This window comes from Nilaparvata lugens, chromosome 3, assembly GCF_014356525.2.
Source record: "Nilaparvata lugens isolate BPH chromosome 3, ASM1435652v1, whole genome shotgun sequence".
Classification (NCBI taxonomy): domain Eukaryota; kingdom Metazoa; phylum Arthropoda; class Insecta; order Hemiptera; family Delphacidae; genus Nilaparvata; species Nilaparvata lugens.
The window spans coordinates 34,055,577-34,199,755 of record NC_052506.1 but is presented as its reverse complement, the minus strand read 5'-3'; the positions used below and the strand labels follow the sequence as shown (position 1 = coordinate 34,199,755).

General features: G+C 33.4%; 3 protein-coding genes across 10 annotated transcripts in view; all 3 read right to left on the bottom strand.

Moving 5' to 3' along the window:
- Nucleotides 1–21,937: 21,937 nt before the first annotated feature.
- On the bottom strand, nucleotides 21,938–38,104 carry LOC111049738 (WW domain-containing oxidoreductase). 2 transcript variants are annotated; one of them, XM_022335899.2, is made up of 8 exons: nucleotides 37,629–38,104; nucleotides 36,175–36,239; nucleotides 31,897–32,133; nucleotides 27,426–27,621; nucleotides 24,760–24,945; nucleotides 23,737–23,871; nucleotides 23,362–23,488; nucleotides 21,938–22,313 (listed from the first exon to the last, which is right to left on the bottom strand). In XM_022335899.2, the coding sequence occupies exons 1-8, from the start codon at nucleotides 37,721–37,723 to the stop codon at nucleotides 22,119–22,121; spliced, it is 1,236 nt and encodes a 411-aa protein (XP_022191591.2). In that variant the 5' UTR covers nucleotides 37,724–38,104; the 3' UTR covers nucleotides 21,938–22,118. The 2 variants fall into 2 exon arrangements, with proteins under 2 accessions (XP_022191591.2, XP_039279527.1); XM_039423593.1 differs by lacking the exon at nucleotides 31,897–32,133 and having other exon boundaries at nucleotides 37,629–38,096.
- A 4,784-nt stretch (nucleotides 38,105–42,888) lies between these two features.
- LOC111049737 (CD109 antigen) lies at nucleotides 42,889–125,928 on the bottom strand. Of its 4 annotated transcripts, XM_039423590.1 has the most exons (29): nucleotides 108,534–108,833; nucleotides 107,252–107,394; nucleotides 97,660–97,772; nucleotides 84,143–84,335; nucleotides 82,937–83,161; nucleotides 81,950–82,200; nucleotides 80,937–81,095; nucleotides 80,343–80,517; nucleotides 73,037–73,219; nucleotides 72,506–72,607; nucleotides 70,354–70,611; nucleotides 69,277–69,420; nucleotides 68,858–68,992; nucleotides 68,388–68,442; nucleotides 63,025–63,262; nucleotides 60,484–60,601; nucleotides 59,610–59,796; nucleotides 58,123–58,283; nucleotides 57,418–57,556; nucleotides 56,975–57,093; nucleotides 56,181–56,320; nucleotides 54,290–54,416; nucleotides 52,880–53,150; nucleotides 50,760–50,962; nucleotides 49,820–49,975; nucleotides 48,830–49,005; nucleotides 47,373–47,535; nucleotides 46,748–46,850; nucleotides 42,889–44,600 (listed from the first exon to the last, which is right to left on the bottom strand). In XM_039423590.1, the coding sequence occupies exons 3-29, from the start codon at nucleotides 97,752–97,754 to the stop codon at nucleotides 44,407–44,409; spliced, it is 4,470 nt and encodes a 1,489-aa protein (XP_039279524.1). In that variant the 5' UTR covers nucleotides 97,755–97,772; nucleotides 107,252–107,394; nucleotides 108,534–108,833; the 3' UTR covers nucleotides 42,889–44,406. The 4 variants fall into 4 exon arrangements, with proteins under 4 accessions (XP_039279524.1, XP_039279525.1, XP_039279526.1 ...); XM_039423591.1 differs by lacking the exons at nucleotides 107,252–107,394; nucleotides 108,534–108,833 and adding an exon at nucleotides 125,778–125,928; XM_039423592.1 differs by lacking the exons at nucleotides 63,025–63,262; nucleotides 107,252–107,394; nucleotides 108,534–108,833 and adding exons at nucleotides 64,622–64,787; nucleotides 125,634–125,924.
- A 7,715-nt stretch (nucleotides 125,929–133,643) lies between these two features.
- Nucleotides 133,644–144,179, bottom strand: part of LOC111057073 (carboxy-terminal domain RNA polymerase II polypeptide A small phosphatase 1) — a 38,198-nt gene continuing 27,662 nt past the window's right edge. For 2 of the 4 annotated variants that reach the window (XM_039423588.1, XM_039423587.1), the window contains exon 6: nucleotides 133,644–140,628. In XM_039423588.1, the coding sequence (XP_039279522.1) occupies nucleotides 140,431–140,628 (198 nt within the window). In that variant the 3' untranslated portion in view covers nucleotides 133,644–140,430. Of the gene's footprint in view, nucleotides 140,629–141,770; nucleotides 142,608–144,179 lie in introns of those variants that run through there. The other 2 variants (XM_022344501.2, XM_039423586.1) reach the window with 2 other exon arrangements.

Genomic DNA, 144,179 nt, shown 5'->3' with positions numbered 1-144,179 from the left:
ATCAACCTGGATGGAGAATATTAACTGTGGAAAACAGCAAACACTGCACGCTATGATTTTTCAGGAAATTGCCACTGTTAACATTATTGTAATCTATGATTCATCTCAGTTTTTGACATTCATAACTTATGGAAAATTATAGCATAGAATTTTGATCATACACAAATACATTAAATTTATTATATTATGTTATAGTATGAATATTATATCGGTTGCAAACAATATCTTTGTCTGTCATAGAATGCATGATTAAGCACATATATAACAACAAAATGATGAGTCGATTATCACATTTCATTCAAAACATAGACAGCAATATGATGACCGTATTGTAATAGTGGCATTATAATTAATTCACGTAGAAAATTATTGATTTCCTGAACTGGCAATGAAAGCTGAATAAATTGCTGTAATCAAATTGGTTAAATCTCAAACATTTTAGTATTTCGAATTTAGAGAATTAAAAAGTGTAAATTTAGTTTCAGCGCAAGTCAAAACAATAGACAAAATTGATTGTTCCGAGCGCCATAGTGTGAATAAGATGCAACTTAGAAATCAGTACTATTTTACTGTTTACTATGGTGAAGAGAGTCAGCCGCGCCGTACCGCGTCGGCTGTTTCCCCTTCCACAGCGTCAAATCGAATCGCGAACACATAACATTATACATCAATGGATTCGCAATGAAAGTGGCTACATTAAATAATTTGACTCATTTTTCTTTAAAATTACTTTCTTCGAAGTTAATCGGAGAAAACAAAAAAATCGAATCGAAAGCCCCCTAAGTTTGAACATATATTTATATTATTTATCAAGGAAACTGTTCGGTTTATTGAGGAAATGAATATTACTAATATTGTAGTCCATATTGTAAAAAATCGAATGACATATGATACATTTTTTTTCGTTTAATGGTTACAGAGATAATTGATTTCCTGTTTCCTGTTTACTATGGCAAAGCGAGTCAGCCGCGCCGTACCGCGTCGACAGTTTCCCCTTCCACGGCGTCAAATCGAATCGCAAAAACATAACAATATACATCAATGGGTTTGCAATGAAAGTGGCTGAATCAATTATCTGGCTAATTTTTCTATAAAAAATCATTTTGCTTCAAAGTTAATCGAAGAAAACAAACAAAAAATCAAATCGTAAACCCCCTAAATTTTTACATATATATTATTTTATCAAGAAAACTGTTCATTTTATTGGAAAAATGAATATAACTAATATTGTGGTCCATAATGTAACGAATCGAATGACATATAATAGAGCTCTTTCCGATTATTGGTTAGAGAGATTTTCCCGTGATTTCCCGTGACTACCTGCATATTTCATGTTTAAAGGGGCTGGGGGGAAAGCTCCAGGGGTATTTCTTGGGACTTTTGGTGACGTTTTGATGACCCTCTGGGAGGGTTCTATCGATGGTGAGAGATTCAGCTTTTATTTAATTTTCGGATCGAAACTGCTTTTTTGGACCTTCATTGACTGGGCTATAAGGTCTATAGTATAATCAGGTACTTGTGGATGAGAATACTGCGTGAGGTCTACTGTTCACAGAACTACTAGTAAATAAATACATGAAGTAAAGGGAATAACTCAACCAGATTGTTCAGTAACTTTCTGTAATTTGTTGACATCTGTGACCAAAATTTGAAAAATACTTTCATTAATGTATTGATTAGCTATTAGCTGATTGATTTGCCATAGATGGATAGAGCTAGTCGGTTTTGAATTGGACTGACCTTTTTTGTTGGAATCCAGAATTATCGCTATAACAAAACAGAATTAACAAATGAGGTTGCACCTTCATATTTATAATCTATATGTATTGAAGTTCTAGAAATTAAATAAGAAAAGTGAGCATTCAAACTAATTTTACTGCATGCAATTTTTAATGAATCAGGTTGGTATGTTACAAACAGTGTTTCCTATACTATAATAATAATTTATTTTATAATCTACAAATCAGTTTGATAGAGATGGAATCCTAAGAAATCCTACTTTCTGAATCTTAAATCAGAGCTCCCAAAAATACGAATGTCTCTACTGCAATATGCTGATTCTCGTTTAATTCAGGATACACCACTGATGCAAATGAACATATCTGGGAAGAGCTTTACCGGTTGGACGAGGAGTTGTGTTTTTGAACATGTGAGTTAAGCGCCGATAATAATGTGGCCGATCTTAATTAATAAACGATACATGTGTAGGGGGATGAATGGGTTAGAGGGAGAGGGGAGAGTCCCACGCGACATGCTCCAAGGATGATGCATGGCCTGTCTCGGTGTCTGCTCTCTCTTTCTTATCTCTCACTCTGCCTCCTACACAACATTATTCGATATCTCGCTCTCTCGACAAGCGAGACGCTATTATAGGCCGCTCTGGCGCTGTTAATTAAATTGAGATTTAGAGTCATAACAGGGCAGAAACCGACTTGATTTACGGCACACCCTGGATCGGCCCCAAACTACAGTGTCACCCCTCCTCTCTTTCACACCAATAATGTCTTTATCCTGTCTTTTCTCAACTGGAACTCCTCTATTCGGCAATGAAGTTGTACGATTATGGGAAACAATTATTATTCCATTCATACAAGAGCATTTCATTGTAATCAAATTCACTTACTTGCAATACTGAGGGCAGTATTTATGAACAGTTTCTTCTCTTCTACCTCTATTTTCAATATTTCTTTTCATTTTCTCTTTTGTATTTTGCAGTTTGCATGGAAATGATTACTATTTAGGATAGACAGATATAGAGCCTTCAGGTAAAAATTGAAGCTTCACGTTCAATTCGAGAAACAAGACACGAATTTATCAAATGTTATGAAATGAATATTGTTTTGTTTTATGTTTGTGTTGTTATTAATCTTGTTTCCCATCTTATTTTCATTTTACTAGTATTCTCTTACTATTTCATTCGTTTTCCATTCTTATTATGCAGTATTAAGATTGAACAATTTATAGTTGTGCAGGTAATCTTGATAGCATTCTCCACAGAGTAGGAAGTGCTTACATGATTGTGCTCCGGCTCTTGCCCCGTTGTGCTTGTACTGTCAAGTTTTTTGTCGGGTTTATGGGTCTCGAGAGGCTGCTCTCTCTCCTCTGAGCACAGGACACTCAGCTATTTTATTAGCACCACACGCACTTCACTGCCAATCCAATTGACGGCGATCACACACGGCAAATGTCTCTTTTGTTTCTCGACACCATGTGTGATGAATTTCACGCACCCGGCCCACTCCATATCAGCAGGTCGTCTTCACTTACACCATCTATTTCTCCCTCCGCTTCTACTTCCATAATCAGCTTGAAATTAATATTTTCGCATTTCTCGTCTCCATTTCAATAAGTAGATTTTTTCTCTTTTCGTTGTTCAATTACATCATTTTTAGTTCTCATTTACAATTCTCCATTCTTCATATAACAACAAAAATTAATACAAGTGTAATAGACAAGTATGAAAACTATAAACACACATACACAGTATCCACACACCCAGAGAGAGGAAGAAAAACACTTGTCACAGAATCGGGCATTTATAAATATTAATCTTCATCTCCTTTTCAAATTCCTCTTTTTGTTTTTCTGTATTACTGTCCTCGATCCTGATATATTCCTTCCTATAGTATTTTGTCATGATATTTTCTCATCATACCCTTGGAATGATCATCTATTCAATATTTTCATCCTTATTTCTAAAATTCTTATTCTTCATCTCTTTGGTTACGTTTCTCTCACAATTCCCCTTTCTGGTTCATTTTATAATGATCTTTCCTTATTTCCTCTCTTCTTTGTACTCTCTCCCCCATCCTCTACCACCCTCTTTTCCTCCAAATAAAACTCTTTTTATTTTATTCTATGTTCCTCGTACTTCATATTATACTTTTTTCTAAACAATTCTATCATTTATCATTTCCACACTTCTCAATCATCCTTTCTTTTTCCTTCTTCTTCCTCAGCATATTTTCATCATTCTTGAATACTACATACCAATTTTTTCCAACTATTCCTATTCTTCTTCTACTTCCTTCCCTTGGTTCTTTCATTCCTCCACCTTCTTATTCTCCCTTTTAACTTTTCCTCTTTCACTTCCAATCTTTCTGCAGGTGGTATTTACCTCCTCCTCCTCTATTCTCCACCTCTCAGATAGGCTTCATCAGCACCAACCAACCACTGCTGGGATCACTAGTGAATAAAGAACTACCGCTGGGTCGCCTCTTTCAACTTTCACAAGTTTGCATGATGACTGAAAGCTTTGAGTTGGCAATGTGTGAGGTGTGTGTTTTTTAATTCATTCAACTTTTCCGAAAGCGACAGACCAACTTGTCTCCATTCAATTATCAATTCAGTAATTGATTATATCTTACTGTACAAGTATAAATATATTTTACTATAATATAGTAATACATATATAGTAAATCATATATTTACTATATGATGATAATTGTAGCTACAAAACTCATAGGAATTCTGTATAATGATTGAAAGAGACACCTCCTGTGCTGTCGATTATTTGAAGCCTTCGTCTATAGATATTATTATTGAACAAAGAGTCGAATAGCTGATCAAAGAATGTTACTACACAATTCTTTTTCACGGATCTCTGACCAAATCTAGAATCGATCGTGGCACTCTTGACCGGCAAAATTGCCGGTCAAGTGACTTGCAGATCCGTATAGTATATAGCAACATTCATTTTGAAACCTTTTAAATGGTGCTGGTTTCGATTAAGCGTCAGGATAAACATTTTTGTGTAGTGGCATAACTGGCATTCATTATTTAGATATAGATCTTATTTATTCTGTTGTCAATGTTCGCCATTTCATTACTTCATTCATGTTCTTAGGATAATTGAAAGCAAGAAAAATATTTATTATCAATTGGTCTTACTAGACTACCATAAAAAAAGTATTAGTGTGATATTGTACTATAGACATTCACAACAAATGACAATTGTTCCAACTACAAAATAATATTGCCAGTTCATTATTCCATCTATCCTTTATCTTGATACAGTATGATACCTTATTTCAAAAAATTAAGAAATCTCATCATGTCATCAAACTTCCAACAATATATTTCAACAGATTTCTGTGATATCTTCTTGAATCCATTGACCATTACCCAGAAGGAGAATCCTACAGATGATGTTAACCTTACAGACAAATATCTCAGCCCAACTGCCACACTAAATCCGTATCCAATACTTCTATTGTTTCTTTATCTCATCCAAGTTCTATCTCAGAAAGGGAGTAGACTGATGAACTTACAGGGGGGCTACGACAAATAGTCAGTCGTTGATCAGGGTTTGCCCCCCTTCCCCCCTAACAGATTAGGCGTGGGTAAATGAGGGTAGTGAGAGAGAAACAAGAGAATCGACAGAAAGAGAGTTGTGGAAGAAAGTTTAGACCAGTAAGAGAGAAAGTGTGTGAGAGAGAGTTGACCAAAGAGATTTGTGGGGGCATTTAGGCGCGCACAATGGTTTTTGGCGGGAATCTGGCTAACTCCCCCCCCCCTATTGGATGGATATGACAGGGGGAGGTGGAGGTGGGCTAAATGCTGCCCGTATCCTATCAGTTAGTCTGAGCCATTGGCCACGAGAATTATTGCCAGCTCTGTGCCCTGTCCCGCCATCGAGCAATAGTCGAATATCGGTACACACTCTTTATGTTTGACCAATAAAGATAGCAGCATCAGATACAACATGTCCATGTCCATATAATGATACAAATGCGAGTGCACTGTCCATCGAAGTGGGGCTACATTCATTCACTGACCGGCATACGAATACAAGAATGAAACTAGAATATTATTAAAGTCTGCCCAAAATTTGTTTTGGGGTGTGTTTGTGGTGATTCACAAGAATGCATTATTTCACATTCACATATTCACAATAATGTGTTTAGTGGTGAAAATATAATGGAGAGCAATATAATTTTTGTGAATAGTTACAGATTTTAGAGATATAACTTACAATTTTTCAAGAATCGTCAAAATTTTTCAGAGTTTCTGAGAGTGGGTGTCGATGAATAAAAAGCTTTGAAATTGGAATTTATTCATAAAACTGGCAAAATACAAACGAAAAGAAATGAACTATTCTAAAAACAAATCAGTGCAATAATTTAGAACAATAGATCAAATAATATACATTATAATATAAGTCTCCAATATATTTACACTATATAATTGATAAAGATAAATAAAAAACTAACGGAACGTCCTCCAATGTCAGAGTTATGTTTGAAGGTACTTCATTAGCTATTGCTAACTTGAAGTTATCTACACTGTTAACTATAATGACATATACAAGAGACAGAAGCCTCAAAAAAATTTTACGAATGTCTTTGTCTATTTACAGAAAACGAATTATAAAGGAGTGAGTGACACATGACGAAAGTTTGAATGGAATCTGATTCATGGAATCTTATCGTGAAAAACAAAAACGTTTGAAATAATTCTCAAAGAATATAGAATGATAAATTAAAAAGAAATAATAATGATAAGAATAACATTTAAAAAAATGGTAAGAAAGAAAGCATCAAGCAACGAATTCCTTAGTATTATCCAAAGAATCTAGAAGCTATAATTATGGAATAAATTGATTTATCAGAACATCATGAATATTATGGGATAAGTATAGCCATCAGGGGTAACAGTCGTAAAACTCTCGACTTTATCCTTGATAACTTCCGTTCAAGTACACAGTACTTAAATTCCTTCTGGGTTCCTGAGGCTGGTGATAACCCAAAGCCCAAAATCAATTTATGGCTTTGACAATAGATTGAGTATAAGAAAGTGAAGTGTGGTACATTATATGGCACAAAAGTGTTGTTAAAGTGTTGCAATTGCAATGAAAAAGGTCTCAACCCGACATTGCAGTGCGTTGAAAATCTTACAATCCGACGAGTGTTCAAACTATCAACGGGTAATCGAGTATCAAGTGATAAGGAACACTGACAAAGATGACCAGCGACAAAGATGACCAGTGACAGAGTTTGATACAGTTTAAATTACATTGGATTATTCGATTGCAGCCTACTTGAATGAAATTACTTTTATTAGACTATCATTGTTTTCATGCGGGATCTATGGATCTTACAACTGGACAACCGTCAGTTATAATACAGTGGAGACAGATGAGTTAACTTGGTGGAATAATCTCTTCAAAGAGGAGCCACCCCTCAGTCTTCACGATATTACAAGTTCCAGAACAGAGTATTAAATCATGGAGTAGGCCTAGGCCCACTGCAATCCGCGCTGGAGAGTTGAACCGTCTTTCACGGCTCTTTGCATCTGATTGAGATATCTTCTCTATCTCATCGCCCACTATTCTTACTTGATACTTTCGATTATATTATCAAACATCCAAAGGGATAACAGGATACGCTTGAAAATGTTACTGAAGAAAAAAAATGGAATAACCCAAGTCGGGACATTGCGCTTTCAACTCACAGGGCACGTCTCCACGATTGATATTATTCTATCAAAAGGATAAAGACCTTGAGGGGCATGGATCATGAATGCAGCTCAGTTTCCTTTCAGATCACCCTTGATGAAATTGTGGAAAGAAACAATATGAGAGTTATCTTGTTGAATTCCAACAAGTCAACATCAGTAAACCGAAATTTTCTCTTTATAGTAGAAATATTTACTTTTTTTCTCTTTATACTATTATCAGTATTACTAGCAATAACCCGTGCTTCGCAAGGATCTATTTTAAAACTTGACAAAATGAAAACTTGACGTAATGAAATTTTGAAGAATTGAGAATAGGCCTATAACCATCCTTGGTTAATTAAGAATCTATAAGCAAAATTTCAAGTTAATTAGTCCAGTAGTTCAGACGTGATGATGCGTCAAACATAATTTTCCTATCCCGTACGTGCATAAGCCAGCTCTTTACTTTATATAATTATTATAGATATAGTTAACGACTGCAAGAGATAGGACTATGGAACAGAATTGTGGTGAAACTATGATAGCGCGAGAAGTGTCTCAAACACAATAGTAGGTACTACATGAACTTTTTGAAAGTGATTTGAAAAAATGTTAAACAACAGAACTGAATCCTTATCATTCTACTTTCATTCAGAGAGGCTTTTGTTTGAGCTGAATGGAAATATATTTATAAAAAAATGAATGTCTGTTTGTGTGTTTGTATGTTTGTTTGTTCCCTGTAGACTTGAAAACTACTTGACATAACGGCATGAAACTTTGGGAATATGTTGTGTGAATATTGGGGATGGTTTCTGAACAGAAATTTTACAGACATATGTTTTCGAAATTTTCGGCCGAGCGGCTACTGAAGAACGAAAAGATTATCATGATTCAAGATTATATTGTGATAATATGATTTAGCATCTAAAGTTACCAACTGTAATAAACATATCACCCTGTGATAAATTATTTTGTACTGGTATTAAAACGGTAGTTTGGAGTTGAAGTGTAGTTGATTGGTACCAGCTCTTGATAATGGTTCCTTAGATAAGACCTATACAAATAATTATCACTCCCCTATCATTGAGAAACTGAAAAATGTTGAAAAAACTTATTCACCTAATGAAAGAGAGTATATATATATATATATTGTATAGTATATATGTATAGTATTCATATTGCATTCATTAATTACTGAAAATGAAAGAATAATTTACAATTTTTTGAATTTAGCTTAGCTTATATTCATCCTAAAATGGAAAGAATATGGAATTCTGTGTGATTCATCGTACATCGCATATTTCCTGGACCATATATCGACAATCTACAGCTATGAAAACATTGGATATTTTTCTTTGAAACACTGATATAACCTTTTTTTTTATTGAAAACTTTACTGATAGATATTACTACCAATTGATTGAGAAGATTAATATGTTTTCGGAATAATGAATGCTGCATGACTAAGCACATAGGAAGTCCGTATTGAGATGTAAATGAACATGTTGATTATCAGATAAATTTCATGATTCACCAAATAAAGTCAAGTGTAACATGAGATACATTGGCGGTACGAAGTTCGCTGGGTAAGCTAATTGTAAATTAAGCTTTATTATTAATAGACAACGCTGAAAAAGACAGGCTCAATCACCAGGAATACTATAAATCTATGAGGGACCAGTAAGCCATTAATTTTGAGTAGTTCAATTACTTCCATTATGGACACTGGATACATTATGGACAATCAATAAGTATGAAATTTATTAGCTACCGTACAGAATAAAAAATTTTGATTGCAGTGACCCCGACTACTGTATTATGAATAACCATTCGGATCAAATATAAGGAATTACACACATCTCTCATCAACTCATGAATTTTATTCACAAAATATTGACAAAAAATATATATATTAAGTTATATTTAATAAACTCACGGCTAGTACTCAAGTTTGTCTTTTTCTGGCCGTGCTACAAATAAATGTAGGTATAAGTTTGACATTTTGTTTCTGTAATCTTGTTGTCTATTGAGAAAGTTTTCAATGTGATTTTTGATGGCAATAAAATTTGAATTTCAAAAAAGAATTATCAACAAACTCCTAACCAAAGAAAACCTTTGTGCTCTGTTCTAATCGGAGTGTATGAGACTCCATATACAGCTGATAGAAGGCGCAAACCGAACTGGCCAAGCATACAACGATGGAACAAACACATGCTAAGCTCTCAATCAATGCAAAATCAATTCGATCAGCTAATTGATGAAATTGTTTTAAGCTTTCCAATGATTACAACATATGTTAGAATATCATGTGTCAATTATCTCAGTTCCATATGGAGTTCACCTTACCATAAGCTTACTTAATAAGATCCTTTGAAATCCTTAGAGGCAAAATATCTCAAAATTCGTTCTTACTTCGCATCTAGCATGTTTGTGCAAAGTTTTAAGTCTGTAGGCCAATTAGTTTGAGCTGTAGTGTGATTTTACATCAAAATTTTCGAAAAGTGCCCTCTCCTGAACCCCCCTGTGCTCCTGATTGGAATTTTTCTACATAGATCTGATTTTTTTTGTACCTGAACGAGAAAGTTCCTCATGACTTTGCTGTGAACGGTTGAAAAGTGATATTTTGGCTATCCATCACAAGTGGAAAACATGCGAACATGAATACAGAAGTATGGGCAATTTTTTATTTGATTAAATTCATGTTTTGAAGAATTCATTGTTACGAATGATAAATTGATAGGAGCTTATAAATATTTTCTAATTCAAAAGAAATAACTTCTAAAAAAATAATAATTGGATAAATACCAATATTGAATTATTGTTGACCAAGAACTCAGTACATTGACAATTCATTCAACTAATTCTGTATTGATAAAATTATAATCATTTTCTCTATTGATAATCAATTTCATCAACTAACTGAAAATAGTACTTCAATTTCCATGAATTCATTAATAGAGTTATATAAATCTAGGTCATATCTAAATTCACAAAGAGTTCGATTCTTGTTGGCAAGATAGAATGTTATTCAATGCAAAAATCATTGTTATTTTACTGAAAGATAGGATAAAATGAATATTTCTCTTTCAGGGGGAGTTTTGACAACCCACAAAAGTCATTTTTCATCTGAAGAAATAATATCAAAATGGTGCATAGGACCTTACTTTTTTGTTCAGCTTGCCAAAATACCCCTCATTTCAATATTAAAATTTTCGACTGACTGTACAGCAAAATATTCTATCAAGGCTTGAATAATTTTGAAATTTTAATTAAATGAAAATGGTAGAGAATAATATTTATCATGTAGATATCAACTCCTTTATTGAAAGACATATTAACTGCATGCGTTTTCATATTGCCGATACAGCATTGATAAAACTGTAGACGTTTATTTAGCAGTCTCAAAAAACTGTTCTATAGTGATGTCCACATTATAATGGCAGTGTACGATTGACAATACTGTTGCTGTCCTTTTCTATCATACAACAAAACAGATAGCACTATCTCTCTCTCGCTTTGCAATGTTGTCTATTTGCCAGAATATTTTATATTTACTTTTGACAGTGACTGTACAAAACTGAACAAAAAATTCTCAGCCGCCATTTTTTTCTTCATTCTATCAAAATACTTGAGTACACAAGTCATATAATTGATTTAAAATGTATTTTTGAAACGATGAAATAATTTTTAAACATTACCGTATGAGAAACACAAATTAAAATACCTGAAATGACATTTTAAAAGTTGATAACCAACCATCCTAAACTTAATCCATGCTTCAGTTAGCCTACCAGTATAGGTTAGACCTAATCATACCGGTATAAATAGCATTGAAAAGTTATTTCAAAATTAATCCATTGAAATTACTTATTTTTAAAAAGGATTTCTGTTGTTTTGAAATTCAGATCGGTGTATCACAGCCTTTTTGAATTAGCCGCCATTTCAGGTTTGTTTTAAAATAAAAATCTGATCTCAGTTATGGAAGCAAATTTTTTAATCAAATTATTAAAAAATATATTTTCTTGATTAATTTGACATTAAATTGATTATTTTATCAAGAAAATGATAATTATTATTGGATTAAATTTAATTAAAATTAAATTTAAAATTAAAATTAAATTTGGATTAAATTTAATTCTCCTATCTTTCTTCACTGCCATTATAACGTGGACCTGACTATAGCTGAAAAATTAATCATACATGCCACGTGTAGGCTTATACATTGCATCAGGAAAACGGAGTTCAAAACTATGGTTTTCCTAAACATATTTATGTTTTTGAGATAATTCTTTGATGCAGCTGTTTCACATTCACCATTATAAATTATACAGAGTTTGTGGAAATAAAAATATTTATTGATTACCAAAACAATACTATTATTATATTAATGATAATAATTAATTATTAAAACAATACTTATATTGCCGATACAGCATTGATAAAACTGTAGACGTTTATTTAGCAGTCTCAAAAAACTGTTCTATAGTGATATCCACATTATAATGGCAGTGTACGATTGACAATACTGTTGCTGTCCTTTTCTATCATACAACAAAACAGATAGCACTATCTCTCTCTCGCTTTGCAATATTGTCTATTTGCCAGAATATTTTATATTTACTTTGACAGTGACTGTACAAAACTGAACAAAAAATTCTCAGCCGCCATTTTTTTTCTTCATTCTATCAAAATACTTGAGTACACAAGTCATATAATTGATTTAAAATGTATTTTTGAAACGATGAAATAATTTTTAAACATTACCGTATGAGAAACACAAATTAAAATACCTGAAATGACATTTTAAAAGTTGATAACCAACCATCCTAAACTTAATCCATGCTTCAGTTAGCCTACCAGTATAGGTTAGACCTAATCATAACGGTATAAATAGCATTGAAAAGTTATTTCAAAATTAATCCATTGAAATTACTTATTTCAAAAAGGATTTCTGTTGTTTTGAAATTCAGATCGGTGTATCACAGCCTTTTTAAATTAGCCGCCATTTCAGGTTTGTTTTAAAATAAAAATCTGATCTCAGTTATGGAAGCAAATTTTTGAATCAAATTATTAAAAAATATATTTTCTTGATTAATTTGACATTAAATTGATTATTTTATCAAGAAAATGATAATTATTATTGGATTATATTTAATGGGATGAATTGAGTAACAGCTGTGTAGTCAAAAGTGGCAAAATGGAGAGAATTGGCAACGTTTTTCTCCTATCTTTCTTCACTGCCATTATAACGTGGACCTGACTATAGCTGAAATCTGAAAAATTAATCATACATGCCACGTGTAGGCTTATACATTGCATCAGGAAAACGAAGTTCAAAACTATGGTTTTCCTAAACATATTTATGTTTTTGAGATAATTTCTTTGATGCAGCTGTTTCACATTCACCATTATAAATTATACAGAGTTTGTGGAAATAAAAATATTTATTGATTACCAAAACAATACTATTATTATATTAATGATAATAATTAATTATTAAAACAATACTTTTATTATATCAATAATAATAATATTATAAAACATATTTATCAATTATTATCAGAACAATATTATTGAGGTTGAGTGGAACCAGGTAGAAAGCAATAATAGAACAGATGTTGTTTTTTGAATTTCTATCATATTATTTTGTTATTTCCAATGATTACAACATATGTTAGAATATCACAAGTCAATAAATAAATTATCTTATTTCCATATGACACTCACCTTACCATGTTCATAACCTTACGTCTTAATAGGATCCTTTTTCATCCTTTGAAACCCTTAGAAGCAAAATATCTCAAAATCCGTTCTTAGTGCCCGTCTAGCATGTTTGAAAAATATTTGTGCAAAGTTTCAAGTCTGTAGGACAATTAGTTTGAGCTGTAGTGTGATTTTACATAAAAATTTTCGAAAAATGCCCTCTCCTGGACCCCCCTGTGGACCAGCTTTATTTTTTTTTCGTAGCTGGACAAAAAAGTACCTCATGACTTTGCTGTGCAATGAGCGGTTAAAAAGTACAAAATTTTTGGGGGGCCCCAGCTCCCTCAGGGGGGCAAATTTCTGAAAATCCTTTCTTAGTGGATGTTTTCAGGCTACCATAAATAATTGTGCAAAATTTCAAGTTTTTAGGCTCAGTAGTTTGGGCTGTGGTGTGATTTCAGTCTGTCGGGGCTTAGCCTTTTATAAGTATAGAGATTATTCCACCTATATATTGAAATATGATAATTCTGGTTAGCTACAAACAAGCTACAAACATTCTGTACTTTTATTTTAGAAACAATCCTATAAAATATTTTTTATTATTGATCAATAATATTACAAATTATAAATACGGTAACGATATTACAAAAACGTTCATCCATCTTCAAATTAATTACATAAACAAGAGAAAATGAAATTTTGCATTACTCATTATCCATTCCATAACATTCAAACTAGCAATCATGTAACTGAAAACCACTAATGTAAGATCACTCCTTGTTCACCAGTGGGAGTAAGAGAAAGAAAATTACCATACAGTCAGCTTAAATTACACTAGAATTGAACCAGACATTGAGAATTAACAGAATAAAACCATAGAGAAATAATAGCGTAAGTTTACGTACTGTTTCTCTATGATAAAACTATGTATGCAATGCACAAACATATAAATGATATAGGCCTACATCTTTTTCAAAAGAGTATGAATACTTCAAAACAAAATTTACAACAAATCCTCTCAGATCTAATCTCATTATTTTATTTGGGATACTGTTAGTAGATGAATGTTCAATGAGCTCTGTTGGGAATTTATTATTTTTTCTTGAAACGTGAATAAACTGCTTACAAATGTCAATCATCTTCATTTAAATTATATCTGGTTCGCTGATATTCGTTATTTATATTCAAAATACAATTTCTGTTTTTTAATTGGAGTTTTTGATAAATTTGTTCAAAAATGTAAAAATCTGGTGTGGCGCACTCACACAACTTACCTTGCCGCTATGAAAATTGATCACCTGACGCTAGTGTTCCCGCGCATCTGAAGTCTGCTATTCAAAGATTTGAGCCAGCTGGTGACAGGACTATAACGCTGGATACACACGAGGTCTGCTATCTCTTCATAGTGGATCATTTAATAGAATCAACAGTTGCCAACAGTTTGCAATTGGATAATCACATTTTCTCGAATTTCGAGCTTATTTTTAATTTTAGGTGAAAATGTTACTGAACATAATTGTAGAGATTCTCATGCTCAATCTTTTCTACTCAAAATTTTTTGTTTAAATTTTATCTGAAGCCTGATAATTGAGAATCTAAAACCGAACTTTGCATAGATGAGGCGGAGCTCCTGAAATTTTTACAAAAATGGGACTTGTGGCAGTTGATAGAGCTTATCGATGACTATTTTAGGTATAACTTTAATCAAAATCGTTGGAGCCGTTTTCGAGAAAATCGCAAAAAACCAAGTTTTTGACATTTTCGCCATTTTAGCCGCCATCTTGAATCGCATTTGATCGAAATTGTTCGTGTCGAATCCTTATATTGTAAGGACCTTACGTATGGTAATAGGGCAAGGAAAGTAAAATGAGTGAAAATGAAAGGTGCTGCTATCTTGTGGCTTTTTGACAGTATTTCATGGTCTTGAGAGTTGAAGTTTATAAATACAAGTTTTTTTCTGATAACACAACTCATGTAATCTTTTGTTCCTTACCATGCCAATTTTTTGTTTCCAAGGATTTTGAAAAAAAAACAATAATCTTGCTGAAAGTGAACAAATCGCACACTTATACTTGTTCAAGAAGAGAGTGAGGTACTAAAATACACTTCCCATTTCAATTTTCAACAAGTGTCCAAGAAGATCAGAGAACAAGGAACATGTCCCCTTCGAAATGAGATAAACGGCACACGGCACAAGAACAAGGCAAGAATCAGAACAACAAGAAGAGCATGAACAAGGCGGTGATCACCTCACCACTCACCACCAATCTGGTATTAAATAATTTTCAAGTTAATTGAATTTCATATAGTTGCACCGTTGAACGGTGGTGGTGCAAGAGGGGGTGGGAGTGGGAGTAGAAGAGACTCTCCAAGACTTATGCAGTAAGTCTCCTTTGCCGCTTGGATTCTCCAAGTGAATGCGCGATATACAGTAAGAGAATTCCGCCACCACCCTATTCAATCCTCTCAAAACTGGGGTGCATCAAACGTCTAATCCATGGAAACGGAATGTCTTCTCAGACTCTTCTCCTTCTCCTTCTGCTAGCTCTTCGGGTTCTAATTTTTCCATACTCCCTTTTTCTTCCTACACACCTCCATTTTATATTAATTTGTAAAAAAATATATCTTGCTTCCTCTCACCTTTCTTCTGAATAATCATATTCTCATTTTTTTCTTCTCTACAATATGGATAAGACCTCACAATTTTTCTTCTCTTTTTCTCCTTAATATTTAACTGTTTTCAGCTCCTACTAATGCTTCATATTATTTTCCTTCATCTTCTTCATATTATTCACCTACTGCCTTTTTTATTCTCATCAATTCTCTTTTTCTCTTCCATGTGAAAATGAGATTGGCTTTATCTCATTACTCTACTTTTTCGTTGCTTTTAACTCCTTTTCTCCTTCCACCGTCTTCTACTCCTTCACATCTTTCTAATTCTTTATATTTGCTTCTTGTAATATTCTACTCTTTTTTGTTCTCCTGTTTCTTTCTCATCTTTTATTTATCAACTTTCCCTTCACCTTTTTCTACTTCCTTACCTTGTACAGTACTAGTTTTTCACATTCTCCTTCTTCTTTTTCCTCTTCAGATTTTACTCCATCTCCATATTCATCTCGTCTTCCTCTTCATCTCCTTTCTCATACATTTTTCTTCTTCTTATTTTGCATATACCTATTTTCTAGCTCTTCTTATTCTTCTTCCACGATATCTTCCGTTATATCTTGCCCGACTCGACTGATATATTGCATGTCCCACACACCGGTAGCTGCAGACCGTCCAAATAGGAAAATGTTTTTAATATCTTGCAAATAAGTTGGAGAAGAGACTGAGATAGAGATAAAAAGGGAGCGCACACTAAGAAGAACGAAGAAAGACGAGGGGAAGAAAGTCACTCTCCCTGACAACCAACCACTCTGGTGAGAGAGACTACGCTCCTTGTACTTCAATAAATATATTTATCTGGCTTATATTTCCGCAGGCAATTCACTTACTTGAATCTCTTCCAATTTATTTTATGATTGCAATCCGCAAAAATATTGTCAAACCCCACTGAATAGTACCTTACTACTAATCGGCTTTTTTAATAAGCTTGGCAGAATGAACTCCTCTTTAATCTAGACAAAGAAGGAACTATATAACATAAAAGTAGCTATGAGAAGTCTATTTTGTTAGAAGACTCCTCATCAGGATCAGTTTTCACAATAGATAAAGAACTGGAGAAATTAGATGAAATATGTTTGATGTGTTAATTATAAACAGTAAAGAAAAATTAAATGTAGTCCAATAAGAAATACTTTTAATACCCCCACAGGAAAAAATCGCACATCAAAAGATCACAAAATCGGTCGCATAGATCATCGTCTTTGAACTATATTGGAGAGAATGAGTGGCTAAATTCAGAGAGCGTCTCCACATTTGTCAGCGTCAGCTATCTTAACAATATAATTAATCATACATACGTATCTCAAATTGCATATTCTAAGCTTTTTTCTACCAATACTTTTCTTTACCATGAAATAGTAAAGTGTCGTTGATAATCGGTAAAAAGTCCTTTCCCTTGGCGGACACGTATATTAAAATCAATTCAGTAATTTTGTTTCTGGATTCATTTTATTAATGTTTTGGCGAAAAAACTGATTTGATTTGAAATCTTTTTCATTTACAAAACAATATCCGAAATTAACAGGATTCTTCAGCTAATGTTTTGGCAGCTATTACTGAAGATGGACTATTACACGTCGAGATTGAATCACAAAATATTTATTTGAAAAACATGACTTTTGAACAGGGCTAAAATTGTATTATTCTTCAAGAAGATATTTTGAATAGATATCAAAATCATTGAATGGAAAGAATTTATAGTATTAGTATAATATTATTTAAGGGTCATAGTATTAAGTTGCAGCAGCAATATAAATTCATAGAATTTATAAGGTACCGGTATTCTGATAGAGTATCGCCTTTGAATCACCTCGGTATCATCGTACCTTGCTGACCCCTTTGTCGGATGGTGGCGAGTGGCATTGGTGACGATACCATATTGTCTAGAACAAAAATCAGAGCCCTTATCTATCTACTTCTTCTGCATCTATAATTGTGGAGTCGACCAGATCATTTATGGGAACTGTAAATTGCTAAAGCAGCCGACGTTTGCAGTCATCAAAAGCAGAGAATTATTTGAGCTCCTAGAAGAGCTGGTAAGAAACTGGTGGTATTTTTCTCTCATGAGTCACAAAAATATTAAATTTATTCAAAAATCTTTGCTCTACCGACTGCGGCCAAGCAGGGCACACGTTATAGAAAAAATAACGTCACATCTTTTACATTTGAACACATTACATCACAGGTCGATTCAGACATACTGGTTGGCTGGTTGGCTACCGTTTTGGTGTTTTCATGTTACTGTTACCGCTTTGTCATGTTTCTGATATTCATCCGACATCTCCATGACTCCTACAAATCTAGATCGAGCAATTACGGTTTCCAGATGACCAAACCCTTTGTTTCGAATTATTATTTTTGTTGAAGATTGGGGAATATATATTATTTCTGCTGGAGCAATACTTCCAGCTCTTGGAAATCAAATCACAATTACTGTACATTTGAAATTTTCTCAACATTTCAAAACATATTTACCAGCGTTCACACAAGTTTCACGCCTATATGTTTTAAAAGTAGATTTAAAATCCTAAATATTATAAGAAATATACAGAGTGGCGCAGGAAATAGAAAAATGTCAAATGTGACAGTTCGTACCTAGCTTATAAGAGTCGGTAGATGTTCGTAATTTTGCACATTGATGTGAACGCATATTGCCATTAAGTAATATTGTAGGTCATTTGATTCGTTTGGAACATATAATAGCATATTTAAAAATATTGGGTGCTACGCCTAAATTGTCTCAGCTATTATCTGCCACCCAGAGAATATGTTAACACTGTTCACTTGAAGTGGGGAGCGTTTCCTTGTGGGGTATCTATACATTGTAGTTTGTAGTTACGGTACCGTATGTATGTTCTAAGACATGTAAGTTGGACCTTGCCGTCAAAATACCCCTCAAGGAAACGTTCATGACTTGAACTAAAGGAGAACATTTGAGACTAAATCACTGCCACTTCCCAAAATTTACTACATGTCATTCCAGGGGCTTCCATAACAGGCATTCACATACCGTACTGAGAACACCGAATGACTAGAAAAGTGAAGATGTACTTTCCGACATTTTGTTTGTAGGAGCACAAATGGCATAATAAATACAAGCCATTTCATTAGTAATTATTAGTTCTGTAAATTTATTCTTTGAAATGGCAATAATTCATAATTTTTAATTCCATTGCACCACCCATAACATGATGTGAATGCCGAATGGGATCACATTTTCCGATGTCATCTTGAACAGTGAAGAGGTAATTTTCGACATTCCCATTGTAGGCATTGATAGACTTTTTCATTATTGATAGACTAGTTTAATTAATTTGTTCGTGGTAATTAAATTATTTCAAAATTTCCAATTACCCCGCGCCACCCTGCACTAATTTTCATTTATATAAATTTAATATTACAGATAATAATAATTATTATAATTTTAAATATCACAAGCCGGCCGGGTTGGTCTAGTGGTAAGGAGCGTTACAAACATCGGTCTGTTTGCACCGCCTGGCTCGTGGTTTCGAATCCCGCCGATGGCATGGACGCTATAGAAAATCATCTCATCAATTCACCAACGCATTTTCCATTACCCACGCACAAGCATGAAGCTCAAATGTGGGTATCATCCGCAATAAAAAATATATATAAAGATAAATTATACAAAAAAACACGACAAAGATGAATTGAAAACACTTTGAAAAGCTTACATATTACAGGATATCTCGGAAACTGAGTCACCTTCTTCAATCGGTGGTAGTTAGTTGAAGAAGGTGACTCAGTTTCCGAAATCTCCTGTAATATGTAAGCTTTTCAAAGTGTTTTCAATTCATCTTTGTCGTGTTTTTTGTATAATTTATCATTCTATATATTTTTATTGCGGATAATACCTACATTTGAGCTTCATGCTTGTGCGTGGGTAATGGAAAGTGTTTTCAATCTATCTGTGTCGTGCTTTTTGTAGAATATATCATTATATATACAGTATATATTTTTTTATTGCGGATGATGCCTACATGAGCTTCTTGCTTGTGCGTGGTAATGGAAAATGTGTTAGTAAATTGATGAGATGATTTTTTTATAGCGATGATTCCCCTAGAGTAAAAACTTAAAAACTGTTTTACCACAAAACAGGTTTTTTTGAGTTACTACAGTAATGATCTCATGGTGCTATTGTTACTTTAGTGTCTATAATGTGCTATATTTATATACAGAGTTCTTCCAAACTCCCTACCAATATTTTAGGGCATTGATCCTGGGTACTATATCTAAATATCATTCTCAATTTGTCCGAAATTCCTTAACTACTCACACACTATTTTTTTCTCAATAATGGCTGAACATATGGAAATTAAACTTTGCACAATCATTTATGTGATTTATGACAAGACAGATCTACAAATTTAATATATCAACAATTTTTCAAATTAATGCTGGCTGCTACAGTCTGCCTCAATAATGCAACAATCTCCATCTGCTTTGCATGTTATTTGTGAGCGATTTCAGATTACCGTATTTCAAACAATAATAAAACGCTGCCTAACCCTGTTGGTCTCCATAGGTTTAGAATAACTTAATTTATTTTATTAAAGTAGAAAAAATTAAAGGTTTGCTAACAATGTGCTCTTCATTTACATAAATAAAGAACTACACTACATTCTAAATGGTGAAACAAATGAAAATGGGTGCATTTAACAGAGGTTGGAGAACATAGCCAAACTTAAAATAAGTTGCTTAAAATGCCGTTGTGGTTACAGGCTCTGAAACGGGTTTCCATTGACTGGGAAATATTTGCGTTTTCTTCTTGAATGACGGCTCCAGCCTCTACTATCCTACCCACTAATTCAATTTCATTTTCTACTGGAGTAGAGTAAACAAGTTCTTTGATACGTCCCCAATAGTAAACGTCGAGTGGCGTGAAGTCTGGAGATCTAGATTGCCAAGGTGTTGGACCCCCTCACTCACTAAATGTCGCCCGTACATTATTCCCAAAAAAGAGCAGGGGCGCCGCCGGGTTGGAGCCAGTGAGTATAGAATGTAATATAAATTGATTACTCACTGGTTAGAACCACACACCTCCGGGACTCTTTCTTGGAGCGGAACGTTCTCCATCAATTCCGAAAGAATGTCTCTCTGAAGGACCAGGTAAGTGGGAAAATCAAGTCGGTTTGGCAAAATGTATGGACCAATGATGTGGTTACCCAATGAAGTGAACCTGCCCATACATTAACTGAAAACCGATTTTTGTTTCTTTTCTGAATAATTTCGACAAGATTTTCTTCTTCCCAATAATTGTGAATATTTCTCCTGTTGAATATGCAATCACTAGTGAAGCTACTTTCATATTTCAACAGAATCTTTTTAAAGAAATCTGGTTCGTCTGCCAACTTGTGAAGAAACCAACGAGAGCAAGCAACACGACGACGATAATTCTGGGTTTCAAATGCGTGAATCCGTTGTAAATGAAGTGGGTACATTTTCTCTCAGTTTAAAACTTTCCAAACGGTGGTATTGCTCACACCCATTTCAATTAGCAACCACCCGAGTACTAGATTGGGGATTTTCCTCGAATCTAATGAGAAATTCCTTTTCAAATTCCACGGATCAAATGTACTTATCCGGTTATCCCTACCTGTGTCTGATCTATCAATCTGAAATGTTCCATTCTCCCTTAGGCCTTAACCGATTTTGGGCTGCAGTGAGTCTTTACACACTGTCTATGTGGAAATCGTTCATGCATACATTTCAATGATACAATCGCTACTCCCGCTATAATTTCTAATTCCACATGGATTACTCATAAGCTAAGGTAATTTCCTTTTCTACAACCTTAACCAGTGTTATTTTATCATAGGAATAAAAAAATGACATGTATTAATACATATATAAAAACATATATTTGGTAATAAATATCAAAGAATCGACTATCATGATCATTAAAAGAACCAAGGGAGTATTGAAAATTAATAATTGGTATGAAAATACTCCTTCATACATGGCTAAGATAATAAACTAATAGCAATGCATGAATGTTTAATAATACAGATTACAGCGTGAATAACACTAATTTGCAGTTCAAAATATTACAAAAAAACATTTTAGTATATCTAGATGAATTTGAAGTAATAACAGAATCCAGTATTTTTAATCATTGTAGATATATACTAAGAATTATTCATAATGGAAATCTAACAACGTCACCACTTGAGAAAAATGAAAACACTAACAACGATTACTGGAAAATTAAAAAATGTGATACAAGATATAGAGACAAATCAATAGAATACAAATACATAATTAATATCACATACAAATTATTCGTTGGCAGCTCATTGCAGTTCATGATTGTCGGGTAATAAACGTTTAATGATGTCACAGCTGAGGGTCCACACTTTGTCGGAAAGTTGAAAGTTGAAGGCTGCTGCACTGGGTTTGCATGGGAAACAGTTGTTCACATATAATCCAGTTATTCCGCCCAACTCGTTGGCAGTTGCACAGTACACCGAGCTGCTGGCTGCTTGCTCCTACACAAAAACCAATCACACAATTATATCAAATGCGTGTTATTACTATTCAATCAACTAAACATGTCAATAGAAAGGAATAGTAAGGTTCCTTTTATTAAATAGAACATCTTTCACATATATAAAAAATATTCAATTTATTGTTGCGGGTTTCTACATTAATAAAACACTTGAGGCGATTAATTCTAATTAGATTCTATTCAGTTACCACCAGTTATAACTTATATTGATGACCGCATGTAATAAAAGCTATGCAATATTTTCCAACACATTCGAATGGAATCAAGAAAGGTTGCAGGACCGATTTTCAAAGGAGGGGGACATATTCCCTAAAGGGTGAGCCAGCAGGATGTACTGGATAAAGTAATCGGAAAATGAACCAATATTGGAAGGTTTCCCATTAAATGACATTTCAAAATCATAGAATTTAATAATGTAATACCTTAAACATTAAACCTTATACCTTTACCGACTTTTCTGTAATAAGATAGTGTAGTACTTAAAAAATAATAGACTTATAATTATTATTGAACGGAAATACAAATTAATTGCTGTAAATCACCCCGAAGACTTCTGCTACTACAAATATTGACAACAGGGTTAACAGCTAGATGGAAATTTTATGAGAGCTTCTATCCAAACATTATTTGCCAGCCCGGGAATCGGACCCGGTACCTTCTAATTGCTAGTCAGGTATGCTCACCCTTACACCAAACTGACAATCTCTCAATAGCAGCACTCATTTTGTACGAAGCCATAGCGGCCAGCCAGTCTACAGATGGATATTAATGAGAAATTGCATTTATTCAAATGCTAATTAATTAATTAATGATATTATTATTAAACGAAAATCCAAATTAATTGACCAAATTTCCAACTAGCTGTTAACCCTGTTGTCAATATTTGCAGTATCAGAAGTATTCGGGGAGATTCACAACATTTAATTTAGATTGTCGCTTAATAATAATTAGCATTGTTCAATCATCACTATTTTCAAGTATTGTTTGGGTAATTCTAACCTAATATGAATGTAGAGGCTGCTACTCACCAAAGATTTAGTAAATGGTCTGACAAACGCAAAAAGTATTCTGTAGAACCACCAATTTCTACTGATATATGAAGACACCATATTGCCAGGATGCAAACAATACACACATATGCCTTTTGTCTTCCACCTGCAAGATAATACAGCGATAATTTATTCGCAATGTTATTCATAATTATTATTTGTTGAAAACGTATGGATATAAAGAATCAAACTTTTATTGCCAAATTTAATATCTTAATATGCCAGGTTATGTAAAATATTCTTCGATACTGGTTGTGCAACTATTTGTATTAAAAACAAATTAATACTGTATCATGAAGTAATCAAACATGTTATTGAGTTGGATAAGATACGCTAATAGAATATTTGAATTACCTTTCAGCTAGTTCATTTGCAAACAATACATTGCAGAGTTTTGAGTTATTGTAAGCCATCATCGACCAATACCAAGAGGCATTTGGAGGACTGAGAGCATCCTCATCCAGAGATTCCAACTTCAAATTGGCATACCTGAAAATAATGAATGTTACAATCATCATTAATTTGTATATGAAATAACAACTTTTTCATTCAAACTCAAACCTAAAGCATAAATGGATGACCCATTTTCATCTGTCAAGCTTTTATAAATACATTTCATTGGTGAATCATGTTGTGATAGGCTACACATGTTCATAATCTCTGCAAATTGTTATGCAGGGTTATCTTTCTTGAAAGAAAATTAAGGTATTGTGTAAGTGATGAAGAATAATAACATCATTCAAAATATACCATTACCACTAATATTTTGATAATTAGGTTTATTCTATATCCCTCTGTTTTATGGCGAACGCGTTTGAGGTAACTCAAGTGCAGTAAAACTGACATTTGTTTGTCGGGCCAAGTCTCAACTTATTTTATACAAACTATAATGACGAAAAATCTTTACCCCTCCGTTGATACACACACTCAAATCACATTTGTGATCAGAACACCCATGTTCCTCCCTACTAATTGAAGTCCCAGCTTGCTCTAAACGCATACACCAATGGTAGCTATGGGGTCCTGATATAATATGAACTCATCGGACGAATATTTGAATATTTAATAGTTATTTCAGGTATCTGAATCTCTGGAGTCAGCTTCAATTTGATAATTCCTTATTACTTCGGTTAATATTGTATAAGTGTGGACCTTTTTTTATAGAAGTTTTCTAGAAATATGACTATTGTGATTATATATTTCATCATTAGAGGGTGATTAAAGAACCTATATTCAGCAAATCGAACCAAAAACTTGATTTGAAATTGGTGAGGTTTTTGACAAATAACTTATTTGCCGAAATTTAAATTTTCAAAATAATTGACAATCGTTGGAATCTAAAAAATGTATGTTTTATGAAAAATATGAGGCACCGACCTGTGTGACTCTGATGAGACGACGACCACTCTTGATGGCGCTGCTTTTGCGAGAGGCTTTTCCAAAAGTAACGTCAAATAGAAATGACTCAGATGATTCACCTGGAACACGGTTTCCAAGCCATCTGCAGTCTGTGAATAAGCAATGCCAAACACGCCCGCGTTCAAAATGAGAATATTTAGTGACCTGCAGAAAAATAATTAGAATAATCATTAAAATATGCAAGAGAATAATGATAAAGTAATCCTTTTATTATTTTATTGAAACACTGATTAGGCTATCTGTAAGAAAATAATAGTAGAAATATATATTTTATCATATTTATTAATAGCTACATTATGATAGAAAAATTACATCATCATTTTTAAGATGAAAAATAGTAGTTTTTAAAAAGCTACTTCTGAATTTATACTACTACTTTATAAATTTGCTGATGTTGGCAATCAATTTTCTGAGGCTCTTCACACAACTTTGTTTTATGTTTTTACGGAAGTTTTATTATTAATCCAACTAAATTTAAAATTGTTTGTTTTATTCTGATTTGTATATTCAGATTAATGATTTAGTGTATAAATTGAAATGGACCTACATACATAACCTACATAATACTTGGACAATTTAAGACAAAATTAAAAAATTGAAGAAGTTTTGGGCAATAGCCTGTTTTTTTCTTTTCCGACTACTGTATTGTTTACTCTATCCAATAAATAAATAAATAAAATGGGAAAGAGGATTGAAAATGTATACATAATTGAAGATAGGCTACTTGACAATCATTCATTCACATTGCAATATTTCAAAAACAAGTAATTTGTTATTTAAATGTAATAGGATTGTATAAATAAATCTTGGAAGAGGCTCTGAAAATGATCAGGTGCAACTTGAAGAAATCTTCACAACAGATTTGAGGCAGCCAAGTCATACGATATTATGATAGTGCTATAGTTGTGATCCATATAACTGTACTGTATTGAACAAATAAAAATATTCTATTCTATTCTTTTACATTAATGATTTAGGATCTTCAGTAACATTATAAACAAATCAAAACTGAAATTTTGGCTGCTGGTCAGCCCTATTTTACAAATTAATTTCAGCCATTGTAAACGTTACATTTGGCCAATTTACTTGTGGTTTACGCAAAACAAAGGCTACCATTCTTATATGAGCAGGTTTTATTATGTTGATTAGGAAATGAACCTGAAGTTCATATGTATCATACTTAAGTAAAGTCATAATGACAGTATTTGATTGACAATAGTGTTGCTATCCTTTTCTATCATTCGACAAAGCAGATAGCATTCGACTAGGCATGTAACCGTCCTCGGTAAATTAAGAATCTTTATGTATGCAAAATTTCACGTAAATCAGTTAAGTAGTTCAGTCGTGATGATGCCTCATTCGTGAATTTCCAATCCCGTATGTGTATAAGCCAAGACAACCCTTTCCTCTATTATATTATAGACTAGCAGCCTTGCATGTAACCCGTGCTCCGCAAGGGTTATATTATAGACTAGCAGCCTAGCAGGTAACTCGTGCTCCGCTAGGGTATAAATAAAAACTTGACAAACTGGGTCAACTGGAATCTTGAAGAATTAGAAATAGACCTGTAACCATCCTCGTTAAATGTAAAATCTATATGCAAAATTTCAAGTTAATCAGTTCAGTAGTTCAAACGTGATGATGCGTAATTTGTGAATTTCCTATCCTGTACGTCTATAAGCCAATTCTTTCTTTTATGATATTATAGATAAATGAAATAGAATTCAGATATAACCGTATGAGAAACGCGAATATTTTACCTAGAATGACATTTTATAAGTTAAAAGCTTTGACCATCATAGACCATCCTCACAAACATGTTTTAGTTAGCCTACCCATATACCGATATAGGTTACTGGTACCGGTATACATATTCAAAGGTTATTCCAGAATTATTTCTATTGACATTATTTTATTATAAATAGGATTTCTATTTTGCTATAACTTTTAAGAGAAATTGAGATAGAATACCTACTGAATAACTCAATTTCTGATGATTTGAAGTTCAGATTGTTGTATCGAAGCTTTTAAAACTAGCCGCCGAGATTTCAGGTGTTTGTGAGAATAAACATCTGATGTCAGTTTAAACTCTGATGAGAGTTTTGGATCAAATTATGTAAAGGGATATTTTATTAATGAATATAATAATATATTTGGCATGAAATTGATTATATCATCAAAGAGAATGAAAACGAATGTTGGATCAAATGTAATGGGATGGTTGATATAGTATAGCTATGGCTGTGTTTTAGTACAGTTCTTAGCAGAATGGAGTCAATTATAGAGAATCGGCCACCATGTTCTCCCTTCTTTCTTCACTGCCATTATAACGTGGACCTTACTCAATATTAGTAGGCAGGCAGATCTATCTACTTTGAACCTCACTGTATCTCTCAGCTTCTTGACAAAACTGTTTGAGTTTTTATTCTGTGTTCAGCAGTACAAGCGGCGCTTTGCGCTGTAAGAGTTCAGAATAATGACAAATGAAAGCGCCATAGCATACAGCAATTAGCACCACGAATGACGAAAACTTTATGAGACGGTTTAATAAACAAAAACTGTTGGATGCTGGTTAGAATGCACAATCCTATTCAAATGTTACTTGTATTAAGGTTTCTACTCACTTGAAACGTCGTTTGAACTGATCAGCAAACAACTTGACACTGGCAAGAGATTGAAGGTCCAACTCAAATGCTAAACATTTGGCTGCAGACCGCTCCTGTTTTATTTTGTCGATGGCCTCTTGTGCCCTGTCTAAGGAACGGCAGGCAAATATAACCAGACAGCCATGTAGGGCTAGAGCCCTTGCCGTTTCGTAACCTTTGAAACAGAAAATTCAAAAAGTTGAAGATTAAAAATTAACATCTAATATCCTTATCTTCTCATATTATTATGTATCCAACATAATACTAAAAAAAAAACAAGTCATGCAAATATTACCATACACCCTGTAGAGTGAAGCTCTTGCCGTTTCAAAACCGTTTAAAAGAAAATATTGAGACTTACATATTTGAGGAAAACGTAACATGCACTGAATAATTTTGATTTAATATAAACCTATACGGAGTTTGCTGAAGTAATGGAAATGGTTCAATATTTATTAAAAAAGAATTATTATACAAGAACCTAGGTGTGATTAAGGATCTTAAGCTGGGTTTACACCAAAGTCATTAACATAATGTTAATAACTTAATCCTTATAAATTATATTAGATTGAACATAACTTATCATACACAATCATGATGATCATATGTATTTGTCAAGTTTCCTTATCTAATAGAATCTACAAAAATTGAGTTATCAACATTTTGCTAATAACTTTAGTGTAAATGCAGCTTGTCAAATTTAAAATACAAATTTTCTGCGAATTAAAAATTTTGGGCCGGCTATTTAAAATGTAAGTTCATTTTTACTTTCCTTGCCCTATTACCATAGGTAAGGAAAGTATTGCTTTCCGAAAAAAATTAAGGTACCCCAATTTCTAAATTTCTATACGTTTCAAGGTCCCCTGAGTCCAAAAAAGTGTTTTTTTTTTGGTATTGGTCTGTGTGTGTGTGTGTGTGTGTGTGTGTGTGTGTGTGTGTGTGGTGTGTGTGTGTGTGTGTGTGTGTGTGTGTGTGTGTGTTTGAGTGTATGTACGTCTGTGTACACGATATCTCATCTCCCAATCAATTAACGGAATGACTTGAAATTTGGAACTTAAGGTCCTTACACTATAAGCATCCGACACGAACAATTTCGATCAAATGCGATTCAAGATAGCGGCGAAAATGTTGTCAAAAACAGGGTTTTTCGCGATTTCTCGAAAATGGCTCCAACGATTTTGATCAAATTCATATATAAAATAGTCATTGATGAGCTATATCAACTGCCACAAGTCCCATATCTGTAAAAATTTCAGGAGCTCCGCCCCATCTATGCAAAGTTCGACTTTAGATTTCCAATTATCAGGTCTCAGATACAATTTAAATCAAAAATTTCGAGTGGAAAAGATTGAGCATGAAAATCTCTTCAATTAATGTCCAGTAACATTTTCACCTGAAATTGAAAATAAGCTTGAAATTTGAGAAAATGTGATTATTCAATTGCAGACTGTTGGCAATTGTTGATTCTTTTAAATCATTCACTATGAAGAGATAGCAGATCTCGTGTGTATCCAGCGTTATTGTCCTGTCACCAGCTGGCTCAGATCTATGAATAGTAAACTAGTATGCGCGGGAACACTAGCGTCAGGTGATCAATTTTCATAACGGCAAGGAAAGTTGTGTGAGTGCGCCACACCAGATTTTTTCATAATTATGTTCTCATCATACAAATTTATGGTGGTCAGGTGATACATTATTTCAACAGAAAATGAATGCCGGAAACCGCACATCGATATATCAACCAGTTTAGAATATGAAGATATTCACATTTGAAAATGCTAGTAAATTAAGAAAAATGAAATAAATAGCATTTTTGCCAAATTTATTAGTATTTTTGAATGAATATCTACGAAACGAATCAATTTTCAAATAAACAACATATTTCAGATAGATCTGAACTCAACAACTATAGGCCAATAGCATTAGTCAGTAATATTTCATAGATCCTTGAAAAACTTGTAAAAAAGCGATTGGTTAATTATTTTGAATCAAAAAACCTGTTGTCACCCAATCAGTATGGCTTTCGACAAAACAGATGTACAGATGATGCTATATTTGAGTTGACAAGGTCCGTAATTAACGATTTGGATAATGGTAGGAAATGCCTTGCAGTATACTGGATCTAGCAAAGGCGTTTGATACAGTATCTCATGGCATCTTACTGAAAAGCTTCAGGCTATGAGGCTCTCAGAATGGTTCAAGTCATATCTGGAAAATCGTAGGCAGAGAGTCAGTATTGGGAGAAACCTAAGTGCAGGAGATGGCCTTCCAGTTAGCTTCGGAGTACCACAAGGAACCGTTCCTGGACCAATACTCTACCTCATCTTTGCCAAGAAGCTGTGCTCTATGGATGTCGGTGGCAAGATTATCACCTTCGCCGATGACACAGCAGTATTATTCCGGGGAACCAGCTGGGATGACGTCTTCAGGTCAGCTGAACTTGGAATGGGAGAAGTTACCTCCTGGCTCTTCAATAACATTCTGACGATTATTGCCTCAAAAAAAAAAAATTATTGCTTTCTCACTGACAGATTCCAAGAAGCCTTCTAAGCAGGCAATCAAAATACATAATTGCAAATTGGATAGTATGAATTGTAATTGTCCTTCAATAGAGCGCACAAACAATATAAAATACTAGCCGTCAGGCTCGCTTCGCCCGCCATATCCGTCTAGCCAGGGGGCTCCGCCCCTTGGACCCCCGACTGGATCGTCCAAGAATGAGATTAGCAGGCTCGCTTTGCTCGCCTGCATTTTTATCATGTTAGGACAATCCAGTCGGGGGTCCAGACTAAACGTCTGGCTAAACGGATATGGCGAGCAAAGCGAGCCTGACGGCTAGTAATATAATATTCCCAGGATTGAAGTAATAGTCCCCAATCAATTTTTCCGCGATAAATGCATTTAAATCTTCAACTTGGTGCCAACCTAACAAAGTCAACTCAACTTAATGCCAACCTGACTAAATTATTAATTTAGTTGCCAGTTAACAACTGTTTCGAAGAGGTACTCTAGATTAGAGTATCTAGATTATAGTTCTATAGTAACATATGATATGGAAATTTCAATTATAATTAAGAGATTGGGAGAAGAAGAATATACATGCTAAAAGACGAACTTTAAACCCTTAAAAACAACCCTTAGAGTTAAAATATTGCCAAAAGATTTCTTAGTGCGCCTCTAAAGGGCCAACTGAACATACCTACCAAATTTGAACGTTTTTGGTCCAGTAGATTTTTAGTTATGCGAGTGAGTGAGTGAGTCAGTCAGTCAGTCATTCAGTCAGTAAGTTAGTCAGTGAGTGAGTGCCATTTCGCTTTTATATATTATATATAGATTTAGGAGTCGTAATAGATGAATTACTTCGCTGGGATAAACACATTTTACATCAAACGGCTAAAATCAGAAAATTAATTTACAAATCCATCCAACTCAGGCAGGGTACTCTCAATAGACATGATGAAAAATGTTTATTATGCAATAGTCGAGTCCATAGCAAGATATGACATTTTACCTGGGGAGCTACAAATTTCTGCCACATCGATCCTATCTTCAAGGTTCAGAAGCTAATTTTGAGGATAATAGGACGCAAACATCCACTCTTCCCTTCAATACTACTATACTCGGAGCTCAGCATCCTCAGCATAAGACAGATTTACATTCACAGACTTCTAACATTCACCAGAAAGAACCCACAATTCTTCATCAATTTGAATCACCCGCAAGGAACACGCAGAAGGAACATGGACTTGGCAATTCCCAGGATGACAACATCAGCTGCTCAGAGGTCAGCCACATATTATTTGGGACCAAAAATTTTCAATAAACTGCCAATTGCTATTAAAGAAACAGTTCCAATCAATTCATTCAAATCGAAAACAAAAAACTGGCTCCTGTCCAATAGAATCAATCATGGAGAACAATTAGTTTTATGAAAAAAAAATTCCATACTGTTTCATTCTTATTTTCTTCATTTTAATGATTTTTTCCCATGAGTATTATAAATGTTTTTTAGGTTAGATTTTTATAAAATTTCTACATCTTAGGTTATCAATTTTCTTTTTGAATTTGTGTATATAAATGTGGTTTTCATGAACTTCTAATGACTCACAAGATGTATCTTTATTAGATTTTTTTACTTTTAGCATAAAATCTTAAACAATAGCAAAATTGATGACATCCCGACACATATTCATATATAGTGGGAGCCACATTTTCTTAGATCAGCAAATAATCAACCAATTGTATTAATACTTTGTAAATAATTGTAGCTTATATGCTTTTGTAATCATGTCTATAATTTGAATAAACTCCTCTGGTCGTGTTGTACCCTCGACCAGAGACATTATTATTATTATTATTATTATTATTATTATTATTATTATTATTATTATTATTATTATTTGAATGCAATATCATCAAGAATTTGGGACGAAACTAAATAACAACTTACCTATTCCACAATTAGCACCTGTAACAATGGCTACTTTTCCATTTAGGTCTTGGCCGTGTAGAACCTGCCTAGCTGTACTAGAGCAATCGAATCTCTGGCGTAAATCCATAGGAAATTCTTTCTCTTCCTCAGCAAAAGCTAATCTTGGATCGGTGTAAGTGGTTCGTCCACTTTCTTGATCTTTGTAAACAACTTTACCATCAGCATTGACCACTTTTATCCAACCGAAAGGAAGTTCTGAAAATTCAAATAGGGAAGTTTGCATGTAATTTCAACAATCATAACAATCTGAAAAAGGAATAAAAGCTATTAAAATTTTGCCTAGCCTCCATAAAACGAATGTCTAATTGATAAAAAGCACAATATATATTGTATATCAATAAAGAGCCAGCGCATTAATAGATCAACCTGTAGAACTGTAAAAAGGTCAAGGATGCCAAAAACTTTAGGTTAGATCGAAATCCAACAAGGCAATCTGTGCAACAGGCTAAAGAAAACTTTTTATTGATTATATATTTCAAAGTTTTTTATTTGAATAATATCAAGTTATCACTCACACTCACACACTCAAACACCCAAAAATCATGTTTTTGGACTCAGTGGACCTGGAAACGTATGGAAAATCTGAAATTTAGATACATTGATATAAATCAAGGTATTAGACAGTTATTTGTTAAGAATATAAGACTATATATAATTAAAAATATAAATCAATATACACCACAAATTAGAACTTACGATTTCCGTATGCAGGGTAATTTCCAAATCAATAGAACAGACAAGACTGTATGCCGGAGACAATTGCCTTACATAAGTAACAGACTGATCAACCTCATACCAGATAACCTAATAGCAAAACTAGTATTAAAAAGATAGCAGAATGGATAAAGTCAGTGAATATCTCGCAATTCATTCACACATAATGCACTAGTAAATGCCACCTTCACTTAATTATCCTACATTTCTTTTATTGCAGTTACCTTTTTATCTTTCTTCCAAACCTCAAATATATCTTCTCAGATTCATTCTCTGTCTTCTACTCTGTGATTTTTAATTTATTTTTCTGACCACAAGAATAATAATATTGTAATATTTATCTTCTAAGCCTCATAATGGAATTCATCATTCAGTAATTAGGTTACTTATATATTTTAGTGCTTCAAATAACACTTTTGAATTTACTTTTCCTTTTTATTTATACTATTTTTATTTATATTTCCTTTCATATGAATGTATATTCATTCTTTTTTCATCAATTCATTTCTTCATTGAAATTTTTTATATTGAAAATTAATATCGATACTCGCTGCCAGCACTCAAACTTCGGTTTTGCAGGCAGCGCCAAACATGTTATTTTGTTTTGACAGAGTTGCTTTTCGTGTATATTTAAATATTGATCAATATGTTTTTTTTCAACTTTGTATTGAGGATTATTATTTTTTTGTATTATTTTTGTTGTGGCGAAATAAAATTTGATTTGATTTGAATGTGTTTCACAATAAATTTTCATGTTTATTCAGATTTTTGGACATTCTCAATTATTTATTTTTGATTTCACTTTTATTCTATTACTATATGTTAATAATTATCAACAATGTTATGTTAAATTGAAAGCAATACTTTCTTTACCTATGGTAGTAGGTGGGGCAAGGAAATTAAAAATATAAATTTGGAGTCTCTGATATAGATATACAAGAACTTTAGCGAGCTGAAATCTTCATATTGATCTGACCTTTCTTTTCTTATTCTAGGGTGGTTTCTGAGAGTGAGGTTGTTAAGTAACAATGCAACAGTGCGCGGCCGATCTGAGTAGAGAAAAGTCTTGAGAACGGTGGATAAGAGAAAATCATTATTATTTTGTTTCTTGTCAAATCATCCTCATCAATTCATCCAGAAGTTGATGAGGTCGACTTAGTATCTTATCTGAATGCTTCGGGTATTGACAAGTCAGACTTTGAATGTGAGAAGCTGAAATACAGGTATGACGTATAACTCAATCTTAATCTTAAAAAACATGAAAACAAAAATAAAACTATCATTAATATAATAAACTTTAAATAAAAAAAATATAAGCTTTTTAAATTTAATAAACTATATAAACTTAGAATAAAAAGCCAAAAAGTTAAAAATATTAAAAATAAGAATATTTATCTATTCCAAGACTAAAACTAATAAAACTAAAAAAATCATAAAATTCATATTTAAATATAAAACCTATAAATAAAAAAAATATATATATATAATTATATAAAAATCAATTTTAAATCTAATTAGGGTAAAAAAAAGGTAGAAACAATTAAAAAAGTGCCGGTTGCACAGAAGCCGGTTAAATTTTAATCGTGATTTATTTCACGAGAACCAATCAGAGACACAGGACTCCAGTCCTGAACTTCGCATTTGCATGCCACTTGATCTTCGCTCAAATTTCTACGCAGCAAATAACAATATCTCTCAACCTTCTTTAAAAATATATCAAGGAGGCATGGCTGTATTTTGACTGATCTGATAATTTTATTCCTACTGTTTGTTGTCAAGTTACATTTCAGAAATCAAAATGAAACATTATAAGGATGTATTCCAATCTCATTCATTACTTTCATAATAAATTAATAGTTTGAATCCACTTTCTGGCTTTATTCACACTAGCGCGACTCAAATCGCAAAGTGACTTGAGACTCAGTCGCTCGGCGACGCAGCATGTGTTTTTTAATGGTGACGCTGAGATTAGACGATTCCAGTATTGAATATTGGATACTTTGATACTTGGTTGGTCGGCGACTCGACATGCTGGTCGCCAAGAGACTCTAGTATCGAGTATCTTCAATAAAGTGAGTTGGGAATTGAAGTGGATTCTTTTCAAAAAAGCCTTCTCTGATTGGTTCTTGTAAAATTAATCATGATTAAAATTTAACCGACCTTTGTGCAACCGGGCCATAGTCTTCTTTTACAATTGTTATTACCAAACGTTTTCATGCATGTGCTTTGAACTCAGATTTATGAGTGGCTGCCTTTGCTTAGTTATATCATGCCTCCAGATCTCAGAAGGCTTGAGAAGACGAACAGGTTCATTTCCCAGTTGCAACAAATTCTGGGGGTCTCCTAGTCTCTAGAGATTTGGATAGCCCTCCATCAAGGCGCCTCAAGTCAAGAAGATACTTAAGACTTGATGAGCAGGAAGAAATAAGAAGTGTGAAGGAGTTATGGTGACTGAGATAGTTGCAGGGAGAGGTTAAGAACAGGAGTCTTGTGGATGACCCCAATGACATTGTCCCTGGCACCCAGCTGAGACATAGAGAGCAGGTAGGAAGGTGTAATGAGCTGACGACAGCATGGGGATAAACCTCCAACCATCTGTGCCAATGTGGTCGAATTCAATCAATGCAACACCTGATATCTGAGTGTCACAATACTCATATCATGGAAGGCTGACTGAAGTTCATGCTGCTGGAAATGCTCCTAAAGCAACAAGGCCACTTTTAGGGAAGCTGAAACGGTCGACTTTGATGCATGTGATAGCATGAACTTATACTGAAATAGGCCTCTTGAAGTGTGGATTAAAATTCTTCTCTACAACATTCATCAAGGATATCTATGAGATTGAAGCGATTGAATATGTTGTGCTTCTTTAAACACTGACAGAGGAGTGATAATCTGCTGCAGCAAATAACTTATGGATGAATTTTCTCGTAGAGAGCTCCGTAATGGTGAGGTGGAAATATTTGAGAGTGTAAAGGCATCATAGATGAGGACTGTTTTTGCTTGGACTGTAGGTCTACTCCTCCTAATGATGAATTGGAATTGGTTTCTTCGAGGTCCTTGATACTTTGCTTGACCACCTGAGATCCTTACACCCAGGCGTTGAATGTGTGTTGAGAGGTGAGTTCAATATTAACGTCCTCAAAGACATATAAAACAAGGCGGAATAACTATTCAATGTATTAGATAGGTGAGCGTGGAATCCTAGTGAGGAATCACTGGAAATCTGACAGATAACTCATTAGATAAGAAAGCAATTGGAATAATTCAAATGAAAATGAGGGGAGAAATTGGTTTTGTGCGACCAACTGATAAGCTATCAATGAGATAAGTTTAAGAGCCGAACTCCTCTAAATAACATTATGAGTTTAAAAATCGTTCCCTGGTGTTTCGAAACCCACCTAAAGCATCATCTGTTTCATTACCCACGCACAAGCTTAGAGCTTACGCGGGTATCATCCTCAGCAAAAAAAATTATAAATATGTAATTGATCGAAATCATAAAAATATTATAAAACGAACCTCCATTCACACGCTTCTTTTTTCCGGTCCTTGGATGGGTCCATTGTGTTCCTTTAGTCAAATGGCTGAAATTAAAAACATACTTTAACACTTGGAAAGTTTAAGAAATACAGAGCTCAATTCTGAAAGTTTTTTTTTCTTTTTGTTAAGAATTGGAAGTAGTTTTGTGGAAGTGAGGTGGATTTTCTTGAATGAACCCCCCCCCCCCCCGGATTGAAAGATGGTAGGCTAAACTGCTGTATCCTAATGATATCATGAGATTTAGGCTACTAAGTGTTATAGAAGCCTTAATCCTAAAAATTACAGCACCCTTTGGGTGGCTCGTTGGAGTAAGCGATAACGCGCCGGTCTAATAATCAAGAGATCCCGAGTTCGAATCTCGACCAGGGCAAAAACTTTTTGACTACAGCACAATCTCATAGATACGGCTACCCCGTCTTCCGGAGTAGACGATAAGCCGTCGGTCCCGAATACCTAAAAAGTAGTCGTCATCTCTCCTTATTATCTCTCTCACTCATTATCCACGCACAAGCCTAAGAGCTTATGTGAGCTACACCCTCGGTATTATTTTTTATTATTAAACTTAGTACACCAAAATGTCATGAGATATGTGAAATGCCGCATCCACATCATGGGAATCTGAATGCATGCAAATGTCGACGAGCGCCAGGGTGTAGATGGGTAGTTTGACAGCGCTAGCCATCATTTATTAGCTGTCGCTCCGATTTTTGTCCAGCAGAGACGCAAAGGGAGTGCTTCAGCTACTAAAGGTGGCACTTTATGAAGGTCCTATACATTGTGTAAGTGACCACGGCTTGTTCATCAAGCCGTTTTCATTAGTTATTGTTTCCATTTTATGTTCTCTTCTGTAATAAAACTTTATATCAATTTATTCAAAAATTTGTTTCAAAATACGGTAAATAATTTTAAATTGCAGACCTTTAGTGAGTGACATACACCCGACGCAAAGACCAATGAAGGCGAGCGCTGACAAATCACCAATCAACAATTTATCAACAAACGCGTGCTGTTTCCTGTTTGACGTCTGCTCTGCTAATTTTTCATGTGTACCTAATTAAGTTGTTGTAGGCCTAATTGTTTTTTCATTACTTTTTTGTGCTACCTACCTAGTAAATAAATCAAACTTATCGTTTAATTCTAACCGATTAACATTGCTAAGGTTCCTACTTGGTCTACTATACAAGCGGATCGCTTTTTAAAAGAATACATGGCCTTTTATAGAAAGCATCTATTCCACAGGTATAGTGTTCCCCAAAAGAGACAACAATGAATCCTGTTCACGAACGAAATAATTCTGTAGCGTCTACTACGCTTATAAAGTAGGTGCCTCAAATCAGAGATAAGGGAAGATCTCACTTCTTTAAGAGAAGTGCTAACTTCTCTCTGCTTGGATCGACTAGAAATAGAAATATATTAGGAAGCAGAATACCTACTTTACATAGTAGACACATCCATCCACAGTTGCTCGTTCTTCCCAACCGGGGGGAAGTTCATCCTCACTATCAGAATCTGGTATGATTCCAGCCATTAAACTAGTTATTCATTTTCTGGCCTTATATTCTAATATTCTTCAAGAAATGAAACAAAACTAATCCTTATTTAATAGTAAAACATCAAGAAAGTCGACTAAACACAAGATAAACATAAGATAACCTCAAAGTAGAAACTAGAAACACACATTTGCGCATGCGCTCTGTATTAAATAATAGTATCATCAAATAGCCACTTGGCGTGTTTTTCTGTCACGCAAAACCGCCAATTTCAAGGATACGTATTCATAGTCAAAGTTATAACGTCCACAATAATAGAACATACACAGTAAATTATTATAATGATCAATTGATAAACATCTAGAAAACAACCAACAACCTAATATCAGTGCACCAACATGGCTTCAGGAAGAGGCGCAGTACCAAAGTTGATAAAATTTAATGCTCTGTCTACTAACGTTGGCGGTTGCGCAGTAGGCTACAACAGCAAATATTTCAGATTTGTGTAATTCTTTCTCTATATCTATAAAAGGCTAAGCCCCGACAGACTGAAATCACACCACAGCCCAAACTACTGAGTCTAAAAACTTGAAATTTTGCACAATTGTTTATGGTAGCCTGAAAACATCCACTAAGAAAGGATTTTCAGAAATTTGCCCCCCCTGATGGAGCTGGGGCCCCCCAAAATTTTGTACTTTTTAACCGCTCATTGTACAGCAAAATCATGAGGAACTTTTTTGTTCAGCTACGAAAAAAATTAGATTTATGCAGAAAAATTTCGATCAGGAGCACAGGGGGGTTCAGGAGAGGGAATTTTTCAAAAAATGTTATGTAAAATCACACTACAGCTCAAACTAATTGTCCTACAGACTTAAAAAATTTGCACAAATATTCTTCAAACATTCTAGACGCGCAATAAGAACGGATTTTGAGATATTTTATCTCTAAGGGTTTCAAAGGATGAAAAAGGATCCTATTTAGTAAGGTTATGAACATGGTAAGGTGAATGCCATATGGACATGATATTCTAACATATGTTGTAATCATTGGAAAGCTTAAAATAATTTTATCAATCAGCTGATCGAATCTAATTTTCCGTGGATCGAAAGCGCGAGCATATTTCCACGTGTTTGTTCCATTGTTGTATGTTTTGCGCCTTCTATCAGCTGTATAATATGGAGTCTCATACATTCCGATTAGAACAGAGCACAGAGATTTTCTTTGGTTAGGAGTTTGTTGATAATTCTTTTTTCATATTCAAATTTTATTGCAAACAAAAAAAAACATTGAAGAGTTTCTTAATTATAGACAACAAGATGTCAAACGTAAACCTACATTTATTTGTAGCACGGCCAGAAAAAGACAAACTTGAGTAATACTAGCCGTGAGTTCATTCAATATAACTTATATTTTTGTGGTAATATTTTGTGATCAAAAAGTACGAGTTGATGAGAGATGTGAGTTATCTCTTATATTTGATCTAAATGGTTATTCATACTGTAGTAGTCGGGGTCACTTCAATCAAAGTTTTTTATTTTGTAGCTAATAAATTTCATACGTATTGATTATCCATAATGTATTCAGTGTCCATAATGGAAGTGATTGAATTAATACTAAAAATTAATGGCTTACTGGTCCTTCATAGAATTTATAGTTTTCCTGGTGATGTCTGTCTTTTTTCAGCGTTGACTATCAATAATAAATTTTTTTTCTACAGAAGTATAGAAAGTTTTCAGTTACGTTACATTTGAGTTATTGTTTCTGGAGATATATTATCGTAGAGTATTGCTGAAAGTCAGGAAGATAGCATTTAAATTAAAATGAAATTTTAAGATTATGTTCATATTGAGTTTATGACATTTTATAATTTATATTTTTCAGACTCTGTTTTCTTATGTCATTAAGGCTTTCGAATGATTTAGTAAATTTTTTATGATAGAAATCTTAATAGACGAAGAAGAAAGTTTTTCTTTTCCAGGAAATTAATGTTAATGAATGTTCATTTTTAATTAAGGTTCTGAGCAGTTTTGGGCGAATGCCCGTTATTTACACTTGGATTGCGTCCTATAGTTCATAAATAATAAATAAAATAAATGTTGGCTGGCGCACAAGTTTCCAACAATACTAGCCGAGCTACTATATGAAAAATTATATTTGATTTCGCAAACCAAACGAAAAATATCATATAAGTTAACATCATAATTAATGAAGTATTCATTTTCTAAACGCATTATATTAATTTATTACGGATGTTTTCATAAAGGTTGCATTGTATTTCAATGACACTCTGGCAAGTAAATTTGTTTTAAATCTGTTAAATTTTGAGAATGAAATCAGAACGTCAAGATAAAATCTAAATTAAATAACAGAATAAACTCCTGTTTTAGCTTTTGATGAATTGTAGGAAGAGTTAGAAATTAATGCTGTAATACATTTATTTACAGCGGTTCATGTGTGTTCCCAAACCAACTTCTTGTACTACCACCCCTTTGGCTCCGCAACTTTATGTAACACCGCTTCAAGACACCCGTTCAGACGACAGGTCTAGGGACGTAAGAGGACGTCGCCGTCAAGCCAAATTCAACCGGTAAAAGCTCACCGCCAAAAACAAGGTACTGTAACCCGACGATAAAGCAACGTACAAACCAACGAAAGTGCAGTGTAGTGAAACAAAGTTTCATTCGAGAATGTCAATAAAAAGTGGGGATTCAAAATTATTATGAAATGGGTTATATGGGTTACTATCGACGAAATTTGGGTTCAACGGGTTTTTTTCTTTCTTGAGTAATTTCATGTTGAAATTGATTGGTTATTTTATGACTGATCTTGTTTGGTTTTGTGACGTATTGCTATCTAAACGGGGATAGTAATGCGCCCCCGAATCAGATGAAGAATGTCAACAAAGTAACATGATATTGTTGTTTCTGTTGTTCGATTTTAGCTGCCAATGTTTATTGAAGCTGTTTGTATTTTTCTATTATTTCAAAGTGTAGTGTTATTCTATAGGATAAACCTAATAAATCAGGCATGGCAAGATTAATTGAAGTTTTCTTGACTCTAGCCCGTTCACCTGCATGAATTAGGTATAGACTCAGGTATTTTCTAGATGTGCCGGCCTATTTCTAAATTCTAAATTTTATACAAAATTATCTTTCAGGCACAAATTCAATGTTTTCAGTTGTTGATTGTCAATAGATGGTCCAGGAAATATGCGATGTACGATGAATCACACAGAATTACATATTCTTTTCATCTTCCATTTCAGAATGAATATAAGCTACGCTTAATTAAAAAAAAAATTGTAAATTATTCTGCCAATAATGAATGCAAAATGAACAACTTTCTTTCATGAGGTGAATAATTTTTTTCCAACATTTTCCGGTTACTCATTGATATGGGAGTGATAATTATTTGTATAGGTCTTCTAAGGAACCATTATCTACAGCAGGTACCAATCAACTACACTTCAACTCCAAACTACCGTTGTAATACCAGTAGCCTACACAATTTATCATAGGGTGACGTGTTTATTACAGCTGGTAACTTTAGATGCTAAATCATATTATCTCAATAATATGATCTTGAATCATGATCATCTTTCCGTTGTTCAGTAGCCACTAGGCCGACAATTTTGAAAACATAGGTCTGTAAAATGGATTAATGAATAATCATTATTAGCCACCCTATTAAAATTTTTGGTCAGAAACCATCCCCAATATTCACACAACATATTCCCAAAGGTTCATGACGTTATGTCAAGTATTTTTCAAGTCATAGGAAACAAACAGACATTCATATATATATATTATTATATTATAGATTTCATTCGGCTCAAACAAAAGCCTCTCTGGTTGAAGGTACAATGATAAGGTTGACAACTTTCAGTTCTGTTGTTCTATCATTTTTTTTCAAATCACTTTCAAAAAGTTCATGTAGTACCTACTATTGTGTTTGAGACACTTCTGGCGCTATCATAGTTTCACAACTATTCTGTTCTTCTCTCCTATCTCTTGCAGTCGTTAACCATATCTATAATAAAATAAAGAGTTGGCTTATACATGTACGGGATAGGAAAATTATGTTTGACGCATCATCACGTCTGAACTACTGGACTAATTAACTTGAAATTTTGCATATAGGCTAGATTCTTAATTAACCAAGGATGGTTATAGGCCTATTTTCAATTCTACAAAATTTCATTACGTCAAGTTTTCAGATTATGAAGTTTGAAAATAGATCCTTGCGAAGCACTGGTTCCTGCTAGTTATATAAATGAAAAGTGGAAGGAACACAAACTTGTGTCTGGCCTATCCATAGACTTTGAAAAAAAGCCTTTGACCCTGAATAGGAAAACTTAAAAATAAAGCTCAAAATAGTGGGTAATGCTTTACAATGGCTGGATTATCTATGAATATTATGATTATCTATCAAATAAACAATAAGTGGAGATAGAGCATCACAAAGAGAATAGTGTTGTATCGCCTCAAAAACAGGAGGAGTCCCCAGCATATGCCGGTGCATATTTCTTCAACCTGCTGCCGTCAAACCTTAAGGCATTTGAAGGCAATAGGTTGTTTTTGCTGCACTCGAATAAAAGCCTACTTGACAGCACGGCCGTTCTATAAAATGTCGGAGTATGTGGAGAAACATACTTTCAGACATGTGCCAGACAAATTGAGGACTAGACTGACGACTCACAAACTCCTACCAGAGAAAACTTCTATAATTCTATTATCTATATAATTCTTCTATTCTATAATCTATTGTATTCTGTGCTCCTACTAAAAGGAGAAATATGACGATTCCCAGGTCACAGATTACTGTATGGAGAAGACGAAACAAGTAAGGGATCATGTTGTGAGACCGTAACTGCACTTTCGCCGCTCCACTTTGTTTTCACCCTAAAGGTAGTGAGTTCCACTATATAATGGCAGTGGATAAAGATAGGAGAACAGCGTTGCCGATTCTCTGTCTTAAATAATTATATTTCTACATTGTTGAAAACATATTTGACAACGTTCCGGAGCTAGAAAAGGATAGTGCTACCTGCTTTGTCAAAAGATAGACAAGGATAGCAACACCAATGTTAATCGAATACTGCCATTATAACGTGGACCTCACTATTGTAGATGCTTGAGTATGTTTCAAAACTAGTTCACAAGGAAGGATGCAATCATGTCTATAAATAAATGAGCCTTCGAACTTTCTAGTAAACTAATTTTGTTTATTATTTTTTTACAAAATACTTTCTATAATACTAACAACTGGATATTATTTTAATATTAGTCAACAAGAATAATAAAATTAAATTTTAGTTCTGAAGTAAAGTGGGCGGAATCAATTTTTTATCCAATTTTGTTTTGTTTATATGGATAGTGTAATTCATATTATTTTTTAAAATGAAGAAATTAGCTAATACTCTACATATATATAAATAACTAGACTCTTTGCAGTATTATCATTTATTATTCATTCTAATTGATAGGCTAGTTAAAAATATAAATTGAATTTTTATAAGATATGTATTAAAATATTATGAAGTCTCAGCATAAGAGAAAATCCATAAAATAATGTATGATCTATATTTTATAATAGAAACTAATTCTCTACTGAGTAGATTAAAAATATTATTATGATAGATAGAAATTGCAAAAGCACAGAATGTAAAACTAGAGAAATAGCTGGATGATGAGTAAATCACATCTATATTGGTTACAAGAAATAATAAACTATTTAGCCTATCTCCACCACACGCAGTCTTATAAAAGGCTCATGTTTTCGTCATTAAACTTGAATGTCCATGAACATTCATATTTTTGTCCTTTTGTAGCATCATTCGAATACAATTTATAATAATATTATAAATTGTATAACATAAATTATGTTGAAAATGTGTTCACAAAACGTTTTTCTACAATAAACACTGCAGTCTCAAAGTATAAAAAATAGTTTAGAGTCACAAGTTGGAAATGTTTGGAACACTATCATGATATTATCACTACTGTATGATACAGAATTATTATTACTGGAACAATTATAAACTTTAAAAATAAATCTCCCAAGTGAACATAAATAACACAAATAATAATTTTTATAGTTATTCCTTTCCAGAGTCGATGGATGTAGTATTGGTCTCCAAATAATGTACTATTGGTTAATATTTTCTTTATTTCCATAAATTCTTAATAAATTGATAAATAATACTGTTTTTTTATAAATTAAACTAAACTTGAAATAATAATAACACAGTAATAAGTGAGAACATTTTTCTCTAAAACTTGAAAGTTTTAGTTAACAGAAGAAGTAATATTCATTTATCAGTAAATTTCAGTATATGAGCTGAATAGTAATGGAAAAAAATGATGGATATTGTACACCGATTGGTTCTCGTGGCATTTAATAATGATTAAAACTTAACAGGCTTCTGTGCAACTAGTGGGACTTCATTTGAAATATATGCTTTTGGAAAGTATGATTGATAATCTATGAAGAATTAAAAAAGTCATGAAGATTCCTACAATCATGGTTGCCACAACAAATAATATCACTTAGTCTTGACAAATCCTGTAGACAACCAGTCAAATTGAGTAAAAGTATTGGAAAATTTCAAGTACTCAAGTATAGCTTCTTAATAATTATTGGGAAACACTAGAGGTTCATGTCCAGCGTTAAAATACTGTTTGATGGGAGTCTTTGGTGGAACGAGTTGATGTATCGGCGATCAGAACCTGAGATAGGCGAGCGGCACTGCCAACACAAGTAGGAGTAAATGCGGCTTGGAGGCGGCGCCGCCTCCCTTGTCGTCGGTGGACTGCGAGCCCAGCTTACCGGAGCAAACCCTCTGGCAGTCGGCGTCCTCACAGATGTCACACCGGGTCGCCACTCGCGGCTCGTAGAACACCCTCGCACGACGAGCTGCAAAGATAACCAAATTTTACTACCCAATTCTATCACACCTAAAGCTCACATTCAAATACAATTGCCATCACATTTGGTCAATTTCAGAACTAACTTAAGATCAACATTGCTATTGAGATATTGGCAATTAATGTGTTTTTACCAAATGGGGTTCAATGGGCGATTTTCATAATAATTTTATTTTGTCAAGAGAAACTCATTTTTGAAAATCATTTCCGCCCAATCTAAAACAAAAATCAACAAAAATTTTCTAATCATATTTGTAAAGATAACCACATTTTACTACCCAATTCTATCACACCTGAATCTCACATTCACATACAATTGCCATCATAATCATGGAATTTTGTAATAGCCTGCAGAATTTCCAAAAGGGGATTTTATTAATTGAACTGTTACATATAGGACTGGTGGAACAAAAATGTCATACATACAGGTGGAATTGAAGATAGAAGTGCCATTATTTTTCATATTTCATAATTATGTTAGATCAGGATTTAATACTGGGTTTTTAAATGGCGATTCAATGTTACTACTATGAATCATTCTGGATAAAACTTGTGAGTTCTATACAGTTTGCAATGCAGTCGAAAATGGGATTCATATCAAATTTCTTCTGAGAATACTATTAGAAGCAACCAATAAAAGTAGCCTATACGAAAAACTTTCTAATCTACTTTTCAAGTTCGTTGAAAATAAATCAAAGACTATGCTCTCTAAATTATGAACTATTAATGTAAAAAAATCAGTAAATAATTTTCTTTTTCGAAATTACAAATTCGTATTTTAGTTTGTCAATTTATTAAACAGGGTGGCTCAGGTAAACTAAAAATTTTGAAACTGTCATTTTCAAGAAAAAAATATAATACTAGCACGCTGCTAATGAAATGAGTGTTGAATTCATTCATATTAAAATGTCCAAATGTAAAGTCAAAATGTCCAAAAGTACCTCTTCACTTTCAGTGATGTCATCGGAAAGATGTGCTCACATTCGGCGTTCACAGCCAGCAATAAATTAAATAAACTAGTGGATTGCAAATGAAATTACATGTATACATCATGTCATTCGTGATTCTAAAATTAGTATTCCAAAATTGACTCTACTTATGAAGATGACATCAGTAAGATGTGATATCATTCGGAGTTGGTATTCTGTTATGCCTGTTCTGTAAACTCTGGAACTACAGTGTTGAAAATCTTGGCGAATGGCAATAATTTCATTTTAAATGTTATCCTATAGTCCATGTATTGTTGAAAGATGTGTAATGTGCATCTTGCCTCAGGGATTGGTTCACAACGTCAAATGTGGTAATGCTGTCAAAATCTTCTTTGTACAACAGTTTTATTATTTTTTAAATAAAAATTGCCGATAGCAGCGCGCAACTGGCAAACGGTGAATTAGACAGGGGTGGGAGGCAACATGGGAGCGGGCACTGATAAAAATGAAAACAAATTTTCAAAATAAATGGCTGGAAAGACGAGAGCGTTCCCAGTTCCATAAGGTGTACGCAACTGTAAAAATTGATAATACAATAGATTATATCAATGATGAGAATAGGCGCAACGCTATATCATTTATACTTAAGCCAGAGGGGAATTATTTTCATTAAATCATAGCCCACATAGAGAAGAAGAGATTGGTATTTGTTCAATGTGTAACAGCAGAGAAACAGAGGATATCTTTCATTTTATCGGTAGTTGCTCTATACTGTTAGAGATAAGGATGAAATGGCTGAAAAGGAGGTGAATGGAAAGAGAAGCAGTGATAGATTACTTAAACGGTAAATGTTGGCATAGTCTGGTCGGGTTTTTGAGAGAGGCTTGGGCGTATAGAAAAGAAAATGTTGATAGGGCAGTTGAAAGTTTTCTTTTTCTCTTTTTTTATTATCTGAATTATGTTAATAAAGTTCTATTCTACTCTATTCTAATAAAAATTCTCTCAACGTTATTGAGTCAAATGGCTCTTGATTACTAAATGACAATGTTTTCACATGAAGTGAGAAAAATGTCAAATATCAACCGACTCTATAGAGCGTCAACATAAATAATTTTTTATTGATCCCCTGCGCCACTCTGAATATCCAAGTTGTACAACGCGGTGTTCATAGAAGGTTAATTATATAGTTGAAGTAGATATAACTTACTCTGATCATAATAATCGTAGACAGTGACTGGCACAGGCTTCTGCATGGCCACTTTGTGTGTCCTAAAAGCTGATACCGTCGGACAGTATTCCTCTGCAGTCATCTAGTTCAAACAAAAACAAATTAATTGATCAATTCCATTAGAAGAAAGAACAAGTGAATCATAACAAGTAGTGCATTGCATCAAGTACGTAATGGATAACGATTTCTTACATAACCTACATAATATTTGGACGATTTGAGACAAAATTAGGAAATTGAAGAAGTTTTGGGCAATAGCCTGTTTTTGCTTTTCCGACTATTGTATTGTTTGCTCTATCCAATAAATAAATAATAATTATTTATATTGATGATGCCAATGGATAAATTATGGTAGGTGTATAAATTCGCTTACTTACTACTAAAGCTTTTCAATTATGGTATATAATAATGAATCAGTCTCATTATATTATAATGACTGATCTGATCAATGAATATTCCTTGTTCTGAAGTCAGTGGCATCACTTTCTGGGAAATGTAGTATATCTCTATAACATACCTCTTGAAAAGAAAACAAATACCAAGATTACAAATTTTATTATGAATTATTACATTGAAAATTATATGGAAACAATTCTTTGAGTACCTTGTCGAAATAGAGGACGACAACGGTGTCGCCATGTTTGGTTTCGACGCGCTTGACATGTTTGGACTGCTGCAGCGAGGGCAGAGCATCCGAGTCAACTGTGAAGCCAGACGGCAAGCTCACCTCCATCACAGCCATGTTGCTAGCGTTGCCTCCCCTGAACCTGCAATCACAACATGCATTTCAGGTAGGTTCAGTGCCTGGGTTACGGTATCTTTTCAAATGAAAAGGTTTAACGATTCACTTATTAAAGATTTGAAATTTTCACTGCAACTTCAGACTGAACATTCACATTTGTAAAAATACATATTAATATAGAATTAGTTATAATGTAACTTGCTCGTTATTTTGTTAATAATGTTTAATCTTTGATACATGATTTGAAAATACATTATTAGTTAAATATACTTTATCTTACCTATTATATTATCATGTATACTGCAAATGCGTATATATGTATGATCCAAAGATTATTATTTAAAGATGATTTTATTGTTGTCATCATGTATTTGTAGGATATGAGATTGTAGCGATGGTAATTCTATTTTGACATGATGTTATCATCATATGAAAGTAATCATGTGATTAATTCAAAAAGCAACATCGTTAATAAAATAAATAAACAAGTTAGTTTTTACGAGAAAAGCTCAATGTATAGATCAAGAAAATGTGAATGTGTAAAAATTAATAAAAGTTATTAATTTATAACAGGATATTGATTTATAGAATAATATCCAATATTTTGGGGGCTCGTCCGGGATTGAATTGAACGGGATAAAAGAAATTTATCGCCGGATAGATCTGAAGTTTTTTGTGGAAATGTCATATTTAGCAAGGTCGAAGAAGTGTGATTTGCTGAAAATAACAGAAGAGTTGAATATTGAGCTTCCTATTGATCCGAGAGTAGTACAAATAAGTAGATTAATTACCGAATCAGAAGGTTACAACGAAGATTTTAACAAAAGAAAAACAGACGGGGTTTTGAAAGCCAAATGAAAAACTATTACTTTGTCAATATTTAGTAGGTAGCTTTCTATGACTAGTTCAATATAAGGAGCTATTAACGATTTCAGCTTTATTATAAACTAATTGAAAGTTAAATCATTATATGTCACATTATGATGGTGCAAATTGGATTGTTTCATAAGATATGAATATTGTATCATTTCTATTAATACATTCTGCTTTTTGCACTTCATTGAAGGTATTACATATCACATTATTATGTTGCAAATCTTATTATTCAGTCAAATACCTATATTGTATAATTTCTACGGGATATTTTGTGAAAGTGGAGACCTAAAAGACATAACCTAATTTTGGACTTAGTATTATTATAAAAATTCGGGAAATAATAATATAGCTCAAGGTAGCAATATTCTTTCTCTCCCACTCATTTTAACGATGTGATTTTTATAAAAAAATGAATATTGAAGAATGTTGTGCTGAATGCTTACCCAGAGCAGATGGAAAGTTGGAGATGGTTTTTGTCGGAGTTCTTGTCGACCTGTGGGTCGAGGGAGAAGAGAGGCCAGGCGCCGGTCACATTAACGTTGAAGCGATACGACACTTGCGCCACCACAAACCCTGAACCCGATGCACTCACTTCAATGCTTCTCACTTTCTTAGGAACCTGAAATCAACAGCAAAAAGTTAGAAAACAATAGCTAGTTTAATTAATCAATATATTAATTTAAGACATGAAATGCAACAGATTATTAAAACAACTATTATTTGGAAAACAAACAACACAATAAAAAACAAAAACAGCAGAGTAATCATGATTTGACACCATAGAGTCCTTCATATCTATAACAAACAATTTTTTCATATTTTTCTTTCTTTAGTTTTCATTTTTAAGAACTCAAAAAGACTCATAAATTAGAATTCTATCAAGTACTTCTTCACTTAATAGGTTGCCTGAGATTCAACAGTTGAAAACCTCTACCTGATTTATTTCGATCGATTTCACCTTAAATGCCTGAAATGAACGATGAGAGAATCCACATCCAATTTCAATAGAAAAATGTCAATGGAACTGTCTGGAAAACCATTATGAAGCTTTGGTAATGACGATGATAGCAAATTATGAAAAAATAATAAATAGCGACTACAAAAAAGAAGCTTCATTGGAGCCAACATAAACCTAGAAAACATTTTTTTTAATAAATAATGCTTACACTCTAAATCAAAGGTATACTCTTGATACTATTATAAGAATATTTAGAAATCACCTTTTACAGTGCCAAATAATATTATGCCTAGGCTTACTGAATATGCAGCAAATTTAATAAGTATTTGTAGTAAATATTCCGAATTATAAAGAGAAATTAAAGCATATTTCTCTCAAAAATGAAGTTTAAAAAATTGATTTGAAAGACATAAATGGAGCATCCTGAAAATAACAGAGTTTTTACGATAATTTTATCAATTCCAACTATACTCACTTCATATTTCTGTAGAATCATAGCATTTTCTTTGTTGACACCAATCGATGTATTCTGGGCTCCTTTGCTGAATCCGAAATCCACCTTGACATTGCTTGAGCTGGTCGAGATCGTCGAAGCAAGTTTCGCCAGAGCTCCCAGAGCAATTACTGTGTCCTGGTAAAACACACAAATCAGGTAATGCTATTAGCAATAATTGTTTAAAAGTGCAACATTGAAATAGAAAAGTGCTTAGGTGACATAGAATAGGTACTGCAAATTTTAGTATTTATGAAAAATGAAATTATTTCTAGAGCGATCTTAAGGATTTTATCAGAATGTGGAAGTCTAAGTCAGACACACAATTAATGGATAGCAATTCAAGCTCCATAAATTCAACGACTTCCGGATTTCAATGTAACCAGTGGATATTAGATAACCTCATCTTAATGAAACTAAGCTTAATCTTTTAGATCAATCCAAACAAAAAAAAAAACAAAAGCTTATATTCTTTGAAACAAAATTAGTTGATTACGGTATAAATACTAGAAATGTAACTTTGATTGATTAAACAGATTCACAGTTTAAGGCTGTTGATTTTCCTCAACACATGAATCAGTTGCACCGTATAATAAAATGAAAATATAGCCTATTTTATGCTAATTTAGTAGAATCAGCTACTGAGTGTACAGTTATGACAATTTCAATTTAATCATCAACTTTATTGTTAGACGTTTATTAACAAACAATTAATCAACAATAAAAGAATCTAATCAAAATATGAAAAAACAAGCAATATAATTAACACACTTTAGACTCATAAAAGTTGAAAAATTTTATTACATTACAAGATTCATCTATAAGAGAGCTACAGATTAAAAATATGGAAATTACGAATTGAAATTATCATGTCTAGGTTCGAGCAAATGATAACCACAATAATTTATAATTTATTTTTCACCTGTGTAGAAGCGAAGCCTCCCTGATCGTTTTGTTGCGATATCAGCCATTTGACAATGGGGAAAGCCTCCTCTGTCAATCCACGCTGGACGTAGGTGAGGAGACCGTAAGCTGTCATCTCGACATCCACTGAGTTTGGAACTTGAATCCATGGATTCTTCTTATCGGCCTCCTTAATTTCCTTCCTCCACCATGTCATCTCATCTATAAAAACACTCCCATTAACATATTACTTTATTCTTTAGAATACCTAGTTAAAAGTATTAAACACATTGGACACAACTTGTGTGTTGGTAGTTTGTTTTTCTACTCATTAAAGCTATACATTACTTGATTTTCATTTCTATATTTTCTAAAATAGTTTCTATTCATTTACGTATATTTATTTTTCTCTTGTACTCAAGCTTATCATTTTTGCTAGGAATTTATTGTAGCATTTGTAATATAGTGAGGTCCACGTTATAATGTCAGAGGAAAAGTAGTACTACAGCGTTGCCGATTCTCTGCGTTATCACTGCCTTCTATAGTAGATAGCTAATTCCGGTATATTTAATGTAATATTAACGGTTCATTCTTGTTAATAATTATTAATTATATTTTATCCGTCGAGGGAAAATATTTTCCAATGATTTAATAATAATTAATGTTCACAATAAAAATGGAATATTTTGTCAATTGATTATATTTCTACATTGTAAAAAGAACAAGTTGGGAACGTTTCGGAGCTAGAAAAGGGTTATAAACTTTCTGATTCGATGAATGATAGCAACACCAATGTTGATCAAATACTGCCACTATAAAGTGGGCCTGACTACAGTGAAATGTATCTTGCATTGTATATTTTTTATACTTATGCATTACTTATTGTATATTTTTACTGCATTGTATAATTATATTATTGTATATGATGAGAAGGCAATCACGGGATATATAGTTTTTGTGCTCTCATGTCTATTATTTGATTAAATAATAAGCGTATCTCCACTTCTCTAAAAAAGAGTGCTTCAAAATTGTTATGGTGACCCAAAGCTAAACGAGCATTAGATTAGATTTATCTATATTTTATAGATCTAAATATACTATGCTGGTTTATATACCAATATTCATATAACATAAAATGGAACAGGATACACATGACATAGATAGATTAAAAACACTTAAAAACTTACATTATTACGACCACAGAGCACGGTCGTAACCGTTGGATTTCGAACTGTACCACTCTCTGCTCGGTCGAGAAAGGGGACTCAGTTCCTCGAAAATTTCCGATTATAATGCATAATATAGTGTTTTAATCTATCTATGTCGTGTGTATCCTGTTTAAAATTATATTATAAAACTTTAAAGTGTTTTCTTTTATGTGCTCTGAATATTCTTATAACTATACAGCTTGATTAGTTGAGTTAGGGCCGTTTACATAGTCCAAGTTTAAACTGAATTTAATCAGCTCGTGGCTTGAACCACAGATGAAGGATAAGCGACTATATATTTCTTGTCTCTGCTTGAACTTAATATGAACCATATTATAACGATCAAGTATTTTATTTGATTATTATGAAATGTAGGTACATAAATAAATAACGAACGAGACTTGATATGGATTAAATTCATTTTAAAATTAAATTTAGTTTTAACTGATACTGTTAAAACAGCACTAAGTTAGTTAAGTTTTATAAAGTATAAGCTTTCTGTTGTATTATTATACAGAGTCTTTCTAAATGATGGACCCATTCTCAAAAATTGGTGTTTATTAAAGTAAAAATGCAAAATGGACAACCTCTATACCAATGAAAAGAGAAAGTTTCAAAGTTTCAATATGGTCTCCGGCTGCTACACGGCAAACATCTACGCAGAAGCCAAACTCGTCCCACACGCGAGCAAGCGTATCTGGTGTTATTGAGTGCACGGCAGCAGTGATACGGTTCCGCAGATCGTGCAGCAGCCGGAGACCATATTGAACACTTGTAAGGCATTAAAAAAAACTGTGAAACTTTCTCTTTCCATTGGTATAAAGGTTGTCCATTTTGCATTTTTACTTTAATAAATACCAATTTTTGAAAATGGGTCCATCATTCAGAAAGACCCTGTATTGTATAGTTGTTGAATAAATCAAATAGTGACCTTTATGCTGGGCCTTGGCTTCGAGCAGGTTGAAGGCGACCTCCTTGTCGGGGTGCTGGGCGAGGTGCAGGGCGTAGGCACAGATGGCCAGGGCATAAGGGTCGTCGAGGCCAGGCAAGTTGCGTACAATGTAGTCAGTGGCCTTGTTGACGGTGTTGCGGTAGGCGGGGGTGGCGCGCTGGTTCTCCAGGAACGCGAGTAGCGTGTAGGCGGTCAGTGCCAGCCCGTGAGCCGAACCGCCCTGCATGTCTGCGTGCGACACCTGGCCCACCTACAAAACACGCCCAACATGAATAAAGTGACTTTATCGTCCAGCCTACCTATAGGAAATTATGGAGCACAAAATGTTCAGATAGTAGCCAGGGGCCTTCTCCCGGTGCTCTAGCTATAATTATTTACTATATATTAAAACTCTCGAAATAGCACAATACAGCACGAAATACCACAATAGGCTCTTGCACAATGCAGCACGAAATACCACAATAGGCTCTTGCACAATGCAGCACGAAATACCACAATAGGCTCATGATCATGTTTCTATTGAAATTTATAGAACATTCTATAACGGTTTCCTGTTCAACAACAATATTACGGATAGTTCAATAAAGTTTCACACGATTCGAGACGTTAACCAGATTTTTTTTTAAATCTTCTATTTTAAAAACTTAAAACAGAATGTTTCATGATTTGCTTTACATTTATTCTTTATGTAAGTGTAAATGACCACTTAGTGATATATAATGCAATATTATTAATAATTATTTAGTACTAAATTTTAACTTGAAAATTAGCAAGTTCTTCCCTGCCACCCCACATCCACTTTAAAAGGAATTTTACATTGCATTTTTGAAAGTCATTAGGGGCTTGTATTGTTGATCATAAGGTTTCGTAATAGTTTCTTCTACTCAGACCTCTGAACTGAAATACTTCTAAAATCCCTCTCCAAGTTGATAAACTTATAAAAATATTAATCAACAATTCAAATTTATGCTGATATTCAATAATAAACTTCGAAACAGAAGTTATCAAATAGCCTTTTTTTATAATATATTAAATTACAACTAGTTTCAACTCATTAGAGCAATTTTTGGTGTAAATCACTCGAAAACGGCTCCAATGAGATGAAATTAGTTTATTATTTATCATCCGCCTCATTACCCACGCACAAGCCTAAAGGTCATGTGGGCATCACCCTCAAAAAATAAATAACTGAACTGAAAATGGGCTGGCAGGGCCTTGAAACGTTTTTAGAATTTTAAAATTTATAACAAAAATGATGAGTGACTACTTGAAAAATGTTAATATACTTCGGAGGATGTTTATGCTATATGTTAGCAAACGTCTTTCTATATTGTAGATCAATTTTGTTAGACTCTCAAGACTTTATGTAAGGGGAAAGAAGCAATATACCTCGGGGAAACTGCCATTGGCGCTCTGTGTGTTGGCCAGCCACTGCAGAGCCTCCATGATGATCTTCTCTTCGACCGCCACAAACGGACTTGCCTGCCGGAATGACTTCACAACAAATGCTGTCAGCCTACAACAAAACATCAACAACCTATTAACAAACTCAACATTGTTTTCAGATATGCTTTTTAATTAGAATAGGTATTATATTTCATGAATATTACGAGTATATTCTGCCCATGTTTCTGTCCACAGTTTAATTGTTCCACTGGTTTGGCCAGAGCATTCGAATCGTAGCGCCAAAATCCCAGACTACAGTTCTGCCAATAGCAGGCTTGTTTGCGCCAGCGCAGATCGTCCAGCTGTTTTGCCTGGTCATCCTAGCTTTCAGTTTTTGTTTCGTCAGTAGCTCAGTTTGTCTTGTCTTGTCAGCCCGTTGTCTTGTTGTGAAGACCGAGTTTGTATTTTGTCATGTAATTTCGATAGGAAATTTCTTGTAGATAATTGTTTGAGTGTAGTGTGTGTGAATTATGAGTATAACAGCGTAAATAGTGTTAAATTGAATTAATTTGAATCGGATTTGAATTTATAAAGAATCCAGTTTGAGCCTTGTTCAAAACCCAGTACATAGCCTGCAAGTTGAACACAGAATCAACGAAAAGACAGCCCGGAAGCCAGACCTGTCTTATTCCCAGATTTTCATCCCACCCTGAACCTGACCAAAACACCTAATAAAGGCTTAAAAGGGCAAGTAGACAAAATTGGATTAAATCAGGTGAGTTTTTGCTCTTTTTTATTGTTCATTAATGCAGAGTTTAACTGTACAAATAACCTGGCTCAAATTGAAGATTAAATTTTGCCCCTTGTTTGTATTTGATTATTTGAATAGTAAATTACAGTCCACTGGTAGCTCTAGCCTGAGCTTTGTACAGAACATCCACAGTGAAAATAATATAATACGTTGTTTTTTACTGATACTTATACTATACTATTTTACTCGTTTATGTGCTTCAAGACTTGTGCCTGGTGCATAGGTCTTAAAAGGGGATTATGATACAATTCACGACAGACGAATTGAGAAATTAACCCGTGACCAGTTCAGTGATAAAAATGTGAATTTGTTATGTTCCAGACCACTATGCCAGCCTGATATGCCACTATGCCAGCCTGATATGCCACTATGCCAGCCTGATATGCCACTATGCCAGCCTGATATGCCACTATGCCAGCCTGATATGCCACTATGCCAGCCTGATATGCCACTATGCCAGCTAGATCTTCTCAATCTATTCACTCTATTTCATTCTGTATTCAAATTATATTTTGAATATAGGCATAGTATAAAATACTCAATATTCAAGTTATATCTTGATTATTGAATGAAATAGAGTAAATATATTACGCAAAGCAAGCAAATAATTAACTATCAATATGAGACTAACGTCTAATTAACTATCATATTACTGTACAGCTATGATTGAATTTAAACGTCTATTTTAAATGGATAAACTATAATATAAGGATATATCATTGCCTGTTACGAAATTTATATAATTTTAGTTGTAACTGTATTATCATTCTCTAGTAAGCTCCTATTGGTAAAAGAGTTTACTAAAAATTGATAAAAGTGTAACAGCCGATATAGGTTGTCGTTATTTCGATAAGAAAGTAATTGTGAAAGTATTTTTACTTGATACTCATAACTACTGTACCACAATGTCACCTCCTCTACCAAACAGAAAGTTATCTCATATACTTGTTATTTAATTCAATTTTTGTTTCTTAATGATGGATTATGTTAAAATGCTGAAGACCCATTATGATAGAAATGTCAAGAGGGACGCACAGGCAAATTTATGAATTACAGTATTTAGACAAATGAGTGTAAACTGACCAAGTGCTGCCACTCTTGTCGGCCGATCCGAAAGCACTGAAAGAGCCGTCCTCATGCCTGTAGGTCAACTCCTGCTGGTAGCCAGTCTCTGTGTAGCGCTTCGCTTTGCTCTCAATCGCTGGTCTCAACTGGTGAGTGTTCTATACAAACAAAATATTCCTTCAACTTACTGAAAAAATTCTTTCTTATTCAAGACATGCCTTGAACTTCTAACTTTTGAATTCGATTTGTGAATTTCAAGTAGGCCTATGTATTGATTCATTCCTATATCAACCAACAATAAAATGAGAAAATTGTATTATTATGACGAGAAATCATTCTTGAAGTTTATTCCCAAAAACGAACAACCTTTTGATCAATTGATTTGTGCTGAACTCTATGATATTTAAGAGAATTCGAAAAAGCTTTTCATAGCGCACATTGGTTTCCGTAGTATCAATCACATTACCACATATTACAATAATAATATTCTTAAGGTATTCACTGTTGGGGAGTTTCTTACAGGAGTTTCACCTCACCTGATATATTTTCGGCCGTCAAAGGACCACATGACCGATCTACTTAAACCGGGTCCATACTTAATTTATAATTGATTCAAAACCCAACTTTTTCAATGAACTTGGAAATTTTATTGCATTATTTATTGAAAAGCACTCTATTCACTCTATCCAATTTATTAGTCACAATGATTATTATTCATTAGATGAGGGAGGTTGGAACTGGAAAATATTTTCAAATAGTGATTGTTAACCGCAGGCATATAATAATAGAATAATAAATTTATTATGGCTTACCTGCAAATATTCTAGTATAACAATGTTTGGAACGAAGTTCAACATGTTCTGTTCTCCACATCCGTAGGGCATTTTAATCAGGCTGGCCAAGTTTTGAATACTGGGTCCTAATATGTCACCTGAAATAAACAAATGTAATAAGAAAAATGAAAGAGCCTAAATAGTACACCAGAGAGCTTATGAACATCCGTCTTCTCAAAGTGAAGATCTTAGAACCACATTTTTGTGTAATGACTGTGTAAGGCCTTCAAGCAGTGGATTAGATGGATATTTAAATAATGTCGATAAATGTATTTTTGAGAAAATAAAGGTTCTGTTTGACTTTCAACTACTTTTGATGTAGAAATAACGTGATAAATTGAAAATGCAGGAAATTTCACAAACAAATAAACAACATGAACAATGGTGAAACTGTATAAAGCGATAGAATAGGCCTAACTCACCAACTGCAGACACTTCGATGTGCTCAGATCCAGGAACAACGTTGGCGGGAATATTCAAATCGACCTTGGTGTTGAAAGTGCTGTTGCGTCTCAGATCAATGAAGATAGCCTTGTTCAAATACTGGGTCTCACCCTCAGCCTAGAAATTGAACGAAAACATCATAAACCAGAAATAAATTACAAGCAATCAGATTGTCACTTCTTTCTCTTACTAAAAATTTTCATCCCTACACGTCAAATCAAATCAAACTTTATATACCCCCCCCCCAAAAAAAGTGAAGGGAAAATGTAACACATCACAGCACTCCAGTAGGTTTTGTTGTGAGACAATATACTTCATATTGGTCTAAAAAATAACATGTGCTTTAGCTGTAGTCAGTAAGCTGATTATTAATTAATAGTAAGCTGTATCATAATGTAGGCTACTAGTTTCGTTAATTCTATGAATATTCGTTGAAAACCTATTGAATACGGTTGTGAGACAATATATATTGTTGTGAGACAATATACTTCATATTGGTCTAAAAAATAACATGTGCTTTAGCTGTAGTCAGTAAGCTGATTATTAATTTATAGTAAGTTGTATCATAATGTAGGCTACTAGTTTCGTTAATTCTATGAATATTCGTTAAAAACATATTGAATATTCAAGTACCGTAATGCAGTTGAAATAAAAACATCATTCTGTTGAAGTTTCCAACAAACCTTGACGAGGAGTTTCCTTTGAACACCATCCCCTGCCAGTGCTGATTTGGCTGTTATTTTGATGTCGATGTAGCCCAACTCTTTGGGAGTGATCATGAACGATGTGGTTGCTCCAGAGTTCGCTCTCACTGTCAACTTATGATTTCTGTAGAATTCGACCTCTGTAAGTTGAAGAAGAGGAATAATTTAATCGAAAATGTCAAACAGCTAGTTGCAAAAGAGAAACAAATATGAAATCGTTGATACAAGTTATGTTAATGCTATAATAAACTGTAGAAATAAAAAATCCCTATTGAAATTTATCAAAGTTCTCGATTTCGCGATTCATACAAACAATTTAGTCGTACAGTTAATTTTTATTTGATTGAGTTGTGACTTGTGAGTTCAGTTTAATCATTGTAAACTATTGTAATTCTATACCTGGAAAGGGATTGAACTTAAACTTTCAATATATAAGTATTACCATTAGTATTACAATACATGATATTACCCTTTTCCTTTATTAGATATGATAATCATTCATATATTTATAACAGCAGGTAATAAAGTTTGAATTCCATAGGAAATACTTTATCTAAATCATTGTGATGTTACATGTTATTTAATCAGTATATCCCAAATACCAGTGGTGTATCCAGAGGTGAGATATGAGGGTGTAATTGATGAAATTTTCAAAGGAAAATCGAAATAATAAGTGTTTACTGAATAAAAAAAATTGAATGGAATGTTAGTTTTTAATTGGAAATTGCGTAAAATCGCACCGAATTGTAGGCATATTTTCAAAATTATACGGGGAAAGCCCCCGGACCCTCCTATGGTGGAGGGGGGTATTCCATACCTCCACACTCTCCCGTTAACCCGGTAACAAAGTTTAGGTGCTTTCTACGCCTATGTTATGATCCCTATGGTGGGGGGGGGTATTCCATAGCTCCACACTCTCCCGTTAACCCGGTAACAAAGTTTAGGTGCTTTCTACGCCTATGTTATGATCCCTATGGTGGGGGGGGGTATTCCATAGCTCCACACTCTCCCGTTAACCCGGTAACAAAGTTTAGGTGCTTTCTACGCCTATGTTATGATCCCTATGGTGGGGGGGGGTATTCCATAGCTCCACACTCTCCCGTTAACCCGGTAACAAAGTTTAGGTGCTTTCTACGCCTATGTTATGATCCACCCTGATTTTTTTCTGGAAACCCCACTCCCTAATACAATACAGTACCACTTTTCATATGTAAAGTTTATAATTGTTCAAATGATTATATTTTTATTGGGTCACGAATTGGAAATTGAAGAAAAATACAGGTTTGTGTTGTCTACGTATCAGTCAGTATATTGTAGAACTAATTTAACACTGTGTCTGAACTACTAGATGAAATGCAAATCTCAAACTATAAGATATAAAGAATTTACGTTGTTTTAGAATTTATTTTGCAAAGCAAGTGGCGCTCTGCGCTGCAGGGGATCAGTCTCTTATACAAAGTACGTACTTGGTTGATCATTGACATCATTGGAGTAATCAGCGAACTCGAACTGGCCAGAGTTTTCGATGGTGACGTCAGCCGTCACATCCTTGTCCATGTAGTTGAACACCACAACTGGGATCGAGACGATTTCACCACGAATCACTGAGTAGGGCAGGTCTAGCGAGACGAAGAATGGCCGGAATACACGCATCTGCAATCCAACACAAAATTCAAAAATAGTTCACAGTTATAGAAGAAATTAAATAGGATAATCCGATTATGCATTAGTGAAAGGTAACAAAAAACAGCACCGAAGACAAATGAATGGATAGATGGATAATACTGGACGAATAAATGGATAATACTGAATATAACTTTTATAATTCAATTGAATTCCTATGAGTAGTAACGAAACTTGGAAGAAATATATTGGTCAAGGTTTGATCGACCTTTATGCAACTTGGCAAAACAATGGAGATAACATGAAAACGTTCAAATAAAATTATGCTCGTTGTTGACTCATCATCCTGTCAAATTCAAGAAGAAGAAATATCTTGTTTTCATTCTGCCAGTTCTAAAACATATATGAAAGCTTTGCTGAATTAACGAAATGATAAAGATGTTCTAAAAACATTGGAATTATTGGATGCTAAGCTGCCAATTTTTTGCGAATGATGCCAACATAAGCTTCAGCTAGTGCGTGGTTAATGAAATGAGATATTCAAACGACCATGCCCCGTGTGGAATTCGAGTCCACAACCAGGGAGCGATAGCAGACCCTGGCGGGTAGGTATTATAATTTAAGAATGGGGAAAAAATGGTAGCCTTAGGTATACCATAATAATAGGTAGTATAATGGTAGCCTTGAACAGTGACGTACAAGGAATGTCCCACTTACCTTTCTTGGTGTCTCAATGAGTCCCAAGCCATGAATGGAGTCCACAGAGAACGCAGAGATCACCCAGGATGTGATGGTGTCAGGGACAGTCTTGTGCAATTGAGCTTTGCCATCAAACCTGCAATCGAGAATCACACAATTTTTTAAGAATTGCGAATCTTTGTGATTCTTGAAGATTGGAATGAGTACTTAGACATCCTTATATGTACTTAGACAGTATTTATATGTTTGGACAACAATAAATGAAAATTTGCTTTGAATTAGATTGAGAAATTATAGCAACTACTAGTATTGTTTCTTTAATTTACTGTAGTTAAGTGGATATAAAGACATAAATATACCAATATTGTATGTAGTAGTGGAGAGGAAAAAATAAATATCAATGACATAATGAAGGACAAAGTTACCTCTACTGAGTACTGAGTAATATGTTCGCCAATGAAATGAAATGGAGAATAGATTAAAGAAGATGAAGATATAGAAAATATCGAAGAACCGTTAAATGTACATTAATAAAGAAATATCTTTATGTATCCATTAAAATACATAGATAGATAAATAAGAGGTGTTCACGGAATTTTGATTTTGAAGAGTTCAAAGATGGTTGTCCACTAAGAAGTTTCAATATAGAGTTGCCAATATTGCATGTCACTTTCTGCAAATAAGTGAACTGATGTACAGTAACATATTATATGTTACCAAAATTGAAAAATAAAAATGATGGTCCAAAATTTGTGAATCCCCTATTCATTGCATGCAACAAAACACCAATAAACCAGCAGGTCATATTTCAACCCAATTACACTCAAATCGAGGCACAACTATTCACCATCATTGCCATTACCACCATGAACTCTATTTTTTGGCGGTCAGATTGTAGAGAGTTGCAGTTTGATTATATTGGCAATATGGCGGAACTATGAGCTGAAACTATTTTCTGGATATGTAGTAACTTATTTAAGGTAATGATAGCTCCTTGCAGAGTACTGTAACACCAGAAGTCATATGGAAAATTCTTACAAGCTAAGAAAGAACCCTGAAGCAAATTTATCCTTGAACCGAAAAATCACTAGTTTTATGAATATAGTACCGTACCTCCACCAAAGAGTTGCCAGCTACACAACAGCATTTCTGTCATTTTCTGCTGCTCGAGAAAGTCATAAGAAAGTTTCAACGAGTAAAAAAGATAAAAAATTAAAATAAATCATTCGCTACTCAATAAATATCATGATAAGATAAATTCAAGACATCACTTTCCTTCAATTCAAGCTATAGTTTCGAATCTGTTGTTTTTTATGCTCCAGATAGATTTTTCTTAATTGAAACTGATTTCTTCGATGCATATTTGTAAAAGAATTTTTTTTTTAAATATATGTTATTAATAATCCATTTGTTAGGATCATCTCAGCATTGGAAAACAAAATTAATTAAATATCAGATTAATTGATAACTGATAAACAAGTACACCTTTATTTTCAACAACTCATAAGCATTCAGAAAATTATGAAAGCCTTTATAAAGCTTACAATCAATTTTCCATATATTCCGTTGAATAAATACTAGCCTACATCACACAGCGGACGAAGTAGAAGACATTCAATTTTCAGAGAAAATATATTAAACTATTCTACTATATATTTCCATATAAATGTTGCTTATATGAGGTAGCAAATCCTGTAATTTGTGATTTATGCAATCCACAAAGAACCTCTTTACTTCATTGCTTTGTAGTAGTAGTAGTTGTGATATCAATCCTATTATATTAAGCTAGCAATTTCTGTATATTTGTTTATATTTTTAAATCTGGTTATTTTATATTTGATTATTTATGTTCAACGGATCTCGAAAACGGCTCAAACGATTTTCACGAAATTTGGAACATAGTAGGTTTATGATATAAAAATTCGATTGCACTAGGTCTCATCCTTGGGAAAACTCACTGAACGACATTAAAAGGATAATTCATCCTTGGCTGAAACAGTTGAGACTTTCGTCGTCTGTGGATAGTAAAAAGTGAGCGAGTGATTCTGAGGAAAACAAAATATCGCAACCCCGAAATTCATAAGCTGACATATAGCCAGCTGTAAAATATAAACACGATCATTTTAGAGATTTGTGTTCTGTTTATCAATAAATAAAAATAACGAGCGAAGCTCGGTGCTTCGATATTGTTTGTGAATTAGAATGCAATATTCTGTGAAATTTATTAAGAAAGTCAATGGGAGTCATCTCTAATTGAGAAACATAGGCTTCTTTATCTTAAATTAAGTAGAGTGATGCTCTGCTTGAACATGCCTTGAGTAGCCTATAGTTCCCAATCAATGCATTCAATCAATGCATTCAATCAATATTCGGTGAAGGATACTCACACAACTAAAATCAGTAAAACGTTAGATTCACTTCAAACTGTCCGCTTTCGTTATAGCATCAATAACATTGAATAACAAAGATGCTTTCCATTCAAATAATGCTGACATTTTGGAGTGAATCTGACAATAGCGAGAACAGAAAGCGCGAAAGAAGTGAGTGTGGAGTGCATACCCAGAGGAAAGATTAGCGAAGAGCCAAGTGTCGGCAATGTCATGCTGGAGGTGGACGCGAGGGTGTCTCCAGACGGGCGAAGGGAAGCGGGAGAAGGCATAGGGTCCCGCCAGGGGCGGACGCAGTTTGGGCCGGTAGGTGAGCGCCGGACCAAGGTCTGCCTTCAGCCAGGGGGTGCCCGGCTCGGGCTCCCGCCTCCCGAAGATCGCTCGGTTGCCGCCTATTCTGGACGATGACGCTGTGCCACACCATTACCTCTTTTATTCAACGCTAATGTACAGTACACCACGCCACAGTAATAAAGTACTAACAGTAACACTACAGTACAGTACACCACAAATTTGAACTACAACGTTTCCAATTGTATTTTAGGAATGACCAATGATTCTGAATAAGTCATTTTTATTTGAGGAAATTAATAAGATGATCCTTTAAAATTGAGAAGTCGTCGATTATAATACTGTTAATAAGAAGTTTGACTAAAAATTGAAAAGATAATGGATGATTGATTCTACAAACTCATTTTACTCAAAATATGCTCCTAACATTGTAGTTGTTCATTTTACAAGGCTAAGATGGTGCAGTTTCGACTATTTTCAACTGAGATCTTCTGATTCAAGTTAAGTTACATTTAAAAAAAAATCTCAAATAAAATGCACTATTCTCAAATAAAATACACTACCGTATTCTCAATAACATTTATTTATGTGTGAAATTAATACAATTAACAATTCTCATTTATATGATGTTTCCAACTGCAAGTGGATATTGTCAAATAAAATTTATATTTTCTCTAATGGCATTCCTCAGATACAATTGGATAAGATGCAGTCAGTTCCCAACACCAAAAATGTAGAATGAACAGATTGGTGACCAAAACCAGTTTTAGTGACCATGTTATCATTTAGTAGAACTGAGCGAAGCAAGTGGCAAAAGCTTGATAGTGATGATTATTATACAGAACTCATGTTTAGTAGGAATGAAACCATGTCTCCTTACATGCAGTATTTACAGTATTCATGCTCTAATTTTAGTATTGTAAAATATCACCAAAAACGTATATCCATGTAGAATATACAAAAAAATACAGAAATATTCACCTACATTAATTTCAAACCTACTTTACTTACAATGGCTACCGTTATTAAATCAATTGATAAAGAAATTAATCATCCACAGAATACTAACTACAAATTAGAAGTCACGGATATTTATTGTCAATGACGTTCAATGACGATGAAGGAATGTCATTTCCAAGTAACAAATTAAAAAAAAACGCAAAAATAGAGCGCATTTACTTGGTTCTATGTACTGACACGAATTCAAATTACAATCACTAATAGCTGTCACTATCACTGATGTTGATTGACATAAAATAGATGATGTCCAACAAATCTTAATCATGATTAGGATCGGTTCCACAGTCGAAGTTCAAACAAAATTTCAACAGTTGGTGCATTATATCAAGCTAAGTTTCCGTTTATTGTGATGGATTTTGAGGTTCAACCGCCAACTGTTTTGATCGAGTTTACACTTAAATTGTGCAACCGGCCCTTGAAGACTATAGATCAAGTACTTAATTGAATACTACAATTACCCAGTTTCTAGCAACTCCCAGATCCAAGTTTCGGGGAACTTTGATCTGATGCGCACGCTTTCTGATGGATTCGAACCCGGAGCTCCGGCCTGGGCAATCGACGAGATCGGCGCCAGATTCTCAGCAGAGAACAGATCGTCCTCAGCTATGTTCGACCTGAAGTAAACTGCACACCAGCACCCATAACAATATATTATATTAATCCACGCAAACATTCCATTTAACTTTTATTAATGCATGAAATGAATCACTATTTCACAGGTAAAGCTATATTAATCTGATAAGATGACAAATTAACAGTTAAGCCTATAATTCCATTAGAAGTTCTAATAGAGAACTCCAATTAAGAACCGTAACTGATAAACAATGAGAAACTGTTATCAATGAACCTATTCAATTCAAGTAATATTGTTATAATGTACACTGCAAAAATATTTTATTTTGAAAAGAAATGGATGGTAATGTTATCATTCTATTAGAACTGTTATGTGTTACTATCAACGGATTAACAATAGAGAACTGTTATGAATGATATGTTATTTGAATCTCTCTAATATTTGCCCTTTAGTTTGTTATCTATTTCAATAATAATATTGTAAAAACCAAAATATTAATAAATTTTAAACCGAAACCGGTCTTTCTAAGTATCAATAAATCTGTGGTTTTTTTGACAATTTCTTAGTATTTTTCATTCAATATTAATAAATGATTATATGAAAAATGAACGGTTAGCATTCTATTATAACTGTTAATATCAATGAGTTGAGAATAAAACCAGTTATAACATAATAAACTGTTATTTGAAACATAATCACTAATCACTATAGTACTCTGAAAATATTTGTCATGATGAGAAATGAACAGTTGTAATTCTATTTAAATAATAAAATAAATTGAATGATGAATGAAAAACTATTAGCAATGAATTTTTTACTTCTAATTGAAACTTTTACCATAATAAAGTACACTGGAGATGTTTTTGTCAAGATATTCGATGATACTTCGAATCAAACATTTCCAATCTGTAACTCTTTATTAAAACTAGGCTATAATTTTCATCAGTCGAAATCATAGTCTGTATAGATTCATTTCGAAATATTCAGTAATTGAAGGTATTTCAATAGCTGTGATAAACTTTAAACATGTTGTGATAAAATAATTAAAAAAAGGGTACTGAGATTTTTATTTATATTTTAATATTTTATTAGAGGCATTTAGTTTCTACGTGAACCATTATTAGACACCCTTCAGTCGCAAGAATCTAGGAAATAACAACATTTCCTTTGATGATTATAATACGGCAGATAATTTATTATATTATTACTTATTAGTTATAGTCAATCATATTGAATGTTATGTAAGAACGTGTGCGCTGTTATATGTGTTATGTGCAAATAGTTTACAGATAATAAACTATAATTTATTAATATTTAAATCAACTGTTACTGTTATTTAAGACATCAAGTTTAATAATTATAATGCCAAGAATATTATTTGTGTCAACATTGTTAATATTTGAGATTTTATGCATAATTCAGAACAAAATGCAATATTGTAATAATATAAGGATTTGCCACGTCTTTAACCAATCACAAATGAATTAATAATTGAGAATGATATGAATTATTTTATGATGATGATAAGTGAAATGATTGATAATTTAAATTGAATAATTAACCATTGAATGAATGTACAATGAATGATAATGTTAGAGAACAATAAATAATTAAATTATAAGATTAGTATGTGGATCAGCCAAGTGCCTGATTTTGAACGATGTTTTAGACGTGATATGGGATCGTGTGAATAGATAATAATAATGCAAAATATATATTATAGATATCTCTGGTAATTTGATAGTTCGTTGATTTTTTTTTGTTTATGGTGTTTATAATAGGGTTGATTTTTATCATATTGTCTGCTTAATTCGATTATTAAGTTTAAAAACTATATGAAGCTTTTCAACTTTATACATGTTTACTTTGTAAATGACTCATGTGAACTTTATACATAGCGTACTTTATTGCGCTATGGAAAAAGTGTTGGTGGTTGGTGATTTTATGAGATGAACAAAGGGTTCCATGCCTACGAACAGTGGGATTCGAACCCACGACCAAGTAGCGCTAGCAGACTGAAAGGTGCAAGGCCTTAGTCGGCTCGGCTATCCTGGCTGGCTAAATCATTACCGTATTAAAAAAAATAGGCGTGGCACAAAATTAAATTTATTTGGGTGAGTTTTGTGTTTCTTTCAACCTAAAAATGTAAACACAAGTATAAAAAACAAATAACTGTAGAAAAGATCCATAACTAAGCATTATCCTATACTGTTTCTATAATTTTGTATTTATTGTTCAAAATATAAGACCATGTTTTCAATTTCAATTTACTTTTATGAGAGTTCAAATTGATAAAGGGATCTATGATATAGGAGGAAGGCTATCACAAGGAAATATTGAAATCACGCAGTTCGGCTTACTATGCCTACCCACGTCTAGTATAAGGGAGCCTTTTACCTGATTTATAATTACAAGAAATATTAGGCCTATAATCTTTCACAAGACTGATTCAAAAATGAATGATTTAAATTGGAGAATATTAGTCAAAGTGAGTTTTACGACAAGCTTGAAGAGTGTTGGTTAGGGAATATTCTTATGTGATACGGTACTGAATAATGATTTCCATGATTATGACACGTGACAATAAAACGAAACCCAGCTTTGTTTGAACGTTTTCAATGAATCAGACGAGATCAATGAGATAAATGAACCAGATGAAAAGTGTATGATGCATTAGAATGCTAGTTGCTAAGCGAAGCTTCTTCTTTCACTAGTTATTCAAATCGTTAAATCATTAATATTTATTTTGTCAAATCAATACTGAATAAAACTACAAAATAACCTTGACTGCACCAGTATTAACAATTCTATGCACTTGAAATATACAGAAAATATATTATTCATTTGATTTCTATTATCATGGTTTCTATTAAATGTTAGTAAAACAAAATCTACAATCTTCTACATAAGTTCAAATCTACCATTATTTCAACTCCTAGTAGAATATTGTTAATGATGGAGAATAGATCAGAATAATGTACATATTTGTTTGGTAATTTATACTACATTCTTCAATAATTATTAGGCTATAAGGTTGATAAGTGAAAATAGTTGATCTATAATGTAATTTTTCAATTGCTATGTACAATTTATAAGACTGATTGAAATTAATTTAGAAATAATGATGATTCAAATGAAATATGAAAAAATAGACAAATTTAACTTGCATTATGAAATTACGCCGTATAAACATGGAAATCCATTTATTAAATTCTAACAAAACTTGCAACAATAAATTTGATAGTATTCGAATAAATATTTTTTGATTTGAATGATTTCTTTATTTAATATATTGTGATATTTGAGAAATATGAAATGCATTTAATAACAGAGTCATTTTCATTTCATAAAACAGACCTGAAAAATTTCATAAAACTGCCTAAAAAAAGCAGTCGTTAGGTCATGTCAGAGGCCCTGAAATTGATCAGTTGCGACTTGAAAACTCTGACACCAGACCTGAGCCAGCCAGGTCACTCGATATTATTATTATTATTCTTATAAAACAGACAATACATATATCAACGTAAAATTGGTCATTTTTTCAGAAATAACTTTGTAGTAATAATGTTGTAAATGTGCAGCACTTGTAATATTCAAGGACATTTTGCTGAAATATTAATTTAGATGTAGCATATTGACAATTTACTTACCACCAGGATGATACTCATGTACATAAGCATTTGTCATGATGATAGCTCCAGATTTCTGCAACACAATAAAAAATTAAAGTAAAGGAAATTATCTACAGAAAATTCGTGAATAATTATTGCCAAAATATAAAAAACATGGTGGAACAAATATATTGCAGTATATAAAATGGAACAAATATTATATCATGTTCTATCTGTGTTGTGGTGAGTGAGATATAATAGTAGAAGTTATCCGTATTTAATTGGAAAACTTGAAATTGCCACGTTCATTATTTAGTTTATCAAAATAACCATGAATATGAGAAGTAATCTGGTTGTATGACAATATATCAATCACGGTTCATAAGAGTATTTCAAGTCTTTTAACTCAATGATATTCAGTTAAAATAGGTCTTGATGAATAATAATATGTAAGAAAGTAGCAATTTACCAAAAAGACAAAGTTTTGAAATTGTAAAAAAGTATTTTACCTCAAACGCTTCCTCAGCAGTGAACGTTCCAGGCCACCAGGACATTGGTCCTCTCTCTTTAGCTTCCTTCATGAATGGCAAGAACTTCATCATTTCTCCATTATCGTAAGAATAGAGCTCGTTCAATACATCATCCTGAAAAATGATCATAAAAGTTAGTAGAAAAATGAAAACGATACACTTGTAAAGATCAGTATTCGAATACAAAAATATAATGTAATCTTGTTATGAATTCTACTGAGAAGGAAAGAGTCCAAACTTAAGGAACTGTGCCGTTTCCCGGGAAAACCCTATAAAAAGTTGACAGAAACAGTATTGGAATGCGTTAACAGACTCACAAAATATTTATATTATGAATGAGTTATCACTATTAGTAGTAGTTGAACTAGTGAATATGAATAGCTTTAATAGGTACTTACTTGGCTGATATCATTCCCTTTCTTGAGCAGCAAAACACTCTGGTCTATGCCGAGTACTCCAATGTAAGAGTTGGGCTTCGACTGCACTTTCAGTTCAATGTTCGATCCTGGCTGAGTTTCTTCCACGCCTGCGTCAATATCAACCTGATGCCCGACAAAAATTATATCACAGATTGAATTAATTCATATAAATTAAAATCTACAAAATCACAATAGAAATCGAACTAAGTCATGTGATTCTCACACTAAAGATATTCTAATATTGGCCAAAACAGGCAGTTTATCTCTAATAACAGTGTTTTGTAGGTAACTAGGGACCGGTTACACATTGATTTAATATCTAATATTGAATAGTTGACAAGAAAAATACAAATGGCCCAATGCAGTATGTACCGTATTCATGATTATTGATGAGTTTAGTACCAGTTTTATTTCAGTTTTTACTTCCAAGTACCGATCACTTTAGTGATACTTTTCCATTCAGAGATTTTCATCAATAGAAGGTTTCAGGTGTAAAATGGAACTATATATGTGAAACACATATTGATATTGATATTATGGAACTTCTCTATGAGAGAGAGAGAGAGAGAATTTCTAATATGGTAAATTTCACTTTATTCAGAGTACTTTAACTACCAAGGTTAGGTAGTGTATAGGTTAGCTAATATACCAAGCTGGTAGTATACTTATACTACCAAATACTTCTATTTTAACTATCCATGTTGAAACTAACACAGTTGAAGATGAAACACAGATTAAAATGAAACCTTGGTTCTGTAAATTGAAGTAATCAATAAAGTTGAATTGAGTTTTGCAATCAATCTTCTCAGTTTAAGGTTTGTGTGGCAGAAAGACCCTAGAGTCCTAACTCCGCCCTTAATAAAGGCAATTATTCAATTCTCAGTTGTGGAGTACAATAGATTCACTCAATAATCTCTTTAACTATAGTTTCAACTATAAGTCATTGATAAGAATTTTTCAATGCCATTAATTGAAAATAACAGCTGCAAGTGGGGAATGAGTTATTTAATTATTCATTTAATGACAATAATTAATTAAAAAATTGAATTTACTCACAAAGTTCTGGAATATTCCGTTGAGTTCGATGTCGAGCGCGTCAGCGACCACTTCGCCGTCATCCCTGACGTACTGCACGATGAGGTGAGCGACAGGAGCCATCGCGTAGGTGGCCAGGAAGCGCAGACTGACTGTCTTCTGGTTGAGCGACACCGACACGGTTCCCGCCGTGATCACGTCGCCGCGACCGAACACCTCGTACGTGATGTACTTCAGGCCGGCCGTCGAGTTCACTTCGATCTCGATGTCTTGGTTCACCTGGCAATTATCAATTCATAGATTTGTTCATCTACTTCCACAGATCATTCTACAGAGGACAAACTAGAATCTCTTATATTACATGAAAGTTTAAAAAGGAATAATATTCTATATATCACTGAGATCATTCTTAGTGAATAAGTTAATTGAAATTTATTTGCCAAATAGCTTTACAAGCATCTCTACAATCAAAAAAAAAATCTGGTGTGGTACACTCACACAACTTTCCTTGCTCATTGAACTAGGAGCCTCATTCTTAAACGACAATAATTTAGAGAAATAACATAATGATGATTGGCGGCAACATAATTATTTGAAACTACGATCAGACTACTGTATATGTGTGTATATAATTGTTTCCAGAGTACTTTTTCCTTTGTGTAAATTGTGAAATCCGATGATTTTTTAAAAGTCGTCAAAACAGCTGTTCTACAGATGAAATATCTCGACTATGTGTTATTTTTATAGACTGCTCTACCTACCTACCTCATGCACGAGGAGGTTACAAAGTTCATTTCTCAAGGATGGGGTGAACCCCCCATTAGTTTCCCAGAAAGGAGACTCATGCCAGTTGATGGAGCTGATAAATAACTATACAGAGTATGAATTTGAAATAAATCAGTCGAGTAATTTTTGAGAAATCGTGAAAAACATGGTTTTTCAGTAATTATCCGCCATTCTTCTCGAGAATATTACGCAGCTCCTGCAACTTTTCTAGAAATGAGATTCATGACAGTTGATAGGACTTATAAATAGCTATCCATGGTATAAATTTGAAGAAAATCGTTGAAGCCGTTTTCGAGAAAACCGTGAAAAACATGGATTTTTAGTAATAATCCGCCATTTTTCTCGAGAATATTACGCAGCTCCTGCAATTTTCCCAGAAATGAGACTCAGGTCAGATGATAGGACTTATAAATAGCTATCCATGGTATAAATTTAAAGAAAATCGTTAGAGCCGGTTTTGAGAAAATCGTGAAAAACATGGTTTTTTAGTAATTATCCGCCATTTTTTCCGCCATCTTGAATTGAATTTTATTGAATTTCTTATTGTCGGGTCCTCATGGTATAAGGACCTTAAGTTTAAAATTTCAAGTCAATCGGTTAATTAGGAATGGAGTTATCGTGTTCACAGACATACACACACACACACACACACACACACACACATACACACACACACACACACACACACAGACCAACACCCAAAAATCATGTTTTTGGACTCAGGGGACCTTGAAACGTATAGAAAACTTGAAATTGGGGTACCTTAATTTTTTTTGGAAAGCAATACTTTCCTTACCTATGGTAGTAGGGCAAGGAAAGTAATAATAACAGTAATAAAGTTAACAGGAGTAAAAAAATTTAGAAGTATACAGTACAATAAAATTAACAAGATTATGTGATAATATTAAGCAAAGTTATAATAAAATTTTGGTTCTACTGGCAAAAGTAACACTTGAACGCCAGTAGTGAGTTCAATTAAAAAGTAATTATATAATATTATGTACATGTACAAGAACAAAAGTGTAGACTACTAGTTGAAAGAGTTGAGTTGTGATTAAACAAAATTAACAGAAATAGAAACACAATGTGATGTTGTGAACATTTTGTTGAACCTGATTAACGAGGAGACTTTAAAACACGTAAGAAGGTAAATCGTAAACAAACATTTTTTCCTTATACCATTACGGTACCTAACTTGTTAACTCTAGAGAATAAGATTTTCATTCTTGTATGACTGAAACACATTTTCTAATTATACAAACTGTTGCATTTGAAAAGCGATGGATATAATAAGCCATAAGTTGAATGTATAGTATTAGTAGTTTGAAATTTCCTTCTCTACATCGGGATAGAAAACAATCACAGATATTACAGGGAAAACACTTACCATTGGTTTTTCAGTTTTGACAACAGCCTGAATGAAACTGTTGCTTGGAGAAACGGCAGCGGTGACCATTGAAAACCACTCCTTCAAGTCAAGATATTCGGCCTGAAAAAACCATCAATGATAGAACATCAATTTAAAATACAATGGTTTACTGATTTATAACCCAAACTTATTTTACCTAAAATTATTATAACCCTATTTAATGAGGCACATTAAGATATCACTTCATATTCGAAACGGAGAACAAATAATTCATTCTAATCTAAATACATTTAGATTAGACAACGAAGAATTTCTACATATGAGTCAGTAATTTGTATGATTCAAAGTGAATTTTCCTCTAATTTTATAGCATTAACTTACACTGGAAACAAATTATTTCAGGTAGAAAACTAAATAAAAGAAATGTTTTGGACGATTGCTTCTAGGGTTCCCTTAAGAAGGTTGTTTGGCGAGTGTGTGGTTTTATATTTTCTGAATATTGTGAATAATAACGTATTTGCTTTTTTGAATAATGAAGAAAATAGTGACCTCAATGCCGAGAGTGGTGACGTTGTGCAAAGGCGGGTAGTAGACAAGTTCGATGAGTCCGTTGCTGTCGAGCATGTGGTTGGTTTTGTTGAACTCGTCGCTGTTGTAAGAGTAGCCCTGAGCCACTTTGACAGGGTTTGTTCTGTCGGTCACCGGGATGCCATCGTGAGTGGAAACCTTCATCTGAAAATTTTAGAAATTAATAAATTAGTATCATCAATTTATTTTCAAAATACAGTATTTTGGTATTAACGTTTTGGTGAGGGCTACTCTGATTTATCAGGAAATAAAAAATCCAAGTACCCTTATTATAAAAAGGTTTTAATAAAGGGTACTATACTTGGATTTTTTATTTCCAGATAGTATTTCGATAATATAGGTAGGCACTACAGGTAATACCATGATATCCACGGAATATCACCACACTTTCTATGTTTATTTATTATAAAAGGACTCAGTCTGCAATCCCATTTTTAGTAGTTTAGGTCAATAATATATTTCTCATTAGCAAATAATGTGCTACATTGTAATAAAAAATATTAGGGAAAAACACTTGTATCTAGCATCAACATAACTTAGATAGTTAGATTTATCTACCTACCTACCTTTGCATTGCAATAACACAACATAGTAAGTTGAATTGAGTATGGAGCTTTTGACTATGTGAAAAATTATAATATGATAAAAATTGAAATACTGTTTCAATTCATATGAATTGTAATATTACATTTTTTCTCACATTTGAATCGAATCTTCAATTCGAGATATATGGAACTTTATAGTAAATATCAGAGTCATCAATAGACGAACAAACTTTTTGACGGAGAATTTATTATCGTAAATGTTTGTTGCATTGTTCCATGGTGTCACCGAGGCAGGGTTAACAAAATTACTAGATAAATGGTTTATTTAAATCGAGATATATATAAAAATTTAAAATAATAGTCTCAAAATAAAGTTTTATTGAGAACAGATGTAGAATGTGAATTCTAAACTTGTAAGTTATAATTTTTTGGTGACGTGTCTGTAAAAATCGATACTGAACAAGGCGTTGGCTTTGTGACTTGCAACTTAGGTTTTTTCCTGTTCAGCCCTCTCTAGAAAAATGGCTGGCTACAAGTGTTGTTGTGGAGTTTTGCTCTGAATCATTTTCGTTTATTAATGTTTTAAATTGAGTTTTATACAAATTTTTGTGTTCTATTTTGTTAAGATTTAGCTGTTTGTATCTTCAAGCCAATAGCCACTGTTTTTCATCTGTAAACTAGATAAGTATTTTAGTTCGTAGTTACTCTAAAAATAATTAGGCTTAAGATATAGTTCTTTGTGTATTTGTATAAATTCATCTGAAGATTATAAGTTCATTTGCTCTGAAAACTGGATTTCTCATTCATAGGCAATAGATCCATTCACAATTTATCAAGAATCTATTTCATTGGAGCCGACAACTATCCTTAGGTTGATAGGTGTTAAATGCTATTCCAACCGTTTAAGGAAAAATTGGTAGCACGGCAAATGGTACCCCTGGTGGGACCGAATTACAAAATAAATATGTCCCAAATGGTACGCCCTGGTGTGGGACTCAAACTACAAAATATATCTCTGGTTATAAAAAATTATTGGTAGGATAGATATCTTGATAGGTTATGAATGGTTTGTTGCTGAGTGGGAAATCGGTTCAAGAGAGATCAAGTCCTAATGAATATATTACATATATAGTGCATATTACAAAATGGCAAACATTAAAAATGATCTGAATCTTATAGCATTCTTAACACAAAAGTTTGATAAGCTAAATGCTAGATTTGATGAGCAAAATGCTAATTTTGATGCTAGGTTTGATGAGATGAAGCAAGAATGTACTAGCATTAGACTAGAGCAGGTTAGTATAAACCTTCTATTGAAAGATGCACATGAAACATTGAAAGATAGTCATGAAGATGAAAACAAATTGAAGCAGGATAATAGTAGTGTTAAGATACAGGATCAGCTCATTCAAGTTTCTGACAATGTAGGCCTAGTTACTGTTGTTGAAAAAGTCAACCTTAATGAGATAGTAGAATTGAATAAAGAGGTAGGTAGGGAGTTGTCTTCACTGAAAGTCAACTATCATGAAAGTAATATTGCTACATTGAAGGTTAGGAAAACTATAAATAAAGTGAATGATTACATGAGACAGGTTTCTGTGGAGGTTAGGAACAATGTAAACAAAATGAATGTTGCTTTGAGTCAAGTTGATGAGTTCAACTTTCAACTGAGAATTGAAAAGGTGTATACAATGCATTCTCAAGTGAACATGACTAACTTTTGTAGGCAAAACGGCTTTGTTGAAACAAATGAACCCATGAATAAAATCATGCTCTTGAAGAAAACAAAACACAAAGTCACCATTGATGTGTTAGTATTCAAAGGTTGTTTCAAGTTGCTTATTTACAAGATGATGACAGTAAATCACATGATGAAAGGGTATTCCCCAACACACAATGATTAGGAATCCTGTGTTATGCTGGGATTCAGAATAGCATAATCGCTACACAGTGTATGGTAAGAGTCCATAATTGTGTCTTTTTTCTTTCCTGTAGCCTATTTTTCTTGGCCCTTAATCTTTTCAATTTTCGATTCTTTCCTGTCTTTGTGTAATATTCAGTAAATTTCTTCTATGATGCATATCTTAACCAATCTTGTCCATAGTCATTTAAGTTTGTATTTTTTCTGAAATAATTTTAGAAGTTAAAATAGTAGCTTATTTTCCTAATCTTTAAATTGTTGATAAAACTTAACTTTTCTAAAATCTATCCATTGTAGTGTAAAGAATTGTGTGCTTGTGACATATTTTTTCATCATGTATCACTTATTTTGAAATGTGTGTTGTTTTAGGGAATTTATTTACCCAGTTTTCTTTTCCTCTTGTTTGTATTTTTTAGGGAACTTATTTACCCATTATTCATCTTGATCATCTTTGTATTATAATCTTGAAATGTTTGTACTTATTATACAGTCTTTAAATTTTAAATTATTTTAAAAAATAAATGGTTCAATTTAAAACGTTTTGTTATATTATTAATTGAAATAAGTTTTTTGTGATTGATATCTTTTTCAAAATTTTTAAAACTGTTTGTTCTATAAATTTTGATATGATTGATTATCGTTTGAAATGGATGCTGGAGTGTATGTAGAATTTTTAGTGGGGTTTGTTGATTAGAATTTTGCTGGTATGTGATTGTTTTTTGAGATGGAAACCCATTATTGCCTAAAGAAGGAATAACAGAGGTTATGACTTAGAGAGGCAGTAATGAGATAATATTTTTGTGTTGATTACTTATGTTGATTGCCATAGATGCAAAATAATGATTAATAATGTTGATTGCCATAGATGCAGATTACTTATGAATATTGTTTGCCTTTGAAGCAAAATATTATTGATGTTTTGAATGGTTTCTTGTTTAATGATTGATAGTAAAGTTTTGTCATGAAATGTAGCTTGTGTTTAGAACAATGAAGAGTCGAAATAAACTATAGTATCCAACAAACGATGATTAACAATATTAAATAATTTGCTTCTTATACAATTTTTGAACAAAAATTAAAACTAAATAATTTTGAAACCCTGAATGATAAATCATAAATGTGAAATGAACTTGCTATAAATGAAATGTTATATTAAATGATAATGAAATGCAGATATATTATGAAATGATTGTGAATAGAAGATCAATTGTCTGAAATTATTGAAATATATATTGAAATTAATTTTTTGTTGTGATGATCTGATGTTTTTTACAATTTTGATAATGATACAGGGTGTTATGAAATTCTATTTCTATTTTGAAGAATGGATTAAATTTTGATATTTGAACAGTGAATAGATGAAAATGAATTTTTTTAAATTTATCATTGATATGTCCATATTTCACAATTTATGTATTGCTGACTGTATAATAAGATGTTAACAAATTTCAATTTCATAAATAATTAAAAATAATTTTCATGTGTATTAGATTGTATTGATAGCCTAATCAAGATTTTCTTCTTAGTTTATAAGCATTTTAAGATAACAGGTACAGCACAGACATTAACATTGAAATAGTTATCATGTGAATCTCGAAATCAGCAACAAGTGAACGCCATGAAGAGTGTTAAGAACATTTGGGTGATTTTCGAACTAGTGTGAAATAACTACGCCAAAATCTACGCTGATGCCTACACTAATAACTACGCCAATGTCAACGCCAATAACTACGCCAAAATGCCAAAATCTACGCCAATGCCTGTGCTGATGCCAATGCCTGCGCCAATGCCAATAGCTACGCCAAAATCTGCGCCAATGCTGATGCCAAAGCCAATAACTATGCCAATGTCAACACCAATATCAACACCAATAACTACGCCAAAATCAATGCTGATGCCTACACTAATAACTACGCCAATATCAACACTAATAACTACGCCAAAATGCCAAAATCTACGCCGATGCCTGTGCTGATGTCAATGCCTGCGCCAATGCCAAAATCTGCGCCAATGCTGATGCCAATGCCAATAGCTACGCCAATGCCTGCGCCAATGCTGATGCCAACAACAAAAATCAACGCCGATGCCTGCGCCAATGCCAATATCTGCGCCAATGCTGATACCAATGCCTATGCCTGCGCCAATGCTGATGCCAATGCCAAAATCAATGCCGACACCAAAGCATACACCAATAACGATGTCAACGCTTATTGCTGACTTTGTATCTCAAACTTCAACACTACTGCATTACCTGGAGGTAATTGTCATCCATGTTCACGTTCGCAACTTTGAATTCAGAATAACAGTCACAGTATCATGAAAGAATTGATTCAAAAAATCCTCTCCTAAATTATTCCTGTATGCAGAACTCTAAACCTTGAAAGCTGAAAATATCAAAAAACCAAACCTTACCTAAATTAATCCTCACCTAAATTAATCCTGTATGCAGCGTCTATCTCTTTTCCAAAAAAAACGAATTACATTGTCATTTCAAGCCTGAAATGTACATTGTATAATTACAAATATGATACAAAATTTACGTGACTCTGTATTGAATTTGGAATGCAGCCGTCTACTACAAGCATGAAGCAATGCTAACTGAGATGTCACCTGTATCGAGTTTGGTATGCAGCCGTCTACTACAAACATGAGGCAATGCTAACTGAGATGTCACCTGTATCGAGTTTGATATGCATCAGTCGACTACAAGTATCAGCCCAACACTATGTGCATCCAGATCAGTCCAACATTAATGTCATCACATTGGAGTCACACTTAACTGAAAATCATACTGAGTGCCTTAACGGACTGTTTTCCAAAATGTGCATCAATAAAATCAACCGCGTCAATAGTGAAAGAAATGAACATTTTTTGATTTATTGAAATTTTATGTGAAAATTAAATGTAACAATTCATCAATTCATTTAAAAAAAAAAATAATAAAAATAATAAATTTTTCATTCAACATACTAAATTTTTTTTATGCAATAAAAATTAAATTTTTCTATCTATTAAATTTATGTGCAATTTCAAAAAACTATTCTTTACATATTAAACTTTCTGTTGAGATATTTTCCTTTAAATTATAAAGCTAAATCAAAAGTAATATTGATATTCTATATTTTGAGATATTGTTTGGAAACATATAACAAACGCTATTGATGAATTTTTATAATAATTTTCAATATTATTAGTTGACATGTAATGTTTTTATAGAAAAAATTGTTACTGTTCTCAAATTTAATTTCAACAATTTTCAAACAGTAAAATTTTTTTATGTCAAGAGGGGGGTATTTGTAATATTACATTTTTTCTCACATTTGAATCGAATCTTCAATTCGAGATATATGGAACTTTATAGTAAATATCAGAGTCATCAATAGACGAACAAACTTTTTGACGGAGAATTTATTATCGTAAATGTTTGTTGCATTGTTCCATGGTGTCACCGAGGCAGGGTTAACAAAATTACTAGATAAATGGTTTATTTAAATCGAGATATATATAAAAATTTAAAATAATAGTCTCAAAATAAAGAAAATAAAGTTTTATTGAGAACAGATGTAGAATGTGAACTCTAAACTTGTAAGTTATAATTTTTTGGTGACGTGTCTGTAAAAATCGATACTGAACAAGGCGTTGGCTTTGTGACTTGCAACTTAGGTTTTTTCCTGTTCAGCCCTCTCTAGAAAAATGGCTGGCTACAAGTGTTGTTGTGGAGTTTTGCTCTGAATCATTTTCGTTTATTAATGTTTTAAATTGAGTTTTATACAAATTTTTGTGTTCTATTTTGTTAAGATTTAGCTGTTTGTATCTTCAAGCCAATAGCCACTGTTTTTCAACTGTAAACTAGATAAGTATTTTAGTTCGTAGTTACTCTAAAAATAATTAGGCTTAAGATATAGTTCTTTGTGTATTTGTATAAATTCATCTGAAGATTATAAGTTCATTTGCTCTGAAAACTGGATTTCTCATTCATAGGCAATAGATCCATTCACAATTTATCAAGAATCTATTTCATTGGAGCCGACAACTATCCTTAGGTTGATAGGTGTTAAATGCTATTCCAACCGTTTAAGGAAAAATTGGTAGCACGGCAGTATATTCCTCCTGGTTCCATTTATTTATTTCTGTATTGGATTTTTTATATTGAAAATTTATATTGATACTCGCTGTCAGCAGTCAAACTTTGGTTTTGCAGGCAGCACCTAATATGTTATTTTGATTGACAAAGTTACTTTTTTGTAGGTATATAAGAATTTATTACTTTTTTGCTTAACTTTGTATTGAGAATTATTATTATCTTTATTGTATTATTTTTATAATTTGATTTGATCCTTCTATATTTTTTTAAAATCAGATTGAATCATCCAAGATTTAGAACAGAAAATGCACCAATTCATATGTATATTCCTCCTGGTTACATTCATTTATTTCTGTATTGGATTTTTATATTGAAAATTTATATTGATACTAGCTGTCAGCAGTCAAACTTTGGTTTTGCAGGCAGCACTTAATATGTTATTTTGATTGACAAAGTTACTTTTTGTATACATAAAAATGTATTACTATTTTGCTTAACTTTGTATTGAGAATTATTATTATCTTTATTGTATTATTTTTATAATTTGATTTGATCTTTCTATATTTTTTATTGCTATTCCGTAGCTGCTATTGAGCAACTAGGAATTAGTTCATGAGTATTGATAAAATCAGATTGAGTCATCCAAGATTTAGAACAGAAAATGCAACAATTATTATGCAGACTGTAAATATTCTAAAAGAGATTTTTTCAACTCACCAAAGCGACATATTTCAAACCAGGTTTGAAATACTCGGAGGTTTTGATCAACTCCATTTTGTATTTGTGCTTGTGCACAATGATAGTCGCAGAGTTGTTTTGCCTTCGGCCTGTCAGAGCTTCTTCAACGGTCACATCGATTTGGATTGGTCGCTCGTATGACTCGTCTTTCAAACTAAAAATAACGAGGATAAATTCAATGAGGATGTCAATTATGATAAAAGAGAAATATTTTTATATTATGTTGAAAAATTTACTTGATTGTTACATTCATATTTTACAATGATAACCTAGTTGCATTATTCTTCATCGAGCCTTTGATTGAATACTATAACATATAACACATTTATAACTTTCGGTAATCTATTTATACAATTATATTAGAACACACACTGTGTTCATAGGGCTTGATAAACCTCCAAATTTCTACAATATTGATCATTTTTCGTGCTATGTGGAGTTGTTCTTGTGATTTTTTCATTTTTTTGTATATTAACTATTTTTTTATCTATAAATTTATATAGGCCTAGTTCCGAAAAAACAACATTTGATATTGAACATGTGATAAATATGGATTAATAAAAGGATGCTTACTTTAATTCTTTGACAAGGTCGAATTCAGCAGTGACCTTTCCATCGATAGGGATGACTTTACGAACAGGGGCATGGAAGACGGGCTGAATGATTGAAGAGTAGTACTGAGGATAAGCTGTTACAGTTGCTTCTCCCTTCACGTTTCGACCATACGTGTACCTGTAAAGAGAAATTGTCAGTAATATTATCGACAACGAAATAGAATGAGGTAATGATAAAACTAATAGAATGATCACGAACAGTGATGTAATGATTGAGGATTGGAATACTTGGGAAAATTATTAAAAATATGAGTTGAATTTGAAATAATTGAATTGAAAAAAAAATAGTTTATACTATTCTAGGATGTAATAGGAACACCTCATGGGATTCCAATAATAATACGAGGATTTGTTGAACTTATTGTCCTTGAAAAGAATGACCCCTTTTTCACCACTTTATTCTGTGAGCTAGAACAAACAACAATTTCTTCTTTGTCGCAAATCAAATTTCATTTTTTTCTGATTTGTAAACTATTAAATTTAGATTCTGAATTATTCAATTCTACAAATAAAAAAATCATTGAAATTATCTATCATATTATTGTACTGCCAATATATATATATATTATATATATATATATATATATATATATATATATATATAATTTGAATATTAAAACAATCGATTCAATCCCCTACAAACTTGAAGAATTAAATGTTTAATCATATTTTGTGAAGTAACTAATCAATCAAGAGTGGTCAGACCTTGCAGTCAGACCTGTACAATAAGCATAATCCAGTTCGCTTGAGAACATCTGCTAATAGTTATGTGTTTCAAAATCACTTTCCGATGGTTCAGGACCTAACTGAAATTTATATACTGTAAATGAATAGGTGCATTCATTTCTCATCATCGTCTCTCCCATTACACATTCTCAGGCATATATGACTCTTGTGGTAATCATTAGTATAAAAAATGTAAATACGAATGAGCCAAACTATAAAAAAGACAAGTTTCTTGAATAAACTCACTTGGCGCGTACAGTAGCGACCACCTTAGAGTCTTTGAAGGTGGCATGCTTGGGCACGTCAATAGTGACTTCGAACTTGGGCAAGACGTACTCGGCCACCTGGAATGTCTTGTGGAACATCTGGTCGAGCACTGTCACCGTGATGTTCCAGTCGCCCAGCACTGGCGACTGCGAGAGCTCCAACTCGCCCGTGAACACGCCTCGAGTCGTCAGCACCCTGTTCCATTGCCTCACTCGGTTACCTTTGCCATCCTGCCAACAAAACATTATTTCACTCAAACCATCATGTTTTATGTACCAGTAGATAAAAACTGTGATATTTGAAGTCAAACTATTCGATAAGTTTCTTCAACAAATTTTGGTTCACTAGTTAACCTACTTACTAGGCTAGTTGGCTATTGATTTGATTTCATATTAGTTTCTAATGGTGAGAGTATTAGTATAAAAAACTTTTTCCTACACCTACTGTCTAAAGTACTTACTTTACTCCCTGAAACATAATACTAAAGTGTAACTTTTTCGCTCTTGGTACTAAAAAACAGAAAAACTCCCTAGGGAGGAAAAGTGACTCAATTTAAATAAAATGGGAAGCATCTCTATTTAAAAAACTTACATTGAGGAAGCATAATTATAGAGTAAACTAACTAAATTCAATACCTCAACCAGACATTTGATCAATATATGATCACTTTTAATACTATCAAGTATTAAAATAGAATAAATGCTTTGTTTTATATATTTTTCAAAGCAGGTGTTGTATTATGGATTGGTGGTAGAAACGGCGTAAAATCGAAATGTTTTAAAAAGACAAACTAGAATATTGAATTAAATAGTTAAAGACTGCTTCCATTCAGGGAGAATGATGAGTAAAATAAAACATTTTATTGCGTAATTATTATTTCAGGATACTGATTTAGTCAGCATAATCCGATCTAGAAGCATTCGAAAACATATCAAGATACGAAAAAGAAAACGAGTGAATAATTACAGTAACATGGATGTCGAGAGTTCCAGTGACTGAGGGCTTGAGATGGGAGTTGAGCACAATGGCTCTGAAGAGAACTTTGTGGCCTGGCTTGTAGATGGCCTTGTCGGTCTGGATGAACACCGAGAAGCTTTTGTGCACGTACTCGAGTGCGCTCGTGTTGTGGAAGTTGATGCCTCCTGTGCCCTGCGCGGTCAGGTTGTACTGGCCGGGCCCCACATCGCCAATCTGCAAAACAAATTCAATATAAATAATGACTGGAAAGAGTAACAATGTTGGTCAATAACAGTATGCCTTTATCAGTTATAATACATTTAAACAATACAACTCCAAAATGTGTACCTAGAATATACATTTAGTGCGGTACATTTTTGATAAACGCACTTATACTGAAATTGACACACTATTTACCGTACTGTTATTAAAGAATGTGATAAAGATTATGATTATTGAACATTTTTCGCTGAGGATTATACCCACATAAGGTGATAAAGATTATGATCATTGAACTTTTTCTTTGCTGAGGATTTAATCTACGAGTTCTAGGCTTGTGCGTTAGTAATGAGACAGGTAATGATGAGAGATGATTATGGCAGTATCAATACACTCTAATAATAAAGAGAACCCGAGTAAGAATCTCAACCGGGGCAAAAGTTTATAGTCATGTGGGTATAGCAAAAAAAAAACCGGTCAATAATCATAATCTTTATCACATTATGTGGGTATAATCCTCAGAAAAAAAAGTTCAATAATCATAATCTTTATCAAATTAAATGGGTATAATCCTCAGCAAAACAGTCCAATAATCATAATCTTTATCTAGACCACAGCACAATCACATAGATACGGCCCCCGTCTTTCGAAGGAAACGATACCCGTCGGTCCCGACCACCTAAAAAGTGATATCTTATCATCATCCCTCTCACTCATTACCCAAACACAAGACTAAGATCTTATGTGGGCATCAGCTACAGCTTTAGATGGGCTCCGAACCACCAGGAAGCAATTTTCAAACTCATGAATGGTACGGTATTTATTGAATAATGAATTACATAATTCTAAGATTATGTGTTCATGTCATTGATGAATAAATAAAATAAAATAAATTAATAGTTCTCATGATAAAACGAGGCAGTCAATTTCAACATTTGCTCTGGTTTTATTCATATGGGCCAATCAGTGGTGTGAGGTTACCAGTAATGGACTGACCTCAAGTTTGATGATCCTGGTATGATAGGGCTCGACGGCGACGAACTGACTGGTCTTGAAGACACCACCAGAGTCCTGCTTCCCCCCCACCTCCACCAGCACAGTGGTCGGCTGGCCAACCTCCACCGCCGTCACCGCCACGTGGTACTCGCTGTTCGGCCGCAACACCCGGGGGCCCACTATCGTGTAGTACCTGCAACAAAATTAAAATAACCCAATTAATACATAGATTATCTTTAATATTATGAAGTAAAGTACTGGCTTATACACGTACGGGATAGGAAAATTATGTTTGACGCATCGTGATGATGTCAGACAACGTGATGTCTGAACTACTGGACTGATTAACTTGAAATTTTGCATATAGATTCTTAATTTACCAAGGTTGGACAGAGGCTTATTTTATTGCTATTAATCAACTTATTCTAGTTCAATAATTGAAACAAATTTATTCAATTTGTGATTGTTACAATCACAAGTTTCACGAAACTATAAAAACCCAACCAAAAAGGGCTTTCTCCAAGTGACTCTGTAGCTTGGTTGGTAGCGAGCGGGTTCGAAACATATCAAACCCATTTTTGGCAGGAAATTCAACTCTTATAAATATTTACGACGTAATTTTGAACAAAATAATAAATTATTGAAGGAACGTTAGCGAGTTCTCACTTTTGACTTACTAAAGGCCAAATTCATTGTCCGTCTGTTTGTATGTTCTACAATAACTTAAGAAAGAATTGATCAATCAGCTTCAAATTTTTAACACGTATTCTTCAAACCTTTTTAAAAGTCAAGTTCGTTTGACAACAAAATTGACTCACTCCTTCGCCCTTTTTCAGGATATAAAAAATAACATTGAAAGTGCATAGGAAAAAAATGTTGTGATTTATCATTTGGTCAGCTGAATAATTCAATTACTACAGTTTTACCATTCCTTCTTTCATAGCATCAGATGAGGCTATTGGTTGGAAGCTATCATACAGACAGACCTTTTTGTGCTGACACATTCATGATTTGAGCTGGTTAATATAAAGCATAATTTACAACTTTCACATCAACAAACTGATACGAGTTGAGATATGATTGTGCGGTTTTCGCCATTCAGAGTTCCATGTATTGAAATTATGCATCACTTGATCACCTTCTCATTTTTAAAAATGAATTTCGATTCATATGAGGGACAAAGATGTTGAAGCGACAGAGTAATTTTTCATTTCAAATATAATTCCAATGAAACCTACTGTCAAATTAGTCTTGTAAAAGGAATATTCAGCTGTTTCCATAATTTTCACCAACTCTGTATAATTAAAAGTTGCTAGTTTCAAATATTACAATACACCAGTTCATGAGCGAGTTCTCTAACCCAGGGGGTCACTAGTAATAATATTTTTCATGTTGGTGAGGAGACCCTGACGGACGTTCCACCTCGCCTGAGAATATAATTTGAGCCATCTGTGGTCCTCACGACTGTTATATATCAGCCGGGACCGACAAGTATAGTACCCATCCGATAACACGGTAGTCACCTGGCTAAAAAACGTTTGTTCTTATACAGGTTTGAACCACCCGGGACCTCTAGGCTGTTATTATTATATATGTCCCTCCAGGTTAAAAAAATCTGGTGTGGTACACTCACACAACTTTCCTTGCTCATTGATCTATAAGCCTAATTCTTAAACGAGGATAATCTAGGGGAATAACATTATGCCGATTGGCGGCTAAATAATTTTATTAAAACTATGATTATACTATTGTTATTGTTTTCAGAGTACATTTTTCCTTTGTTTGAATTATGAAATTCGAGGATTTTTTAAAAGTTGTATTTGAAGAAAATCGTTAGAGCCGTTTTCGAGAAAACCGTGAAAAACATGGTTTTTTAGTCATTATCCACCATTTTTCCGCCATTTTGAATTGAATTTTATTGAATTTCTTATTGTCGGATACGCATGGTATTAGGACCTTAAGTTTAAAATTTCAAGTCAATCAGTTAATTAGGAATGGATTTATCGTGTTCACACACACACACCCACACACACAGACCAACACCTAAAAATCATGTTTTTGGACTCAGGGGACCTTGAAACTTATAGAAAACATGAAATAAGGGTACCTTAAATTTTTTTGGGAAAGCAATACTTTCCTTACCTATGGTAATAGGGCAAGGAAAGTAATGAAACGTATAGAAAACATGAAATTAGGGTACCTTAAATTTTTTTGGAAAGCAATACTTTCCTTACCTATGGTATTAGGGCAAGGAAAGTAAAAAAAGCAGCCTATTTATCTATATCATATTATTTTAGTATAAAGGTATTTATTGACATCCATTTAATCTACAGACTACAGTCCATTATTTTTAAAGGATGTTAAGAAGCTCAAATTCAATTAATTTTTTTTGTATTATGATTGACCTCCAGAACAACCCGGAGGTGATTTTAAAGCTAAGAGCATTGTAATTTTAATTAGAACTTTTGCTGAGAGCTTGAGAGGTCATCATTACGGTAGCAAATTATGTTATTGAACTTAATAATTCAGTTGGTTGTGTAAGGAGGGACTCTGTGAAACAAATTTTTTATCAGCTAGGCATTATCTGCTGGGCAATACATTTTTGACGTCATAATGTACTTTAAAAAAAATCACTGATTTAGAAAAGAGAAGTAGTATTTCACATGCATATAATACTAGATCACTCCCTCCGGACAGATCTTATCCATGGGGCGAATGCCAATAATGTAATACTTATAGAGAAATATTCTTGTAACATTGATCGTTGTATATTTGATTGATAAAGGCAATTATTATTATTACTGTATTACTAGATCAGGAAGAATCGTAAAGAGACATAATTTAGAATTTTTCAAAATGAAGACAACTTTCATGGGAGATAAATATTTTAACATGCTGCCCCGAAATATGAAGTCCTTAGAGGAGTTGACGTTATTTAGAGCTAAGCTGAAGAAATATCTGATAGGATTGCCCTTATATACATTTGAAGAATTTTTACAGATTTGATTGTGATGAATTTCTTATTAACAGTTTTTGTGTGTTTTGTTATTTTATTATATATGACGTTATTCAATGTATCTGTACATTTGTTGAATAAAAATATTTGAATTGAATTGTATTAAGGTGGTACTAGTAAAGAGTTCATTTTACAATCCATAAAAAAAATCCAATATTTTTTCACAGCAAGCTTTCATATCACACAGTTAAACCTACACAGAACACAAACATTCATCACAGTTGAGCAGTATTATTTGCATTCGCCATTTCCAAAGCTTGCTGATTTTACAACACAGAAGAGCAAGCCCACGCCTTTTTTCTTGAAGCATGAGTGACCTGCCAAGTTCTCAAATGACAATCCCCCGTGACGTCACAAGAGTGTATATAATCAAATGTACATACGTATATACAGTAAATATATATTGTAATATTGCAAGATGGGCGGTAACAGAGGCACAACCATAACTTGCCTTTCTACCCACCCACGTCAATTCTTTCAAAGGCTGCTGGCAAAGTCAACAAATGCATTATCGACATACAACAAATTCATTACGGTAGTATATAACTGTGTTGGTCGATGGTGAATCTATCGAAACTTACTTCCTTCAGTTTATAACTTTGTGAATTAATATTACAATTTTTTTTATCTGTAGGTAACCATGTTACATGTAACCATTTTACTGAACAGTTTTTGTACCATGTAACCTTTGAACCAAGAGCCCTTCTTTCAGTCTCTCCTTGAAAAGAGGATTCATCATCTTGAAATACTACACAATGAAAGTAGTCTCAACATGGAGATGAGTATTCCATGAGATAAATAAAATCGGATTATATGAATGCTATAAATAGGAGATTCATATTTCTCAAATCGATATATTCAATCTTTAATTACAAAGAAATATAATATTAAATTAACTTTTAAAGTTGAACATTTTATGAGCTGGCTAGTGGGTGACATGAAGATGAATAAGATTATCTCATTATTACCATGATAATTTTGATATACATTCTTTCAACAATGCTCAATTAGGTTGTAGGCTAATAGCATTTAAAGTCGTATTTTGTGCAGTTGATTTTTTACACAATTCATATGGAACAATGCTCAAGACATTGAAATATTGTCGTTCTAAATTCTAATCGATCTAAAGATAACAATCTGTCTAGTGATGTGTCAAGGTCAAGTTCGATCAAGGAGCGAAATTCCAAGGTCAGAGTGACTTATATTGGGGGGAAAGGTAACGCAATGAATTAGGATAGTTCCTATTGTCAATTATGTCAATACTTGCATTATAACTTGTGATTTGGTGACAATGACATTGTGATTCGGTGACAAAGCATACCATACAATTATTGAAATTGTCATGAAATTATTTGAATCTATTGTTTTGGAAACAACAAGATGATATTCAAAGATGCTATTTGATATCTGAGTTGTAAACAATACACAACTTTCAAGCACTTCAAGGTTGGAACATTTTTTTTGTATTTTTGAAGACTGGGGACTTTGAAATGATGCTACAGTCTATGTTACTAATGGTTCCATTTGTGCAAACCTGCGGTAAGCTGAGTTAGATCTGGAGATACGACATTCACTTTATCTTCAAATAATAGATGAATGATAATAATATTAAAATGTATTGCTTTTTTCACAAATTACAATAAATTGTTCCAATATGGCTTAATCTATATATATAAAAGCGAAATGGCACTCACTCACTCACTCACTTACTCACTCGCATAACTAAAAATCTACCGGACCAAAAACGTTCAAATTTGGTAGGCATGTTCAGTTGGCCCTTTAGAGGCGCACTAAGAAATCTTTTGGCAATATTTTAATTTTAACTCTAAGGGTTGTTTTTAAGGTTTTAAAGTTCGTCTTTTAGCATGTATATTCTTCTTCTCCCAATCTCTTAATTTATTATAATTGAAAATTTCCATATCATATGTTACTATAGAACTATAATCTAGATAGAGTACCTCTTCGAAACAGTTGTTAACTGGCAAATAAATCAATAATTTTGTCAGGTTGGCACCAAGTTGAGGATTGAAATGCATTTATCAATGCATCCTACTTCAATCAATCATCCTACTTCAAATGCAATTTATCCTACTTCAATCCTGGGAATATTATATTTCTAGCCGTCAGGCTCGCTTCGCTCGCCATATCCGTTTAGCCAGACGTTTAGTCTGGACCCCCGACTGGATTGTCCTAACATATGATAAAAATGCTCAAATGAAAAATGCAGGCGAGCGAAGCGAGCCTGCTGATCTCATTCTTGGACGATCCAGTCGGGGGTCCAGGGGGCGGAGCCCCCTGGCTAGACGGATATGGCGAGCGAAGCGAGCCTGACGGCTAGTTCAATATATTGCAGTACGATAAGGAATAGCAAAAAAATCTAGAAACAATACATTTTTACAATTCAAATCAACTTTTTGTATTGAGTGAAGATGATGTGGTAGATGCATATTGAATAAAACAACTTGAAACTGTGACAACAGCTTGTTTAATGAAAATTGAGTTGATAGTTTTGGTTGCTACATAATTAGCAATCTCAGTTTAGCGTAATACAACTATAGAGAAGAGATAGCATTCGTAAGCTATCTTTTTTCTATGTTACAACCGTAAAACAGTCAGTTCAACTTCAGTAAACTCAGTTTACTAGAGATTGGTAAGGCGTAGAAGTGAAATGACTTTGGAAAAGTTTTACAAGCAATAGATGCATATCTAGAATAATCTAATATTCATCTATGGAACGTAAAAAACAGCACTTGTACCGGTACTGTAAACGACACATTCAATTTTTTCTCAAGATGAATTTTCCCACATAAGTTTGCTCCTACATTACGTGTAGAGTATGAGCAGAATTGATAATAGGCCTGCCTAATTGATGAAAAGTAACCTTGATCTTGATGATCTTGATTGCTCTAAAAAACTGGTTCTGAAATATAAGGAAAATACAAAATGCCCTTTGTGTTCAAGAGAAGACAACAGGAATACAAATTACAAACCGTATCTAGATTGTAGAGTTTGTAGAGTGTACTAGTTTGGTTTAGAATACTTGGAATCATTCCAAACTTTAGTAATGGGGATGAATTTGAATTTTTGAAGAAGCCAGGCTATCAAGATGTAGACTAGTTGAGATGAATAAAACTTGTTATATTGAATAGACTAATTCTCAAGAAAATAGGCGTACATATTGTAGTGAGAGATAAATTATCTATAAATTAGATAATAATAGTGATGTCCTTCGTTGAAGCAACTTTGCACATTTAGTTCCTCGTTTATGAAATATAGTTATTTATTGATTTTCAACTTTATCTGTTGCAGTGGAGACGGATGGATTTATAGATTTTATATTGGATGAAATGATTTGAGATTGTCAGATTTTCTCTTTGAAAATAAAATAGTTTAATAGAATAGTAAATTTTAATACGTAATTTTCAACTTATCGGTACAGGAAAGACATAATATACATGTCAATCGATGGATGTTAATATTGGATCAAACTTACAACGCCTATTTGTGTACAAGAATTTTCCACATTTTTAAAAGGAGGCTACAGTACATATACGTAGCAAAGATTGTTCCCAAGGCTTTTGATAAGAAAACGCGCTTTAAATGTCAGGCACACACATGACATATTTGGAAAGAGAAAAAAACCTTCAACAGTTGAAGATTTTCATTAAGAGAAACATAAAAATTCTAGGAATATATTGAAGGCTGATTATGTACCTAACTAAGAAATAAGAAATAAGTGGAGAATGGGGTTTGATCAATCGCTTTCATAAATATTATCTTCTCCCATAGAAAATATAAGAGATTTACAATTACATTGTAGGTGATCGTGAGCCAAGTCAGCCAAGATTGCCACTATACTTCACCGTTACAAAAATAAACTGTTCAACCTTTTCTTTGCAATTTTTGGAGGCAAGAAGAGGATTTTCCAATATATAGGTAACGTAATAATTAGGTGGGGGACTCCTGTAATTGGTTTGAGACATACAAACTTGAATTACTGTATTTCAATTACTTATGGAAATAAATGCGTGGGAGAAATAGATTGTACCCTTATGCATTCAAGTCACGTGAACCAATATTTCAATCCTTATTTGAATGATTCATGAGAAAAATCGTACTAGAACGAATTTCCGAATTAGAGCCGATACACATTCGTATAGCACTAGAGGGAGAGAAAACTTTGTAACTCAGCCTCATAGGAGGAAATTATTTGAGAGGAAGCCTAGCTATGCAGGGTGCAAATTTTATAATAGACTTCCAAGCTTTTTGAAACTATTATCACCTAACTGTGGATTGAGAAAATTCAAAGCTAACCTTCATAAATTCTTAATAGAGAAAGCCTATTACTCGGTGGATGAGTTTCTGGAAAACGATCCTTGAAGACTATTAGATAAGTACCGTATTGTAAATTTTTATGTATTTGTTATGACTGACATGCTATATTTTCAAGAAAATATTTTTTCTAATTGACGCATTCTTGTACATTTTTATGTATATTTGAATGAAGATGATTAATTGATTGATTGACTAAGAAAGATTCTGAAAACTGGAAAATTCTCTACGTGTTTGAAAGTGAACCAAAATTTGTTTTTGAGAGAATATTTTTTGATTTTAATGGAAGAGATGTGAAACGTGGAACCGATCGAAAATTATTTTAAAATGTACGTAAAAGCAATCATCCACCAGCAATTGATGGAAGTGAACGGGAACTATAATAATTATATAGAGAGCAAGTTTACCCGTTTTACCGTTAGGGTATTGAAGAAATTGGGAAGATTCTAATAACTTTACCGTACCCATTTCTTGTCTAATGCAGTGAACTACGATGCAAAAACAATTCATTTCTGTGGAGCCTTATAATGAAGTTGAATAATATTTGCTCCACAGTATTCTCTAGGATATTTTCACGATTGGATGTGGAACAAAATTCAATAATATTTTATTTTTTGAAGATCGAGAACATAAAATGAACAAATAATTGACCTCTTCAAAGGTTTTGTTCAAATTTATTTCATGAGTAAATACTATTCCTCACCTATACACATGTGAATAAATAAATCAAACACAGAAAAAAAGGAAAATGAGCAGACTAAGAGTGTGAACACTAAAAGATAAGGCTTGAATCACTTGTCATTAAATTCCCTCACTTATTAGAAACATTTATTCCACATCATCAAGGAATGAGAAAATCAAATAAATACATACGCCAGCATGAAAAATTCATACTTTGATGCAATTATGAGTGAAACTGCGTTTAAATACAAGGAAATTGGGCATGAATCACACAAATAATTTTTTCATGATTTCATCCTGACTCACTGTGGTGAACTTAAATCACTTCTATTTTCATTCTACGGCCAAGTACGCAAGTACCTCATTAACCCATAGAACTATGCACTACATTTGTTTACTTCAAAATGTAATTACTGCAGTGTGTGTTTTAAAAAAGATACATTTCTCACGGTAGAATCTTAAAGATGGCGTTCACCTTGAGATGGCTTGTGCAGATGAATGCAAGATCACGTGTGTGAGTACTGCCACTGATGAAAAAAGGTTGAGAGACGATTTTCTCAAGACAATCCTTTAAAAGTGACGCACGCACGCGCAATATCGCAAAAGACATATCAAGGAGACACACCAGATAGATGATAATGGATCAGGCAAAATAGTGATTATAAGAGGGACGAGGTTCATCTCAGGGATATAGAAATAATCACTATAATTGGAAGGGGAAAACAACAAAAGCCTAATGCGAATCATGTGGTTGATTCAAGTAGTAAGTACCAAACAGTTTTATTGGATGAGATTGAGTAGATTAATTAGTTCTTGAAAAGTTATGTATTAGTTCTTGAATAGAACTGTATTAGTTCTTGAATAGAACTGAATTAGTTCTTGAATAGAACTGTATTAGTTCTTGAATAGTACTGTAGTAGAACATTACAGGGTCTGTTCCTTAAAATATTAATAAGTCATGTAATATAGGAAGGATGCTTCTACTCACATGCATATGACTAATTTTAGTTTTTTTCCTATTTTAAGGTAATCTATTAAATTTCTATTTAACCAGCCTCTGGTCAAGAGTAACAGAACTTGGAAACTATAGCCAAGGAGCTGTAGAATTATCAACTTACAATAAAAAGGCAACTGAATTACAGTGAATGAAGAATAGGTAATACATTCTAATGCATGATTGGGTGCATAATAAATGCATGGTTTTTGAACATTTTAATTCAATAAATTCACTGTTAGTAAACATTTTGGAGTTGTTTTCAACTATTCTACTTACTCACTTTTCTAATCATTATTTTTTGAAATATGCCTTTGGAATTATCAGAAAGTGTGATACCGTAACTAAGGTAGTTACAATCATTTAAAAAGTCCACTCTTACCACTATTAATTCCAGAAATAACTGAACATATACTTCAGTAGAACTGTTATAACAACTTTTAGTTCCAGTAGAAGAGGAAGTTATTCGTGTGATCAATCAAATAGGATACTTACTTACTGTTTCTCAAGCTATTGAATTGTTAGGTTTAGGACAACACTTTTAATGTAAGAAAGACAGCAATGGACAAAGAAGCTATGTAAAATATACAATGTTATCATGAGAATTGTAGGTAGCTTATTGTAATGCAGTTCGAATACTACGTGCAGTGGATACTATCAGAGACAAATAAATATGGAGACAGTATTCATGACAATAATAGGGAGACAGTTAAACAGTATCTTTACTCTATGATACTATTCAGTCACCTATAAACTGAACGAATGGTGATAATTTCAAATCAATCCTTTCATTATTTAATTTAATAATTTTACAATAATGAATTTCTAATATAACTGAATGATGTTCTAGTATTTTAGCAGACATTTGGCACTAAGGAGGTCTACCTTTGTCCTTGCTTCGATTTCAACACAACGCCCATCCATTCTGCCCACACACTGAGGTGAGAACACTGCACAGTGCACTGCACACCCAAACACAACTTGGAGACAGCACCGGACAAACAAAACTCGTTTTCTTGGAGATGCACAAGCGATTGAATGAGTGTGATGAACTAACAGTTTTTAAAAGTGCAGAATCAATCTCAATAGAATACACACGTTCTTAATTAATCTCTTTAAACAAATTACAACAATGATAAAGAGAGTGAAATATTATATTAGTTTATATTGAAAACAACTCAGTAGTAAACGATTTAATTAAACTTGAGAGATAGAAAAGGATGATTGTTTTGTTTGATAACGTGATAAAGGTTTGAAAGAGATAAAACACACAGAAGTAGCATAATTTATCAAGTAACTGTGTTTGCATAAATTGAAGACGATTATCTTGGGTTTGAGTGCATTGTGGATTGTGATCACTAGAATTTACATGTTTGGAATTGAATGATTTATTTCTTTGGACTTATGCTAAAATCGGACTTATTTATTTGGAGTTATGCTTAAATCGGACTTATTTCATTGGACTTCCTTTTAATCATAGTTTTCACAGGATGTTTATCAAATACAAAGTGCGCCAAAGAAACTTACTTATCTGAAAAAATTTCCGTACGTTGAATTGGTCGTGTAGAGGCACTACCTCCGTAAACAAAGCTGTAGTGCATTCGTATTACGTCAACACAGGTAGGACTCCTACACCAATGAAAATTCGTTGATTTCAGCTTATCTATATCAGCTAGTGTTTCTATTGGTGTGGGAGCCCTACCTGTGCTGACGTCACACGAATGCACTACAGCTTTGTTTACGGAGGTAGTGGTAGAGGGGAAGGAGGAGGCGCATCTGGAGGGGAAAGGCCTCAAGTTTATACTCCCTCAAGTAAATAGCCATCATGCTCTGGTCTAGAGAGCAGCGGGCCTTCTTAGTTCTAATGGCCTATAACCATTAGAAATAAGCGGAAAGAGTAAGGCAGTCCAGTTGTGCGTTCTCCCCGGCGTTCGGCTCGCAAACACGCAGCTGCTATGGCAATTTCTGACTCCACTGTTCGACAAATTTTCCATGAAGACCATCAACTTCATCCTTATAAATTGGCTGTTGTTCAAGAATTGACTGAACGCGATTTTGTTGCCCGTCAAAATGCATGTGATGCTGATTGACAACCTGCCTGAAGAAGCGGTCATTTTTTTAGTGACAAGGCTCATTTCCACATGCGTTTTCTCGATGCGATTTTTCATGGTTATTAAAACTGGTTTATGTCGATCGACCATAGCACACCTCAAGAACAACATTCGCGACGCCATTGCCAACATACCAATTGATTTACTGCAACGAAATTTCAAAAATCGACTTCATCAGTGTATGCGCAATGGGGGTCGCCATTGGTCTGATGTCATTTTCAAGACTGCATGGAGAAAATGGGATATTGTATTCTCATATGAAAAAAGATTGAAACAATAACTGAAGTACTTTTGTTTTCATTGACCTTTCAATTAAGTAAGTTTCTCTAGCGTACCTTTTTCAATTATCATTGTTGTAGCAAATTTTCAACGAGCTACATTGGCTTTACTGCTATGTTTTATAAGGTAGCTAATAATTTCAAGTGAAAAGTGTTTTTTATTCACCAGTTATTATGATGTCTATTGATAAAAGAATGGCGAGCTGAGAAAAATTGAAAGGAAATTGACATTTTTCTTAAATATGATTACTGTTAGTCTCAGTTTGTGGAATACCGTAGCAATATCGCAATCTGTATTAAACACGGACTTATTAAGTGCAATATATCAGTCAGATATTATAATTCAATTTGTGATGAAGAATCAATCAATCAATGAAGATAAGGCGCGCAATCAACCTTTGATAGACTGATGCCGACTCAGTAGTGTGTTAGAATCTCGCAAAGCATAAATCATAAATAATAATAATTTGGGAATCATTCCTGAAACTAATTTGGGCATCACTACAAGCCAAGAAAATATCACAATTCTAGGGGAACTCACCTTTTATAAAGCGTATAGGATGTACTACCAAAGGATTCTACTAGAGAGTATCTAACGTAAGCCTTGGCACTATACCAAAGACAAAACCTTAGAATCTAGTTTGCTCAGATTCTGCATGCAGTCATCTGTGGATAAGCCAGCCAAACTGGGTGAACAAGGAAATGAATGTGCTGCTGCCGTAATCAGTGATTAGTAGATTGTCAGCTGGCGAACGAGTGCCGCACATACAGGAGACAGGAGACAGGTAGGTGGCACTTAACCGCGGATCCCATTTATTAGATCAGCCAACCTGGGCCTGGCTGGTTCCAGTACTCGTCAAGTAGAACGAAAAAAGCAGAAAGATGCTAACACTGGCACACACACTCACTCATCAACGAGAAACTCTCTCTTTCCTGAGCAGTCTGCAGCTGAAAAACCCGGTCCTGGTGACAACCTCTTTGCTCTTTCTCAGAATCACACAACACGGAGATGTAATGTAATAATCACTGTTCGACCCATATAACCTAGATTTTCAAGTGTGAAGCACCTTCAGTAAACGGAAGATTGTTGAGAATTTTAGTGATTAATACTTCTAGGAAAATATTAACAAATCTAATTGGCTGAATCTTGGCTTTAAAGCTTTTTTAGAGAATCTTTCACATTCTGGAATAGAGGAAACAATGTAGAGAAGTTGAAGATGAAAAACATGTACCGGTATATAATTGACCAATTAACCTATTCTTTCACTTATTTCATTAGAATAAATAGTTTTGGAAAACGTTTTTGGGGGATTTCTCACATTCTCATAGTAACAACTGGTATTATTCTTTTTTAATCGGAATAACAAGAATTCTAATTCTTCGGCCCGGTTGCACAAAGCCGGATAAATTTTGATCGTGATTAATTTCACGAGAACCAATCAGAGAAGGCGTTATTGAAAAGACGGCTACTCTGATCGGTTCTCGTGGGATTGATCAAAATTAAAATTTAACCGGCTTTTGTGCAACCGGCACTTCATATTATGAGAGTAGGACATTAATTTCAATCATGATACGATCTCAGTTCCTGTTTGTTGGAATTTTGGTTTTCAAGTATTCCTCGGCAAAATTTTAAATCGAAATTTCATACATAGGCCTAACGAACATGTCTGAACGTGAACTAACTTACAATCGCAGGTCTAGTGAGCAATGCTCCTAGGATATTTCTATTTTTGATAATGTTGAATATTTGATAACCGTGAATAAATCAGAATACGATTACGATTAAATATTCAAATAAGAAGCAGGTGTAATGTTTGAGTAACATTAATTACTAATGATATACCACTGAAAATTGATTATAATATTGAATAATAATTATTTTAAATATCAAATGAAAACTATATGAGTAGAACTGTGAACTTCTGCTACTGCAAATTTATTGGATATTTGGAATAATTATTATGCAGTAATACTATTCGAGCAGTTGGTTGACTGCAATTTCTAATAAAATCTTCCATCTTTGATTATAACACATTGCACATTGAAAAGTGAAATACAACCTGACACATTGATAAAACTTTATTTATTTTCTATGTGAGACTCACCCATTACGGAAGGACTGCGCCGAAACGAGTGACCATCCTGACAGGAGGCATGATACGGTCACAACAGCAAGTGGTGCCAGCGACCGAGCAATCATGACTGGTCACTCAGGGACCTGCAATCAAAAATAGAAATAGAATTGTGAATTGTGCGATTTTTCATGTATTCCACATTAAGAAAGAGCAATTCAAAATTAAGTTATCATTTATTCAAAAAAATTATTCAAAGTTTCAATGTCGGTCCCCAATGCTTGACCCACGTGGTGGACGAGGGTCCATCTATACGTGGGTATCATCTCGGACCACCCATATGGTCAATGCTTGTGGGTCATGATTTTCATGAGTTAGAACAGGACACATTGAATTATGTCTCCTCAGATATATTCGTGTTTACTTGATAATAATATCGAGTGAACTAGCTAGTTCAGGTCTGGTGTCAGAGTTTTCAGGTCGCACCTGATCAATTTCAGGGCTTCTGACATGACCTAACGACTGTTTTTAGACAGCCGGGACCAACTACTAATGTGTCCATCCGAAACACGGCAGAGGCCCGAGAAAAATATCGGGCCCGGGCCGGTCACTGTTTACTTATAATTTATTCATTAAATTGGATGTAGGTCTTTATGTATGACCAATATGTCAATATGGTTCGTTATGTGGGTTGACTTTTCATAGTACATGCAAAATGGATTTTTACAATCCCGCAATAATTATTCTCAATTTGATTAATAGCTTTAATTGTACTAGTTTCAACTAATAATAATGATAATTTATTAAGATATTAACAATTGAGGAAATAGGGTTGAGTAACGATAATTCAACCAAATCGGGTTGGTTTTTTAAATGACGAACGTAACCCTTCCATTTCCACTTGATTATTTTTGTGGATTAATGTTCAAAAAAAGAAGAATTTGCTAAAAGGAACATTTTTCATAAAAATTTAAAAATATTAGATAGACTCTCTTTGGGACATCATATAGATCTAGTTTTCGAGATCGTAGTACTGAAAGAGATATTTTGGATACTCATTTGTATAATATTTATAAGTACTTGCATTAGTATATATTGTATTACATTAGTGTATTGTTGAATTGTTAGTACTGTTTTGTTGAGTATTTTTTCAAAAATGGAAATAATGACATGCAGTGAGTTTGGAGCTCAACTGTAATTTTAATAAGTATTCTTAATTCTATAAATTTATTAATTCTATAATCAATGATTCATTGAATCTATAAATTAACGTTTTATAGGCGTTAACGTTTAGGCTATAACTTCTATATTTACATTTATTATTTTATTGACGCCATACTAACGCTTTCATACTTCACTTAGATTGCATCAATATAGTACGGTACTTCAATAGACATCAGTGCCAAGGATTATCATATACACATTGATTTTATCAATCTTCCTCTAGTCATCATCGGTGAACTCAGAGATAACCGGACGCCCAGCCTCTGACAGACTAAAGAGCCGCAGCCTCCACTTCTCTTCTGAGTAGTAGGCTATAGAAGTATTTTAAATCCTACTCCTCCTAAGAAGAATATTTTCATTTCATATGGCAAATGTTGACGTCACAAGGAAAGTAATGACGCGACATTCGTCAACACTTTGTTTCAGAGTCACTTTCTCGAGTACTGTTGCGAGAAAGAAATTTAGCTCCAAGAACTGAATATGAAATCGACCTGGATATGTTATTATTGTTCTTGGTTTAGTAACCTGCAGGTGTTACTCAGCTACAAAAGTCATCATCACTCTATTCTCTGCACGCCTAATTACGACGCATCAAAGATGTCGTCAACTTTAAACCACTTTCCCCGGCTGCTGCTGCTGATTCCTGTTGGAATCAGTGAACACGTTTCCTGCATCCAGTTCGAAAGTGCGTTTAGACGGGAGCAAATGATGGAAGTAAGCGCCAACAACAGAGAATATGAAGTATTACTGTATAGGGTAATAATTACTTCAAATGTCCAATGAAAGCTATATAAATAGAACCACGGACTTCTGCTACTGCAAATATTGACCGAGGAACTAAATAGTAGAAGTATAATGATAAATATGATGTATAACTTGATTCGGCACAACTGTGCGTTTAATATCAAGTGTTCTGTTAAAGTGATTTCTTTTTTGGAGAAGAGCTATTATGGAAGGAATAATTTTTGGAATAACTTAGTTCGACCCCAGTGAAATCAACAAAAACATATCTATCGGAGATCAGAGTGCAGAGAAGTGGTTGCTCCATGGTCGCTCTACAAGCTAACGCTTGAAATTCATGCGGCTGCTACTCCTGTTGCGAACCGGCTGCTCATATAATTCATGAGTTTGAAAATCGCTTCCCGGTGGTTCGGCCTACTTAAAGCTCTTTTCTCTCATCCGTTTTATTACCCACACACAAGCCAAAGAATTTTTTTTTATAAATTAAAATATTCGGACGGTTAATAAGTTTGATGGCTTCTTGACTAGTTAGTCAATGGTAATAGAAACGTTTTCTCTTCAAGATGAAATCTATTGATTGTATTGCTACTATTCTACAACTCTCAATTATTTCAGAAAATTGAGTCTGATAATGCAATATTGAAATTGAGATAATCAGACAAAGGACCTCAATTTTATAATGATGCACACTGATCTGTATAGGCTATCCTAAGATAACCTAAGACCTACAATGAAGACAATTACAAACTTGTTAGCTTTTGCATTGATGATACAAGTTGACATCTCATGTAAAAATTTGAAATTGAAATTTGAAATTGAATATGTGACTGTGAGAAAATTCAAGTGAAATTCTACACTGAATGTGTGATAGAATATCAAATGTCAACATTATTAAAAAATGTTATCGTGGCTATCAAATTTCTCGGTACTCTAAAAATGTTTTTAATTACTTGGTACTTTTTTGCGGCGCGGAAGTGGTGTTACCGCGTCAAGGGAGTTAATGATTCCAAGTTCATTAACATGGCGAAAAATGAAGATAAGAACAGAGTGAAGTAAATTAAAAATAACAGCCAGACACAAATAATCTGCAAAAAGATGGGAGAAAATAAAGTCAGTAGGACATCTTATCGACTTCTCTCGTCTATGCTTCTCTCTCTCTCTCTTCTTTTCCTCTTTTCAACATCTTCACTCGCAAATACGATTATTTTCAACGAGTTTTAGCAGCAATGTTAGCACTGATCAGGGTCACGGTGGCATTGCATCTTCAAATGAAGCACGAATTCTCAGTTGGCTGTGACACTGGAGGTTATCACGAGCGTCTGCGATCCAACACGGTTTATTACTTTCTTAATTGAATCAACAATTGGCAGACCAACTTATTTAAATAACTGTTTTTTATTCATGCATACCACAAACCACAAAATTAGTGAAGAACCATAAAAACGGTGATATCGGCTCTCATGATAAGAGATGGGAAATGAAGACAAAGCCATGATGGAGAGTAAAGGTGCCTTAAAAGACAAATCTTTTACCAAATAACACAAAGAAAAACACAAATGCATTGTGAGTTATCCGAATAAAGCCCAATATAGGATAACGTTGGAATAGAAAAACATTCTTGCCTTATCTGTGCTTGGAGCGTTGACCACTGCGCATTGCCTAATATTCAAACTTCTTCATCGATTTAAATGAACCTTCTACGAGAACAGTGTCGAAGGAAATCTTTTTTCCATAGCTTGAAAATGGAATCGAAGTACAGCAAAAAAGATTGCCAATGAAGGTAATCAATAGCACCGAATTACAGTATCTAATATGAAGTAATATGAATATAAAAAGTTCTATTCAATCATTTCCCAACTAAAGTATGAACTGAGAGAGCCTACTGAGGATATTGTAGTTTCGTCCATTTTATTTTCCTAATTCTCTTTCGTATTTTTCCCTACTTGAACCATTTTCTCTTCCTCTTCTTTATTCTGAGAATGAAGTTTTTCCATCTGATAAAATCAATAGAAATTTCATAAATCAACTTGAAAGTATACAAACAGGCCTACTCTTGGAGTTCAACACAATAATTTGAATAATACAAACATTGTGTAAAATATGCAACAATAAACCTATATTGTTTGTAGAAATGGATTCATGCTGTAACAGATATTTACTTCCACCAATTATTTAATATTAAACAAGTTGTATTCATCATTGGAGTAAGATTTAACAATATTTATGAAACTACATTATTCTGTATATTTGGAGTAACAAATAATTACAGTTTATTCACCATAAAACTTGAAAGAAAGTTCAATCAATACGTAGAAGCATGCCAAAACAGTAAATCCAAGATGAGAACACAAGATTTGAAATTAATGTAGAACAAATCTTCAATTACTTGTTCTGGCAAGAAATTGAGAAAATATAGCACGCGGCTCAAAGGTCACCTGAACAGGAATTGAACCGCAAAAACAGGAGAAGGTGCCAGAAATAGCCGAGAAAAATATGAAAGTGGAGATGAAATTGAAGGAAATACAAGGTTGAAAAAGAGAGGATGAAGTTAGGTTGAGGAGAGGATATAATAGGAAATGAAGGTGCTAATAAAAGAGAAGAACAGTTTCAATGAAAGAGAGGAGAGAATATGATTGAGAATCCAGATTTTTGTGTGGCGAGAGGTCAAGCAGTACAGTAGTATGAGGGTACATAGTAGCAGCATCATCGGTAGTGGTAGTAGCATTATTTGCTCAGGCACGCACATGCACAGTCGAGCGCAGCCGGAACTGTGCTCTGAATACGCGCTACATCAAACACAAACTAACTACAGCTCAAACAATGATCGACAAGCAACCAAACACAAGAAGAAAGGTGCTCTCTCTCCCACTCATGTCACTGTCACTCTCTGAAGGGCCGACGGCCGACACCTTCAATAAATGGTCCCTAAATGTGACCTGTGACGTCAGAAGCGTGACGAACAATACTGGTGTCGAGTCGACTGGTGAACTCAAGTTCAAGTGCATTGTGAAAACAAGAATGTATCCATTAGTACTGGCTTTGAACTAAAAAGAATTGCCCATGTTCTATGCTTTGAGAACCCAACAGGTTATTGGCTTGATGGTGGAATTCAACCCAACGAATTAAAAAAAAGTAACCAGCATTTGATATTCATAATAAGTATAAACTATTTTACGGTACTGTAAAATGTTTTCCATAATTTCAAGAAATAAACATTCTTTGTATAATACAGAGATTGTGAGAATAATTTTGTAAATTGGACCGACCTGCTTTCTAGACATGCATTCAATTAAGAGAAGACTGTTAGCTTGGTTCTTCAATCATGTATGACGTCACGGATGCTGAACTTGAAAGGAGAGAAAGGGAATAAAAACAGTGCAGAAACCTGATACCATTCAGCCATGAATCAAAGAACTGATACTTCAGGAGAGTTTTCCTCAGGATCAAGGAAAATCGGTAAGAAACTAATGAAAAACAAGTCTTTCTGGCGGCACATCATCCATGAACACTGAACGTGAATGAGGCTTTTATTGAGAACTGAATTATAAAATGAATAAAATCGTGTCAATTAATAATCAAGACACAGATTATTCCAGTGACTTTCTTAGAAGTCTTGTGGATTACCTGGATTTATTAAATAATAGAAGTCGTTTTATATTGCTAACTGGATTAAAAATAAATAAAGCACCAAATAATCACAATAGCTCAAACTTTCAATTTGTCGTTCACGCTTTAATGATAGATAAGTTTTGAAATTAGATGACAAACATCATATCAATTCTGATAATAGTCATTTCTTGTTCTTGGAGCTGGGGAACATACGATTAATACCAATTTAAGAAAAGGACATCCGTTATTGCAACTCGTATTTTCGCTTGTGCAAATAAGTTGACGGAAAAGTATGTCACGGCTGTTATCGCTCTCTAAACAATTATAATAAAATACATACTCATCTGAATGATTCAGCCATACACTGATGATTGGAAGTCATTAATTGCACATTCAGGCTCTGTCGAAAGCCATCAATTTAACATTCAGGCTATGAACTTATGAATCACTTGAAGTTGAACCCACCAACTATTACCTAGTCAAGGCACCCTAATGGAATGAGGAGCTATGAATCAAATTAATTCAATCTAAACCGTGAGGAGGTTTCACAAGGCGGAAATAGGAAACGTTGGGGATCATAAATGTATATAATATATAACATAGTTATACATTCATACTACTTGATCAATTCCTAGTCAATTAATGCTCAAATATTACTAGACTGACCTATAGTCTTTTGCAAAGCGCCGCTTGCTTCGTAAATTCACGCAACTTCATGAGATATTCTTCAATGATTTAAAAAATTTAAACGATGAGATTAGCATTCAATCAAGTCTTACTGCATTTTTTACTTTCCTTGCCCTACCTACTACCATAGGTAAGGAAAGTATTATTTTCCAAAATAAATCAGGTTCCCCAATTTCAAGTTTTCTGCATTTCAAGTTCAAAAACCTTATTTTAAAACATAGTTATCAATTCAGGGCTACTATAGTATTGAAAATTTCAAGTTAGATTGTAAGGTTTGGTTGAATTGAAGAGATTTATTTATTTATTTGTGGACAGAATCACAAATCATATAAAAATGATTAATTAATTAATTACTTAACTTTAGTTTATTAATCATTCAATTTTATTGCCAATGTTACGTCTTTATTTTTCAAGACAACATCATGGCCTGTAGACCATAAACAATACATAAACCACAAACATCACAAGACCTTACATTATAAATTACTCACGATTTTGATTGATTCACATAGTTTTACAGAGAAATTGATAACAATTGAAAAGTTTATTTTCAAGAATCAAATAAAATTTCCAAAATACAACAGATAATGCTCAGAGCATACTGCATTTAAAAATTATGTAACAGCAAATATAGTACCTTGGTATGGGTAACTAAGGAAAAACAATAAACATAAAACTAATAATACTGAAAACAAATAGAAACATATAAATATAATCTCTTTATTATTATACAATTATTATCACCATAAAAATCTCCATTAAAACCGTCTTAAATAATTCATTGTCCAACATACTTCGCAAAACTCAAATGAATTTGTGATAAACACGTCAAGAATTTTAGTTTCATAGGGAGATGTTATACTGGAGTGTGATAGTACAAATTAAGACCATGAAGTATTTAAAATATTTGTATAGCTACTATGGAGTTGATCTGTATCCGAACGAGAATTTAATGAATTTGGATGTTTTCTGATAGCAATCATTTCCAATATATTTCTTTTGAGTCTGTTGTCCTCAACATAAATAATTGTTGTATTCTCGAAATCGAAACTATGTTTTAATGTTAAATGATGAGCCACTAAAGCTGTGGCACCCTTTTTACGTTTCTTAGTCTTCAAATCATACTGGTGCTGATAGATTCTTCTACCTAACCATTGACGTGTTTGTCCAATATAACAACACGTACAATCTTTACAGTCAATTCTATAAATCAAGCCAGATTTTTTATCGTCTGGAGTACTGTCTTTCAATTTGCTGTAAAGTATATTTATTGTTTTTACAGGCTTTGTACTAATTGATGCGTTTGGACCAGACAAGATTTTAGTTAATTTTTCGGTAAGTGTAGGAACGTATGGGATTGTGCATTGCTCAATAGTTTGATTTTCATTGGGTCCATGTACCTGATTTGAACCAATTTCAGAAAATGTTTTAGATCTTCTCACAAATCCTATGATCTGCCAAATCAAATAATCGGGAAAACTATTTTGTTTCAATATTTTAGCAGCTATTTTCAAGTTTTTACTATGAAATTGTTCATCACTCAAGCCAATAGCTGTTAAAAGTAACTTTTTTGCAAAGTAGACTTTCTGCTGGAAAGCATGAATGGAATTGAAATTCAATAATTGATTAACTGTATCTGATTCTACATGATACCAATCAATAAGTAAACTGTCATCTTTCTTAATTACCGTGATATCCATGAAATTGAGTTTAGACTCAATTTCTTCTTTGCAGATGAATTGAATGGAGGGATATATTGAGTTGAAAGTTTTAATCATTTCATCTGTTTTATTGTAAGGAATACAGGTGATGATGCAATTTCCATGTTTGAAGATAAAGGGAAGGTGAAACGATAATTTCTGAACAGCCTCATCTAATAGATGTTCCATTACAATATCTGCTAAAATAGGACTCAAACAATTCCCCAAAGCGACACCGAATTTTTGTTTGAAAAACGTACCATTGAATTGGAAATACACGTCTGTGCAATATTTTAGAGCTTCACGGAAACATTGGACTGGGATAGGAGTATGAGCTTCCAGCAACGTCCACTGATCCAGAATCAGTTGAATAGCCTCATCAGCAGGTATTTTGGAGAACAAATTTAGAACTTGAAGTTCCACCAGGATATGGTTGGATGGTATAAGTACATTTTTTATTTTATTTTTCAGCTCAAACGAATTAGTGATATTGTATTTTTGGGTTGACAGATTTTTCAGAATCTTAAATAAAAAAGAGGAAAGTTCAAAGGTTGGAGATTTGTGAAAAGAAACAACAGGACTTATTGAATATCCATTTTTCTTTGTGCTAATTGATCCATACATTTTAGGAGGGACGGGGGATGGGTTTTTGAGCTCACTTCTCTCAGAGCTGTCTATGTATTTTTTCTTATACAGTTCATCAATTAATTTGTTAGTGATTGCGCTAACCTTAGCAGTTGGATCGGTTTCTATTCGTTCGTAAACAGTATTTTCTTCAAACAGCTTCAACATTTCTGATTCATAAACACTTTTTTCAATTGCAACAGTTTTACCAGTTTTATCAGCACTCATTATTAAAATATCAGGGTGTTTTAGCAAAAATCTCTTTGTATTATTCACAGCTTTCAATAAGGATGGCTTCTCTTTGATACTTTTGGCTTTGTAAATGAAATTTGTGATTATATTTACACACTGCATCCTACGTCTTTCTTTCAGTTCATGATCAGTTATTGTACTCAAACAGTATTCAATGTCGGCTATTATACGTTCAATGGGTATCTCATCGAACCGGCAAGGTAAAGAGAAGTTTGAACCCAGAGCTAAAATATTTCTTACCTCTGAAGGAATATCAATACTTGATAAGTTGATAAACCTATCCTTAGCAACTTGGGGAAATGAATTTCTTGTTCTGGACAGAACATGGTCGAATTTCTTGACATGTTTGCATTTTGTGGAGTTGAACAATTTATCAAACATAACAATTTGTCTCGTTATGAAGGCGAGAGCAATATTATTGGGAATACACTGAGCCATATCGGATTTGCATTCCAATAGATTATTATTAAGCCTATTAATTTTCCAAATGCAAACTTTAATCTCTAGGTTAAGCATTTTCCTTTTGAAGCAGTCAACTGCGTTATGTACGTCTTTCATGTATGGATGAGGAGATATCAGTGAGCTTTGAACAATGATAAACCCCTTTTGAAAATGCGGAGGGAATATGTCGTTAGATCTACAACGTAGAAGAAGTAGTAAATCGTTCCTTGCTGCAGCTAGCTTTTTTATGGAATCCGCATAGCTTTTCATAGATTTAATGGCCTGTGGTCCGTAAGTTGAACGAATGTGATCGGAAAATGTTGTCATGGTGGTTACTTTTGGCTGACCTCAGCAAAATCTGGTTCGTGAAGAAGGATATCGACGTTGATTCCGGGGCTCTTGGGAGTGAATATCGAGGTTCGGTCAGGTGACATGATACATCAAGAGTTTGTTGCCAACGTTCCGTCTATATTTTAGAAATCATTATTGCCTGAGAACAAAAACAAATATCAATTAGCTATACTACACAGAACCTTCAATAAATATTAGAAGAAAATTATCTTCTTGAACACTAAAATTAAACCCTATTAGGTCCACAGGTCTAAGGTCCACATTAGAATGGCAGGATTTGATTACAATTATTGGAGTTGCTATCGTTGTCTATCATTCGACAAAGTAGATAGTGCTATCCTTTTCTAGCTCTGCAGCCTTGCCAGCTCGTTTTTTAACAATGTGGAAATATGAATAACTAACAAAATATTTTATCTCAATAAATTATGAAAAATGTATTATTAAATCATTGAAAATTAAATTTTCTTGTCGAATAAAATATAATTGATTATTTTCAACAAGAATGAACAGTTTTAATATTGCATCAGATATACCGGAATCAGCTATCTTCTATAGAAGGCAGTGACAGGCAGAAAATCGTCAATGCTGTCCTCTAATCTTTCTCCACTGCCATTATAACGTGAACCTCAAGTGAATATTAGACAAGATTGGAGTCTAATTGACAGTATATAGGTAGTAGTTTCTATTTTATTATGTAATTTTACAATATCAATTAAAATTCTACAAATGAGTTAAATTATTGATTAAAATTGAATTAAGAAATGAACTAACATTGAAGAATAAGACTAATGTGAAATTAAGAGATAATATTGTTGAATGTAGTATATCAGTACAAAGTAACTCCATCAATGGAAATTGATTCAACGAGAGTAAATAAATCAAGGGAGAAATATTTGTGTTATTGTTTACATTTCTTTGTTGCGCATCAGTTAAAAGTTACATTCATTACATACAGAAGCATATAACACAAACCTAAAAAATCTCATACAGATAAAATGAGGAACTGAGGTGAATTGAGAAGCAAAAGAAGAGAAAAAAATGAATGCTTATCAAGCCAAGAAAAAAAGATGTAATGAAACACACATTCAAATTATTAAAACCTATATGAAGAAAATGATCAAATTTATAAATTGATTGCTTGACGGTTTCAGTAACAAGGGAATTGTGAATGAATAGTGGGGGTAAAATGGGAGGTAAAGAGAGGAGGAGTTTGGAAGAGGAGGGAGGAAAGGCGACACATAGAGGAGGAAAATTGCAAAAAATCAAGTATTTACTTACTTGGACTGTGAGTGAATACAGCTGTTGAATTCGATCCCAGAGCAGAAAGACTCGTTGAAATGTCCGTACTAACAATCCGAGCTATTGAAGGCGAATGTCGGCTCTCGGCTGTATTGCATTATGCATCCACTGCCAGGCCAAAACAAAACCGACAAAACTGACCCGAGATTATTGCAATGACGTCATGCTCATACTACTTTACTCATTATTTATTTGCTTTATTTCTACTCGTTATTTGTATGAAATGAGCAGCAACGTTTTCCTCGAACTGCATCTGAGAGCTGGTGTGTGACTGTGTGGTGTATACAAGGAAAACTCAGAAATATTAGTTTATTCGCGCATGCGCATTACATTCAATGACGATTGCACAGCGGCGAGATAGTTCAATTCCGGAAATCCCCCATCAGTTTCAGAATGATAATCATTTTAGGTTGCATTCAATGCATGCAATACAAGTCCTGGTTCACTAAGAAAGTAATCGGCTATCTCATATGTACAATTATTGTGACCATATAGATATAAATGTTCATGTATAGTTTTAGTATCAGCATGTATAGTTATAATGTATTCAGTATAGGCGACATATCTTCAAAGGAAGTCAATGAATGACGTTTTCATTGTAATAACTTTCTCTCGAATCTACAGAATGTGGGTCAAATAATATGTTACTGAAATGAATAATTTTATGCTTGAATTATGATCAGATATTATTGTAGGTTTGCTGATATCACTCTACAACTGAAATTCTTCAAGATAATGTTAATTTTATTACATGCAGGAAGAGGTTTAAGAATTAGCATCGCAAGTGACCATTGGCTAGTGAGAAATTGATGATCAATATAAATGTAAAATACTTTTCTCTAAGGTAATATTGTGGTGGACAACCATATTGAATGAAACAGTTTTTTATAATAATCACTCTTTATTGTCATTAGTATTTTGACAAATACATAGACATCGTCAGGTACATACAAAAATATTACAAAACAATACATAGTTACCTATACCCTCATTTCTTTAAAAACTGAAACTTAAATCAGCCGCCATTTTCAATACAGATATCATAGAACATTTTTATTGATGTCATCTTTCTTGTTTTATAAAGGCCTTTAAAATGATGTACCACACAATGGGTGTTTACATTTGAAATATTCGAGTTGCAACCCCTAAGTCACCCCCTTATAAAGGGTTGAAATTCAGTTGTGCGTCAAAAGGTAAAGTATTTGACTAATAACTTAGATAGGAATAGACCAGGAATAGATTAAAGTAGGTACTATCATCGCGAGTGACCATAATATAGTGACACATTACACATTATAAAACTTTCAACTGCCAAATTCAAAGGCTAAATCTATTATTAACTTAATTTTCCTAAATAAATTTATTTTTTATAGCCTACTATAATGAGAGAAGATTAATTCATAAACAATGCTGTTCAATACATTTCCATAGTTCTCTGAGAGTGAGTTCTTCGAGAATGAATGCAGTTGATGAATGTGTGATCAAGCAGAAGATTTTTATAGATCTATGTCTAAAAGCCTTTTTTGTGGGTGATGCTCACATAGGATTACGAATATCAATTATAAAATGCAATTGAAGTAAATAGCAATTAATCAACGACTATCGCGAGTGACACATTACACATTATAAAATCAATCAACGATTTTAGAAAAACTGACCCAATTTGAAATTAAAATATCCTTTTTATTGAGAAATGATAATTTAATTTGTCCAACAGACACAACCAACGACATCGACATCAAATAAAGTTTTACAACCAGACTTTGCCCTATTAGTCACCTGAAATATCAATTGCCATTGGTCAGCGAAGTGTAACGAAAGTCTCCATCACAAGGAAACGGGAAATGTTCATTGTCAACGCTTTGAATATGATCGAGAGGGCCATCTCCGAAAAGAGAAACAGGCCGTTTCTGCCTGACTTCTGATGAGAAATTCCAAGCAATAAACAGAGCCAAAAGATGGGCAGATGCAAAAGGGAAGAAAGGCAGACATTATTTTCCAGCTTGCAAGGAGCAAAAGCATGATGGTAGCGATATGACACGCATTGCTGCATATTTCCTGAAAAAACTGATTCTGTGTGACAAATTTTCACTCGATAAGTGACGTTACAGATGCGCTCAATTTCAATGAAATGCTGTTCAATACATTTCCTTAGTTCTCTGAGAGTGAATAATGAGAGTGAGTTCTTCGAGAATGAATGAAGTTGATGAATGAGTGAGCTGTAGTTCAGAAGATGAGACACATATGAATTGAAGACAGATACATTTCAACCTGGTTATTTATATATTTCAACTGTTTAACCGTAGGTGAATTATATACTTTATATTATGTTTTTATTCCTTATATTTGAACAGGTCATTGAATGAAGTTCCTGAAATTGAGTTGATTACTATTCAATGAGAAAATCATAATTATGTTTATGTGTTAGGTAAAATTATGCTTACTTTCATGGCAATAATGCAGATACTTCTTTTAATTATAATAATTAAATTGTAGAATAATTAAATTGTTAAATATTTTAACTTTTCTATGTTGATAATAGTATAAATTATGAATGATTATAAAATAAGGAGAAAATTGCTTTATTTTCCTAGAGATCTTTATTTTCTTTGACTAATTTTCTAGGCTATTTTTGCATAGACTACTTTAATAAAATTATTATAAAATTAACTTAATTGAGTAATTCATGAACAATCATGCTGCTATTAATTATGCACAGTATCAAGAGTCCCTTTTATTATTCCAATAGAGTAAAAATAATTTTAAGTCAATAGATTGAGAAACTCTTTAATTATTTATGTACTTAGTCTTCATAAGTCCCTTGAGTAAAACTCACTCGGTCACTTAATTTTCAAATGTATAACTTAATTTTCTAATTAATGTGTGACAGCTTGAGGAAAGCTAACTGTCTCCGTTTGAATAAACATGTTCATACCTAATTTTTTTTCTTTTTGAGGTGAGTTTTATTTCATCTGAGGGTGATGCCCACATAAGCTCTTGGGCTTGTGCGTGGGTAATGAGTGAGAGGGATGATGATGAGAGATACTAGAGGGATGACGACTACTTTTTAGGTAGTCGGGACCGACGACTTATCGTCTCCTTCGAAAGACGGGGTGGCCGTATCTATGTGATTGTGCTGTGGTCAAAAACTTTTTGCCCGGTCGAGATTCGAAATTAGACCGGCGTGTTATCACTTACTCCAACGAGCAACCCTAAATTCATTCAAATAGTCACTTACTTTCTGAGCAATCACTCTATTTATTCACCAATTCATGAATCAGTAGTCTCTACGAAAGATCCCCACAATAAACTGTCTCCGCAGTTTCAATAGACCTTTTCATACCTAGTTACGGTGGACGGTATAAATTTTCTATTGAATGAGTAGGTTGTTTTGATATTGCAAGAGATGCGTCGAGTTCAACGAACCTTTCTCCAGGCCTGGCGAGACCGCTTTCCGCTACGTTGCACGCTGGAGAAATCCTCTCGACTCGACTCTATCCTCTATAGTCTATACTATACTACTATATTCCACAAACACAGACACAGTTCGGTCGAGGATCAGTTACTCTGGCTCACTCTTTACGTCTATTATATCCACATTATTATCACTGGTGATGGTAGGCCTACCTCAATTAGCATGATAAAAGTCAGTTAGGCCTACTCTACTTACATTGGCTTCAACCTCTTCTTGAAAATAATATTATTTCATTTCAGAGAAACACAATGAGCCGGTTGCACAAAAGCCTGTTGAATTTTGACGGTGATTAAATGCCACAAAAACTCACCAGAGAAACCTTATTTCCAAAAAAAGCCTTTTCTGATTGGTTGTCTCAACAGTTTTAATCATGTTTAAAATTAACATGCTTCTGGCCCAATGACTGCTTCATTGATCAATTCGATGTAAAGTTTATATTGAAGTAATTATTCAATTCAAGTGATTATTCACATAGTTCAGTTCAGTTCAAGTTAGAACAAGTAAATGAGTGATCTCTTGAATGACCCTTCTAACTATGGATTTCTTAAATAGTGTATCTGTATTAAATCTTATATCTGTCCATACGTGGATGATGTTCTATATTGGTGACAAATATACAGATATTTGAAATAGCCAGTACCTCTAGCGCACACAATGAAAGTGAACAAGTAACTGGACTTGAACACACAGCATGGAGCATGCGCAGAAAAAGAGTCCAGGCTCCAGGATAACAGAGCACCACCTCTACTTTGCCAAGTACTAAGTACGGTACTGGTACTATAATAGGTAATGTACTGTACTTGTACAGTCTGACACTGTTCCTCTATTTTTCTTCTTCTTACCTTTCATCCTCTTATTCTTCTCATGCGTTTTTGTCTCCCTGCACAACTTGTCCTTTTCCAATTTCCCCTCTCTCCTTGTATATTTCTCATCTCATTTTCTTCTTTCTTCTTTGCGTTCTTCCTTCCGTTTCAGAAGATTGACTGATTGCCTACTTCCTGACAGAGAGTTTTTTCACCATTCTACTTCAAAAAGCGTAACATACACGCTATAGAACAGTACAGATAGGCAATGCAGACTTGTTGTTGAGATCTAATCTTCGTTGTACAGAGTAGCAAGGGAAAGATCACTATAAACTAATTATTATGGTTCATACTTTAAACCAGGTAAGAAATTGTCATCGAATTCATTTGCTCATCTTTCAACTCTTTACAGTATGATAGTTTCATTTAACATTGAATATTTTGACTGTTTTCAGACTGAGGACTCAGCTCACAACAGAATCGCATTGAAAATACTGGAAGAAGTTTCCAAGAAGCAACCAAAGAATGAGAAAATACGTGTTTTGATGCGTACTCTGACCCTGTTGACAATTCAAGCTGATGATTCGGATTACCTAAGTGACTTGATTTCTCGTTCCGAAAAGCTAACACATGTAAGTATAAATTACATTGATTCTTTTACACTAGAGTAACATGAGATATTATCTTTGTATTCTATTGTATTGATAAATATTCAAATAGAAGTTTTGTAATATACAGAAACGGAGTCACCAATTGACACATTATTTAATTTTGATCATATATTGCTTTCACTTGAAAGTGCAGTTGAGAGAACAACAGCTTCTACCGTCCTATTCTACCTATTCTACAGCTTCTACCTATCCATTTATTGAATTAAATAAAAAATCAAAGCATAAAATATGCGTTAATGCTTGTTATAGAGAAGCGTGAACTTTACACATTTTCTTCTTATATCCTATCCCTATTTGTAGAGATCAACAAGAAGTAGCTGACTAGATCCAAACATTAGATTAGACAAAATTAAAACAACCCATATTCATTGCAAAGCTGAAAACTAAGTGAATATAGGAGCAGTAAATAGCATTATGAATTAATTATTAGCTTGCAAAGCATAACATTACCATTCTTCTAAGGGTTGAATGGCGACTGAAAGAGTTGCCTGAAATTATTGCCTGATAATCATCAGAGCTGGGAAAAACACATGGAAAGATAAAGATGAGAACTTTCAGATCAGTCCTGACACAGAGACAGAGATATCAACAGGCCCAGGGTAGAGATAGCAGAAGAATCTTTGAACAGGTACTTCTGCCAAAACTTCCGAAAAGAAAATATGAACAAATCTAATACACACGTGTAATCTTTTCTGAGTTTAATTTTCCGCATAAACCTATATCGTATGTGATAATTATAAAACTGAATTGTAAAATGTTCAATTTTTACATTAGTGATAACTTACTCTTGAATAATAGATTCAGTTTACACCTTTTTTGTACTTGATTCAACTGTTCAATTAGTTTGTTTAATGCTAATGAAGCATGATGTGATGCTGGTAATGAGTATCCTTCCGTTCTGAATTAGCATCACTAATTAGAAAATTGTTAAAGAGGATTTTCAAGCTTTCTATCCGGAGATATCTAGTATTTTTTTTACAATAACAGGTTTTCGGAAAGAGTACTCAGAGAAGTTTACCTACTTCAATTCATTTTTCAAACTTACAAGATTGTATTTTTCATATCATAGTTCAATAATTCTATTAAAATTAGATTCATCATAACTTTAATGTTATATGAATATATTAAATATTTATATATTAAATGATTAATGTTATAATGAGTTTGCAGAAACGATTAATCAAATAAAAAAACATAATAAACAAATCAGATGTAATCATTATTGATGCTTTCAATTATTTTGTATGAGTAGTTAATTAAATCAAATTTGGGATTTATTAAAATGTGTAAAATACATTTAATCTTGGGAACAATCAGTTGCCAATAGAATGTTTTGCTTATAACAATAAGTTTCAAATGAAATAAATTCATAAAGACAATAATACTCTGAATATTTTGTATAATAATAATAAAAGAATCGACCAGGATCTGAATTACACCACACATCATGGAACGTGATCATCATTCACGTAATAGACGAGAACACATCATACACTATGTTCATTATTGTTATGATTCATGCATGTCCTAGCACGGAATTGAAACGCCCAAAAACAGGCTGATATGTTAGCATCAGGTACCACTTTTTATGTACTATATCAATAACAAAAAGAGCAAACAAGTAATGACATGAGTAGAATCATATCTAGACTTATAGTGAATCAGTAACTTTCCCACATCTTCTTACCTCCATTGAAGGTGTGAACATGACTTGCTGAAATTTCAACGATTGCAAAACTATTCTAGCAGTTATCCAATTTATCCGACAAATTTATGACTCACAACAGGTAATACCGAAAATAAGGTATGACCTAAGTCACGTAGATAGGATTGCATACAACTGGAGAAATCAGCTTGTCAAATACTAATAGGATCTGAGTACGGTATGAAATAGGGCAACTTAGCAGTACAGTACAACAATAGCAATAAATTGTGAAAGAATGTAATATGTGATGACTATCTTACTACAGATTGAAGAAATGAGTCAAATACCTATAGGAACTATATTAAGTATGTAATAGTACATTTTAAAAGTGGCACAGTACATGTATATGAATAGCTAGCTGTCAGTACCTAATAGAATGTGATCTGTGATGACTATCTTACTACATAATACTGTATTATATTTGTGAATGAATGACTGTATTTTGTAGTACATTCACTGTATTAGTATAGTACAGTCCAGGGGTGCCCAGCCCCCCCAATGGCAATGGCGCAAGCCCCCCCCCAATCCAAGTGTAATCCCCCCCCCCAAAGTATCCCAATTCCCAACCCTTTAGTTTTTTGCATTAGTCAGTGTATGACAATAAAATTCACATCTTACATTCTAATCTTCCAAAGGGCATTATTTACCTTTGTTCTAGTGAGGAATTCTTTCTGTTTTCATAATATTGTAAAAATATATACCATCGTTTCTTATCTCTTTTAAAATAGAAATAAAGTATCTTTTTGATATTATTTTTGAGACTAGCAGTGCACCCGTTCTTGTTCGGAAGGACTAAAAAGTACTACATTACATCAGGAATAACTACATTACAAATATTTTAATAGGATATCAAAATATAAGTAAGGGAGGCTTTGCTTTTTAAATGTAAAGGTTACTTATAAAAAGTTGAATAATAATATCATTGATATTCTTTTATTGCAAAAGAATATTGCATAGCAATTTTGGTGAACATTCATACAAATTTGGAACGATTTTATTCATACAATATATAATGTCGGCAAGTTTAGGTATTCTAAATTCTATACTATTAAACGAGAAATTTCTGTTTAGATGTTTTGATGTTTAGATGTTTATATGTTTGTATTTCACCGGATCTCGAAAACGGCTCTAACGATTCTCACGAAATTCAGAACATAGTATGTTTATAATATAAAAATTCGATTGCACTAGTTCTCATCCCTAGGGAAACTCGCTGAAGGACATTAAAAGAACTTATTCATCCTTGGAAAAACAGCTGATAATTTCGTCATCTGTTGATGGTGGAAGTGAGTGAGCGAGTGCATGTGTGTGGGACTCAGACAAAATTATGACTCAGCTGTTGAACTTTTGTACCTAATTCAATCAGGTACCTAGTGGCAGTTGTACAAAAGCCGGTTGAATTTTAGTCCTGATTAATTCCTGTAGAACCAATCAGATAAGCTATCTTTTTGAGATGGTCTTCTGTGATTTGGTTCTCGTGAAATTAATCAGGATTAAAATTTAACATGCTTTTGTGAGAAAAATTTTTGCATTCCTCTGCGAATTAATCTCAATCCACTGTGATTAGATAGAACCTTTCTATATGAACTATGAATATTTATTATAATCTCTTCTTTCTCAATCATTTTTTATATGCTTTTGTAGGTACCCCAAGCGGAGCTCGGTGCCCCGATATTTATCATAAATTGGAACAGGTTGTCACTGATGTTGTGTTGTTGGTAGTATTTACTTTTTAACATTAAAGGAGTAAATAATAACACAAGTCGAACAAAATGCGTCTTCAAATGGTTTGGTTTTTGGAATAAAGATATCATCTGAACAAGTACATTTTGTAAATTCTATCTATTAATACCAAATATCGGGGCCCCAAGCTTTGCTTGTTATTTATTCATTGATAAACAGAAGTCAATTCTTTTGAAATGATTGGGGAAGGACTAACAGGCACAGCCCAAAACTGTTTCTTCCTCGAATATTTATTTATTCACTATAAAATTCATAGTTGGAATATTTAATATTCCAAAAAGTAGGTTATGTTTCATAGACTTTAATTCAAGTGAAATTTTCAGTCCAAATATTTGAAAACATAAAAGTTGTAATTTAGATTGTTTACATACCAAATTGAATAACAAAATAACACTCACTAATCACTTAGAACTGTAAAATAATGATTAACTTTGAATATTATGATATATACCATCTCATGTCAACAAATCAGATTACTGTATTTTGATCGAGTCAATTAAAATTTCTAGATTTCTCGCGAGATACGATGAGCTAATTGATTACACAGCTGATCTCCCACACAGGCACACGCATCTTCTGTTATCGACAGACGACGAAATCATCATCTGTTTTCCAAGGATGAATTATCCTTTTCATCTCCTTCAGGGAGTTTTCTCAGGGATGAGACCTAGTGCAATCGAATTTTGATATCATAAACCTACTATATTCCGAATTTCGTGAAAATCGTTAGAGCCGTTTTCGAGATCCGTTGAACATAATTTACCATATAACCAGATAGCCAGATATCAGATATAAAAATAGAAAAATACAAACAGATATACAGAAATTGCTTGCTTAATATAATAGGATAACAACTTGTAGTCCAGTCAAATGGTCATTTTTCAGGAAACAGCTCCGAAAAATTTTTTTTCGATGGTTCTATCTGTATTTTGGGGCGCTAAATTCTAATCTGAAATTTGCTCACACGCCAGAGGGCGACTTCACCCCCAAAATTTTGGACTTTTTTCAAGTTTTCCATTCAATCTCGAGAACCTTGAATTTATCGAGATAAAGCATTCTCTATATAATATTAAAGATAATAAAATTTTATTTCCAATGAATTGACTGGTCGCGCAGGACTACTTTTTTGATTTTTTATCTGAAGTGTTCCACAAAATACACAACTTTGAATGTGCGAGAAATTTGTGATATTTCCCCCATTTTCACAGTCTCGCATATGCAACGTTGCGTATCTTGTGGAACACTTCAGATAAAAAATCCAGAAAGTAGTCGAGGTTGTGATGAATTTTCTCCTCTTTTCACTCCCATGAAATATACTTCTGTTTTCAATGCCGTTAAAAAGTCACAGCCAATTGAATGATGATCTTTATTTTCTCATTTTTCTTGCGATGTTACTGTTATTAAAGAGTCTCTAAAATGAGTACAACACATGATAGAAGCTTGCGATTGGTCTTAAATGAGAGAAAATTTCATGCTCTATAAGCTGAGTTGCCATAAATTGATCTTGCATAGTTGCATCACTGTTTATATCGAAAAACTGTCGAGACTGTAAAAATGAGAAAAATATCGAAAATTTCTTGATTTTTTAATCAAACGTATCTTACTTCACGATTATATTTTTACAAAAATCATTCATCTCACATAAAAGAGGAGATTCTTTTAGTTTGCGATGTTGTTTATAATTGCATTCCCATTTCAGAGACATTTATATCATCATAAAACGCCTTCGAAATTAAAATGATTATTGGATTAAAATGTACATTACATTTAACTTATCATTGTGCTTTTGAAAAAATTAAGTTGCAACAGCAAGGAAACTCAAACACAGGACCATTAAAAATTAAAATTAGGCAAAGGAAATCAGAATAATAGTGGATGATGAAGTTATAATTTATTTCTTTCAAAGATTTACCTTCAAACTCATAGGCTTAAAATTGCTAAAATTCCTGCATACAAGATATTATTATCAATTGTATTTTTTATGCTTTATATTGAGTTACACTTTGCAGAATATAACATTGTAAAGGTGGGAAAAAGTATTAAAATTAACTACATTAGGATATCTCCATTTAATACCTTGATTTTTAGCCATGATTCAAAATGTTGACATAAAATATAAAAATCATGCCCCCCCCCCCCCCAAAAAAATGTTGATGGCGCAAATTGCGCCATGCCCCCCCCCTTGTGGGCACCCCTGGTACAGTCAAATTTTAATAGGACCGGATTATGTACAGGTAGGCCTATAGTACGTACATGAATAGTGTGCAATGAACCAGTGAGTGATAGAATGTAATATTTGATGAGTGTTTTTACTAGGAACAAACTCACTATATCTATATTTGTAGGATGAATGACTATATCTAGCTGTGTATTAGTCCAGCATCACTCGGCTCCAAGCCCATGACCCAGAACCCAGAAGCGTGCTTGATCCGTAGCCTTTCTTTCTAAATATGGACTTCCTCGATCCGTATTATAGCTACCAATACAAGTTGAGAGAGTTGAAGGGTGGTCGTGAGAGACTCGGACGTTCAGCTTACAACTTCCTCCATTCGAAATGTCTTCACAATTACCTGGAGTATGTCCTCTCCCATAGATCAATATCCTCCACTAACTCGAGTGATTTTTGAATCGTTGATGATTTTCATTTTGTTCAATTTCTGTTCAACCTACTGTACTAATTCCTTGAGCAAACCTCCTTCCATGTATTCTTCTTCCTTTTATATTTTTATACAACCTTTTAATCCTCCTATTAATTATAATTTCTCCAAGTTAATTTCCCACTCCTTTATAATATATTCTTTTCCCCCTTCATGAGTTGTTTATTGTATTTCTCCTTGAACTAAGTTTCCAAGTTTACGCATATTATTTCACATTCTTTTAAATTTTCTTCTTCTGCTACTTTTCAATTTGAATTTTCTTCATTCTCTTCACTTATTCATAAATAAGACTAATTAGTCAATACTTAGTTATATTATGTGCTATGTTTTATAAATAAGTAGGCCTACTATCTATCTACTATAGTATACGGTATTTCATTTGTTTTTTCTGTGGAATAAAAAACATATTTTATTCTATTATTTTCTTTTGCACATATTCTGCGTGCTTCCCTCCTCCTCTTCTTCTCCTTTTTGCCTTCAACAAATATTCCAATCTCTTCACCTCCTTCCCAAATCATCTTTCAATTGAATCGTCCAATACCATAGTGACTTGATTTCAAGAACATCATTCAAAAACTTTCCAATCATTCGAACAATACACTATAGATTGTGTACACCGTACCCAACTATAATTCCATTTCTAAGGAGATAGCCTACACCTCGCATATTATAATACATTGATAGTATTATCATACAGAAGACATGCGTAGCCTCCTCCTTTAACCATAGAAATATATAATATAGTTATAACATAGTATGTTTAGACAACCACTACATACATATATAGTTGAATGCCTTTGAGGTGCATTCCTTCGGTCGATGGTGCAATTACTCTATTGTCATCTTCTCTTGTCACTGAGTAGCGCGTTTCTATTCTTATTTTCAAGACGTGTGACGTCACGTTCTTCAGAGGGCCGCGCTTTTCAGCACCGATCTCCATTGAGCGAACCAAACAAGGAAAGACAACTTACTCCTCTGCATTGAATCATTTGGCAGATATACAATCGCTGTGACCTTCCGAAGCCTTGACGCTATTCTTTGAATACTACTGAATTAAAGTCAACGATTACAATGATTGAAAATACGTTGAAAATTGAACATGGCTTGCACAAGGAAAGCTTTCAAAATGCATTATTTTTAATAGTGATAAAATTAACTAAATGGAACGTTCTGAAACATCAGTCACAGCAGAAGGATAAAATTCGACGTCTATTTTTGAATAATGTAATACAGATCAAATAAAATTGGAAAAAGTTGAGAGGAGAACAGGTTGAGTTGGATACGCACACCTTTGTCGGCTATATTACACGATAGGCAACAAATAATGTGTAATTCTCATCGCTTATATTAGGTCAATTTGTAAGACGAAATATTGGAAAATTAATAAACCAAAGTGAATGAATAAAGAAATAATCAGCAGAAAGGATGCTAAAGCTTAAAAATGGGATAGGTCTAAATATGGAGTAATTGGAAAATAATAGTAGTAGTGCGATTATCCTTATTTAAATTAGGTTTCAGAATATTGAAAACTAATCTTCCCTAAACAGTGAACCATCATATTTTAAACTGTTATGAGAATGAGAGTGGGAAAAACAAGGATAGTTGATAAATAAATATGAGTTAATAAATAATATGAGAGACAGAGGTGAGCAAAGGACCACGAATGAGAGTATAGATTGTAATCGTAGAAAAGATACAATGAGAACCATAAAACTAGCAATAATGAATCACCAGCTATGAGAAACAACGGCACGATAAAATTTCAATTCAAACGTTTTTATTAAAGAGAATAATCTCTTGAATTTTAAAGTGTGTGAACCAAACGACAATAAATAATGGGCATAATATTTTCAAGGCTGATTGAGTGAGGGAGGACATTCATCTTTCAGTCATTTCAAACCTAAAATTGGGTACTACTGTAGTAGTATAATAGTGATAAGCAGAGAGTATAAAATGTAACTGTTATACTCTATACTCTCTTGTGATAACATTATTTTGCTTTTACAGGAATGTCGAATGTCCTCCTCACTACAGGTTTTAAATCAATGGATATATATTATGTTGTTAGTTATTGAAATGGAATTCATGTTGCATGTGCATAAGTTATTTGAAGCCTTATGAATATATGATCAACAATGAGTGTGAATACCGAAAGAAACCTTGAAAAATCACACAAGTGCAAAGATAATGTCCATGACATGAAATTTAAAAGGACTGTTTTATCAGTAAACAGTGAACATTTTCGCAGAGAACATAAAAATGTAAGGTTGTAAGCTGAGATTCACCTTGGAAGGTACACTTGCACAACTGACAACTTACTCCTACTCATACTTAAAGGAAATCGGAAATGTGTGTATTATAGAAAATGTGATTTCTAATATACTATTTTTAAATGAATAGTAAATGGAACATGCTAGACAATGGTTTCATTCATAAAATATTGAACACTGATCATCTGGATTTTAAAACCGTTCAATATAAAAATATTCACGAATCTCCTATTTTCCTTTTCATTTGGAATATTTTTATTTGAATTTGACATGAGTAAGAAAGAAATCCTCTTTCTCTGTTGTTATTAATAGGCTATTATGCTTTCATAATATTATTATTATTATTATAATCGGACCAATTACAACTAACAAGGTCTCAAACTCAGCACAATTATACTCATGATGTGTGTATAAAATAGTTATTAAATACCGGTATTGAATATATTCTATTGACACCGGAATTGTCTGACACTCCCTCCGGGGTTTTTCAAGACATAATCTTGATAGAAGTTACACATGATTCAAGGCTAGTTATTTGTAAAAATACTATGTATTTAAAAATGTCCATTGTACTGGATGGATGTGTAGTTTCGAGTTTCAGTGTTGTCAATTATTTAGAGGAACTTCGCGACAAATCGCATTTTGTCTTGTCTCCTGGTTCAAGCAATGTTAGGCCAATAGTTTTTTGTATTATATCATTATTACTATAAGTAGCCTACCGTATCTATTATTTACATAACAGCTATACTGGCCATATCCAGCAATTGCACCTCACAGCGTGAGAACTCTTTCCACTGGATCAGGAAGACTGGTTACAGAAATTACAATTCCATAGCGGATTTGCAAATGTATGATTATTCCAATGGAAAAAGTAAAATACAATCAATCATTCATGCTGTAAAAGTAGGTTAGGAATTAAGTTAATGTTTCTACGAAGAATGAAGCAACACAGGGAGGCAAACAGAAGAATAAAAAGACGAAGAAGAAACAGCAAGGAGAAGGAGATCAAAGGCACAATGGAAACAATGAGCTTTCGTATAACCCTGTAACATATATTGTAGACCAGCTACCAAAATCAGGTTGCATAATTGTTTAGGATCCGTAACGGAATCAAACGGTTGTTTCATTGGAGAATGAAGCTATTTTCCATCATTGTTCAGGTCTGCGAAGAATGACCAGATCAAGGTTTTTACTAAAGTGATCGAATACAAAAGAAGATTTTCTCTAACCTCAAAATCAGCATTTACTCATTTTTTAAAGAGAAAAACCAAGGATGACACAGAAAAATATATGACAAAGGTTTTGATTGATTGTCATTTTTGAGCGGATTTAGAACTCCTGGTACCCTCTTTTAAGTGGTGAAGGTGTAAAACAGGCTAAATAAGAACATAACCCGTAGATGAATGTCTTTTTTAGGAATTAACCGTTTTGGAACATCTTAAACCAATTATATCGTCGTTCTTGAAAAAATGCAATATATTATAAAGATAGAAAAGAGCTGAAATGTAGGCCTACTTGTATTTCAATTCAAAAAGAAATTGGACTGTTGAATTTTCATTCATGCTTGGATTACTTGATGTTAAACAGTTTAACATTGAGTATATAATTTATCAATATTTTTTGAAATGAGTGAAATGAGAATAGAATTATCCTATAATGAATTCTCAATAATTGGTATATTATAACTTTTTCCACATTCGGGATAAATTTAAATAACATTATATGATTGAGACCTGAAATAAATTACCTTGATACCTTGATGTCATTGACGAAGACTTGGGGTACAGGAGCCCAGACAGACAGTCACATTGTGAAAGCAGCCTGCTTGGCTTGTTCTGGAGGTGACCAATATTTATCTAAAAGAGCGGCCCATCCTCAAACTCTGACAATGAGAAAAGTGACAAAAGGGAGTATTTCCTTCACCTTGGCCGCATAGAATAGAGTACCTTTCTATTCTAACTTAGGCCTACTTGGGTTCTATGAACTATTTTATATTAGGTTTACTATCTCCATTTTTCATTTCACTAGAATCACTCTATTTAGTTAATTTATGTGCATGTTTTACTTTATGAATTCATCTTCAATAAAAATTTTTAGAGTAGAAATTAGATTCTACATTTTTTATTCACTAACACTTCTATAATGGTTCCATCACAATGCTGAAATACGTTTAAAGTAGGTAGGCCTTGTAGTTAAGCCAATTTTAAAATTAGCTCACTAGTATGCTATATCACTTTTTAAACCCACATCTCTATAGGTAGATCGGATTGCAATATTGTTTTTTGATGGTCAACTAGTTGTTCTAAAAGTTTCAACAACGCTTTCAGAACTTTTCAGGTGTTGCCCACACAACCAGGTGTTTCTCATTTGCTCGGAGAGCAGCTTCTTTTCATTCTAGTCTTACAAGCCACGGCGATGAGCTACTGGCAGTCACTATACCAATACCACTGACACTGCAAAAGCCTAAGTCCAATGCAAAGTATAGTCCCTTTCAAAAATAGAAGAAAGACATACCGGTATTTATTATAATTCCAAGTTATAATTAAAGCAATTTGAAAGTGCATAGAAGTGTACATCTATTTTGTGAACAAACCAACAGATTTTTAGTTTTTATAATTCAACCTTGAAAGTTTAAAATATTATCTACCTTATACAGTTTAATCGGACAATACCATTTTTGAGACAATCTATGTCCACTATAAACTAACCAGAAGAAGCTAGAATCTATTTTAAAAAATATATATAGATGAATAAAAATAAATTTTCATTTTTTTTATAGATAAAATTATTCAAATTCTATTTCAAGAATTTTTCTTTGAAGAATCAATGACTTTCAGTTGATTTGTTTCTAGAATAATCCTATACAGTTAGTGGATATGATAATCATAAAATCTTTCTTCGGCAAAATGTTCTATAAAAAATGAAAATCAACAAAAACATGTTACTTGCCAAATTAAGTATTTTAGGTACGGTATCCTAACTATGTCAGTCAAAACGTACCTATTCAATAAGGCAATAAAAGTGTTAGAATCTTAAAAATAATGACTATGCATTCTTACAGGTAGCCTAACATAGAAAATTATAATAAAGGACCTATACACGCTATACCAGGGGCGCCCGGACCATAATGAATATGGAGAAAAATCAGTACAGTAATTACTGAAAAAGTACAGTAATCTGAATTTTTGACGGCCTGGCGGTAAAGTAAAAAGGGCGTTCAGCGCAAATTACACTCTGAGTATGAACAGCAAAACTGATATTAAGCATCATGGAGTGTTACTTAAAATCACTTAACCTAACATTAACATTGCCCCCCCCCCTGTGAAGTGCCGCACCATATATACTGTAGGAGTAGGACTACTGGTAAAAAAATTCCAACAAATAATTACCATAGATAAAATTTGCAATAGTCAACGTCTTTCATGTCTAAAAATATTACGGAATCATACCTTAGAAGAATACATTTCTGCAAACTCAAACATCCATCAATGCATCATAGAGCCAATAAGGATGTCAGGAAGTAGAAAGTAACTTTCCTGTCGTGTGTAGGTAGACTAGGTACCGTATTTCACACAAATTTTGTCCCACCTCTAACTCTGCTTAAAAAACAGATGACATTTCTACTGGTTTATACCCTGCTATTCAAATTAAAAATTTAAATAGGTTTTGTAAAATATTATTTTCTTGACTCGCGAAAACTACAAATTCTTTCAGACAAACTTTGTAAACAAACCATGAAAGCAAGTGGAACTTACCAAACACAGAAGTGAAGAAGCCTAGTGTTGTCGATTTTCGTATTCACGTGAAGTTCAATCAAAGCACAACAGTACAAACCACTAATTATAATAAAAACGGTGGAATTGAACTAATGACAATGACAAACTAAACTAGCAACTAACCTAAATATTGGCCGGAGATCACACTGATCAAACTCTGAATTCCGAATACCTGTTGCTGCTCGAAGCTCAACTTCAACCTGGAGACAGACTGGCTGTCGGCTGTCGCGCTCTCGATCACCTATACCTGCGCCTGCGCGCTGCGGACTCAAGAAGAACCAACTGGAGGTTCCTTTCAAACAGCGTATGCGTATGCAACTAAATTAGAAATATTTAAAAATCTCCCACCACACAACGCCAACGTAACTAAAACTGAAATCGAAGTATTTAACGCTGTACAAGTTTTTATAAAGAAACTATTTAGTAGTCTACAGTAGCTATAACAAAGTTTAATGGAAGTATGTGGCACAGTTTTACTGTTCTTTCCACCTTTCCAAGTCTCCACTCTTTGAAACTCATTAACTTTTTTGAAAGTAAAGTACAGCTACTATACGTACTAGGTCTAGCTAAATACATTGAATTCGAAAAAAATCAATACCAAACTGAATCTTTTGATAACTGGAATTTTGAATAAATATACTGATTGATGTACTTGATTGAATCCAAACAGAAAGAAAATCAAAAATGATTGAATTAATAAGTACTGTACCTACGTCATTTATTAAACAGGATAAGAATGATAATTATACTGAATAGGATAACTTTTTTGTGAAATATTTAATTGTACAAGAAAAAATAAATCAATAAATTTAAACCCAAATAATAAAAAAATTGCATGGTTGCCTGTAAAGTCGGTATACGGGCGAAAGTTTTACGTGACAACGACTTTGAGTGGTAAAATAATTTTAATGTGAATATTCATTCGTATAGTAGGAAGAAGGATGAAATAATTACTCACAATGAGAGTGAGTGAGAGGCACGCGTCCCTTCCACTCGGGCATGGTTAGCCCGCGCCCACCTAAGAGCGAGAGAGACAACCATTGACTTGACATTTTGAATTAGTGGCGCAGTCGCAGGAGATTGCTTGCGGCGCCTGCGCAGGTTGACTGCTCCGTTTCACTCTCTCTCCAGGTGAATGCCTTCGGGTTGGTGCGGCATTGCTCGCCACTGCTCCTATTCGTGCTCTTTCCAGACGACCGTGAACCGAAACAAACGCTCTCACTCGCTCTCATTGTGAGCGCATAACGTGGGAACCTAACGCAGTTTCTTGAAGTGTCTCCCGGCAAACCAATTTATAAGACGTTGTCACGTCAAAATGTTTATACAGTATCGACCTACTCAACAAGAAATTAGGTTCTGTAAAAATATATACCTATAAATTATAGGTTCCCAACGTTTATTTTGCAGACCCAATCAAGGAAACCTGGAAAAATGTTGAAACCTGAAAAAGCCCTGAAAGAGGGGGATAAATGAAAACTTTTTTAGTTGTTTTTTGAATTCCACATTTTCAAGAGCAGATAGACTATCTTGAAAACTATTGGAAATATCACAATGCTCTACTGAAAAAAATTGTGTTATATTGGAAATTTGTCAAGCTTAAATGTTTATGGTAAATCATGTCGGTGGAACCATAGCCTACAACTATAGATAGAAGGCCGGAACATCTATACAGAGTGATTCTTAATTATGGTAAAATAATTTAATACGTGATAGTAGAGGTAAAAATAAGAAAAAAGTTCATATAAACATATATCCATAAACATAAACGCTTCATTAGCAAGCTATACAGAGTGAAAGATTTCGCCCGGAATTCAGTTCCTCTGGTGAAATACACCGATGCTGAATTGTTTGGGGACCAGTTTTTGAGAAAATTATGGTGGATTCATATGGAAAAATATCTGAAAAATTGAATAAAACTAGTTTGGAAGCTGTAGTGTGAGTAGTTTTTGAGAAAAAAGTTGAAATATGAAAAAAATCTAAGTAGATAAACACAGACTTCTACGTTTGATGCCCAATAACTTTCTTTAATGACTAGTAAACAAATAATTTTCCGCAATAAAAATTGTAGAGAATTTAATTCTGTGAAGAATCATGTAAGCTGTGTAAACTAAATTTAAATAAAATGTATTCTTATGTTGTACATTACACGACAAAAAGTTGCTGTTTTATGAGGAGAGAACTAATAACTCATAGATTTTAACTGATTGCAAATTAAACATGAATTTGAATAATAGCTGTCACAAAACAGCTGATTTATTTTGTTTTTAATAAGAAAATATTTAAAAGAAATTAATTATCAGCTGAAAATTATTTTCAGAAATATTTTAGCTCACTGTTGAACAAAACAACAAACTGTAAGTTAGGCCTACTATAACCGCGCTGTGTTTTTTGTTTGATCTATTAACCAGTTATTTGTAACCATTTCTCTTTGCTTTTGTGTTAAATGTTGACTTTTTAAAAAATGGCATGTAATTTTAGACATTATTCATACTCTGAATTAGCTGACATGCATTTAATGTATGGGATTGGACACTGTAATAGTACTGAAGCAAGCAAGACGTTTGCATCAAGAGAACTGTCCTAACCGAGTATGTCCAAGTTCAAGGTTTTTTGCCACTATTCATCAACGTCTGTCTGAAACAGGTTCGTTGATGTCCAAAGAGCACATTTATGCAGGCAGACCCCGATCTACTAGGACTGTTGAGTTAGAAGAACAAGTTCCTAATGAAATTTATGAACATCCAGAGAAGAGCACGAGAGAATAAAGTGCAGTTTAATGTCAATCAATCTATTATTTGGAGAATACTGAAAGAGCAACAATTACATCCATACCACCTCCAGAAAGTTCATACTCTATTGCCACGACACTGCCGTATTCCCCTTGCTGGTATTTGCCGATGGTTTTCAGAAAAACTTGTTAACCCAAAGTTTTTAACAACAGTTTTATTTACCGACGAGGCACACTTTACAAGAACAGCTATCGTTAACGTCCACAACCAACATATTTAGGCAGATGAGAATCCTCATGCCATCAATCCTAATCGTGTCCACAACATCAGTTTTCAGTAAACATTTGGGCAGGAATCATAGGAGATCATCTACTTCTGTTCGAGATTCCTCCCAGGCTTAATGGCATAATCTATTTAAACTTTTTGAGAGAGGAGCTATTTATCTTACTTGAAGATGTACCTCTTCAGTTGCGCCAAAACATTTGGTTTATGCATGATGGAGCTCCAGCACACTTCAGTGTTGCTGTTCGTGAACACCTGAATCACAGCTTTCCAAATCAATGGATAGGCCGAGGTAGGCCAGTACCATGGCCAGCTAGGTCACCAGACTTATTGAATCCTTTAGATTTTTATCTTTGGGGACACTTGGAAACCTTCTTAGTATACAATACTCTGATTGATACCATTGAAGAATGCCGATTAAGGATTTTGAATGGAATAGAAATGATAAAGCAGACTCCTGGAATATTTGAACGGGTCCGACAATCGATGAGAAGACATCTGAACATGCATTAAGAACAACGGAGGTCACTTTGAACATCATCTTTAGTCTTTTGGTATAAGTTTAATGTCATTTAGATATGTTACTTTCATATAAAAATAAAACTTTTCATAAAAACCCGAATATTTTATTTGCAATCAGCTAAAATCTATGAGTAATTAGTTCTCTCCTCATAAAACAGCAACTTTTTGTGGTGTAATGAATGTATTCTGTGCTGCGACGTTGCGAAGTTGTGCGCTCCAGCCTTTATCTAAAGTAAGTCATGGTGGAATGTATTGTTTCCAATAAGCGTGTAAAGGCCCAATTCCTAATAAGCGACGACTGTACAACTCTGTAGCCGCGCGACGACTGTATATAGTCTATTAGGACCAGACCATAATTATTAAGCGTTTTCAGGGGCGGTTTTCGAGCTCGGGATTTAGCTAAGTTCTATACTTTAAACAACTGGAATCAGAAAATTGCCTTTGAAACGCCGGGGTGTAGTCGCAGTTTTTATGACAATCTTTATTTTCTCATTTCTACAATTGGAGACGTTTTTCCTTGACGAAATTAAACATTCCTAAATAATCCAACATAGCTGAAATTTTACACTATTTTCTCTTTATTTCATTTTGTGTTCAATTTTCTAGTTTTTCGAAATTTATTTTAAACGTTACTATGACTACGACTTCGCCCCGTTTCGGAAAGCCAATTTTCTGACTCCAGCTGTTAAAAGTTTAGCTTAGCTAAATCTCGAGCTCGGGAACCGGCCCTTTTAGAGTCGGCAGGATAGGAAGCTCTCCGAGCTCCGATTGGTTGATTTAGTTGGTGCCTGCAAAAATGCCTGAAAAGCGCTTAATGTGGTCTGGCATTACTGTGTGTGTAGTATTGCAGTCTTTATTGAATGTCGCCTTTAGAAAATACAGCGCGCGCAGCTACAGTCGTCGCTTACGGATTGGACCTTGAGCAAATGAATAAAAGCAAATTTAAAATCACTCTCATCCCTTCAACACATTAGAGATAGAGACTTATGATAATAATGTTCATCTCTACTTCCAAACAAAGCTGCAGAGTCGAAAATTGTTTTTCAAACACTCCCAAATTTATTTGCCAACTGATCTACTGTTGCAAAACTGAAGATTTCACACTCAACACTGCTGGAAAATCGTCAACTGATATATTTTATAGCGAAACTAAAGATTTCATACCAACACTGAAACTACTGCAATAGTCGTGGGGAAAAGAATAAATTAGTAAAATTATAAATCAAAATGAAGGGATTAATGCTCTATGAGCACATGATCAGTACAGTTTTTCTTCATCAATCTTTGAAAATTTATATGACCAAAAAAGCGAAATATTGGAGATAAAGGTGTTTTTTCAGAACAATAATATCAAGCCTTCAAGAGCAGATATTATCCTATAATATCCTACTATGAAATATATAAAAATATAATAATTACCGTATGTCAAATAAAACTTTTAGGAAATTATGTAAGCTTAGTCTAGATTTCCGAGATATATGAGAAAACCAAGAAACTGGTACTTTTTAACCACCCTTAGCACAGTGGGAAAGGGTGGGGACTTTGATTATGTTAACACCCTAACTATCCCAAACAGAGCTGCGAGGTCAAAAATTATTGTCTACCAAACATTTCCTTCTATACCTTATATTGAGAATTCCTTGCCTGGACTGTGCAAAGGCTAAAAATAAACTTTCTACTGGTGATATTTTTCAAAGTTTTCTGATTTGTATATCATCAAGCTATAAAAATGAAAAATATTTCTCAGGAAATTTTTTTAATAATTACTTTTTGAGATATGAGCGCCTAAAGTTTAATTTTTTGGGACAGAACATTTCAAATTCGATACGGTAGGAAATAAATCCATGAGATTTGGAGGATGAATTCCTCATGGTATTGCTGATTGAATAAAACAAAAAAAATTGAAAATATCAATTTTTGAGAAAGTTATTCAATTTACCCAAAATGACCAAAAATAACTCAACTTAAATAGAATAACTTTCACAAATATTGTTATTTTCAGAAAAATGATGTTTCAATCAATCAACAATACCATGAAGAATTTATCCTCTCTCATGGATTTATCTCCTACCGAATTTGAAATGTTCTGTCCAAAAATTAAAACTTTAGGCGCTCATATCTAAAAAAGTAATGATCGGAAAAAATGTTTTCCTGAGAAAACTTTTAAATTTTGATGATAAACAAATCGAAAAACTTTGGAAAATATCACCAGTAGAAAGTTTATTAATAATTTTTAGCCTTTGCACAGCCTTCAGGCTTGTTAAGTTTAAAAGTAGGCATCATTATGTAGAGAATATTTTGACAAACACATGATTTTTGGAATATTTAGAGTAGATACCCAAGGTACCTAGAATACAATTCTACATTTGTATTCTAGGTACATTGTAGGTACCTATAACTAAGTGATCTGAGAAAATCCATTTGATAATAATTCAGACAAGAAACGTGATTCAATAAATTATTTTGGTCTGAATTTCTTTAAAAAGGACTTTTTTGAAGAGCATTGAACTCTCTTATCTATGTTTTCATCAATGTACCAATCATTGTATTTGAGTAAATAAATGAATGAATATCAACCTTTAATAATAAATATCAGCTATAGTGAGGTCCACGTTATAATGGCAGTGTAGGAAGATAGGAGAAAAGGGTTGCCAGATCTCAGCCTTGCCACCCAAACAGCTGATACTGGTACATCTGATGGATTATTTAACTGTTCATTATTGTTGAAAATAGTTAATCATATTTTATTTGTCAAGAAAATATATTTTTTGAAGATGTAATAATAAATTTTCATGATTGAGATTAAATATTTTGTCAATTACTTCAATTTCTATATTGTTGATAAATGATGTGGCAACATCGCAAAGCGTGAAAGAGATAGCGCTATCTGCTTTGTTGAATGATAGACAAGGATAGATAGCAACACCATTGCAAATCACACACTACCATTATAACGTGGACCCCTCTATAGTAACCAGAGCTAGCATTAAACTAATAATTTTGTTACAATAATTATGTTCCTTCAACCAAGTCCCAGCCACCATGTAAAACTATAATTATTTTGTTAGTTGTTGCAAAAACTTCCAACTTCTCGAATGTGGGGCTCGTATTACATTAGGCCACCAGTGGGTCACCGAGCGAGTCGTGAGGCACTAGTTCTCATTGAACAAGGGTCGACAAATTATGCCTGCCGGCCGGCTGGTGTCTCATTCGGGTGGCGGGTCGTAAGCCCGGCCACCAATCCCGTTGTCTGAACTTGCTTTCCACACGGCCGCCAATGGTCGCTCTCTGGCGACCCACTGTAAAACTAGCCTTACGTTTATTGTTTAACAAACTTTGTTTTGTAGTTCCAAGATCAATATCTATAAAAATGAATGTCTGTGTGATTGTCTCTTTCCTATAGAATTTAAAACTACTTGACAGAACGGCTTGAAACTTTGGAATATGTTGTGTGAATATTGGGGATTGTTTCTGACCAGAAATTACAATAGGGGGGGGGGGGCTAATAATTATTACTCATTAATCCATTTTACAGACCTGTTTTCGAAATTTTCGGCCGAGCGGCTACCGAAGAACGGAAAGATGATCATGATTCAAGATCATGTTGTGATAATATGATTTAGCATCTTAAGTTACCAGCTGTAATAAACAGGTCACCCTGTGATAAATAATTGTATACCTGGTTTTAAAGCGGTAGTTTGGAGTTGAAGTGTAGTAGATTGGTACCAGATGTAGATAATGGTTCATTAGAAGACCTATACAAATAATTATCACTCCCTTATTATTGAGAAACTGGAAAATGTTGAAGAAAATTATTCACCTCATGAGAGTTGTTTATATTGCATTCATTATTACTGAAGAATGACGGAATAATTTACAATTTTTTTAAATTTAGCTTAGCTTATATTCATCCTAAAATGGAGGATGGAAAGAATATGGAATTCTGTGCATCGTACATCGCATATTTCCTGGACCATCTATTGACAACACTATGCACACATTAAATTCATCTTTGAAATCTATTATATCGTAATTTAATTCAACACTTTACTGATAGATATTACCACCAATTGATTGAGAAGAATATGTTTTCGGAATAATACATGCTGCATGACTAAGCAGATAGGAAGTCCGTATTGAGATGCATATGAAAATGTTGATTGTCAGATGAATTTCATGATTCACCAAGTGTGACATGAGATACATTGACTTTTTGGCGGTACGAAGTTCGCCGGGCAAGCTAGTTTGAGAGTAAAAATGAACAACCATCATGTATCACAGTGATAGTCACCAGCTGATCAATTCATAATAATAGTGAATATTGATAGTAGGAAATATTTCGTAGAGAATAATATCGATATATTGATGCAAGTCAGTGATCGTTCAATGTTCTCTGAAACAACAAAGAATGGATAGTGGAATATTGAAATGCACATTTTCCATCAATGAGACTGCATAAAATATTCAAATGAGTATTTTTATTAATGAGCAACCAGTGAAAACATACAACAAAGGTTGTGTTAAATATCTTACATAAAAAGGAAGTACACTGTGTTAAGTATCCACAAATTATAAGGAAAAACTTAAATCAATCAAGTAACACAGTTATCGGTCTGTTTAGTATGATAATTTTAAAATAGTACAATATAGTTCAACAGAAGATTTAAATTTATAGTAGAGAAAGATAGTCTGTTGAAAGACCGATGTTGCAAAAGCTTCAATCAAGTTGACTTCAAATCAAAGTTCGGAGACCCCACCTTGATTATTTTATAGATGGCCCACCCGTAACGGAAGATCTGAAGCCTGCCTGAATGAGGCCTCCATGAGAATCCTATCATCGATCGAGGATGAACAAATCTGAGTGTGGAGCCGGCTCAACATAAAACCTCAACAGATTGTTGCAAGTCAAGCCCTCTATTGTCACAATTGAATAGCTATCAAGTCAACAAGACATCTGAACTGATTATGACAAATTTATTATTCAATAAAACAAGAAAAATTAGTGAAACTTTGTTCAATCAATTTGATTTTTTTTAATAGTAGCTCAATAATGGAAATGATGAAGTTAGGTAGTGATGTTGATTCAATAAATGCTATGTATACCTTGAAATATATGACATAAAATTATTTCCTAGGTTAAAAAATGCTGATTCATATTTCACTTGATATTACAAAGTATTTTTGATTTCAGCGCACATCGAATTGGATAGAACATAAGATGCCTTGGATTTGATTAAAATCAGAAACCGTCAATTTAAAAAAAAAATACTATAAAATCAGATAATTTTGATTTGCAGTTTAAAATATTTATTCAAATTGGCGAAGTATAGAAGTCTGACGATTATCGAATTTATATCGAACACAGCGAATAACCAGTAAATCTTCAAAATATTTAATTTCATGTAAGTTTTTCACTCCTATGTAAAACACTTTACTTAATATGAAAGTAGGCCTAAGTCACATTATCAATACATTATTGATAACATTGAAATTTCCTTCTCTGTGATCTGGGTCCCCTTACTTTCATATAAAATTTAAGTAATTTTTCTATCAAAATATATACAATTATAAAGAAATTATACCTTCATCAAAAATGTTCAAAAGTAATAAAATCGCAAAAATATTTAAAGTTCATTGTCAACATCGCAAGCAATAGGAACTTGAAGAATAACTAGTACAAAAGATTCTGAAAATGTCTAGAAGACTAGAAATCAATTGAAGAATTTTGAAGTAGACATAAAATAAAGAATTTAACTCTGCTCGAAATTTTGCTAAGGAAGCAGTTTTCGACTAAAAAGCTGTCGCTCCTTTTCATTCAAATGTCAAGTTTTATAACTCAATAAATAAATTAAATCTTTCTATGAAAAAATAATAATCTATAGTGAGGTCCACGTTATAATGACAGTGGTAAATATAGGGAACAGCATTGCCGATTCTCTGCCCTGCCACTGCCTCTATAGAAGAAAGCTAATACTTTTATATATGATGTGATATCAACAGTTAATTTTTGTTATAAATAAACAATTATATTTTATTCATCAAGAAAATATAGTTTTCTATGATTTCATAATAAATATCCATAATTGAGATTAAATATTCTGTTAATAAATTATATTTCTATATTGTTAAAAACGAACTGGATCTATAATAGGATAGCGCTATCTGCTTGTCTAATGATGGGCAAAAATGTCAAAACCAATGTTAATCAAATGCTGCCACTATAAAGTGGACGTCACTATAGCCAACAGTACAGCTGCACATTTTTACAGGATTTAGGACTATATTTCTCCAAAACAAGATTGTTATGAACAATGTACTTGGAACCTGTCCTTCATGGAAAATTAATTATTCAAACTTTGAAAAGATTTTTCAATAATGTATGTTTTTTAAACCGGTTTAAAAATATGCATTTAAATAAATCACAATAATAATTTTATTCGAACCGATACAAGATAATGATGGAGCAGCACTACGATGCATTAATGACTGGAAGACATTCATCATAAAATTACTCATTACTTGATGCTCAATGAGTTAATATTCATTTATGAGTTAATGAATATTTATTCATTTCAATGCGTTTTCTCCTGAACACATTTCAAACAACTATTAGAATGTATCTGTACAGTATTTAAGCCTCATTACTATAAACAATATAATAAGTAGAGCTCCATCGATTAAAATAACGATAATAACCTAAGGATATGGATATAAATGAACTAAGTAACTAAATTACAATAAAATATCTAGTTAGTTATGAAAAATATACTTGTTATAAATTTATATATATATATAATATTATATTACAGTATAAAACTTTCATTTATACACTTTTTCGTTACACAATATATAATATGAAGAAAATAATCATGAAACAATGTCTATTATACAACGATTATTCAAGTCATTAGAAAAATATATTTATATACATGTACAATTCTTTTGAAGCATGTTACGTTTCTATTTTTAATTCAAATGTCGGTCTATCGAGTCACATCAACCACAATATCAATTTCTTAGATGAAGGATAAATACAAGGAATTTACAACAACAGTACAATATTTCGGAGTTAGATAGCATTAAACGGCACAGAGGTTTATTTAATAGTTGTATTTTGCAAAAATTTGTTGAATGATTGTAGAGTACGAGTCGGAATGATAAGAAACAGTAAAAATCAGAGCAGTGTCCAAGGAAGGAACATTTCAATCCCATAGAAGCTGAGGAAAGCCGGGATTCCTCATATTCCTAGTACTTTATTAGTACTGAACTCATAAGTGGCGTATTATATATAATATATAAAGTTTGCAAAATCATAGGAAACTGATTTTCTGTTACCAAAATTCGGAAAATTTCTAACATCTTTGAAAGGCTGCTCAACACCTAACAGTAAATCTGAAGTCATGCCTCAAGACAAGGCTCTCTGCCTCTCAGAAATGTCAATGTGTGGATCGCCACAGGTTTCTTCATCCACATGCTGAGCTAATCCTCAAGGCCAGGCACCTTGAGGAATGCCTTCGGATTAGCCGTTGCGTGTGAAGCCGCCTTTAGATGAATTTTGCAACTTGGTAGTAAAAATCGGAAGTAATTTAATCGATCTATTCCTGAACTGTAAAGTTTGCAAGATAACAAAAATAAAATGTATTATTATTTGATAAGGGGTAAATGAGGTTGAAGACTCAAGTGGATTGGATTTTCAAGTTAATATAGGAGTGAAATGCATCAGAACAGCAAATACAGTAGGCCTACATGTTTTTTAAAAATTTTGATTAAGGTTTGCAAGTTTGAACATTTATAGAACAGCTAGCATTTAAACAACGTACACACTATAACCAATTACTCAAGTACACAGTTATTTGAACTTGATCAACAAGAGGTTTTTCTCCCCAATTCAATATTTTATTCATTTATTCATACAATTATGATAGGGAGAAAACAATAGATATTGCCCAAAACACGTCTTCTCCCAGCAGCTAGAACTAACCAGCCAATTATAAGCATTTAAAGCGGTATAAACTAATAATTGTGCATGAAATTGAGCGCACAATCTTGTCTAATTTAGAGAAAGCCAAAAAAATATTATAAAATTATGAAATTTTTCATGTTTAAAATCAAGAAAGGTTTTGTAGTTTGAAATTAAGCAAATGTGGATTACATTTTTCAGCTGCAATTGGTTGATAATTTATTGAGAAACCTCATTCATTAGACTTAGAAAACCCACAAGTATAGAGTAAATCAGTAACAGAACAAGCATCATAAAGACGTTTACAATGGTAACTTTGGACCTATTTTGTAATAGCTCTAATCAATATTCTAATTTGTGCTTGAAAGTTGATTATTCAAGAGACACTGGAAAATGATAATTTTAAATTGCAATTATATGTAAATTATAACTTGTAATGAGAATAAAAACGATTTTTCAATATTTTTGGGATTTTTCAGACTGTCGAAAAATTACCTGGTCTTTCAAACTAATCGTGGGGAGAAACGTGATTGAACATGACAAACACGCAATTTGAAACCAAACCGATTTTAATATTCTATAATAATGGTAATTTGAACATTCAAGTTGGATATTTCTGATGAAAGAATTTTGAAACCTTCGATAGAATAAAATAATATTGTTCATTTTTGAGAGAACACCCTACATCATTCTAAACATTAAAAATTGCGCCCAAAAGTGCGTTATTGTGTGCTAGAATGTCAAAGCACCTTTTTGACATGATTTTCCTAGTAAACCTTATCAAGTTCGTTCATTCATAACAGAATCAAAATGAAAGCAAAGAATGTGATGTAAGAAATTGCAAGAGTTAAAAGTATAAAAACAGCACTAGAGAGTTTTATTTTATGCTTCATGATAAAGTTTCACTTGATCGCCCACCCTTTCAAACATACATAAAATGTTGTGGACTATAATAATATTATCTATCATACTTTACACCACAATTACATGGTCAATCATGATTATGACGATTCTAAAACAACACATATTTCTAATACAACTTCTTCCATTCGTCACTAATCTACAAAAAACAGTTCAGTTTTTCAATAAGGCCACCAATTTACATATTATCTTGAAATATGGCACTAAAACAAACACACAACAAAAATACTGACACTGGAAGATGGATAAACGAAAGAAAGCCAACGAGTCGAAATGAGCCACAAGTATGAGATTTTAAAAAGCGGAAAGTGAAACTTAAAAGTCATAAGCAACAAACTAAGAAGCGTTTTCTAAATAAAATACCATTTTTTGAATAATATAACTGATACGCAGAACTGTAACAGCTCAGTCAATAATTTATACAAGTTCTAGTTAGGCTACAATCGTATTTTTTCAAGGATATGCCGAAATAATTAATTATCAATAATCATAACTATGTGTCGTGTTGGTTACACCAGTTGCCATACGAAGCACCACCTAAACTATAAACACCTTTCATAGTTTACAACAATCAATGTAAATTAAATAATATGTATTAACATTTCAATGTAAACTTGGGGTGTAAATATAAGTTCTCAATTTTACTTCATTCAATGAGAAGCATTAATGTTGACTCAGTGTACCAATGTGAATAATGGAGATCTACAATATACACTGATGTTGTATATTAGCTTTGAACGTGATCTTAAGATTCTTTACTCCCCAATGGAATCTACGCATCATTCAAACTTTTTAATCCGTGAATATGATCAGATTAAATAAAATGAGTCTCATGAGAGACTCAAACCAATTTTTAGAAATCAAATCGTCTATAGTCTGTGCAAACCTCAGTTTGAAGCATTGCTCTTAGCGTACAGCGCTGCCACATTTCACGGAATCCAGAGAGCCTGTGGAATAATTGTGCATGAGAAGAGCGAAGAAGAGGGTGCAGATCTGACTTATTCGCAGATCTGACATAATCAGCATAAAAACGGCATCAGTGTGCTCCTATTGATATATTGAGATAACATTGGCCATGAACCTCCATGCTGCAACTAAGGTTTGCACGGACTATATGTCACTTATATAAATACTTCAACATCAATGCTTATTGATTAATTATCAATGGCCTTTTTAATAGTTGGCTGATTGGTTAGGTGATGCTGCCAGACATCAACAACAAAATACTAAACTACGAAATACCAAAATGAAACTCAGAGGTCAATAACGTAGCTCAAACTACGGTTCCAAAGAACACGCTAGAGTGAAACTCAAAACAATTTGTTCACCTCAAATTTTTACCATAAAGGTGAAAAAGTAAAATTCAAAGTTTTTACGATCATATCAATTTTTCTTTTTTAGCGACATCTACTAGTCTGAAGACTATACCCAGTGAATGATATTTTTTTATTACATCTAATAAATCGGCAAACGGAAATGACATTTCTGTTGAAAAATCAAGATGAAAAATGCCAGAAATATTACAATTTTCTTTGTTCTCAACAGTCGAAACAATAGTCAATTACGAGATAAAAAATATAAGAAAAATAAAAAATGTAATTTTTCCATTGCAATTCCATTTGATATTATAGCCAATAATAAATTAAGATTGAAAGCTAATATAATTCAATTGAACTTTTCTTCCTTTTCCACTACAAGTTTATCAATTCATGGATGGAGAATGGACATTGATAGAAAGAAATTTGCAAAGTTTAGTATAATTATGTCCGATTTCCACCCAACAACTAACATTGAAATTGGCAATTACAAAGCGGAAAAAATGTTTTTGTAAATGTCGGTTAGTTTTTGAAACCGTAGCTTGAGCGTATAATGAAAGACTTTCATACTGGGTTGCATCAACCGAGTCAATTTTGATCGCAATTAGCAGTAAGTCAAGTAGGTTTGATCCAATAAGACTGAATGTAACCCAGGGGTTGATGCAACACAGCATAATACTCAAATTAATGAAACTTGCGCATTGGAACAGCTGAGAAAAGCGCAGTTTCTGAAACTGTCCAAATACACAAGTTTCATTCATTCGAATGTAGGCTGACATGTCCAAAATCAGAGACAACTTGAGTGGCCAGTCTACGAAAAAAGTGATTGGTCACCAACACATACACACACACGCACACAACACTCGTTCGTTCGCTACACTCATTCACACAACACACACCCACCGATTGGGAAAATATCAATATATATTTTAAATATATACGTATATAATTACGATAGAAACAGTAGAGTCGTAGTAGTAGAAGGCAATATTGGCACTTGACGGGGGGGATGGGGGTGGTGGATGGGGGAGGGGGATTAGTTGGGGCTATGAGGGGGCGCCGCCCCCCTGGCCTTGGCCTCCTCCACCCCCCTGCTGCGGGGGGCCCTGAGGCGTGTTGTAGGGGTGGTTCGAGTTGCACAGCACACTATACACATTATCCACTTTGCTCAGACGCTCGAAGAACGGAATCAGATCGAGCATTTCCGAGTCAGTCATGTCGTCAAACCACGAAGTAACAGGCACCTGAAACATAATCCATTCTATATAATTGTCCTACACCAACATTACTACAAGCATATCATTCATAAATAATCTATGATCAATAATAATTTGGGGAAAGATAGTAATGAAAGTGAAATGACATATTCTCAGATTATATGAATATTTTTCGCCATGTTGAATGTCATACGAAAATTATTGATCAGAGAGAATTATGAGACCTGAGCGACAGAAATTAATTAGATGTGTTCTTATAGCAATCGGAAAGAGCAGGAGGATGATTAGTACTGTACATCATTTTAAAAAGACTAACATATCATGGCAATATTTCCATTATAAGAATGGTGAAAGAAGAGGTTGAGTTGATTAGTTCTTAAGAGGGCGCCGGAACTAGCTTTGGTGAAGAATGAACCGCGCGGCGCTTATATATGGGGATTTCTGGAAAAATGTTTTCATCTGCTTAAAGAAGGCTTGTATAAAAGAATATTGTAACAGTTACAATGAATAAACGAATAAAACATACATGTATATTAGGCATTTAAATCTTTCAACCAATGGTTTACTCCTAGATTTATTAAGTAAAATTTCAATTTCCCTTAAGAAACAGAGCCAAATTGACACATTTTATTTCATAAACTGTGAGTTGCTGGGTCATAAACAAAAAGGGAATTAGAGATCAATTCTTCGACAGTCAAAGATGTAATAAAGAGAATTGATATCTAAATTGGAAATGTCAGTAGAATTAAGTACCTATTTAAAATATTAACAAAATCCAATGTACTTCTTTTCTATAAGTTCACCACTTGTGCGAGAGATCGCCCAAGTGAAGAGTAGTCCGATACAGGTATATTGATTGCACTCCCTAAATATATAGCCTAACCATCCCTTGAATAGCGGGATGCCAGACAGCAGAGGAAAAGACATTCTTCCACTATTCTTTATAATAGTAGTAGCACTACTATGTTATAGTAGTAGCATTCCTCTACGAAAAAGGACAATCAAGAGTTTAGGTTTGTCAATATTCCCAGAAAGGTGAGGATAATTATACAAAATTAGTCTTCATATTTTTCTGTATTACTTTCTCTTGTTGGCTAAGTTATTTATATTTGACTCCCAAGTATTGTGTATTCTCTTATAAAGTGAGAGGTAGAAAGAGTTAGAAAGTAACATTGATAGAAAGAAATTTGCAAAGTTTAGTATAATTATGTCCGATTTCCACCCAACAACTAACATTGAAATTGGCAATTACAAAGCGGAAAAAATGTTTTTGTAAATGTCGGTTAGTTTTTGAAACCGTAGCTTGAGCGTATAATGAAAGACTTTCATACTGGGTTGCATCAACCGAGTCAATTTTGATCGCGGATTAGCAGTAAGTCAAGTAGGTTTGATCCAATAAGACTGAATGTAACCCAGGGGTTGATGCAACACAGCATAATACTCAAATTAATGAAACTTGCGCATTGGAACAGCTGAGAAAAGCGCAGTTTCTGAAACTGTCCAAATACACAAGTTTCATTCATTCGAATGTAGGCTGACATGTCCAAAATCAGAGACAACTTGAGTGGCCAGTCTACGAAAAAAGTGATTGGTCACCAACACATACACACACACGCACACAACACTCGTTCGTTCGCTACACTCATTCACACAACACACACCCACCGATTGGGAAAATATCAATATATATTTTAAATATATACGTATATAATTACGATAGAAACAGTAGAGTCGTAGTAGTAGAAGGCAATATTGGCACTTGACGGGGGGGATGGGGGTGGTGGATGGGGGAGGGGGATTAGTTGGGGCTATGAGGGGGAGCCGCCCCCCTGGCCTTGGCCTCCTCCACCCCCCTGCTGCGGGGGGCCCTGAGGCGTGTTGTAGGGGTGGTTCGAGTTGCACAGCACACTATACACATTATCCACTTTGCTCAGGCGCTCGAAGAACGGAATCAGATCGAGCATTTCCGAGTCAGTCATGTCGTCAAACCACGAAGTAACAGGCACCTGAAACACAATCCATTCTATGTAATTGTCCTACACCAACATTACTACAAGCATATCATTCATAAATAATCTATGATCAATAATAATTTGGGGAAAGATAGTAATGAAAGTGAAATGACATATTCTCAGATTATATGAATATTTTTCGCCATGTTGAATGTCATACGAAAATTATTGATCAGAGAGAATTATGAGACCTGAGCGACAGAAATTAATTAGATGTGTTCTTATAGCAATCGGAAAGAGCAGGAGGATGATTTAGTACTGTACATCATTTTAAAAAGACTAACATATCAAGGCAATATTTCCATTATAAGAATGGTGAAAGAAGAGGTTGAGTTGATTAGTTCTTAAGAGGGCGCCGGAACTAGCTTTGGTGAAGAATGAACCGCGCGGCGCTTATATATGGGGATTTCTGGAAAAATGTTTTCATCTGCTTAAAGAAGGCTTGTATAAAAGAATATTGTAACAGTTACAATGAATAAACGAATAAAACATACATGTATATTAGGCATTTAAATCTTTCAACCAATGGTTTACTCCTTGGAAGAAATTTCAATTTCCCTTAAGAAACATAGCCAAATTGACACATTTTATTTCATAAACTGTGAGTTGCTGGGTCATAAACAAAAAGGGAATTAGAGATCAATTCTTCGACAGTCAAAAATGTAATAAAAAGAATTGATATCTAAATTGGAAATGTCAGTAGAATTAAGTATTTAAAATATTAACAAAATCCAATGTACTTCTTTTCTATAAGTTCACCACTTGTGCGAGAGATCGCCCAAGTGAAGAGTAGTCCGATACAGGTATATTGATTGCACTCCCTGAATATATAGCCTAACCATCCCTTGAATAGCGGGATGCCAGACAGCAGAGGAAAAGACATTCTTCCACTATTCTTTATAATAGTAGTAGCACTACTATGTTATAGTAGTAGCATTCCTCTACGAAAAAGGACAATCAAGAGTTTAGGTTTGTCAATATTCCCAGAAAGGTGAGGATAATTATACAAAATTAGTCTTCATATTTTTCTGTATTACTTTCTCTTGTTGGCTAAGTTATTTATATTTGACTCCCAAGTATTGTGTATTCTCTTATAAAGTGAGAGGTAGAAAGAGTTAGAAAGTAACTTTGTAGGAATAAAAGAAAAACAACCAAGTCTTATAATAATATGTAGGATCATTTTTATAGTTGTTGATTTCTTGATCCATTTTCGAACAATTTATTACAAACCATTCACTGTACCTATATATTTTTTTCAAAATCTAATTGAACTTGGCAATCGTAAAAATATAATGAGGTTGCATTATATTTCCTGGCTCGTTTTTAGGTTCCATTCATTATTTTGTGGCAGCAATGAAATTGGATGTTATACTTATACTCTGATAATAATTATGAGTATTTTAAAATAAATTCTAGTTTAGTAGGCTATTCAAGTATGAATATTCAACAAATTGTTCAGTTGCAGTATCAACTTACAATATTTATCAATTTTTTAGTAGTCTACTTCAGATTTGCAATAAATATTTTCTAATTTTTTCAGCTTTTCTTCAAATCACTAACAAATAA

Bases quoted from the DNA above. Each gene is read 5' to 3' on its own strand.
- LOC111049738 (XM_022335899.2), bottom strand. From the start codon at position 37,723: ATGGCTGGAATCATACCAGATTCTGATAGTGAGGATGAACTTCCCCCC. The intron at 27,622-31,896 runs GTAAGTTGTTAT...TCTGTTTCAAAG, and splicing joins AGGTGCTAATTGTGGAATAG to GTTACGAAACGGCAAGGGCT. The intron at 23,872-24,759 runs GTCGGTGCCTCA...CATTATTTTCAG, and splicing joins GTCTCATCAGAGTCACACAG to GTATGCCAATTTGAAGTTGG.
- LOC111049737 (XM_039423591.1), bottom strand. From the start codon at position 97,754: ATGATTGCTCGGTCGCTGGCACCACTTGCTGTTGTGACCGTATCATGC. The intron at 83,162-84,142 runs GTCAGTCCATTA...TTTGTTTTGCAG, and splicing joins CCAGGATCATCAAACTTGAG to ATTGGCGATGTGGGGCCCGG. The intron at 54,417-56,180 runs GTCAGTTTACAC...GTTTTGTTGTAG, and splicing joins GACAAGAGTGGCAGCACTTG to GCTGACAGCATTTGTTGTGA.